We start from the raw sequence: 144179 nt of genomic DNA, 5'->3' as shown, positions 1-144179 counted from the left end.
TCAGCCAGGCAGCAGTCACCGAATAGTTGTCATTGCTGGAACGTGTGTGTACATGGTCATTGATGTTCAAGCTGCCTCACTTCAGTTGTGCTGTAAATGCTATTGGTACCCTACATGTGGAGTTTAACTGCTGTTTATAATGTACTCCTAAGATTACCCTATGATTCAACATTGAAACAAGAACTTCATGGGCACACAGAAAGTCATGGAAACAGAGCTCAGGTAAGATGTTGAGATCAGTAAAGCAAGCATTGGTATTTGAGCAATGGCTGCAATTCCGTGTTCGCTTGCAAAACACAGGAGCATGGGTGCTTGGTGACCCAATCAGGAGACCTCCCCCCACCCCCCCATATCAGCCCCAGACTGCTTACCCCTGGGCTTTTTTTATGTGAGAAATCAATCTCCAACGTTTTAAGGCCCTGTAACTGAGTCTGTCCTTTGCCAGCACCAGATGCTCTTGCTGGCTGACAAGCTGCTCAGAAACAGGATGCAAATGGTCTGAGGGTCAGATGCAGCCCAGAACGCTGGAGGTGACCTGGAGTGTTGGCCTGCAGGACAATAAAGATGATGATGATGATGATGGTGGGGATGGTGGTGAAGATGGTGGGGATGGTGGTGAAGATGGTGGGGATGGTGATGATGGTGACAAAGATGGAATTCATTGCCAATATTTGAAAACTAAGAGATTTGAACTAAAAATTTGACTCTCCAGCTTCATTTGAAAAATCAGACATGCCAATACCAGGCCCTCGTTCCTGCAGTCTGAGGGAGTGGAGAAGAGGTGTCCTCCCCAGGCAAGGCAGGTACCCTCCAAGAGGCCACAGCCCACATAAGGCCTCTTACCCCTTTATTCTGCCTGTCTGATGCCTGCAGGTATTTGAGTTTGTCACCCCAGCCCCTAGATAACCTTTGATGTCCCTTCTAACTCCAAAAATCTAGTAAGAAATGTCTAGAAAAGAATTTCAGCAAATTGCTGAAGATAGTTGGATAGAGTGTGTTTCCATTTTAGCACAGTAAGTTGTTTTTACTTGTTTCTTACCTGATGGGTGGCCCCACTAAGACAGCTAATTTTCTATCTTCCCCCTGCAGCAAGCCCTCCAGTCTCAAATCCAAGCTATGCTAAGAAACTCCAGGTTTCAGAATTTCTGACTTCCCTGCATTCGTCCTGGTCCTTCCTGTACCTGTTCCATGTCTGATGGAATAAAGATCATTTATTGGAGCCCATGAGTAGAGATATTCATGTTCATTCACCTTAACCATTTCTAAAACGTGAGATTTTCATTTCCTGTGGCTGCACTAGATTCCCTCCTACCCCCTTCTCCATTCCAACTTCTCAGCTCCATTCCTATACACCCTAAGCCAGGGTTTCTCAGCCTCACCAACAGTGACATTTTGGGCTGGATAATTCATTGCTGGGTAGGGTGGGAGGGCTGTCCTGTACGTTGTAGGATATTTAGCAGTATTCCTTACCTCTATCCTGTAGATGCCGGTAGCACCCGCCTTCCAGTTGTTACAGCCAAAAATGCCTCTGGACATTACCAAATGTCCCCTGGAATCAAAACCAACAGGTTGAGAAGTTCTGCCCTAGACCAACTCCTCTTCTTTTCTTGTGAATGTACTCTCCTAAGAGATAGACAACACTATTTTATGACAAAGTCCTTTTTGATCCTAAGGGAAAAGCCTGGGGAAGAGAGACGTGGTAGACAGAACAGGCCCCAAGATTCCAGCCAACTGGTATGCATACCTTACATGTATAATCCCCTCCTTTTAGGTGGGACTTGTGACTATAATGAGATATCACCCCTATGATTATGGCAGAAGAGATTTTGCAGACATAAAGAAGTGTTCTAGTCAGTGGACTTTGATTTAATCAATAAGGAGATTATTCTAGGTGGTTCTGTTCTAGTTGAGCCCTTCAAAAAGGTCAAAGTGATTCCAGCTAGGAGAGATTCTTAAAGAAACAAACTGCCTCACTGTGGAGAAGGCCACATGGCAGAGGATGGCATGCTACTTCCAGGAGCTCAGAACAGCCCCCGGATCTCAGCCAGGAAGAAAGCAGGAGTCTCAGTCCTACAACCACAAGAAACTAAATTCTGCCAACTACAGTGAGTTTGGAAGAAAATCCTGAGCCTCAGATGGGACCACAGGTCCAGCTGACACCTTGATTTCAGCCTGGCAAGATCCTAAGTAAGAACCCAGCTGCACTGTGTGCAGACTTCTGACCTACAGAAACTGAAATAGGAAATGTGTGTTGTTTTAAGTCACTGAGTTTGTGGTAATTTGTTACACAGCAGTAGGAAACTGATACAGGAGGGAAAGGGCCCAGGGTTTGGAGGGTTCAAGATGGTTTTGTTAGGGGGAAAGGAAAGAAAGAAGGAAGGATGGAAGTGAGAGAGGAAGGGAGAGAGGAAAGAGAAGAACCCACAGATGAGGACGCAGTCCTGTGCTACTTTAGGCCAAGGTTGTTTTGCATGTATGAGTTCTGCTATTTTTAATTGTCTTAAACAATTAAAGCCACACTTACTCCTTGCCAAATTTTTCTAAAGGGGGGAATGTCCCCAGATAATTCAAGAAAGGAAGAGAGAGACTGGTTTATTGATTTACTTTAGGTCTAACTGGTTTATTGTAGATTTTAGAAATGAACTCTTCCATTTTATTGTGTTGTAATCAGAAGTGTCTCATTTCTTTCCTTCCTTTGTCACCTGCCTTTCCCTCACCTCCTACTCTCTGAGTTACCTTGTGATTCCCACTGGGAAAACAATTATTTACAACCTTGAATTTTTTAGTGACTTTGGATATAGTTATGGGTTAGAACATCTATCAGTTATCCCAGCTCTGTTTTTACTTGGCCCCCTAATCACAGAAGAGAGCAAAATTTGTGTGATAAGTAGATTATCAAAGGATGAGGTTCTCCTCTAGTTATTTCTGGTCACAGAGCCATTGTCACTTTTCTCCATCTTCCAGTAATGCCTGACTTTCCAGGGACTCAGTGATCAACCCAAAGAAATTCCAAGCCTCAGTATCAGACAGTGTAGTTAGTGGACAAGCCCCATGCTGCCAGCTTGGGACTTATTTTAATGAGTGCCCTTCTGAAAGAGAAGAGTTAAGAAACAGCAACAACTAGGTTGTTTTCTAGGTTTTAGTTTGATGGAAGAAGGAAAGAAGGAAGCAGGAGGGGAAGAAGGGAGGGGTGAGGAGGGAGGAAGAAAGGAAGGGAGGAAAACACTTTAAAGTGGCAGAACCCAGATAGCTATGCTTCCAGCAGAAGCTGAGTCTGTTGGGCTACATCCGTTGGCTCTTCTGGAGCACCTGGCTCTCCTGCAGTGGAGGTGAGTTTTCAGGGGGCATCTCCATCAGCCGTCCTGGCGAGGAGCAGATCACTAGCTGGTAAGGCCACCTGCTCAGATCCCAGCTCTGGAGTCACTTCTAGGGAGACCTCACCACCTCTTTCCACCAATCTCTTCTGTCCATGAACTCCCCAAAGCTAAGGCTTTAAGACTTACTGGATAACCAAATCAATGTCTATTCTGTTTATGGATTGGATACATTCTTATTGAGCACATGCAGCATGCCAAGCAAAGTACATGTCCTGGATACACACTGGTGAAAATGAGAGACATCAACATCCATGCCTGCCTCATGGGGCTTATGTTCTAACAAGGAAGACATGGAGAAAAACCAACAAAGATGCCTATAAGTGGGGGAGATGGCCAAGATGGCAGAGTGGAAGGACGACTAGCTTACCTTCTCCCATGAATACCTCAAAAACTACACTTACATATGGAACAATTTGGACAGCACACCTACTGAACCTTGGTAGAATATCTCTTACTTTGGAAATACAAGAATCCTCCTCATAAACACGGCTAAACAAAAGTTTCTTCTGTACAGCACAGGGAACTATGCTCAATATCTTGTAGTAACCTATAATGAAAAAGAATATGAAAATGAATATATGTATGTACATATATGACTGAAGCATTGTGCGGTACACCAGAAACTGACACAACATTGTAAACTGACTATACTTCAGTTTAAAACATGAAAAAAAAATGCCTATAAGCATAATACCTGAGAAATGTGTTAGATACCTTGAGAGAGGTAAGCAGGGTGGCTGTGTACAATCAGACTCCCTGCACTTTTCAGGGGCACACCCCATTACTCAACACAAGCCCCCACGACAGACTGGCTGAGGTCTCTCTTCTCACCCACTCCAACCAAGAAGGATTCATTCTAGTGCTCTAGTTCCCAAGTCGTGTCAAGGGGAACATCAAAGGAGGACACACCAGTCTAAGCTGTCTCCAAGTTTAGAGTTATTGGCTTGTATTTCCTTCTCTATTTAAAATCTGTACTCCCAATTTATTCCACACAGGATTGGAGGCAGCATAAGCAAATGCATACAACACAATGACACAGAAAACGATTTTAAATAATGATTAGGGAAGATATAAATAGAATAGGAAGCTAAGGCCAGTGGATAGGTAGAACATCCATGTGTATATTTATAAAAGAAACTCTAGTGATGAAATTTGAGTGGCACCTTCAGCCCTGAGCTTCCAAGCAGCCAAAGAGAAATGAGAAATGGTGAGTTACAAAATTCACATTGTATAAGAGAAAATAAATTCACGTTAAGAGAAACAAATATTTCAATGTTATTTAAATCTAAAATAAATTTCGGACATGGGTTTTCACATAGGGAACACTGAGGAGACATGCGTTTGTCATAGTTTGTCCTCTCAATGTGATAAAATCTTTGAAAATAGGGATCGTGATTTAGGAATAAGAGAAAGAAAAGGAAAACAGCCTTACCTCCTTGCCTCGTCTGAAATTTTGAAGGAGCAGCTCTATCTCATGATCCCTGTGTTCTGACAATGAACACAAGGCGAAGGTCTTTGGTCTTCAGCCCACATTCATCACTCCCTGCCCCATCATGAAACCCTCCACTGTTGTATATATACACTCAAGGACAGAAGTTCTGTGAGGATGAGGATTTTGCCTTGTTTAGTTTACCGCTAATAACCTAGCTCTCAGGAAAATGCTCAACAAATATTTGTTGAATGAGTGAATGGATGCATGAACATGCCTACTGCTTACAGGATTTAAGGAGTGGAACCCCATTGAGAAGGACGGACTACAGCTTGTTTGTTTTTGCACACAGGCCCTTAGTACTTTACACGTAGCAAGTCCTCTTCAAATTTGAGAGCACTTCAATGATGATTCACGGATTCAGCAGTCTAACCAGCCATACTTCTTGTTGGACTTCAACCTGCACTATCTTGTTAGACCTCAGCAATGTTGTTGGAAAGGCTGGACTCTTGTGCACATGATTTGGATAAGTTAATTGAAGGATAGAGATGTTAAATGACTTCCTTAGAGTGACACTCTTAGAAATAAAGCCATGCTTGACATCTAGCCCCTTGATAAGTAGTCCAATGCTTTTCATTTTCTCCAGAACTATGTTCCAATATTTCTTGAACTCCCCCATATCACCTGAAGATATTTAAGCATAGAGTAGGTTCTCAAAAAAAAAAAAAAAACTGCTTGAATTCCTAGTCTCTCTTAATGCCCTATGTATACCACTATGTATGAGTCCTAATTCTTGACCAAGTCAAAATCCTTCTTAAACATGAGAGTCACTTCATTGAAGATGATCAATGTATCAGAGAAGCCTGAACCTTGTGTCTCTCAGCTCTCAATTGTTAGATGACCTTTAGGAAACACAAGAATTATAGGTTCTCCACAACCTCCCTTCCTTTCATCTCTTCCTTTAAAAGAGCCTGTTGAATGAAGTAAGTCTACAAAGAGTCATTCAGAAGGGCTACCATTTGATGACTCAACCCATCTATCATCGGGCCACAGCCTGGTTCTCTGACCCCATGGAGAATGTGAAATCTAGCCATGAAATTGGATAATAACAAGCAATGAGGGATCCTGCAGCATCCAGAAGCCTCCAGAAAGTATACTCTTCCTACAGTCCAATGAAAGTAGAACCAGAAAAGTGACAACGTGGCTACTTATCTATTTGAGGAAGAAATATTAACATCCAAGTGCCACATCATTACAGGCACTTGGACAATTACAATATAATATGGTAAGTACAAGCAGAGACATTAACAGGGCATTATTGGGTAGCTGAGGAAGGCAGCCACCACCAGCTTGAGATGGGAGTGAAGGGACAAAGAAGTCTCCCTGAGGAATTGGTATGTCACATATGCATCCTGTAATTGAAATGCTGTGTCCCAGTCTCTCTCATTACCTCTTTCCTCTCTTCTCCTAATGCTGTGCTCTGCAGCATATTGGTTTTATTTTCAAGCATGGTATAAAAAGACCACCAGTAAACCAGACTTTGAAGGTCCTTAGAAAATAGACTTTCTTCACATATCCAGGTAAATTCCCAAACAGGATCCTGATTCGCTACCTGAGATATTAGGGAAGGTCGTGTAGTAGAAAGCATTCTACCAGGCCAGAGAGGGGACAGCCCCAAAAGGAAAGGAAGGATTCTGTTATGAGACAGACAGGCAAGGGGAGCAGGCTACGTAATTCCCTAGAAGCCCCAGTTCTGGACTCCTTGGGGTCCAGGCTAGAGTTTTGCCTATCTGGCTTGAAAACGAGCATCACACGCTGACCTATGACCCTTCTTCTCTCATCTGAGCCACTGTAGAGTCACTGCCCCATAGCCCCTCATCCACCTGTAGCTGTGGCACTCAGTCACCTGCTCTCAGCCCATGGCTCTCTTCCTCTCCCACCAAGGGCTTTCTCTGGCACCTGGAAGCTTACTTGTCTGACTCAGGCACAACCTTGAAGAGCAAGGGGCTACACTCCACCAAGGACCAAGGATGATGGAACTCAGTGGATGAGTGACCTGCTCCTCCATCTCCCCTGGGTCAATTCCTTCCCCATGATTTTGCAGAGGTTACTTCTTGGACTTGAGTCCCCCACACTCCCACATGTGTCGCTTGATTTTATCCCTTCCTCACTCACTTCTTCCATCCTACTCTATCCCTGGGTCTACTTCGGGGAAATTCCAAACCAAGAAAGCTGGTTAGGCTAAGAGCCTGTACAAATAAGAAAATACAGTAGGAATTTACTGGTCTGGACCAAAGTGATATTGCTCTTCTAAGTGAAAGGGAGAATTTCTTGAGGGATCAATGGTGTATCTCATTTATCTCTGGTTGTCTCTGCTGTCCAGCATTAAAGCAATCAAATTGCCCAATGTATGTGTCCAGGAGGTGTGCCCTCTTGCCTATAGAGACATACCTTAACTGAGAGGGAGGTGTTCCTATTGGCAGGAAAAATATTAGAGTATTTTTAATCAGGGTTGTAAAAATAGAGAGACAATGTTAGGGATGCTTCTCATAGCTAGAAGGAAGATAAAAAGAGAGTTAGTTAATAAGTGATTAGGGAAAAACAGGTGATGGTGTGGTCCCTCCCCACCCACTCCCCTACCACTGCTGCACTAATCAAAGGCACCTTGGCCACCATGGGGAAAGATTCCTGGGTCTGGGAGTCTCAATAATTAAGTGAGCACCAGTTTGTAATTATCAACTTTTGTAACTGACCATTGATCCTGAGACTTATAGCCGTCAAGGGCACCATTTACTTAAGCCAACAATTGTGAGACCATCCCTCCTCTTGCTTGAGACATTATGAAGTTTAAAGAATTATCACCAAAAAAACCCAGTCTTCTAAGACTAAGATATCGTCTTTCAACAGAGGGAAGTGGAACGGTGTTGTCTCTAAAGATTTCTCCATTTCCATCAGGTACAAACTCCAGCGTCCCAGCCAGCAGGATGGGAATGGCTGCTCCCAGTCTTGTCACAGGGCAGATGGATTATCTGAGAGATTGGACTCTTGTGAATTCTGTACCCAGAACATTCATGAATCTTCCCTCCCAGTTGGAGGGGTTGTCTTCTGCCTTGAATTCAGAAGGAGAGAACTCCTGTAAGATAAATAGATGCACTCCTCTGCACAATATTTTATACAGGTACATGATTTGGAAAATTAGGTCAGAGGAGGGAGGGAAAACGGTGATTCATTACTAGGGTTTGAGAGAGGCAGGATTACCTCATCAGAAATTCAAAGGTAATCAGTTTTTCCCAATTGTCATGGTAATGAATCACCATTGTTAATAAATTGGGAAGTCAGTTACACCTTTGAGTAGCTGGATAAACCAGAGTTGCCTGGCATCTGTCTTCATTAGAAAAGAACCAAGGAAATGGTGGATGGGGAGGGAGCGCTGGGTGATCCCCATGCATTTCTCCACCTGAAGGTCAAGAAATTAGGCTTTTTACTTTACATTACCTTCATAGCCAAGTCACTCAAAGCCAAACTAACCCAAATAAGTCTTTAAACCTGAAGTCACCCATCCGAGATCTGTCAAAGACCCTTGATGAAAAATCAAAGACAGCAGCAATTTATTTATTTAATGGACGAACAGCAGCAGGAAATAATTCCTGAACATCAGCCAGCACAGGCAGAGATCTTTATTAGAATAAATTTTTTTCCCATGCAAATGAAAACCAGGAGTGGAAAATAAGCCCATCCCCCTGCCTCCTCCCCTACCTCTGAATCTTGAGGGTTTTGCCTCAGAGCTGGTCACTCCAGAAAATCCAAGCCCAGTGGTTCAGACAGAGTGGTCAGGGTCAGAGCTCACTGCGGCGTTTTATGGCTCAGTGAGGGATCAGGTCTCCAGTTCTAAGAGATAAATCAGCTCAAACTCCATCAGCCTTCAGGACAGACAAATCTTTGGTCATGGAGTCGTCAAACATAACTTGGAATGCGGTTATAGCTCTTTATTGCTTTTAGGCTCACAAAAAAAAAAAAAAAAGCAACAACTGAGACGAATTCTGATCTATGTGATTTGATAATGGCATTTGACAAGTTCCTATTTATTCGAAGGGTGGGGGATAAAAATCGTTTTTGTCTGATCATTGTGTCAAAATCCTGCAAGTCATTTTCATTTCTCTTTCTTGGGCAAGATTAAAAAGCAAACCCCCATGCATTCTGTCATATGATCCTGGTGCTGAGAGTTCGAAACATTTCAACAGTAATTTAATATAGGGGATTTGAGGAGACTGAGGAGGGTGGGACAGAGAGAGACAGAGAGAGACAGAGAGAGCATGGGCAATCCCTGGGAGGATAGGAAGGGTTACCTGATAGGAGAAAAGATGAACATCAAATTTGTTATTGTGTCTCATTTCCCCACTCGGGAGGGGAGCTGCGTTTGACATCTTCCATAGCCTCACAAAGAAGCCCTGCAGAAAAAGGAAGAGGAGGAGGAGGCGGGTTGGACTGCCAGACCCAAAAAGTAGGGCCCCCGTACTCCTCCCTTCCCCAGCTGTTTCTACCATAGCCACGCTGTCCTGGTTGGTCCTGATGATGCTCCTCAGCTGTGAGAGACTCAAGGCAAATGCATCATTCATTTAAGCACCAGCCCCCAGTTTACAATCAGGTTGGGGGATGAGCAACTTCAGGTCTCCATGGCAACTTGAATTCCATTCCTCTCCCCTAACCATTCCCCTCCTCACACACAGGCAGACACCTGCACACACAAGTAAGCACGCACACACACGAGACTCAGCCACCTTTTCTTGTTTCTCATAAATCTCCATAGCTAAAAAACCATTCCTCTTGTCTACCTTTGCCAAACATTATTCATTCACCTACATTGTCTTGTGAGAAAACCATGACTGTGCGTTATGCAAAAATATTTTACATAATTGGTGACTATTGCTGGGCTGTGGAATCTTAACGGAAGAAATATTGCTCTCCACCCCCAGAAATGGGAACTCGGGACATACTGGGACCACTCTGCCCTCCTGAGCCACTAGAATAAATGGCCGGCTTCCTTGCAAAGACCTCCCTCTACATAAAAATGGTCACCTTATCCTCCCTTGGTTTTCTCTTCTTCAGGAGTTTCTCAGAGACACCCAACTATCCAACTCAAATATATATTTACTACTTTAGGGCACTGTTTTTTGCTTGGCAGCACCCAGGCTTCCCCCCACATACTTCTTGGGATTTCTCAATTTTTCTCATGGAATCACCCTCCCCAGCCCAGCAGTTTGGGGCAGGTTGGCAAACCCCAGTTTCCAGAAAGGAAGATGGGGCTGGACCTGGCCAATCAGCGTATCCCACTCCCTGGTGTGGGTGAAGGATTCAGTTAAAGGGCTAGTGGGAAGGCTGGGAGAGAGGCAGGTGCCCTCCTGCTGGGCTTGAAGCAAGAAGATGTCAGGTCAGGTCTGCAGCACCTGCAATCACCTCTGAGGCTGAGGGAGAGCCTAGCCCTGGTGGATATGGAGCCAACACAGATGAGAGAGGAACTAAGAGACGAGGGTAAGAACACCAGATCCTGGGACGTGGGCTCCTCTGGTAGCAACTATGAGTTCTCTGCTGTTCCTTTCTGGCTTATACCACTCTGTCCCTGACAACCCACGCACAGCACATAGGTACGAAGGAGTCAACAACACACAATGGACAGCACCCCTGCAGAACCCCAGCATCCTCCCGATGTTCCCACACATTCCAGTATCTTCCTACAAATCCCCAGAGAAAATCGCCAATGTCCTTGCGTTCCTACTTTCCTGCAGTGCACTGTCTGAAACTCCAGCACCAACCCCTCCAAGATACCTGCTTCACCTCTTCCCTGGGCCCAGTGCCCAGCTTAGGCTCCCTGCTCATGTGGACTCCTGGACTCACTTCTATCTTGCAGGTGGAGAAATACCTCTTTGTCTCCTCGTTCCACTTTTCTGGAGTGGTCCCTCAACAGAGTGGACTCGGCGCTGGTGCACATCACCCATCCCTTCCTCCTCCAGCTCAGCACACACACCCCAGAGGTTAGATCAAGCTGAAATTGTGCGTTCAGGTCCAAGCCGCCCCTTAGCCCTGCAGCGCCACCCAAATGTGGGAAGATAGTGGGGTCCCTGGGGGTCGTGGGGTTCTTGGCAGGATTTTATGAAATATCAGCAGATTAACTGAAGATAACTAAGGATAACTTTGTATTAACCTAGCAATCATTTTGGGGTGAGAGTACCATATACCCCAAGTGGTTGCAGAACCAATGTGTTAATTAAAAGTCAAGGCAGTACATCAAAATGGTGAAAATTAAACTTACTCATTTAATTTTCCACAAACTGAATCAAAAATGATTATTCCTGGGTTTTGGCTGTTCCACACCTTGGTTCAACTTGGGGAAATGCAGTGTTCTACAGAAGCGTGATTGGGAACTTCTGGCCCAGAATAAACTGAGGGAACTGAGGTCCACCAAAATATCAACCACACACAAGGAAAATTAAGTGAAAGAGGCAAGTTGCAGAGTGATACAGAGTATAATCCCAGATTTTTAGAAAAATAAATCTTACTGGCATGGACACACACACAGAGAAAAATTGGAAAAGGGGGCAACAAGCAGTGGCATCAATCGCTTGAAGGTGGTCAGATTTTATTATTTTTTATTAACTAGTTTTAAAAATTGACTCAACTTTATTTTGTGTGACTTTATTCCAAAACAATCTACTAATTTGTAAATGTATTAGAGGACAATTAAATTAAAAAGTATCAAAACAAAAGTCCAGACCAAGAGGGTTAAAACAGCCCATCAAGTTTGTGAAACAAGCAAATTTTTGCAGCAAAAGGGAGTAGGGGTAAGAGGCGGGGAGGAGGACTCCAGGGTACCAGGGAGGCCACCTGCCCACTGGGAGGGCAGAGGAGGCAACTGCTGGTCACCAGCAGCCACAAGAGGACTGCCTGGGGCTGCAGAAGGGAGATGCCTTCCAGAGACAGGGATCTATGAAGAACAAGGCAACTGCCAGCTTATAGCAGCTTGACCCGGATCTGGGGTGGTGACCCAGGGCAGGAGCAGAAAGAAGAAGAAGAAATCACTTCCAGGAAAGGGACTGCCACCAAGCCTCCCAGCAGTGCCCTGGCCATCTCAGGACTGAGGGAGGAGAGGCACCCAGGGCAGCAAGCCCAGAACGGCGCCAGCCAAGCCACTCTGTGGGAAGAATTAGAGAAGGAATTTGAGTTTGCTGAAGTCAATCATTTCGTGCTGCTGTGATTTCTTTGTTTCCTTTTTGTTTTGCATCTTAGTAAGGCTCCTTTTGGACAATTCCAGCCTTCCTCAGAGCTGAGCTGAGAAGCAATGGGTTTCTATACACACTGAGCAAGGTGGTACGGTGTAAGATTTGGGGTCAAGTAGCCAGAGATAGAAAAACGTCTCTCACTTGAGGCAGCCAGGTTTGGAAAGTTCTGAGGTGAAAAAGAGCAAAGTATCCACAATCAAGCCAGGCCAAGCAAGTTCAGTGTTCAAGGTCAGAGGCCCAGGGACAAGGCACAGTTGGCATCAAACAGAAGAAGACCCATCACTGTGGAAGAGATGGGGCAGAGAAGCGTCTGCATTTGCCTCTTATTGGCCAGCAGACATGTGATGTGTCAGGGATAGTATAGGGGGAGCAGCAGTGAGGAAAATGCCAGGGAGTGAGAAAGTGCGTTTCCCTTCGAGTCTGGTCCAGGCATCCTCAAACACAGTGAGTCTAGGTCTCCCCTGGCCCCGCCCTCCTGCTCCTAACCCCCTCGGATGGTGATAGCGTGTAGGATGTCTGTTCCTGGGACAGGATGTATTTTCTGAGGCAGTGTCTTCAAACTGAGTGGCTGAGCTCTAGATGCTCCAAGAGCCCCTCCAGGCCTTGCTGTTTTGGAGAGCAGAGAGCAGGAAAGAGGGGTGAAGCCCAATCCCACGTCCTCAGCCCATGCCCATCATTTTTACCCCTTTTACATCCTGGGCTTCCATGGCAGCTTGCATTTGGACAAGTGGCTCTGCAGATAAAATACATTTGAAAAGCTCTGCTCTGCCATGATGGTCCCTACTGACCAGCAAGACAGCCCAGCCCTCAGGGACTTAGCTGAGAAAGGACAGTGGCTCTGGGCTGTTGCTCAGGGCTTTACCCTAGCGTGACAGTGGGGGTGAGGAAGTGTTCCACCAGCAGAGGGAAAGCATGTTTAACCGAGATGTCGGGAAGTCGTGTCAAGCTCAGAGCAGGAGGCTTGGGTTAGGAGAGGAAGCAGAAACCCCCACAAGTTCCGAGGTGCTCAGAAGGGAGTGAGTGGAGACCAATTTGAGTTGCTAGTGGGTTGAAGGTCACACCACCAGTAACCAAGCTCTTACTGCTTCTTTTTCACAAGCCTCCGTGCATGTGGTTGAGTCTGGGACACACTCTCAGTGAGACAGGGCAGGTGTCAGGGGACGTGGGTTCAAATCCTGGTCCCTGCCTTCTGCTGGCTGTGCTACTTTAGGCAAATCGCCATCTCTCTGAGCCTCCTTAACATCTGTGAAAATGGCCCTAGTATGAGCAACCAGGCAGAACTGGCAAAACTAAGCACCATTACAAGGAACTGCAGCAGAGTGCTTGGTCAGAGGACATTCATTTCCCTTGTCTTCCTTGCCATTATCATGATATAAACAAGAAACTAGTCTGCCTGGGTCATCATCTGTCTTCAGCAGATCATCAGATTCTTCTCCCAATCAGAATCTCATTTTGAAAACCCAGAAACAGAGCATCTTGCCATTATATCAGATTTTATCAGAACAGATCCCAGAGACAGGATGGTGGATCAGAACATAGGTGCACCAGGCAACAGAAACGGGGGAGCAGGCTACAGAAGACCACCCTGACCCCTGTCTCTTGATTGAGCCTGCCCGGGCCAGTCAGGAGAATAGGACTGAATCCAGGCAGAAGGCCCTTGTGGTCAGCACCAGTGGCCCAGCCTCTCCAGCAGCTGCTTCAGAGATACCATCCCCGAGAGAGCAGAGAATCCAGAGCTGGAATTTGGATGCAGCCCACACACTCCAGGGACACCCACACACAACCAGTCACTTCCGCCCCATCTGAAATCGGCTGCCCCATCAATGCCGTGTTCACCATGCCTCATCACAAGAGGCTCCAAACAGCCTCCCATGGCTGGGCCAAACTAGGCCAGGTGTTCAATGGACATCTAACAAAATCAACTCTCTTTCCATGATAACAAATGGGATTGCCATGTTGGAGGCTCCATTCATGATCTTCTCTTGATCTTGAGATTATAGCTGAACTTTTGTTTTCTTTAGATTTGTCTATACTTTTCAAGTTTGTTTGATTTTTTTTTTAATGAGAATATGCTTTTTTCTTTCTTTCTTTCTTTCTTTTATATTGGTGAGAGTGAGTTTAAAAAAAAATGGGAACTAACTTTGACAGCCTCTGGAGTAGAAGTCCCCATTTTCTGGTTCCCTTCTCTTCACTTGACTATTTCTCCAGACTCTAAGTTTCTGAGGGCAGGGATTGTGCCTTTTCATTCAACAAAGATTTATGGAGTATCAGTCATGTGCCAGGAATTCTGAGTTCAGCTCAAAATGTGCAGTAGCACCAGGCATCTAAATATAGCCCATCATGGCTCCCCCTAGTCAAGCCCTGTGAGCTTCTGGAGGGCAGGGCCCAAGTCTAACCCTTGATGCCAAGCATGGTGCCTGGTTCACACTTAACCATCCATCAACCTTGCTGAATGAATAGGTGAGAGAGTGGATAAAAGAATAAATTACAAATGCACTGGAATCCACCCAAATTTTGAGGGGATGGGGGAAAAATCAAAGCAAGAATTTAAATGTTTATAGGAGAAGAAGCTTTTTGGGGGGCAGTGTCTGGAAGTGTTTTGCACCTCAAGCCTCTCCTTTCTCAGCCTAGTCATTCACTTTCTCCCTGGTAAAACCAAATGACAGTAGGCCTTGTTCCAACCACAGATATCCCTGATTCTGAAAACACCCTGGAATTCCAGGGCAGCAGATGGGGTGAGTATCCTCAGGGCACAAGGACTGACACGCTCTGATAACATTGATTTTCTTTATGTGGGATGGATCCACACTGACCCCCTGCAGGCACTAGGGAAACTGGTGTTTTGTTTATTTTGACTAGTACGTGAGGCCCTGAAGATTTTGCTTGTAGTATCTTTGCAAGGAAATAGTCATTTTAACCTGTTTAACTGTTTATTTCCATTTTCTAACCTCTCTAATCCAGAGGTTAAAAAAATCATAGCTTGATTACTGAGATAGTGACAGAAGTTATTTTCATCTCCTGTTGGGTTGTGGAAAAGGTCAGTGGAAAAAGGGAAAGTGTCAATAATCAGAAATGGGTTTTTTTTTCTCTTTTTCTTCAGAAACCATAGGGAGAATGATGTTATCATTTGACACAATACAAGAACTGAACACCCAGTTGACGAGGCACCACTATACCTAACCTCCTGATAAGCCTTCTAGGAAAATGCAGCGTCCAGGAGCATGGTAGAGAGAGCCCAGCTCCCCAGCGGTCTATGGTATCAGGTAAGGGGATTGCAATTTGGAAAGTGACAATCTAGGACACAATAAGAGAAAAAAAAAAGCCCATGTGTCTTAGGAATCAAGCCATCTGGATTTGGGTCTTGGCCCTGACACAAAATGCAGGGTCTTAGGAAATCGTGAAATCTCTCAAAGCCTCCGTGTTATCATCTATCAAATACAGATGAAGTGGTCCACTCTTCCTGTTTCTCTTCCCAATCTTTTCTCTCCCCTTCGCTTCTTGAATACTTCACTCCCAAAATCATTAAGTGGGACTGAATAAGGCTAGTAGTAGTCTGAACAATATCCAAATACGTTACATCCTAATCCCCAGAACCCATGAGTATGTTACCTTCCTACATGGGCAAAGGGGACTTCACAAGTGTGATCAAGTTAAGGATCATGAAATGGGGAGGTTATATTGAATTATCAGATGACCCTAGTGTAATCTCAAGGGCCCTTATAAGAGGGAGACAAAATAGCCAGGTATGGAGGGAGAGGATGTGAAGACAGAAACAGAGATCAGAGAGGAGACAAAATGCTACACCACTACCTTCAACCATGGGACCACGAGCCCAGAGCTGTGTGTAGCCTCTGAAGCTAGAAAAAGCAAGGAAATAGATTCTCCCCTAGAATCTCCAGAAGGAATGTAATCTCATGAATCCACTTTAGATTTCTGATCTTCAGAACTGTAAGATAATAAGTGTGTGGTTTCAAGTCACTAAGTGTGTGGTAATTTGTTACAATAGCAAAACAAAAGTAGTATAATGTGCATGAGGGAGGGACCTGAGCAGTATGAAGAGGACATTCTCTTGGAAGGAAGGCCCCCACATGTAGTGCTGGAGTCTGGGCAGCTGAGGTTGGCATTCCTGTCGGGGGCTGCACAGTGCAAGTGACAGAGCCCAAGTGAGGAGATTATCCCACCAGGGAACAGGAACAGCAGTGACAAGAGGGTGGTTACATACAGAGGGATTTATCAAATAAGTAAATATTATGAGGATAATGGGGAAAAGATTTCTCACTGTCAGAGAAAGTCCTAGATTGAAATCAGAGATTAACTCAGAGAAATATACATCTATTCTCTAGTTCTGTCACTGAGACCAGGAAAATAGCAACAACCCAAGAACAATGAGCACTCTCAGAGACCCAATCTTGGCTTCTAAATACCATTCTCTACTAAGAAGAAGCCAGGCTTCTTAGAGAAATGGCTGATTTCAGGACTGGGGCAAGGAAGAGCAAAGTATTTTTGTATGTGCCAGAAAGTAAAGAATTGCTCAAAGATCGATGAAGTCATATCTAAAGGACATGGAAAGCTGATTGAAGGTGTTCCATACGGCCAAATTTAGGATAATCTGAGCATCAACATAAATATATAGATTAATGGATTAGCTAGGTAGATGGATAGAAACCTAGTATATATGTTATATATTTTATATATATATAGCAGTAACCTAGTCAATAAAATAGGAATATGTGAATTCATACTCTACAAGTAAATGAATACATACACCAAAACTTTGACGAGAACTAGAATATTTATATACATTCCAAGTACCTCTCCACAAAACACTTATTAACCACAAAGAGGAAAAAGATGTAAAGTAGAGATATCTGGCAGGCACTATCTGGATCAAGTAATTAAAGTTAACATCATCAGTGACAGGAAAATTTTAAATTGTGCACTCTCTGAGAGGATGTAATGAAAATTATATAGCATCACTTCTGTGATATTCCTGCTAAAGTTGTAAAACTGAAGACACCTCCACCAAACCCAAATTATAGGTCATTCTATAAAATAAATGGACTGTACTCTTCAAAAGTATCAAGACCATGAAAGTCAAGGGAAGACTGATGGAGACTTTCTCAAACTGAAGAAAACTGAAAAGACACAGCAACTAAATGCACCTATGGTTTGGGGCTGAGTCTTTCTGCCATAAAGGACATTATTGGGGCAATTGGCAAACTTGGATAGGTCTTAGGATTAAATAGCAACAATAAAATGATGTGAATTTCCTCGTTTAGATGGTTGTCTGGAATGGAGCTGTCTTAGGAGCAGCATCGTTCATGGTCATTGGCTGGAAGCAGCATGGTCTCTACACAAATGTGATGGAAGATTTCTAAGGGCACCATTTAGGGCCTCTCATCAATTATGCTTCTTAGCAGCAGGAAATCCTGCACATTTTCATAGCCTTCACACAACACTAAGAAAGAACTCTTCTCCCCCACAAAATGACTGGAAGTTTAAATGTTTATTTTAACAGTCATGTTAAATTACTGAAGTTTTTTTTTTTTTAATCCCAAGTCAAAAACTACTTTTCAATAATGAAATATCTATACCACATACAAAAGTCCTACAGATGCCATCCCAATTGGCACAGTAATTGATAAAGCAAACATTTCGCCCAGAATTTGGAGCCATGAATAAACCCAAGCATATTAACATTCATTGAGAAAAATAGGACCCACTCAAGTCTTAAATTAACTTTATCCTCTCTTCATCTCCTTTGCCTTCTCCTCCTGCCTGTTTGGCTCATGTCTCCAACTCTTACTGGTCCAACCGGTTACTTCAGACGTCCTTCTAGACTTGTTCTCAGGACCAAGTTCTCCACCTGAAAGGGATCAGCTCTGCAATGAAGACCATGTCCATTACTCCTACTTCTTTCCAGGGAAGCTTCTGGACTTGCTGAGGTCTCCACTGTCTCTCTTTTCAACTGTTACATCAACCTTCTAACCAGTCTCCTAAACTCCAGTCTTTCCTTCCAATCTGTTCTCCATTTTACAGGCAGAATGTCGCTCTGAAATGCAAGTTTAATCATGTCAGCTTAAACATTTGTCAGCAATTCTCTATTGCCTAAGCAAAAAAGAAGGGGTTCTTAGCCTGGGTTTCAGAAGAAAGGTGAATTGTGCCAGATGGCAGTCACAGTTTCATATACATAAGGATGCAAGCAGTTTGCTTAGAAGTCCCATAGGTTTGATCAGATTTCCAAAGGGAACAATGAGAAAAGGTTGAGAATCCCCAGATGCAGGATGAAGTCCAAGCTCCTCAGCCTGGCAGACAAGAACCATCCGGGCTGCTGCCCACCCACCACTTTTTCTCTTTGTACATTTTGCTTTAATAATTCCAAACTACTCAGAATTCCGCACTTCTGCCATGTTGTTTCTGCACCCCCGCACCTTCACTCTTGCTGCTTTTCCATCTAGAATGCCCTCCCTCCTGCTTCCCCTGGCTTCCCCTTGCTTGTTCCTAATGGCTCAGTACAGTTAGGTACGCCCCTCTCAGAGAGTCTTCTAGAATCCCAGGCCAGGCTGAGCATGTCTCCTGTGTCCTCTAGAATGTCCTCTGCCCACCTTAGTGACAATGCCGACCACAATCTGTTCTAGCTACTGATTTGTGCACCTGTCTCCCCACTGGGCTGCGGGTGCCTTGGGGGCAGAGACCATGTGCTATTCATATCTGCATCTCCCAGACCTCGCACAAGGCCATGCACAGGCGGACTGCTCAAGATACATTTATGGGACCCAGTGGAACACCACGCAGATCACTGGAGCAATTGTTGTTTCCTTCCCTAGCATTTTATTGGCCTGGGCTGGACATTCAGGGAGGCTCTTTCCTCCACCTGGCACAGATGAAGGACTGGGTATGGTTTCCCTGGGTTCAGAGGAAGACAGCCTGGCTCCACTGGTGACCTTGGGCGAATTACCTCATCTCTCCATGACCCTCACTTTCTCCTGTGTAAAATGAAGCCGATAGTCCCCACCTGCCCTGCCCCACCCTGACAGTGCAGACGGAGGAGAAAATGGGTCTGATGAACTTCAGGGAAGAGGGCCGATGCACTTGCAGAATGTGCTCCCTGTTCCACACCTGCAGGGAGAGGTTGGAGTGTGTCTGACTCCAAGGCTAGGGGGTTGCGAGGACGAAGTCTCTTGGTTCTGGAGTTCACAGGGAACAAAGAAAGTCAGATAAAATATGAAGCCAAAGATTCAGCCCATTGGACCCCGCTCTAACTTTGCCCAGTTCTTTGACCAAAGGCAGTGGGGGAATGCCTGCACCTTCATTTTGTCTTCTTGATCTGGCTGGGGGCAAAGAGGGCTGAGAAAGGCGGGGCGGAGGATGGGGGAGCTCGAGAGCTGACAATCCACCACTGAGTAACTGAGAGTGAGGCTGCATGGGAATTTGACTTTCCACTGGCAGATTTCAATAATACCATCCTTTGGAATGTCCTTGGAGCCTCCAATTGCTGTCTTTTGGTTTCGATTAAACCTTGAGACAGCTTGCCAAGTTTGAAACCCACCCGACCCTCACTCAGTATTTGTTTTGAGCTCAACTTGAACTTTATGAGGTGCAAGTTAATTTGCATTTGGCAAAATGCAATTTCCTGTTTCTAAGAAAAGGGGACTTTAAAAATTTATTTAAGAGACACAAATGGCTTCCTGGACATCAAATAGATCTTACAAAGCAATATTTTAATAAGTTAAGTGTAAATGAATTGAAAACACATGAATCTGATTTCCCTTGAACTACAGATGCGTTTAACAAATAGAGGGGGAAATGGCTTGGCACGGGGACTTGGGGGTTTTCTCCATCCAAAAAGTTTAGGAAAGTAGATCAAGATGTTAGACAAACCCCTCCACACACCAGGGTTCCCGAGCTCAGATTGTGTATCTCTAGGACTCTCACTCCATAAACAAAGGGAGGATTCCAAATCAATTCCACTGGGCAAATCCCACTTACCCACTCCGCTTTCTACCTCTGCTTTGCCAAGTCTTCTTCCCTCTGCCTCTTCTCCTCCCTCACTCAGAAGTGCTGAGGCTATGGTTTCCTCCCACCCTTCCCAAAGCTTTCCTGCCTGTGTTCCGTGACAATACAGGCATTGGCGCTCAGGTGGGGGTCCCCCGCAGTGCTTAGCCCTTCTGTCCAGCCTCAGCTGCTTGTGCCTGGAGAACTCATTCCAATCTAGGGAGCCATGGAAATGTCCCCAGGCCTGTGCCCCAAGCATCACCAGACCTCCCTCCTCTAATTTCATCACTCTGTGAGATGGATTGAAGCTAATTAGAAGGATGCCACCCCTCCCTTTCTACCAGATGAGTGTACTTACTCTGGAATTGATGCTTTGTATGGGGATATGGTTATACTATGCAGCCTGGAAAGGCAGCTGCACAGCAGTGTATGGAAGATGGAAACTACCCTGCCAGAGGGCCAGGAAGGCATTCCTGGGGTCACAGGAAAAGGCAATGGTCCTCAGACAGAAAACCAGGTGATAGCAAATGGCCCTAAGCCAGCAGGACACAGGACTTAGGAGTCAGCCTCTCTTTCTGGCCTGGATCTCAAGGCACCACAGGGCCTTGTGGGTGCTCCTGGATGGTGGGCAAAAATCGCTAGAGTTGATTATAATTTGCATTAACTCGGAGCAGAACTACCAAAGAAAGAGCAAGCCAGTCTCACCCTTAACATCCCCCAGCCTAGATGAGACAAGTTGGAAGGCCCAAAGCAGTCAGATGGGGATGGCAAGGGGGAAATAATCACACATGGAGCACCAATGCTCCCTGAGGCCTTCAAGATCCCCAAACAAAGGTGGAGCTTTGGTAAGAGTTAAAGTGGCCACATGAAGGTGATGAGGTTTGTTTTTATTAAGGAAGGTGATACTTTTTCATGGGAGGTGGGGATATTTCTTAAGGACTCTAGAAGAGGTCATTGCCCCATTTTCTTCTTCAACAGAATTTCCCTAGCTACCAGTCACTGTAGGATCATGCTAGGCCCTGCTGGTAAGTTGCTGAGATGCTATGGATTCAAAAACAGAATAAGACTCAGCCCCTGCCCTGGAAGGACTTACAGCCTGCTCAGGCGTGTGTGGGAACAGGGCACTTGCAGAGCAATGGAACAACCTCTCCAGCCAACTGGGTGGGACCAACAGCAAAGGGAAAAACAGGGATGTCAGAGGGGCTGGTGCCCCTCAAAGGAGGTGGACCATAACTTGGGCCTTGAAACAAGCTAGTACTTAGACTCCTCATTTTCCCCTCCTTTTCTAATTTGCAGCCTCATTGGATATATAAATCCATTACCCAAATTATTCAGCAGTGAAGTTATCCAAAACTGCTGACAGCTGTGTAGTCCAGAAAGAGGAGGGTGTTGGCATACTCAGGTCTGGGCTCCAATACCATCTCTGACACTCACTAGCTGGGTTACCATGGCAAAGTCAGTTAACCTCTCTGAGCCTCAGTTTCCTCCTGTGTAAAATGGACCTAACCACATACCTAACAGAAGTATTAAACAAGAAACTATATGTAAAGTGTCCCTGTAAAGACCTTGGCAGAGAGATAACTGACCCATAAAATCATAGTAGTTCATGTGAAATCTCAGCTTCAACAAACTAGCCATGCATTCCCCCTACACACACACACACACACACACACACACACACACACACACATCCACTCCCACACAGCTTACAAACACAAATACCTCCTTGCACTAGTTTTCTATGGTTTATAATAAATCATCACAAATTTGATGGCTTAAAATATCACCCATTAATTAGCTGACAGTTCCGTGGGTCAGAAGTCTGGCACAGCATGGCTGGGCCCTCTGCTGGGGCTATCACAAGGCTGAAACCCAAGGTGTCAGTGGACTGCATTCCCATCTGAGGCTCTAGAGAAATTTCTGAGCTCATTCTGGTCATTGGCAGAGTTCAGTTCACTGCAGTTGTTGAGTCTGCAGTCCTTGGTGGCTGTCAGCTGGGGGTAGCTCTAAGCTCCAGAAGCCATCCCCTACCCTCCACCCAGCCCCTACATTCTCTGCCACATGTCCCCTCTGTCTTCAAACCAGCAATGGAGTACTTCACCTGAGTCAAACCCTTGCTCTGAATCTCTGACTCCCCTGTCTCCAACATCTAGACCCAGATTGAAAGGTCATGTGATTAGGCCAGGCCAACCCAAATATTCTCCCTCTTTTAAGGTCAACTGATTTGGGGTCTTAATTATATTTTCAAAATCTCTTCACAGCAGGATCTAGATTTGTGTTTGGTTAAATAACTGGGAGACCTTGTGTGTATGTCAGGGGTTAGGAATGTTGGGGCCCATTTAGAATTCTGCCTGCCACAATCCACCCCCCAAAAAATAGAAAAAATGGAAGAACAGGCAAAGGAAGGAAAGGAGGGATGAACAAAGAAATAGGTATACCTTACTAATTTGATTTAAGAACTTTAAAAACATTCACACTGTCTGACTTGTTTAGGAAGCCAAACTGAGGAACCAATCTGAAATGCAGGGGGAAAAGTTTCATACGTGAAGATGTTCATTATAGAATTATTTATAATAGTGAAAAAATAGAAACACAAATGTCAACCAATAGATTATATGTGAAAACTTTTCTAGTAGTCATGTAATGGAATGGAATGGAATGATTTGAAATAAGTTTTTTTTAGATTTTTTTTTTAAATGGAGGTACTGGGGATTGAACCCAGGACCTTATGCTTGCTAAGCATGTGCTCTACCACTGAGCTTTTACTCTCCCCACTTAAATGACTTATAAAAATAATTTTTTATTGACTCGTAAACGGTTAATGTGATCATGTTTTTAAAATATATAAAATCATATATTTAGTATGAGTTTGACTATGTAATATTAAATATATATATACACAACTATCTGTATAAATAGCTAGCTGGATATGCATACAGAGAGACACAGCTAGGATGAGAAGGGAATATATGACAATGTTCACAGAGATTATCTCTGAATAGTAAAAAGACTATTACCATTATTATTAATATTGATTTTTTAAACTGTGGTAAAACATACAAAACATAAAATTTAGCATTTTAATTATTTTTTTATTTTAATTATTTTTAAGTGTTCATTGATATTAAGTACAATTCACATTGTGGTGCATTGTCACCACCATCTATCTCCAGAAATGTTTTATCTTCCCAAACTGAAACCAGCTCTGTACTGAATAAATAATAACTCCTCATTCCTCCTCCCCTCAGCCCCTGGCAACCACAACTGCACTTTCTGTCTCTATGAATATGACTATTCTAGGTACCTCAGATAAGTGGGCTCATACAATATTTGGGGATTTGGGGCTCTGGCTTATTTCACTCTTTCACTCACTTTGTCTTCAAGGTTCTTCTGAGCCTTCTTCTTGACTAGAACTTTTATCTTGGTCCCCATCCTTGTTGGACCTGCATTGTCCATTTTTTTTGGCAGAATCCTGCTGAGTCAGTTTAGCAAGAATCCCCCATCCTTAATATCTGATCACTCAACCTCTTCTTAGCAAGAATCCTGTTAAGTTAGTTTAGCAAGAAGCCCTCTACCCTTGACATCTCCTCAGTAATTTTCCATCCACTGACCACCACACCCCCTCACTTGGTGGTTGTAAATCTCCAGCTGACTTTGTCATATTTGGAATTGAGCCCACTCTCTCTCCCCCACTGCAATAGTCTTGACACCAATTGCAATATTCCTTAAAAAGTAACTTTTTTACCATTTTAACAAGTGTAAGAATAAGTTTTCCTTTAGCAGTCAAAATTCCAGTCCTTCTTAAGGCTCGGTAATATTCCATTGCATGTATTGTTAAATTAAGTAAACGAGGGAGCCATTAGACTGAGGTGGTCCTAAAGTCATGGTAGTCTACATAAGCAAAATAAGTTCTGAGCCTGTACATGCCTCAGGATCTGAAAATAAAAATCTAAGGACAGCCAATCACAAACAGCCATCTAGGCTTTAAGCAATAGCCAAACAAATAATTTTCTTATTTTGCTTCCACCTTTTCTCTATAAAAGTCTTCCCCCTAACTACTGTTGGTAGAGCACTCCTAACAACTTCAAGTTTGATGCTGCCCAATTTGAATTCATTTTTGCTCAAAGAAACTCTTAAAAATTTTAATATGCCTTAGTGTCTAGCTTTTAACAATTCATATCATATTTTGTTTATCCATTCATCTCTTGATGGATATTTGCATCATTTCCACCTTTTGGCTCTTATAAATCATGTTGCTATGAACATGCATGTACCAAATATCTATTGAAGCCTCTGCTTTCAGTTCTTTCGGGTACAGTCCCAGAAGTGGAATTGCCCTATCATGTGGTAATTCTATGTTTAATTTTTTTGAGAAACCATCATTCTGTTTCTCAGAGCAAATGCACTATTTTATATTCCCACTAGCAATGCCTAAGGGTTCCAATTTCTTGACATCCTCTCCAACGCTTGTTATTTTCTCCTTTTTTGAAAATCCTAATGGCTGTGGAGTAGTATCTCATTGTAGTTTCAATTTTCATTTCCCTAATGATTAGTGGTGTTGAGCATCTTTTCATGTAATCACTGGCCATTCATATATCTTCTTTGAAGAAATGCCTATTTAGATCCTTTGCCAATTTTTAACTGTTTTTTTTTTTTAATTGTTGTTGAATCACAGGAGTTCTTTAACATATTCTGGATATCAATCTCTTATCAGATAATTGACTCACAAATACTTTCTCACATTCTGTTGGTGGCCTTTTCACTCTGTTGATAAGGTCCTTGGCATGCAAAATAATTTTTTGGTGTGTATTCCAAAGTTTCCACAATAACCATGCAATATTTTCAAAATAGAGGGAAAAACTTTAAAAACTCTATATGAAGCATATAAAGAGTATTTAATAAAATGAATAAATATATGTAATATAGTGTTGCTAATTAACAGAAGAAATTCAGTTAGAAATATTATCATATATACCCAGTACAAAAAAATCAGGGAAAACACCCCACAATTTTGTTGTTTTCTCCCAATAGTGAGATTATGGGTGAGATTTGTACTCTTTCTACTTTTCAGTGTTTTCTAACTTCCTATAAAAAAATACAATATCACTTTTAAACATGGAGGAAGAAAAAAATGACATTTAAGAGGAGAAAAAAATATCTGGGCTCTCAAGTGTCAAATAAAACCTTTCAAAAGCACAAAGAAAAGCAAAAAGGGTTTTGGGCCCCTTCCCTTTTTCCTTAGGGTCTGGGACCTTCTTTTTGGAAGTAGCAGGTGAGTTCCCTGATCCAGGCACTGGGAGTGGGGGAGGGAAGTGCATCTAACCGCTTGTCTCCCTCAGAAGCCAGGTCTTCAACACACATTTCCATCTTGTGCTAGCAAGGCAGAAGAAGGATCAAATTCTTGCAAGACATGAAAGTTTTCAGTTCTATTTCTGAAGGTAATTGTGACTGAAAACTGCTACTGCCTTTATATAATAGAGAACTTGCAGACAACAAACGTTTTCTTTTACTGAGTTTTGAGTTAGCTCACCTCAAGGTATGAAACTCAGCAAACACTTTCATATGCTAATCTACAGCATGAAAAAGCAGAAATAAACAACTCATCTTAGGGGAAGCCCTATAAGTGAATAGGGTCTTAATTCATGATTTCACTACCTTCCCTGCTCCTGCTCTGGGCAGCAGCCAGAGTGTGTATCACTTATCTCAGATGTATATACTTATGTATTTTGCTGTAGAATCCATCACATGCTCTTTATTGAGTAATTAGAAGACTCTAGGCTGTATTTGATACTGGACTGTGGGCTTCCTCAAAGGCAGGGGCAGTACTTTTAAAACTGGGTGGTAAAGGTTACACTCTTGAGGCCAGAGCAGTGCCCCCAGCCCAGCAACCATCTGGTTATGTGATCCTGGGAAAGTCACTTCCTTTTTCTGTGTTCAGTTTCCAGAGAGGAGTCCAGAACCATCATTCCTCTCAACACAAGTGTCCAGCTGATTCTCTCACTCTGTTCAAGTCTCTGTGCTCAAAGCCACCTCCTCTCTGTCAACACTTCAATCTCAATCGTCCCCAACTTGGCTTTGTTCTTCCTGGCACCATCATTTCCTGACATTACACTCTGTGTGTATTTGCTTGATTACTTATATTCTGTCTCTCCTGCAGAGTGCAAGTCCAATGTTGACAGTCTTTGTTGTGTTTATTATCCACGCCCCAGCACCCAGCACAGTACCAGGCTCATGGTAGGTGCTCAGTAAGTATTCATTGCATGATTTAATGAGTCAATCAGTCAACATGTCAATCATTAAAATAAGTTAGCTTCAACCTCCTTCCTGTTCTGAAGATTATAATCTGTGATTATTTTGGTGAACTTTAAGATTCTACATCCTTTTCAAATATTCTCCATCTTTGTATGCCCCCAGTGTCTAATGCAATACTTTGCATATAGTTGGTGATTACTAAATCTGGCAAATGGATAAATAATATAATATATAATATACCTACAATCAGTCAACTTTCAATCATATGCATTAATAAAGGGGAAGTGGGTGATGGATGATCTGAAACAGAAGCTAATCTGAAGGTGAGTTCTGCTGGCTGGTATGTGCGCCATATTATTCATAGCTTGGCCTCCCAGTAGTCACCATCAGTCTATGAGCCGAGGACTGCTCCAAGCTCAGAGCACCTGATGACTCACTCTCCAGACATTTCAAGTCCCATTTGCCATGTGTTCCAACAAATGTATTCATTTCCTGCTGCCTTTTGAATCCTGGCCTGGCCTGAGTTTCTCCATCTCATCCCTTCAGCTCTGATTTACAGGCCTATTCTCAAAGCCAGAGGCATCCACAGGCGGCCAGAACTGGGGCAGGCCCTGAGCAAAGGCTGCAGCAGCACATGGGGGAGACCGGGTGGATGATTCCAGCACAGTATGTTCCCTTCAGCAAGACTGTGGCTTTTCCCCAGGACCTCAAAGGTCTCCTGCAGAGCAGCAAATTTCCTGGAACCCTTTGCTTTCTTCTTCTCTGACTTTACTACAAGTGCAGCCAACAGCTAGCATGTATTTCTTGAGCCTGCTTTTGCTCTGTTCATGAATTATCTCATTTAAAGCTCAGAGCAACCCTCAGGGATCAGTAGAGATAATCCTTCTCCTCTGACAGATGAGGAAGAGAGGTTCAAAGAGGTGAGATTCTCACAGGGAGTCATACAGCTGGACAGAGACCCGGGATTGGCCGTTTTGTCACTCCTGCCCCTCAATTATCATCTTAATAATCAGACATTACCTTTCAATGGGTGTTTCCCCCAAATGCGCTGGATTCTCGAAGGAGGTTTTATTACCACTTAGGAGCACATTTCCAACGTAGTAGTGAAGACCAATGAGAAAATGGGTTCGGGACATCAAAATTTGGTAGGAAGTTACACACAGACTCACCGCTTTGATTATGCTTTGCTTAGGCCAGTACTAATGCTAGTTTGTACTTCCAATCAATCAGTATTTATTGAGTGCCTGGCACTGTTTTAGGCACTTGGGGATACAGCAGTGAACAAAACCAATAAATGTCCGCCTACACAGATCTTACATTCTAGTTGAGGGACACAGAGAACAGAGGTAATAGATAAGGAAAATCCAGAGTAAGTTAACTAACAATACAAAGAAGTGTAGTAAGGAAGGGGGATGGTGAGCAGGTTGGTGGGGGATGTTCCAACAAGGACTCATGAGAAGGTAGTGTTTGAGGAAAAAATCTGTAAGAAGCAAGGGAGTGAGCCATAAAGATACTGGCAAGAAGAGCAGTCCAGGTAGAGACAACAGCAGGCTCCAAGGTCCTGGGGCAGAAATTTGCCTGGTGTGTTGGAGAAACAGCAACAAGGCCAATGGGGCTAGAGAAGAGGGAGAGAGGGGTGGGTAGGTGAGGGATGAGGTATGAGAGGTTAAGAGTGGAGGGTTAGATCACATCAGGCAGGGTGCATAGAAAGCGTGTGTCTGTGAACTCAGCTGGAAAAGCACCACAGCTGCATTGTCACGTCCAACAGGACGCACGTGTTGCCTTGCCAGACCACCCATGGTTGAACGTTCTTATTCATCTGAGGCCACTACAACCTCCACCTAACATGTCTTTCAAAAATTAACTCTGTGATATTTTTAAAGTATTTATATGGAAAACAAACTATGGTTACCAAATGTGAAAGGGTGGGGAGGGATAAATTAGGGGTTGGGGATTAACAGATACATGTTACTATATATAAAATACATAAACAACAGGAACTTATTGTATAGCATAGAGATCCATATTAAATTTCTTGTAATAACATAATGGAAAAGAATTTGAAAAGAAAAAAAAATATATATATAACTGAATCACTTTGTTGTACACCTGAAAATAACATTGTAAATCAACTACACATCAATAAAAACATTTTTAAGTATTTTACTATATACTGTATTAATAAAGCATGCATATATCACTATGTCCTAATTTTGTTGTGTAATAGCTTGATAACTATGTTCCACTATAATTGGTGTTATGAACTGAAGGTTATGTGATCCTAAAATTTCTATGTTAAAGCCCTAATCCCCCAATGTGACAGTATTTGGAAATAGGGCCCTTGGGAGCTAACTGGGTCATGAGGATGGGTCCCTAAGGGTGCAATTAGTGCCTATAGAAGAAGAGAAAGAGAGGGATTTGCAAGGAAAGGCCCTGTGAGGACACAGAGAGACGGCAATCTGAAACCCAGAAAGACAGCCGTCACTAGAACCTGACTATGTGGCACGCTGATCTCGGACTTCCAACCTCCAGAACTGTAAGAAATAAATTTCTGTTGGTTAAGCCACCAGCCTATGGTTGTTACAGCAGCCCAAGCAGACTGAGACAGTTGGTTTCCTTTGAAATCCTGTTAATTTTATTTTATGCATTTTAAAACATGCTGAGAAGGAATCTGAAGCTTCAATGTGTTTCCAGAGGAATCCAGGGCACAACAAAGTTTAAGAATCCCGCCCCTGGGGTGTTTTGAGTCATTACAAGAATATGGACTTTTATGCCAGCTGGGAGAGGTGGTCGTTGGTGGGGTGAATGGAGGTGTTATTGAGCTGACACATGTCCAAGGATCAGTGCCTTCTGAGTTGAGAGTATATGGGGGGCAAAAGCAAGGAGACCAGTTAGCAAGCTACTGCAGTAATCCAAGCAAGAGATGACAATGTCTTAGACTTGGGTGGTTATTTTTATTTTTTCTCAGATCAAATGGTAATTATTGAATGAGAGACAGACAAGGCCAGGAGTGAGAAATCACCAAGGGATTAAAGCCTCCAGAGATCACTGAGAGCTGACGGCAGAGTGTAGCCAGGAAGGAGACAGCAATTATACCCCGGTAGCTAGGTACTTATTTCTATAAACAGCAATCCTTTCATCATTAAAACATTATAAAAAGCCATTTATGGGGCAGCCTAACACAGACAAATGAGACAGTAGAATTGGCAGTAATTAATCCCAATTAAATCCAGTCTGAGTTCCTGGACACACTCCTCTCCCAGCTCCCCACCCTCTCCTCTTCCTCCTTAAACTCCGCCCATCACATGAGGTCAGCCCTTCCGGATAAGACTGGGCTCTTAGAAAATCCATTCGACAGGCACATAACAGGCACACTCAGCTGGTGAACCAAAGAGGTACGTTCTGCTCCAAAAGGACCAGGCTCCAGATGGGAAGAGAGGCAAAAATTCACCACCAGCTACAAAGCTTAAGCGAGAGCCTACTGTGGGAGCAGACAGGAAGTGTTCCAAGGTTCGGGGGAGGGAGAAAACACTACTGGGCAGGGGGACCTCGGATGCTTCACTGTCATGAGGGGCTTTGCCTGACCCTGGAGGGAGGAACCATTTGGGAGCTTCCTTGAAGCCAGGAACGTGTCTTCATCATCCTCATAACTCCCATGTCCGGCTTGCACGAGCTGCCCAGTGGATGGAGGGCATGGAAGAGAGTGGACACTCTAGGTGGGAGTCACACCATGAGCAGAGACAGTGATGAAGAGACCCAGGGGCATTCAGATGACCAGGCCACTCTGTGGTATATGTCAGGGTCTGCCAACTGCCGCCTGTGGACTAGGTCCAATCTGCTGCCTATTGTCCCGCCTGCAAGCTGAGAATGAGCTTTGCATTTCTCAAGAGTTGAAAAAAAATCAAAAGAGGAGTCATCTTAATTATTTTAATTTTAATCCAAAATTCAATTCAGTGTCCATAAAGTTTTGTTGGAATATAGCCACGCTTACTCATTCATATATTGTCTGCAGTTGCTTTGGTGTGACAATAGCAGAATTAAGTCATTGTGACAGAGACCATCTGGCCCAGAAAGGCTAAAATACTTACAATTTGACCCTTGACAGAAAGTTTGCCAAACCCTGGTGTGCATGAATGGCTCGCCCTGGAATTGTGCAGTGCACAACCTGTATCACAGAACATACAGCCCTGGCCCCAGGTCTTAGTTCTGGCTCCTGGGTGGTTTCCACATTGTGCACCTTTTACCTAGGCCAACACTTTGCCACCCTGCTCCAGGCATATGCCTTCTTGCTCATCAGGGATTTTGCACACATTGCTCAGACTTCCAGGAACTCTCCTACCAGGTCATCACACACCAAGACCTCATCTTATCATTCAGAACTCAGTTCAGGTGCCCTCTCCTCAAAGAAGTTTTCCCTCACCATTCACTTAGGGCCCTGACTTATCTTCTTCCCACCATTCCTTGTCATCCGAGATGGCCTGTGTGCGTGCATTTGTAAATTTCCTTAGGTCTGTCTTCCCCACCAGAATATAATAAGCACCAACAGAGAAAGCCCTGAGTCTTGTCACTGCTGTACCTCCAGCACTTGGAACAGTGTCTGTCACAAAGCAAGAGCCCAATGAATATCTCTCAAATGAATTTAAAGATTTTCCATGTTAATAAAAATCTTTAGAATACCCATAGACACAGGAGTTTACGATATTCTATTTTTAAGTGTCCTGAGCAAGAATCCAGAATGGAGAGGCTCAGCATCCAATTATATTTTCTTTGTAAAATGACAGCTACTGAGGAAATTACCCTTTTCACCATTTGTATCCATTCCAGAAAATGTTGTGTGAGAAAGACCTCACACAATTTAATGCCAAGAAAATTAAAAATGTTCTTACCAACACCTATTCTTCCCGACTATAAGCCTAAGAAATCCATCACATTTCCATTTTTGACTGGGCTTCCAGGAAACCAAGATGTTATTCTATTTTTATATATGCTTGAAATTTTTCTTAAGGAAAAGCAAAAACAAACAAACAAAAAATTTCTGCACACAGCCAACCTACCGTTCAGGTGTAAAAGCAAAAACAAAATGTTTCAAACAAAGAGCAAACAAGAGCCATGAGGAGATACCAGGGTAAATTCTAAGACTTGTGCCTTCCCTGCTCCCCTGTGTCTTCTGTCAAAACTGGGGGCTGGGTGTAAGAAATGAAGACCATCTCACAGAAAAACAGCATGAAAAGCAGGACTCTTTCCACTGCAAGTGTCGAAATCTAAATTCAGACTGGCTTAAGAAAAATAAAACAAAATGTATGGCTAACAAAGCTGAAAAGTCTAAGGGGCACACTCTCTGCAGGTGCAGTGGGATTTGGGGACTGAATTGCCTTCCCTGGCCCCCAGCCTCCCTCAGACTGGCCTTGCTTCACTCTCAGAAAGCAGTCTGTGTGGCTGCAGGATTTCATGGTCATAAAGGGAAGGGCCACATCATTCATTTCTGCTAAGACTGTCAGGAAGCCCCAGTGACTCTGACTGGCCCAACTTGGGTCACATGTCTGTCTGGAACTAATCAGTGAAGCTAAGAAAGCAGAGTCCTCTGGCCAGCCGGGGCCCCTAGGGCAGAGTGGAAGCTAGGATCTCCTCCATCCAAACCCATCAACTGAGCAGGAATACAGTGGAACAGTTGAAGGAGGGTTCCCCCAAAGAAAGGGATGTTTGGCTACACACAGAAAACATGCAAGGGGGCTTGGTGCTAGGACCTGGCTTCTACGCTAGACCATAGAGGGACAGAAGTCAGGAAACTGGCTCTGGGTGTAGAACCAGGCAAAGATTATGGAGCTCCAGAGCTGTCCTTTCTGTCAATCCTGGATGTTACTAGGTGACTGAGGGTAAGAAACAAGGCCACTGACTGCACCACTCAGAGCCAAGACAAAAATTCAGTCCTGGGGATGAAGCCAGTGTCAGGGTTACTTCGGGGGAGGCAAGAGTTTTGACTCAGGGTCAGCCCCAAATTCCAGGGATGGCTTCCTGTGTCTCCAGATTCAGGACTGTGTCTACCCTGAAGGAAGCAAAAGATGGAGTGGCCAACATGGGCATCCTCTCACCTGCATGGGCACAGGACCTGGAAGTCAGCCACCCTGCAGCCTCAGGGCACTGCACCATGACCCTAGGGACAACAGAGCTAGCAGAAGCTTCAGCAGATATGCACGGTCAGAAAGGATGTGGCTGGGCGCCTTCAAACATGGAAGAGAAAGAGAGAGAAATGGTAAAAAGAAAAGAAACTGGGGCTCAAAATTACCCCCGGTCCTGCCTCCTCTCTCATGGTTAGCTTTCCCCTCTTCCATCCAATGAGCCCACAGTTTTCTCAACTGCAGAAAGCGGGAAGGAAGAGCATGTGCTTCCTGGGAGCAGTTGAATGGAGCAACAGAGACAGTTTATGCAGTGCAGTGAGCACTGTGCCTGCACAGAGGAGGCAATCAATCAGTGTTTGTTTTTCAGTTTTTATAGTAGCAGTGATGCTAAATGTGTCCTGGGAGTGAACGAATGAAGGAGTGGATGAATTCATTCACAGGTAGCAATGTGGCTCCTCTCAAAATGGCATATACCCTTGACTTACGCAAGGATGAGTTCCTCTTATTATTTTTCTAGCTAACTGAAAAAAATCCAATTTGAGCAAATTCTCCATCAGCCTCTTGTTGCATCCTGTGCAAACGGCTTCTTTAATTAAAAGATCTTAATCATAGCACAGCTTTTCCCACAGAGCTTTCCAAGAGGAGGCAGGATCTGCCACAGTGTGTCCTGTGAAACAGTGGAGGAAGCGAGTCACCCACCTCTGCAGGCGCCTTGGGAAACCCACAGCGTGAGGCGCCCCCTCTCCCCGTCTCAATCCCCACTGCCTCTTAGCATCACCCCTCTCCTCTCTCCTTCTAACAATCTTTGGTCTCTTTGAGGCTCACGCTGTCTTCTTCACTGCCCTTCCGTCTTGGTCACTAGTCACCCTGACCTCTGTGGTCCCTTGCTCTCTCCCTCTTCCAGTAGGTTCTCCATATTGAGGCTGGTGGCAGGTGCTGCTTCCCCAGCCTGCAGACTTGGTAACTGTGGACACTCCTTGACAAACCAAGATGGTGCTCCGTTGATGATGCCTCCTTGGATAACTTCCACTTGGGGGCCTTTCCTCCAGTCCCTCTTCACAACTTGCTCAGACCCAAGCCTTTTCTGTTGCCTCCTTCAAGCTGACATTCAGCCGCAAACTGCCCTCCTCCAAGACACTTTGATCATGGTGATGATGATGATGATGATGATGGTTGCTAAGACCCCCCACCTTGTACAGAACTCCCTCCAATCCCCAGTTTCTGAGGACCTCTTTGGTGTAGTACCTTGAGCCCTAGCTGGCCCATGACTGTGCAGCCCCCACCACAATGAATCTGTCCATATCTGCCCTTATCTGCCCCTCCCTGGGAGCAGTCAGGTAACCACTGACCAAAATGAGGTTGGCTTTCCACAGGGCCATCTTTGAACAGAATCTATTACAGCTTCATTTGACATACTTATGCCAACAGTGTGGCCTGACCATAGTTTATAAAAAGACATGATTTAGTCCAAATGTCCAAGAGAACTTAGATTCTGCGGAGTCTGAGGCCATAGTGAAAGCTAAAGTCAGGGAACGGGTTGTTGAGCTCCAGGCACTAAGCAGGTGAGGAGGACCCCCAGCCATTTCCAGAAAGGCCAGCAGGACCTGCAGATCCTCTTCTGGACTGATATGAATGGTGAATGAGCCACCAGGGAGTGTGAGTCAAGAGGGGTGGGGAAGAGGAGGACGGTATTTTCACCTCAAAAAGGACCATAGAGATCTCCTGTTCCAGGATTTTTCACATAGTTTTTGAGCCTCAGAAATTTCTTCAAACGAAATATTTTGCAAAAGCTCCAAACAGATGTTCTCTGACTTGCTTCACTATCTAGTTCAGAGACGCCTTGCCTAGCTCATAGAAATCATCGTTTTGTAGGTCAGCTTCGTGTGGTTCAACCTAACAGAAATGTTTCGGGATAAATTTCTGTCGATTTTTACCAGCACTGGCAGCCTCACCACTCACTGTCACTTTAAATCTAAGGAACCACCAAGTTTGCACTGGATTCACTGTCCTTTTCCTTCTGTGAAGGTCAGACTTGCAGCTTTGGTTTGGATGGTGGTTTGCTAGTTATCACCAGAACATGCTAGAAGGATCAAACACAGGGCCGCACTATGGAACACGAGCAGGTGCGCTGAGAATCCGGTGTTCCAGAGACAAACGGGGAGGATGTGTGTGTTCGTGCTGCTGTTAGTTATTTTCCACATGGAACTACTTTCACACAGTGAAATTCCTGCAGGTGAATGTTTCATAACCCAAGGAGTGCTCTCTCCATGGTGACGCGGACAGAGTGACGATACTTTATGTTTCTTTATTACTAACATATTACAAATGTTAAAAAAAATCCATCACGTAATGCAATATAGAAAATACAGATTTAAAAAAAGATAAAGATGAGATGTGTTTTAATCACCAACAATCCTACCTCTTAAAGAGAGCTGTTCTTAACGATTTGTACATTTCCTTCCCGTCTTTTCAATGGTGATCTTCTGTTCCTATTGGCCTTACTGCACCTCAAATTTTCTATTAATACACTGTATTCTAAAACACATGGTAACCATAAGTTTGTTCTGAAGGGGGTGGGAAGGGATAAACTGGGAATTCGAAATTTGCACCTGCTGGGAAGTGATGGAAATGTTAGCTATTTTGATTGTGTTGGTGGTTTCATTGATGTGTCCATCTATCAAAATTCATCAAACTTTATATGTGAAATATGTGGTTTACTGCACAGGAATCATACCACAATGAAGCTGTTAAAATACATAGATATTGATTACAGTGTTGCTCATTATAATAAAAATTTGAAAAATTAAAAATTAAAATAAAAAAAACACATGGGCAGGGGCCGGGGGAGGGGCAAAGGCTGGTCTACCTCTATTTCTTTTGCAACCCGGGCAAAGTCGACAGACAGAGAGCCCTTTGGCGTGGCATGCTCCGTGTTTCAGGGCGAATTTTCTGTGGTAACAGGAGGAGGGCTTGGGCCCAGAACTGACCACCAACAGAACAGGCTCATCAACAGCCCCCCGCCCACCACCTTCTCCTGCTGCATCTCCATCCGCCGCTCCCTCAAAGGGAAGTTGGGTGACAGCCTGTCCCGCCACATCTGGCCAGCTGGCCTCCCATAAACAGGTATGAAATGCAGGTGAGCAGGCTTCTTGAACCTGTGCCTTGATGCAGTTTCAAATGCATGGCTTAGATGTGTGGGCATGCACATAAGTCAGAATGGAACAGGAGCTGAAAGAACGCAGTAGACCAAACAAGTTGATACTATGGTAAGCAGCACAGAAAAAAATTTAAATCCCGGGTGTTAGAGCTAGGCAACCTGGATTTCAGTCCAGTCCTGTTATTTGTTTGTTTTGTGAGCTCTGGAAAATTTCTTAGACTCAATGAATGTCAATTCCCTCATCTCTAAAATGGAAAAAAAAAGTTCTATCTTATAAGGCTGTTATTAGAATTAAATGAAATCATGCAGATAAAGCACTCTATTAGTTAGAATTCTTTCAGTTGCAAATGACAGAAATTAAGTCCCTCCCCAAAAAAGTATTAGGTCACATAACCTGGAAGTTCCAGAGTGGTTAGTTTCAGGCAGCGCTGGATCCAAGGGCTCTAAGGACATGACGGTGCCTCAGCCTTTCTCTCCACCACTCAGCTCTGCTGCCAGGGGTCTGCAGTCCTTGGCAGAGAGGCTTTCTGCATGGAGTGCCTAACTGGCCCCTGGAGACCCCAAGCCTACATCATCCCCGTGGCTTGTCATCCCTGTAGCGCGAGGGTGATCGATCAAGCAGGGTTCCAGTAGGAATCCTGAGAAAGTCTCCAATTGGTCCAGCTTGGCTCATGTGTCAGCCCTCAACCAATCACCTCTGTGGTCAAGACCAGCCGCATGCCCACCCCGGGTGGGAATCGGGGGAGTAACACCAAGGGTGGTCACTTAAAAGAAAGGGAGCTGGGGTCAACACCCTTTGTCCACTGCAAGTTTCGGCCGAAACTGGAACTGAGTTTACAAGCTGAGACCCTTTGGGGAAACTCTGGCCTGAGACACGTTCCCTGTGGCTCACACAGTGTGGTCAGCACTGGACATTAATCGGCCACATTAAATGTTGCTGTGTATCACAACTCTCATGAAGGGCAATGTAGCAATAATTACCTAAATTTAAAATGTACATGATTTTGACCCAGCAATTCCACTTTTAGGAATTTATCCTACAATATCTTCACATATATGTAGTTCTGGAAGATGACTACATAGAAGGTTATGAGTACAGTTTATAAGAGCAAAAGACTGGAAACCACCTAAATGCCCATCAACAGAGGACGAGCTGGAGAAAGCATGATACACTGATTCAAAGGAATTTCAGCCACAATAAGAAAAAACAAAAATAAATTCTCTTGTGGACTGATACCGACCAATACACAAAATATTTCACTGATTGAAAAATTTAAGTGCATCAGAGGACATAGAGCATGGCCCATTTGTTTAATAACTGAGGGACTCATGTGTGTATGTGTGTGTGTGTGTGTGTGCATATGTGTGTGTTTGCTTTCATGTGCCAAGAAGGAATCACAAAGAACTGACAACACTGGTTATCTGTGGGGGAGAGAAATGGAGTGATAAGTCTAGAGGATAAGGGGGAAGGTCAACTTGTATTTAATTAGCTTATAGGTACATTATATTTTTGAACCAGTGAATATATTACCTAGTTTAAAATAAAATAACATTGTTATCCAAACAATATGATGTTAACTGCTTAGTAGGGCTGAGGTTTATATTTGGACTTCATATACAGCCTGGAATCTCAAAGGAAAAATACACATTTCTTTGGCTCGTCCTTCATGTTGCTAATCACCTAGGTGTTTAACACATAAGTTTTCCTTTGCTGTGCAAAAACTTTTAAGTTTAATTAGGTCCCATTTATTTATTTTTGCTTTTATTCCCTTTGCTTTAGGAGATGGATTCAAAAAAATATTGCTGTGGTTTATGTCAAAGAGTGTTCTGCCTATGTTTTCCTCTAGGAGTTTTATAGTATCTGGTCTTACATTTAGGTCTTTAATCCATCTTGAGTTTATTTTTGTATACAGTGTTAGAGAATGTTCTAATTTCATTCTTTTACATGTAGCTGTCCATGAAAAAACAACCTACTAAATGGGAGAAAATATTTCCAAATGACATAACTGATAAGGAGTTAATATCCAACATATATAAACAACTCATACAATTCAAATCAAAAAAACAAACAACCTGATTCAAAAAAACAAACAACCTGATTCAAAAAAACAAACAACCTGATTCAAAAATGGGCAGAAGAACTGAATAGACATCTTTCCAAAGAGAAAATTCAGATAGCCAACAGGTACATGAAAAGATGCTCAACGTTGCTAATTATCAGGGAAATGCAAATCAAAACCACAAAGAGATATCACCTCACACTTGCCAAATGGCTATCATCAAAAAGAACACAAATAGCAAATGTTGGCGAAGACGTGGAGAAAAGGGAACACTTGTACACTGTTGGTGGGAATGTAAATTGGTGCAGCCACTGTAGAAAACAGTACAGAGCTTTCTCAAAAAGCTAAAAATAAAACTACCATATGACTGAGCAATTCCACAACTAGGTATATATCTGAAAAAAAAAAAAAGAACACTAATTTGAAAAGATACATGAACCCCAGTGTTCATATCAGCATTATTTACAATGGCCAAGATATAGAATCAATCTAAGTGTCCATTAACAGATGAATGGATTAAGATGTAGTTAGATATGCAATGGAATACTATTCAGTCATAAAAAAGAATGAAAATTTTCCATTTGCAGCAATATAGGTGGACTTAGAGATTATCATACTAAGTGAAGTAAGTCAGACAGAGAAAGACAAATACTGTATGATATCACTTATATGTGGAATCAGAAAAATGCAACCAACTAGCGAATATAACAAAAAAGAAACAGACTCCCAGATATAAAGAACAAACTAGTGGTTACTACTGTGGGGGAAGGAGGGGGCACAACTGGGGTAGGGAAGTAAGAGGTACAAACTATTAGGTATAAAATAAGCTACAAGGATATTTGTACAACACAGGGAATATATCCAATATTTTATAATAACTCTAAATGGAACATAACCTTTAAACATTGTGAATTACTACATTGTACATCTGTAACATATAATATTGTAAAATAACTGTACTGCAAAAAAATTAAAATTAAAAAATTAAATTAAATTAAAAATATAGAAACACATAGGGACAACTTCCGTGGGATGAAGTGAATCAGGAAGGCTTCCTGATAGAAAATTCCAGCTGGCTCTTGAAAGGTGAATAAGAGCACAGTGGACACAGAAGGAGAAGGGGTTTCCAGGCAAAGGGAACTGCACGTGACTAAAGCCTCAGCATTTGCAGAAAATATTGTGAGAGGACCAGGCTGAATCTCCAGAAGCTGGAGGAGCATGTGTGCTCTGAGCAGGCAAGATGAGGGAGGTGGGCTGGGGTCAGGTCACCACAAAGCCCTCAGGGCTCTACCCCATGGGTGATGAGAAGCAGGGCAGTGTCCCGTGCCGGGCCCAGCAGGGATGAAGGCATGCAGGCCGGCCCAAACCACAGCCCAGGGGGCTAATGAAAAGGCCCGACACCCGGGGACCAGAAACGCCCTCTCGCTGGTGGCTTCATCTTTACAAGCCGTGTTTGCAGCCTTCCCGTTATAGCATCTGCCTTAAAAAGGAAAAAGGCAATTACCCCTGTTCCTGGGAGCCAGCTGTATTTATCCCTCTTCCTTCCAAGCCCCTGTCTGTCCACAGTGGGTGGTGGCTGCTCTCCCAGGGTAGAGCAGCCCCAGCCCGCCCCTTCCTGTTTGCGACCCACAGCATCTTCTGTTTCTGGAAGGCACCAAACTGTGTGGCGAAGCTGGAGAGAAGCCAGCTGTCCCGGATCCTCACCCTCAGGCCCCGAGGCTCTCCTTGCCCTCCTTCACCTCCTCCCAGACCTCCCTCCTCAGTTTCTGTCCATTTTTCCCATCATATCTCGTCGCAGACAGGAATTACCCCTGACCACAAGGTCACTTGGACGGCAAAATGACCTGTCTGCCCTGCTGTCCCACCAGGGGGCTGGGGACTGAAAACACCAGTGACAGGTGCTCAGTCCCAGGGAAGTGTGACGGGGCAGCAAGAGGAGGGAGCCGGGATTCAGACAGGGTCTCAGGACCCCTGAACTGCCCCCCTCCCACGCCGGCTCCCGCTCAGCCCAGAGCAAGCCCAGCCTGCACTGGGGAGTTTGCTGTTCTCCAGTTTCAATTTGAAAGAAAGATTTGACAAAATATCATTGTCTTACTTTCAAAAAATTACATATGTAATCCATCTTGATTATTTTTTAAAAACCGGAATCTAGAAAAAGAGAGAACGGGAATACAAACTATCCTAAAATACTGATGTTTATTACTTTGATATAAATCCCTAAGTTGTTTTTTTTTTTCCAAAAATAGAATCATGTGGTGTGTTTTGCTTTCTAAGCCGATGTGCCACTTACCGAATCACAGCCATCTTTCTACAACATCGGACGGTCTCCTACACCGTCGTCCTGAATCGGCTGCACGGGACTCTGTGGTTTAGGTGTACGACAGGGTCTATAACCAGCAGCCTTTCCCATTATTACTTTCTTCCAGTTTTTTGCTCTTGAAAACAATGCTTCAGTGAGACTTGTCTGCATGTACCTTCTATGCTTCTTCATTAGTTCCATTATGATAAATTTCTAGAAAGAAAACTTCTAGTGGAATGGCATGTTCTCGTTTAGGTATCTGAGTTACTCTGCCGAATGATGGAAAATAAAGTTTCTCCACAGAATTAAATCCCATCTCAGCAGCTTAGGTTGACCACGCCTACCCTGGGGATGGGAGGTGACCATGACCAGCAGAGCAGCCTCAAAGAGGGGGACATGAATTCATGAGAGCACATGAATCAGACCACGTAAGGAACCCAGTCCATCAGGTCAAGAACTTCATCCATCATGGTGATGCCTATCTGCTAAAACACTGCCTCAATCCTCACAATAATTCTCCCAGGACGTAGGATCCCTGCTTCCAGCTGAGGAAATGATGCTCAGAGGGGTTAAATGTGTGCTCAGTGCCATGTAGCTGGTAAGAGCAGTGCCGGACCCAAAGGAAACCATCTGGGCTCTGAGGAATGGGGCTTTGCCACATCCTGCAAAGAGGAGGGCACTGACCAGAGGGCAACTGGGACAACCCTCTCCTGTTCCCTACCCACCGCTCCCCAGATCACTGGCATAAACACCAGCCACTCAGAGCGAAGGGCAAGTTCCTTACAGCATCTCTCCGGAAGTGGCTGGCTTGAAGGACTGGAATTCAAGTTCAAACCATTTTCATGTGCAGTTGGTGGTGGGAGGCAGTGTTGACACTTGGTCATTTAACTCACAGATCCCTGTTGGGCGCCCAGAATGTGCCTAGACCGCCCCCTACTCAAGACAAAGGCAGATGTAGAAGAGTTTAACACTCAGGCTTCCAACAGAGGCTGGAAGAGGTGACTGAAGACCATGGGCTATGGGCTGTTCCCTCTTGGACAAGAATCAGTGTTGGGTTTGAGATTATGATTGGGATCAATGAAATAAACAGCAGTGTCCCCAAAGCCAATGTCAACTTTTGCCCCACTCTTCTCACCTTAAGAATCTGACCCCTGTGTGGAAACATAGCTTCTACTGCTGGGTGGTTGTTCCACCTGAGATGTAGCTCCCTGGTACAAGCCAGCTCAGGCAGAAATCCATGGGCAGTCTGCCTCAGAGAAATATTCTTGTCACATAAGAATCCCCCTATTAATCAAAAATCACATTATGGCTCCTAGAATGAAGTTTCCTTTACTACTCTTTAATAATGAGCCCGAGATAAGATAAAATTGGTAATTGCACGTTCTCTTCTGATGGGAGATAATACAAAGAAGGTATAGAAATTTGACTTAAAAGAGTATATTCACTTGGCTAATAGGCTTCCATTATGCAGGCTTTACTTACTCATTCATTACAATTTTTGCCACATATGGAGAACTTTAATTGGAAGTTACTTACGACATTGTTCCTGAGTGTTAGCAGTGGAGGAAAGTTTTTGATAATCAAAGAAGGATGAATGCAACAGAAGCCCGGATTTTCTAGACAGTGAATCCTGTGGAAGTTTACCACCTACACCAACCATCAGAGAGGGCTTTCTCTTCAACAGATGACCTTCAGATTAGAGATCAAGGACAAATTTCATACTGACAGAGCTCAAGTTTTTCCAGTGGATGAAAAGTGCAATAAATGGATTCTAGGTAATATATTAAGAGGTGCATTTTATTTTATTTACAACCCATATTGTAGAGAGCAGCTGATCCTCAGCTACGGTCCACAGGCAAGGGAGGACAGTCAGACGCAAGGAAATTATTCCATTTCTAGGTTTGTTTGTGAGATTTTTTTCCAGCATCCAGGTTAGGCCTTAATTATCAGTCATTAATGCCTATTGATTAATTAAATCATATGTACATTGCTGGCATCAGCAAGCCCAGTTCGAGCAGCACTTCCACAAGGGAATAGTCCTGATCGAGATGGAAAGCCCAACAAACTGACATAACTCATATCACTGATGGAGGAACTGCAGCCCCCCCGTCACTGACGGGTTCACATCAGTGCTGGCTACCCCAGGTGGTCCAGCCCTGTGGCACACCTCGTAGGTATGAACTCAGCATCAGGGGCTGTCTGTGATCCAGAGAGCTGTGTGAGCTTTGTGAGCAGAAGTGTTTGAAGCAGACTTGTGGTTCTTCAGCTTTGATTTTAACCATAAAATGAGGATGTGTTCATTTGCATTTGAAAGTATGTGCAAGCCACACTCAGTCCATATCTACAGGGAAGGCTGGCAGAGGTTCACCAGCAGCCTCATGATCACCACTGCCATCTTAGAGATGCCAAAGCCAGAAGGATTACGCTCTCACCCGGTGCCACCCAGTAGCGCGCAGTGGGGAAGTGGTAGACGTGTCAGAAGCTCAGCCTTCTGACCACCTCTCCCCGAACCCAGCCCCACAGGTGTCAACTGCTTCAGAGGGACCCAGGCAGAAAGTCCTCTCTAAACAGGCAATGACCCACTGTGGGCTGAACAGAAATTGGTGAATCAGTCTCTCCCTTCAGTTTTAACCCATCACATATTTATAGAGCTTGGATCCTTCTTCAGAGAAGAATCTCATGAAAAATACCTCTTCTAGCTCAGCTCGCATCTAAGCTCTCCCTGCCCTTTGAGGTCTCTTTCATGAAACCTCAGGAGAGTGATACAATGAGATGACAGCCATTCCTGGGTACATTTTTTTCTCCCTTCCAAAATCACCACCATTAATTAAGAGCACGCCAAAGACGGCACCTAGTTGTGGCACTGGCTGGTGAATAACTGCACCAAAATAGCTAAAGCCTCTCACTAAGGGTCATAAGGCACATGTGGGGAAATCTAGCATAAAGCAACTTTAAGATGCTGCAGAGGGCCTTCCAGGTGCTACCAGCAGTGATGGAAATCAACATGCCCCAGCCAGAGCTCCTGGGACATTCTGATCTTTGTCATTTATTCACTCCACAAACAGCGCTGAGCATTGAAGAAAACACTGCCACACCTCTAAAGGAGCTCACAGTCTAGGGTTGGTGGGGGGTGGCAGAAAAGTCACCAGAAGATTATAAAACAATCAATGTTGGGGTAACAGTCCAAATGGGATAGGAAGAGATCCCAGAACGGCAGACCTCATCCAGACTGGGGGGGTAGGAAAGCTTTATCCATGGAGGTGGTGCTTGAGCTGAGTCTTGAATGATGAGAAGAGGCTGCCCAGATGGTCAAAGGAAGGAAGGCCATCTGAACAGGGTACTGTGGGTACAAATGCAAGTAGTCAGAGGAACATGACGTGGGAGGAGTAGTTATCATGGGAGTGGTGAGGAACATAAAACGTCCGCCCAAGTTCTTCAGCAACTCCAGAAGCCCACCCTCCCACTGGTGGAATACAGGACCTCATAATGTTACTGACACGGCCATCCATCACCCCTGGGCACTCAGGTGCGGTGCACCTGTAGCCTGGTTCAGGATTTGATCACAGTGGAGCCCAGACCTGCCAGTGTCACACTCGAGGTCCCTGGAGAACTTCCTTAATTTCTCTCTTCCTCAGTTTCCTCATCTTGAAAATTGGATTAATAACACCTGCTCTAAATGGTTTTCCAGAGCATTTAAAAGAATGCCTATAACACAGCTGGAGCAAAGGTAACAGGAGCCCCACACGTGGCAGTTTCCCTGCTGTTATGAGGATAGGGCATCTTGGCTGGACCTGGGGTGATCCCGGAGCCGCAAAGGCAACACCACACATCCCAAACTTACCTGCTGATTTTGAGTTAATGGCAGATCTAAGGGGTGGCAATGTTTGTAATTCCAGAGTCCCCAGAGGCCACATTCTGCCTTGTCATGAGGCTTACCTCTCCTTCGAAGCTCACAGAATACAGATACCACAATTTTTCTCCCCTAGGACCCATACCCATGGTCCTCTGTGCTTGAAGAATTCACCCTCCATTTATTATTAGTTGGAGCCAAAAAAGAATCATGAAGGTAAGTCTGTTGGAGGGAAGGACGATGTCGCATTCCCAAGACAAAAGAGAAACGTTGTTGGAGCAGCTGCTGTTTGGATTGACCGCACCCCCTCCCTGCTGCCCCAAGACAATTGGAATCGAATCGGTAGTTTTTCTTCTCCATCTTTCTTTCTCACTCATGTGCTTCCACTCTTACCAATCAGTTTTAGTGGGTCTTTTGTGGTAAGAAAATTAACTTTATTTATTACAGGGATGACTCTTCATGCCCAGTTTCACTAACTCTCCACCGCTACCCAACAGATCATACCATTAACTCAGCAAGGAGGGCCCCCCATGCCAGGAAAGCCTTCAGCCCTGGGCAGCCTGGGACCGTTGGGCAGCCTTCCTGGGTACCAAGCAGACCTTATGAATCCCAACTCCACTGTGTGATGTGACCTCGAGCAAGGTGCTTACCTTCTCTCAGCCTCCATATCGCACCTGTAAAATAGTGATAATTTACTCATCACACTCTTGTGAATGCTTGTTATGCAGCAGACAATAAATCAATGACAGCGGTTTTATATGTTAGTATCATTATTCTCTCCCTTCCTGACTCTGCAGGGATGTCCTGTTGATGAGGACCTCACCATCCCCATGAAGAGCCCACATGGATTCTAACTCCTAAGCTTTCACTGACTGCAATCTCCCTTACAGGGACAGCAGCCTTCTACTCTCTGTCTCTACCAAACCACTGCACTTCTCCTCCAAAAATGTGAAGAAGAGACATCCTCCTTCAGGGAGTCTTCCTAGATTGATTCTATCTGTGTCCAGTCTCTTTCTTTTCCAGTCTTCCAGCAGGAAAGAGAAAGCACTGTCAGATGAGATTCCAGGGTTAATTTAATAGAGGGGCCATGGACAGAAATATGAACAGGGTTTAAAGAACTGCTGGGGAAATCAAAGTCCCAGAGATCAGCAACAGCAGGAAGCTGCATCCGCCCCTTGGCATGAAGGAAATGGTGTTTTCGGAGCCCCATGAGAGCTGGAGCCAGTCTGCAATTGGCCAAACCCAAAAGCCAGAGGGCAGGGACCCCGGGAGATTCAGTGCATGCAGATCAGTGATGGCCCCAGAGTGCAGGACTGGGAAGGGAAGGGGATGGACCGGGGATGCGGGCGTGAATGCTCCAGCTCCTCCGTTAGACTCTGCAAACAGGATAACTGGGGAGGAATCTGCTATTTGAGAGACAGACATTTTCCATTTGCAGATCACCCCACTCTGTTCCCCACAAAACTCAATCCATGTCTTTTTCTCCCTCTGGCTGGTGGAGCTCTCACCACTTACTGAGCACCTCCTATATGCCCAGCACTGAGGCTCATCTGATCTGCACTGCAATCCTGTAAGGGCTCATGGTCTAAAGATGAGGAGAGGCTGAGCCTTGCCCAAGATCACTCAGATAGATGTGAGCCCAGCTCAGTCTGTGAAGCCATCAATCTGTGTCCCACGACTCCATGATTTTCATGAAAGAGTGCTGGCCCTGCCTCCCCCGACCCTGGCCAGCTGCCCGCAGGCCTTTATTATTCATCTGCACAGGGCTGGTTAAATGGGATCCACTCAGCCTTCAAACGTGAGCCCAGTTAGGTGCACCCAAACAGAGGGGCGCCCCATGTGGTTGTCTGTCCCATCTAACATCACCTCCCCAACAGCATTATACAGACAAGCTGCACAACACGCATCCTTCCCCTGGAACTGACCTTCCAGGGGCGCGACCCCAGAATGAAGCCGAGACAAGCTCCGTCTACAGCACCAGGGCCCGATGGTCCAGCCGCAGAGGGACATGACTCCTCAGCCTCGGAAATGGGAGGAGGCGTTGGCCCCGACTCATTCACAGCACGAGAGGCTCCTATGCAAGGAAAGGAAAGGGATTGAGAGGTAGGGTGGTGGAAACAGAATGAAACAAAATGACACATGTCCACTACTGGATAATTTGAAGTCTTTTGACAAGATTCTCATGGCCTTGGAGGCTTTGGGACATGGTTCTGCCTGAACCGGGGAGGGACGAGGAGCTGGGCCAGGAGTCCCCTTCCAGCTTTCAACCTGAGCTCCACATTGAGCAAACCCAGTGTCAGGGTGAAGAGGCAACAGCTTGCTATTTTCACCAGGAACACAGAACAGATCTTGAAAAGCTGTATCATCCATCTTCCCGCCTCTGAACGCAGCCACATGGGCTTTGAAAACCACCAGTGTCTCCCTGGTTCCCAAGCCATGGTCCCCGCCCATCTGGCGGTGCTAGCTTCCATCTAGCCTCCACCTCTCCTGTCGTACAGGCAGTCCGCTTCCTCTCTCCCCAGCCTTGTGGAGATGGGGAACAGCTGGGCCTTGATCCTCTGGAGAATAACTTTCCAGAGGTTTGTTTTAGTGAAAACACCAGGGTCCCGAGGAATTTTCCCCTTTGTTTGAAAACGAATGACTTCCTCCCAGGGCCGCTGTGAGGGGTTTCCACCTGAGTTGTGGTAACTTCAAAGGCTCCCCACATTTCTGCTGCAGAGGCCAGAGGCCTGCTGGGGCCTTCTCCTGCTGTTTCTGCCTGAGGCTTGGCGGCCTCTGCCTCAAAGCCACCCCTTCGTAGCCTGGGGCAGAGCCCCGTGCACACGTGCTATGGGCGAGGTGTCTGCGTTTGCACAGATGCGTACAACAGCGTGTGCTCAGGAGAGCATGTGTGTATCCCCAGTGCACTACTCTCTTTGCATTGTAAAGAATCCACCTTGGAAAGCAAAGGGACAGGAGAGGAGACAGCATTCAGTGGAGTTTCCCGAGTTTCAGTTTGTAATAAGTATTTATGACCAAGTTACAACAAGTCTTGAAAAAGAAGCTTTTAAAGGAAATGCAGATACTACAGTTGTGTTAATTACAGGCTTCTGCTGGCCCTTCCAATACATGCTTGATGTTCATTATTTAACGCTTTGTAGTGATTCTTTTCTTCCTATTTTTAAAAACCATGCCCAGCAAGCAGCTGTTTTCTATATGCAGCTGGGTCTTGCAACAGACAACTGTTTCTCTTTTAGCAACGTTGTCAAGCTTATTGTGAGATTAATCTGACTGCAGGTGTCAGGTAAGAACAGAACTCTGTTCTCCAAGACCAAGGACCCTGCGGAGGATGGGAAGGGAGGCTCAGGAGCCAGAGGGTACACCGATCAGCATGCAGGAAGCTCAGGGACCTGCAGGCTGAACCCAGGACGGCTGCATCCATCTTGCCTGGCTGCAGGCGGTACCACATTTCCATCAGGGATTCCATGCCTGGGTCCCAGAGAAAGATGCTTTGCAGGCAGAACGGCAGAGCCTCTCCATTGCCAAGTCCCCAGTGACATAAAATCTCACAAACAGCTTCCATAAATCACGCCCTGACAGCTACCAGGCTTGTCCAACGCTAAACACAAGTGGACGCTCCTTTTAAGTCGAGCCTTAAGTTGTAGGCAGCACCATCACCCTTCAGCAAACATCTGCAGTTCATCTTATCGTTTGAAGAAATATATGAGTTTCACTGTCTTTTTTTTTTTTTTCTGTAAGCCTTTTGCAGCTTCTGCTCCTTGATTTCTTTGAAGACCATCTGCTCCATATAAAATTGGGGGTGGGGGGCATGCTGTGCAAAAAGGAACGTTTGGGAGATGTACAGGCTGGGAGAAAATGCAAACGCTGAGAATGCTTTGTCCGCGTCGGTGGACAGCCACTCTCCTTCCCGACCCTCCGCCTGTCGATGAGTGTTGGACTTGGGACGTCACCGTTGGCCCTGGCTGCTGTGTGTTCTGGTTCAGCCGCATGGCCATGACTCTACTGCTCAGAATGAGAGTCCCGGTGTCGGTGGTTCTGAGAAAACTCGAACTTTGAAAACACATGCTAGGGTGATGGCCCACACTCCCCTAAAGGTATCCCGTGGGCTGTGGCATGACAAGGGGGACCCAGGGGCCTTGGGAGATGTCTCTCACAAGCATGGAGACTAAGGTCCCCAGCATGGGAATATCTGTCATGGCGTGAAACTACCACAGGGCGGTACAAGTTGTGGGGTTGCCTGTTCTCACTCGGGCCGTTCCTCTCCGAGAAACAGAGGGGGAAGAAACTGAGCTCTTGGAAGCACAGAACAGCAGCCCAGGGCTTCCTGCCCCTCCGGCCCTAACAGAGGTGTCAGAGCCGAAGCTGGCTTCATGGAGGCAGCTGATGCTTAAATATTTGACCCCTGAAATCATCGCCACCCCTAGCCATGCCCGACTGGGTTTCCTCAACCCTAACACGGCCCAGGCAGCCCACCTTACTCAAGGTCCAGGAGAACCGCTCCCCTTGCCATTTAAAGAATGCATTTGACAAGCAGGACGGTGGCTGGTTTGCCCTGGAAGCAGAGCTCAAACGGCGATGATGAAGGAGACTTCAATGTAACACCAGCTTTTTCCTTACCCTGGAAGTTTCCATCCTTCTTGTGTTGACCAAAGAGACTCTTATAATTCCCAAAGCTTTCAACAGCCTATTTTGCTTTTCCCTCTGTCCCACAAGCTGCAAAATGCTTTAGCAAAACTGATTAAAGCATTTATGGTTATCATCCTTATGATCAGCAGTTCTTTTTATCACTAGAATTTATAGAAAAGTGGTGTGAAGTTCTCATCCAGCTCCTTGCGGGGTCCTCTCGCTTTTATTTCTGCAGTGGTCTGGCATGCGGTTACACACACACAAAAAATTTAAACAATGCACTGAGCCACAGGTTTTTAAGGCTCCTTTGAGCCTTTGCCCTTGAAAAGATCAATTCAACCATTGTGGGTAGCATCATAGTTTATACGGGAAGGCCCTTCTCTGGCTGAGTGCTCAGCGTCCAGCTGGGTACCCCAACCAGATCTGACTTTGGCCACACTTAGAAGGCAGTGTGGGGCTGCAGAGGCCACCTTCACGTATCAAGGGGCTGTCACTGTCCCCACCCCTCCTTCCAACAAGACCGGTAGAAAACCCAAAGCAAGGAAGTGTGGAGATTCCTTTGAGCAACAGCACAGATTAACCCAACTCTGTCAAGCCTGCAGATTTATGGGACAGAGGAAATTTTACCCGAAGGAAAAGAAAAAAAAAAAACTGTCACGTCAATCACCTCCTACAAGCCGAGAAAATAAACTTGCTTGCGGTTGTTAGCTGCTTGGTGGAGAGCAGCGGAGAAGTTGCTTTCAAGAGTTGATTCAGCAGTAAAAGTGGAGGAGGATAAGGAGGTGACAGTAAGTTTTCCTCCCTGCCAGAGCTGCCTCCTCTCTGTTGCTGTGTGTGAAACACTCGCGTTGTTCTGCGATTATGGTCATGATTTGTTGGAGAACTTTCATGCAGAAGCGCCTGCATCTGCTGAGATCGGCCGCGCTCCCTCTTGACAGTTCCAGATGTTGTGAAGATAAAGTACCTCCTGCTTGAGGAACTGCGCCACTCGGAGCCCCCAGAGGTGTTCTGGATGCAGTTTAAAAAGGCATCTGTCTTAAAATAATTTCAACATCTCACTCGTCTGTTTAGAAGCCCTGTCAGATGGTATTTCGGGGGCCCTCTCAGACTCTTTTAAGAAACTCACTTTTACATCAAGCTATTTTAACCAACGAACTTTCGAACCTTTGTCCTGTTTCTTTCTCCGCCTGGGCCCACCTGTTCAACCTGCCTTCCGACGCTCTGGGTATCTTTGCACGTCAAGCTGGAGGCAGAAGGTCCTTACATCTCTCCACTGGGCCCATCACACCCAAGGCTGGGCGTTGGGAGGAAGGTGGAACAGTCCTGGCTTTGATTGACTCAAGATTCATTGGTGAGGTGGGAACAAAAAGGCGAAGCCCCGCTTCTCCCTCAGATGTCATAACTCACCACACTGTCAACCACTGCAAACAGGAACGAGGCCCGACCTTTACCAGGACTTGGGAGTGGTATCTGAGCTTGCGTTTCCCTGGGTGACAGCCTACCCCCGAGACCACCCTTTAGAAGACCCGCCTTGCTCGTTCTGGTGCAGAGTGATGTTTTTCTTGGGTCATTTAACCTCACTCTCAGGAAGAGTCCAGAACGGTGCTAAGTTGTAAATTACTGCCCTCTGGAATGGATTTGTGCCAGAACCCACCGATCTGAGCATTCCTGCCTGGCTGGATCCTGGTAAAGAGATTATGGTACGTAAAATTCAGCTAAACATAGCTTGTTTCGATTTCCTACTTTCCTGGTTGTCTGTCTCGCAGTGAAAGTTTAAGACCTAGGAGGGGAACAGCGTCCGTGCTGCGGAATCGCTCTCACTCCAGGGCAGCGCTGCCTACTCAGATGAGCCATCGCTGGTGATCCTGCAAGGCTCACGCCAAGGGAATTCGTTCCCATCAAATAGATAATCCGTAAACTTGGCCTTGGGGTGGTTTTAACTGGTCCTTCTCACAAAGCTACTAAAACAGAGGGCAGCAAAGCCCGAAGCCAGCTTGCAGTAGTCTGCGCTTGTAAATCACTGTTCACATTTGCCATTTCATGCAGCTGAAATCAGCTTTCCCTTTTCCCTGATGTCATAGGCTGAGTCCCCAAACTGCAGTGACATCACCTTAGCTGATCTGCTTGCCCTACTGGGGAGTCTCTCTGAAATCCTTCAACCCACGTGGATAATGGTTTCTCAAGCTGCAGTCTCTTGAGATTTCATCTTGTGGTCCAAATATCCAGTTTAAAAAAAAAACAAAAACAAAAACATTTTCTCTTCTCTCCCTGCTGATTGGATCACCTACGTCCACCAGCCTGCTGGAAGAGGGGGACCCTCGAGATGAGAATGGTTATGCCCACCATCAGCATCACTGTCTTCAGATCACTGGGAGCCCTTTTGCTTTCTGGGGTGTAAATGTCCAGAGACGCTTCTCTGAAAGAACATGGCGGGTGGTACCTGGGTGGCAGAAACAGGTCAGCAGGTGAGGAGGCCAGGATGCCGTGACAGAGGGGCCTACACCCCACTCCTGTGTGCACAGAGAGGAGGGGGGCTGCAACATGGTCAGACAACCATGAGCAAAGACATCTGCAAATTAAATCCCAGCCTCTGGGGCCGTGTCATGCATTCGTCTTGCTGAATAAGATAGAACCAGAAAGTAATTTTGATTAGCATTCGTCCAAGCTATCTATCATAGGAAATCACACAACTGCACCGGAGGCTGGGGTTCTTCCCCAGCTATTCCTGGCTGCACTGTTGTGATTTCACAGTAGGAGGCAGACGTGTCAGGTGTCAAAGGCCCCTGTGCTTGACTTCTGTGCCGTGAGAGTCAATATATAAGGTATCCTGAAAGAAGATATTTTAAAATTACAAGCTCAAGAAAACAAACCAGAGGGAAGAGGATCCCTCTTTCATTCTCCCCTCCCCCACATTAAAGGAACAGCAGTAAATGTGTTCTCTCTCGAGGGGAACAAATCCACCAGCAGTCCTGAGAGAGAAATTTCCCCTCGTATAAGACATGAAAGAAATCCTTGAATCGAAAGGTTGACTAAGGGTGATGGAATCTTTATTAAGAACTATTTTCCATAAAAGGAAATAGGTCTGGATTAACAGGATCATTCTAAAAGTAGCCTTTATAAGAATTTTTAAGTCTGAGCCTAAATATCTTCACACATGTCCATGCATTTTTGGCAAACAATGCATTTACTTTCTCTATCCGTGCTGCCACCAATACAGCACTTCCCTAGTTTTCTAAGGCAATAATATTTGCAGCCTGGTGGATTTGGGGGGACCCGTAGAGAGGATAGGAAATGCCAAGAGTGCCATTTAAAGCATGGAATGCACTTTTCAAATCGGTAAAGTCAGACCAACAAATCTCCGGCAGCTTCGCTTCTTATCTGCCAGCCTTTGTTGGAAAAAGAGCACCCACGGGGTCCAGCCCCGGAAACACTGGGAGAGCTGTACTTTTTCCCCCTCCCGAGCCCTCTCGTCACCTCCTTGCCTCCATCCACTGGGTGGGTCTGCAGTACAAGCGAGATCGTTCGGCAGGGCTCAGCCCAGGAGTGGAGGAAGCACCCCGTTCCCTCATCCCCCAAAGAGCTGGGACCCCAGGACCTGGCGAGGGCAGACCTCGTGATCCTGCTAACGAAGGCCAGGATACCTGCAGCTAGGCAAGGGGAGAAACTCATTCCTTATCATTTCAGCAGTCTCCGTGGGCTTCCAGAAGAGAAGCTGTCATTCCGGGTTTGCAGAATGGCTGCGCAGACAGGGCTAAATCAGCACTCTCCAAGCCCTGCCATCTGGCTAAAACCTGAAAAATTCAGTCTGCAAGCTGTGTGATTTCCCAACACTTCCAAGGCATTCTTATTCTATGGGAAAATATCTGAATTTCTGGCCACTTGCACATAGACGTTTGAAGTCATTCAGAGGAAATCCTAGTTCTTCTGCTCGTGGATATTGATGGGACATGTGACAAACTTCTGCAGGACAAAGGAGCCTCCTTTAACCACAAGAAACATGAATATCTTTTTGGCTGCAGCAACTTGGGGGTCCTTGGAAGCATCTGGAAGCATGCAGTCCGCGCTGCCTCTCCTGCAGATGTCTGGCATTGTGGATGCCGGGTCCAGCTATTCTTGCAGCCTTAGCACTCATCTTGTGTCCCCATCAGCATGAGGAGGACAGAGGGTCCGTGGTGCCCCGCCCAGCGCTGGCCCACAGCACGCACTAAATAAATCCTCTGTGATGCGATGTTGGTGGAAAATCGGTGTTTACACACAGACAGCAGCTTCCCAGGGACCGTGCTTGGGGCTTGATGTGCCCTGTTTGGTGGGAGCGGAGCAGCTGCCTCCCTGAGCCTGGGGATTTCTCACTTGGTGGAGGAAATCCTTTAAGTATTTACAACCATTTAACAACTGCCTATATCCTGACAGTTTTACCTCCCAAATTTCTTGTGATGCATGTCTCTCAGCCTCCACACTACCCGCATCTCTGCCCCCTGCCTGCCCTGATCTCCCCGCTTCCGCCCCGGCCCCAGGGAGGTCCCTTCTCCAAGCAGCAGCCAGCCAATCTCTTTACAATGCAGATCTGCTCCCCCACCCCCAAAAAAACCCCAAAAAACAAAAAACTTGCAGTGGCTTCCCAGTGCATTCAGCATCAAGATGAAAAACCTTACTAAACTTCTAGATCCTGTATAACAGAGCCTGTGTCTCACCCCAGTCACCGTCTCTGGGCCCCACCTGTACAAGTTTTCCTGCATTTGCTCAGGGCCTTTGCACATCCTGTTTCCTCTTCTTGTGGGGGTGCCCCTGTCCCAGCCCAGCCTCCACCCCAAGAGCTCCTGCTGGCCCTTCAGCAATCAGCTCCAATGCCATGTCTGTGGGGAGGCCTATTTGACAGCCCCTGACTTGGTCAGATCTCTACACACACACATACACATGCACACACACATCCTTGTAGCAGCCCCTATGGTGCCCTTCAAAGCATTGCAGCTTTTCTGAGGTCGTTCAATTATCAGTTTTCATTCTAGACTGTAAGCCCTGTGCAAGAGGGACAATGACAGTTTTGCTCAATCTTGTATCCCCAGGGTCTAAGACAGTGCCTGAAGAACCTGGCAGACAGTAGGTGCTCAATAAAAAAGAGCTGAATGAAAGAAAAAACTGGCAGAGATACAGAAGGAAAGAGGGAAGAATGGGAAGATGGGGGTGGGTAAAAACAATAACAACCAACTTACCGTTTTCTAAATCCCCAAATCCTTGAATCCCATACATATCACTTCTCTTTTCTCCACACACTTTTAAGAGCATCAAGAATGCAGTGTTCTATCTAATTCAGAAGGACACATGCACCCCAATGTTCACAGCAGCACTATTTACAGTAGCCAAGACAGGGAAGCAGCCTAAATGTCCATCGACAGAAGACTGGATAAAGATGTGGTATATTTACACAATGGAATACTGCTCAGCCATAAAAAAAGAATAAAATGATGCCATTTGCAGCAACATGGATGGACCTGGAGATGGTCATTCTAAGTGAAGTGAGAAAGAAAAATACCATATGATATCACTCATATGTGGAATAAAAAAAGAAAGAAAGAGAGAAAGAGAGAAAGAGAGAAAGAGAGAAAGAGAGAAAGAGAGAAAGAAAGAAAGAAAGAAAGAAAGAAAGAAAGAAAGAAAGAAAGAAAGAAAGAAAGAAAGAAAAAGAAAGAAAGGAAAGAGAGAAAAAGAAAGGGCATTAACTGATTTACAAAACAGAAACAGACTCACAGACCTAGAAAACAAACTATGGTTACCAGGGAAGAATGGGGTGAGAAGGGATAAATTGGGAGTTCAGGATTTGCAGATACTAACTACTATATACAAAATAGATAAACAGCAAGTTTATACTGTAGAGCACAGGGAACTATATTCAATATCTTCTTGTAACCTATAATAAGAAGATGAAAAAGAATATGAAAACAAATATATGTATGTATATGTATGACTGAAACATTATGCTGTATGCCAGAAACTCACACGACATTGTAAACTGACTACACTTCAAATTTTAAGAAAAGAAAAAAATAATAATTTGCAAACTTAAAAAACAAAAACCAGAATGCAATGTTCCAAAGAGGAAAAGGAAATGAGAGGGATGGCTGGTTCTCCCATAATGACTGGTCCATCTACTCCTTCCACAACCCACCATGCATCGGGCCAGGTGCTCACTGCTGGGAGAAACACGTGGCACAGGAGGTTAGAGCAGGGGATCTCAGCAGACTCCCCCTCACCTGGGACCTTGGCCAAGTCACCCACCAGCTTTGAGTTTCAGTTTCCCCCTTTGTAAACTGAGGAGGTCGGGTGTTTCCTAATGACCCTCCCAAAGCTAATATTCTATTGCCCCAAACTGGATGATAATGACAGTAATAACAATCAGCATTATTAGTTGAGCATTTTGTGCACGATGCTGGTGTTTCCCTATATTACCTTATTTAATTCCCAAATACCCTGTGAGAGAAGTCCAATTATCCATGACTATTTTAGAAACAAAGGAAACTGAGGCAAAAGAGGCTGGCTGACTTGCCAGCGGACAATAACTAGGAAGTGACAAGGCTGACATGTAAACCAGAATCCCTGACTCTACTTTGCTCCTGGACCGCAAACTGCACGACGCCCTCCAACAAGACTGGAGGTGGCCAGTCCTGGGGGCCTGATGCAAGACAAGGAGGCAACACTGAGTTCTGTGTTTAAAGCAGGCGATCATCACCACTCAGGGTGAACACCTTCCCCTGGTGCTGGGGAGACCTCTTACCCAGACGTGTGCCTGCTCAAGTAGACTTGGAGCTCACAGGTGGAAAGAGACAGCGTCAGCCATCATGCTCTCTATCCCCTCAATGCTCTCAGCTGCTGTGGATGTTGTCCGGAAGCTAGTTCCCCCGACTAGACAACTTCCTGACCCAAACCTCCCCTGATTATCATCTGCCTCCACCTGAGGTCATGAACTGGGGGCTCTCAAGCCAGATATGATTGCAAATAAATTTTCTTTGGCCTCAAAACATCTGAAAATTTGCTGATTTTACATAAAATTCCAAATATGACTTCACATGGAAAATCAAAAGATCTGGCTACAATCCCACCTGGCAACAATTGGCAGGAACTGAGTAGGAACTGCCCCTTTGGATAGACAGGCTCTCTCTGGCTGACCACAGACCCCACCACTCCTTATTGCCTCATAAGGATCCTTTCAAGCATTTGAATTTGGCAACCTCAGACCCCAGAAACAAATCCAAAGACTTTAGCCTGGTATTCAAAGCCCTTTGTTACCTGGACCCTGACTTCCCTTTCCAGCCAACCTAAAGCCCCTCCTCTACATCCTTTCTCACACTTCACCCAGTGAGTCTTCCTACACTCCCACCCCCAGTTACATTTGCTTCTGTATCACGGTTTTCTTTTCATTGCATGTGGCCTAACTGCTCAGCTGGACAGAGCACAGAAGGGGTGGAAACCCTGGCTTGTTCTGGTCTACACAGAAGAGCTACTGAAGGAGGGCCTATTGCCTGATTCCTTCCTGCCAATCAAAGTGTGGTCCATGGCCTGGGAGCTTTGGCATTGGCTGGGAGCTCAGTAGAAAGGCAGAATCTCATAGGAAGGCTATGGCAGTAGTTACAACATTTCCACATCAAGATGATGGCCATACTGCCCTCTGACTCGAAACAAGAAGCTGTTGGAAGGCGGTTGGGAAGGGACAGACTGGGAGTTCGAGATTTGTAGATACTGATAGGTATATATAAAATAGATAAACAAGTTTATACTGTACAGCCCAGGGAAATATATATGAGATCTTGTAGTAACTCATGGTGAAAAAGAATATGAAAATGAATATATATACATTCATGTATGAATGAAAAATTGTGCTGTACACCAGAAATTGACACAACATTGTAAATTGATTATAACTCAATAAAAAAAACGAAGAAAAAAATAATAAAAGAACTGAAAAAAAAAAAAAAAAAAGAAGCTGTCTTGACCCTGGGACCCCTAGATGAGGCATCCAGAGATTTTTACTCCCTGACAGGCAAAGTCATTGCCCCTACAAAGCCCTGAAGCAGCTACAGAAGACAGATCATTGCCCCTTTGCTCCCCACAAGATTACAGGAGTAAAATATCTGAAACAGATGGGAAGGGGGCAGAACACAATCATTAAAAGAATGACACAGCAACTAGGCTGAATTTGGCAGAAGATCTGCCTTCCAGCAGACCATGAGCCTCATGGTACTCCCACAGGCGCCATGACAGCTCCCTGGCTGACAGTAAAAGGCCAAAAGGTGGGTGGAGCCTAATTCCTAGAAATCCTTGCCCCTTTCCCCAACATAGTTGGAATAATCCTCCCACTCGTTAGCATATGAAATTACCAAGCCCATAGAAACTAACCACTGCCCCACCTCATGGCCATTCTCCCTTCTGAGTAAGATGACTGCACTCTGTTTATGGAGCATGTGTCTCTCTAGATAAACTTGCTTTCCTCTAAAAAAAAAAAAAAAAAAAAAAGACAGAAAGAAAGGCAGAATCTCAAGCCCCACACATACACTACTAAATCCAAATTTGCATCTTAACAAGATCTCCCAGGTAGACAGTATCACTTTAAAGTTTGAAGGGCCACGGCCAAGTTGAGGAATTGGAAGTCAAAGCCAGGCTCAGCTGCAGGTCCTGTCCTCACCCTTGAACGCACCCCAACTCCTCTCCAGGCTGCTCCGTTTCTCCCATTTCTCCCGTGGTACAACAGCAGGCCCGTCAGGTGGCCACTCTCTGAAAAGGTCAGAAAGAAGGGGCTCAGGGTCCCGAGAGCAAAGGCACAACTCCCCTCACATGGTGAGTGCTGCCCGCTTTGTGCCATGTCAGGTCAGCCTTCTGACCTTCACGAAATGTCCAAATGTCCAAATATCCCTGCTCTGCAGTGATGAGAGGGAGTGGAATTAGACATGGCAGGAAGTGTCCTGACACCAGACTGTGGTCATGAGCCCTGAGAGTCATCGGGGATCCACAGGGATGCTGGAGAGGGTCTGACACCAAGAACAGTGTATACTGCAGAGAAGGAGGAAGCTCAATACGAACACAGGACCATTGGTGCAACCGTGAGATTTTTAGCTGCAACGCTGCTTCCCCCGATAGAAATCCAGTTCAATTCTGCCCACCAATCCACATAACTCCTGATTGGATACAAAGGCCTGCTGGGTGAGAAAGCACTGCTGTCGGGCACTGCTTCTAGGTGTGAGACCACAGACAAAAATCCATGCCTCCATGAGACTCATAAACAAGTGCAGGGCGACAAACAGGAAAACAAGAAACTAGAGTTTAGGAAGATAGGAGGTGCCGGTGTGCCCACACGCGCCTGTGTGCTCTGAGGTGGGGGGAGAGCTCTGCTGGCCTGAGCAGCTTCAACCTGACATCAGTGGCAGAACCCAGCTCTGTGCTAAGCACGTTTTAACTCTCCCAACCCTCACAGATCTGTGAGGTAGGGTGGGACTCCTGGAGGCCTAGATGGTGGCCCCTAGTATCCCCCCATCACTGGTGTTCCTGCCCCTGTGTAACCCCCTCCCCTTCAGTGTGCGCCACACCCAGCGACTGGCTGCTGACAAACAGAAGATGGCGAAAGGTACTGGGAGGTCACATCTGAAATTAGGTTACAGAACGCTGACTTCCGACTCCCTCCCTCCCTCTCTCCCAGCCTCTCTGGTCTCACTGTGGGAGAAGCAAGCTGGCAGGGGTGAGAAGCCCTAGAGGCCCATGTGGCAAAGACCTGATGTCTCTGGCCAACAGCCAGCGAGGACCTGAGGCCACCTACAGCCTTGTGAGTGAACTTGGAGGTGAACCTTCCCCAGTGGAGCCCTGAGATGCCTGCAGCCGCAGCCCACACCTCGATTCTATTCTTGTGAGAGATCTGGAGAAGAGGCACCCCAAAGCAATGCCTATCTTTCTGACCCCCAGAAACTGTGACATTAGAAGTGTTTGTTGGTTGGGGGGAAGGTCTAGCTCAGTGGTAGAGCGCATGCTTAGCATGCATGAGGTCCTGGGTTCCATTCCCAGTACCTCCATTAAAAAAATAAATAAATAAACCTAATAACACTCCCTCCAAAAAAAAAGTTTTTTTAAAAAAGCATTTGTTATTTTAAGCCACTATGTTTGGGGTAAGTTTTTACACAAAAGGCAATACACTTTATAGGCAGGTACTATCAGTGCCTCCATTTTACAGACGATAAGACTGAGGGCAGAGAGAGGTAAGTTAACTTGCCCCAGGATACACAGCCAGTAAGTGTCAGGGCCAGGATGTGAGCCCCAGCAGTGTGGCTCCCTGAGCCCACTGAGCATCACACATTGTGTCTGTAAATGATCGCATTTGACTCACGTATCTGTTTGTACATCTGCTTCTCTCGTCAGACTGTGCTTTCCATTTCAGGTCTGTGTGCCCAGCTCCTGGTCAGCACCCAGCACACAGGATGTGCTCGGTTGCAGTTGACCAAGTGCAGCCAGGAGGGTGGCCGTGAGCAGCACAGGCTGCCCCCGTGCCTGTGGCCTTGCACCAGAGAAGGGGAACCCAATGGGGTGGAGAGGAATGTCCCCCAAGACCGTATCAGCCCTAAGCTCCCTGAGCAGAGATGGAACCTTTTTATTTTTTTTTTATTTTTTTTGCTGAGACATACAACTCCAAGCAAAGCATGTTACATTTGGCCCAAGTATAATGTTCTTGATATGATCTCCTAATCTTTTTCAGGTGCATCTCACATTCAGTAATCTTTATTTGGCTTCCAAACAGCAAGTTGTCTCTTGTACCAAAAAATATGTGACTTGTATCTGTTTATCTTAAGTAACCACTGAAAGACATGTTTATAACTTTATGGGGAGGTCCTACAAGCCTGTTAAACAACATCTGTTATTGTTGTGTGTACATTTTCAGTTCTTTGGGATCATATGTATATATATATGGGATTTTATATATGTGTGTGTGTGTGTGTGTGTGTGTGTGTGTGTGTGTGTGTGTGTTTGTGTGTGTGTGTGTGTGTGTGTATATATAAAGACAAATGGCTAGGGAGAAATTGGTGGGTTTTTTTTTTCCACTTTTCTGGTGGTAAGTAAATGTGAACTCACATCCCCCAAGCATGTGGCTTTGTGCAGGAGGGTGGGAAAGTCCAGGCTGCAGACACTGGGCAGGGGCGGGGCCAGGTGAAGGCAGGGCTAACTGCAGGGCAGGACTCCTGGGCCAGGAAGCAGGAGTTGCATGAAGAGGATGCATGAGGTGGGAGGGACCCCGGTGAAGGTGGGATGGGGAGGGGCGTTGCCTCTCCACCCAGCTGAGGAGATTAGTGTGATAATGAGAACGGGTCATAAGCACCTCTGCTGTGGACTTGATCTCTGAGCCTCAGTTGACTGATCTACAAAATAGAAGTCGTAATAAACCCTTAGACAACACAAGAGGTTTGCCTTGAATACATTCTCTGAAAGCAACACCTTTTGGGGGGGATGGTCTAGCTCAGTGGTAGAGCACATGTTTAGCATGCATGAGGTCCTGGGTTCAATCCTCAGTACCTCCTCTAAACATAAATAAATCTAATTACCTCCCCTCCAAATAAAAGAATTAAATAATATAATAAAAAATAAGTAAAATATTTTAAAAGAAACAACTCTTTAAAAAATAAAAATTAAAAAAATAAAAATGACACATTTTCAACACTTTTTAGGTAACAGATGAAAGCTATTAAAAAGACCTGCCTGAGAGCAAAATGTGTAGCACTGAGAAGGGGGTTAAAGGGGTGCCTTTCTTCTGTGCTAGTCCCCCCACCCCCTGGCTCGCCCTCCTTGGGTGGAACCTGGCTCCCTCACTGGAGGTAAGTCAGGAAGGCTCTTCTGGAAGCCTGCAGGGTCCTCAGCTCTACAAAATGGGTGCAAGAAAGAGAAGACTTTGGCACTGCCTGGGGGTGCCAATGTCTTGCAATTTCAGGACTTCCTACACAGGCACATTATTTTTTATTAATTAACTTTTTTTTTTTTTTAGCAGTTTTAGATTTACAGAAAAAGTTGAGTGAAAAGTACAAGTTCCCATATACTCCTTCACACACCCCAATTTCCCCTATTTTTAACATTTTGCACTAGGGCGGTACATTTGTTACAACTGATGAGCAGCTAGTGATGTATTGTTATTAACTAAAATCCACCATTTACATTGGGGTCCATGCTTTGTATTGGACATTCTGTAGGTCTTGATAAATGTTATAGTACTGTACAGAAAAATAGCTTCACTGCCTTAAAAATCCCCTGTGCTCCACCTATTAATCCCTTCCTTCCTCCTCAGCCCCCAGCCCCTGACAGCCATTGATCTTTCTCTATCGCCATAATTTTGCCTTTTTCTGAATGTTCTGTAGTAGGAATCACACAGTACGTAGCCTTTCCAGGTTGGTTTTTCTCACTTACCTATGTTCATTCAAGGTTCCTCCCTGTCTTTTTGTAGCTTTAAAGCTCATTTCTTTTCATCACTGATTAATATTCCTTTGTATGGATATACTGAAGTTAGCTTATCCATTCATCTACTGAAGGACATCTTGGCTGCTTCCAAGTTTTGGTAATTATTAATAAAGCCATTATAAACATTTGTACAGGGAGGGTTTTATAGATGTAAATTTTCAACTCATTTGTTTAAATACCAACAAATACAATTGCTGCATGAAATGGTAAGAGTGTGTTTAGTTTTGTAAGAAACTGCCAGACTGTCTCCCAAAGTAGCTTTACCATTTGTTAATTCCCCCAGCAATGAATAAGAATTTCTGTTGTTTCACATCTTCATCAGCATTTGGCATTATCAGTGTTTTGGATTTTGGTTGCTTCAATAGGTACATAGTGATATCTCACTGTTGTTTTAATTTGCAATTTCTTGATGATGTAGGATAAAAACATCACACCCATCATTTTAAATAATGAAATAAATTAAATAAATAAAAATGTAATTGGCCTGCTCTAAAAGGTATGCTCTGCAATCATTGTGTATTTAGTGTACAAATCTCACTGAGGATCACAGGAGATACATGATTCAGACTTTCTTGCCAAGAAAGTTGGACTTCTTTTAAAGATCAACCTGCTCATTTTCATAATCAATCAATTTCTTTTGTTACTTTTTGCTTTGGCTACCAGGAAGCTCAAGATGATCTCTAAAAATGATATCAGATTTATGGGAGGTATTTCTATACACAAAGTTTACACCTTATTTTATCTTACTGTCTGATCTCTATCTTCCCTTCATTCTAAAATGTCCTCATTTATTGGGAGCTGAGGAATGGAGGAGAAACTAAAGTAATAAATCTGGTTACACAGGCTTCTATCATGCTGGACCACAGATTGAATTGGCTTGAGCTGCCAGCTGCCTCCCTGAACCCAACCCAGAAGAAAGGAGGAGGCTAACAATGCCAGCATCCATCACAGAAACTGCGGGAACTCCTTGGGGAGACAGAAAGTGGTTGGGTTCCATTCCAAAGAAATAATGCACCTCTGAGGCAGTGGCCCTGAGGTGGCCTCTGATGAGTGATGGAAAATGAGAACTAATCATTAAGAATAGATGAAATAAATAAGATAAAATGAGAGGAAATTTGCTTGAAGAAATTATGTTTGCCATGACACGCCATGGGTTGCTCAACCCAATTTTGTACACCTGAGTGCCAAATAACAAAATAATGGAAAGACCTACCAAAAAAAAGGTGCAATCATGCTAAACTATAAAGCACATTATGAGCATTGGTTGTTACTATTATGTACTGCTTTGATTCTTATTTGAAGCCTTGTAAAATAAGCAGGACATGCATTATATTCCCATTTTACTGACAAGAACATTGAGACCCAGGACATTTAAATTAAAGAGGCCATTTAAATCTACCTGAGGATTCAGGTCCAACTGACCTAGGATCCATGAGGCAAAGGCTGGATGGGCCTGTTTCCCAAGAAAGGACAAGAGGAAATTTTCTGAGAGTCAGCCCTGAGGACCAAAGGTGAGTTGTTGGAAGAATCTGCAATACTTATGATGTGACTTTAGAACTTTCTCTGCATTTTTTGTATTGCTTGTATTAATCAGTGCAATGGGTTGAATTGTTTTACCTCAAAAAAGACACATTGAAATCCTAAACCCCAGTACCTCGACATGTAAACTTATTTGGAGATAGGATGGTTACAGATGTAATTAGTTAAATTAAGATGAGGTCATACTGGAGTCGGATGAGCACTTAATCCGAGATGACTGGTGTCCTTGTAAAGGAGGAGAGAGACAAAGAGCAAAGATGGCCACATGAAGATGCAGAGACACAGGGAGACACCATATGAAGACAGAGGCAGAGATTGGAATCTGCATTTGCAAACCAAGGAATGGCAAACTGCCGGCCATCAGCAAAAGCCAGCAGCAAATCGTGGACCAGATTCTCCCTCGCAAGCCTCAGAAGGAACCAGCACTGTCAACCTCTTGAATTCAGATTTCTAGCCTCCAGAACTGTAAGAGAACAAATTTCTGTTGTTTTAACACACCAATTTGTAGAATTCGGTCATGGCAGCCCTCAGAAATGAACAAGTCAGAGTAGGCTAAACAGCTGTAACCAACACACCCAAGATGAATAATGGCACAAACCCAACAGAAGTTTACAGTGACAGTCCAGAGCCGAGTTCCATATAGGTGGGCAGCTCTACTGAACACAGTCATTCAACGATCCAGGCTGACGAGTGGTTTCCAAGGCTGCCCTGGCCCTCACCACTCCAGCCTGGGGAAACAGAAAAAGAGCATGAGAGTTTTGATGGGTCAGACAGAAATGGCTCCATCACTTCTGCTCACATTCCACAGGAGAGAACGTAGTCATATGGCTCCTCCTCTGCGAAAGACGGGTGGCAATAACCAGTTTGCAGGGCCACTGTGCAGAGTGAATAAAACCAGTCTGGCCTGATAAAGAGTTATCTTCCTTTTCCACCTCCCTCTCAGTTATGGAATCAGTGTGATGGACCCTGTGATGTCTTCTTGTAGCAAAGTGTACTCAGGAGACAGGAAGAGTCTGCAGTGAGATCAGGTCTGCCACCGCATTTCACACATCCATGAGATGGAAATGTACACAGTTTACTTCAGGATTTGCTCACACCTGCACCTCTAGTGACCTCCCCACTCTTTTCCACCCACCAGAATTCCTTCCATAACTCCAAGGCCAAGATCACAGCCGGCTCTACGGTGAAGCCTGCTCAGGTCTTACAAGTGGGATTTGACGTTCCCAACCTAAATGTAAATACCCTGAGGGCAGAGTTTCAATCTGTCTTGTTCACTGCTATATCCCCAACACTTGGGAGAGTGCCTGGCATACAGTAGTTGCTCAATTAATATCAGTTAAGTGAGTCAGTTAATTAATTAAAGGTTCCCCTCTGACACTTACTGCCTTACTCACCACCATTCATCCATTCTCGCAGACGCCAACAAGCACGATAAGCCTATTGTGCAAGACATCATGGAAAATGCCAAAATGGCCCGGGAGACAGACTGGCCCTGGCAGACAGGCCTGCCCTCTAGGAGTGCATGCCAAAGAGGGGACATCAGACATGTACCATATACATACATATGGTAAGAATAATGCCAGGGAGGGGTAATATGATTTCACAGGGGTTGTTCAGAGGACAGGAAACCTGCCTTCTGCTGGAGCCATGGGATGGAGAGACTAGTATCAGATGGAGAGTTCTGGTTTTAACATACCTCCCACTGTACATCTTGTCACTTATTTTCATTCCTGACTCCTTCAACAGCCCACAACTCTCTGGAGGCTCAGTCACCCCCTCATCCTTGGGGACCCTCAGCCCACCTTGAAGTGTCACCCTAGTGACCCTCTCCTAGTACAGGCAGGTGACATGCTGTTTTAGAATGCAGTTATCACCAGGCAGCAGTTGCTCCCGCAGAGCCTGCCTGAGTCACAGGAGGAAATGTGTCTGCACGTCTCTCCCTTTTAGAAGGTGAGTAAGTGAAGGAACAGTGCCAGCTCAACACAGGTCCTCAATTTCCCGCTGAGCTGGTTTGAGGGATTTTGCTCCAATGCTGCTCCCAGAGCCCAGAGGCTGAATTTCACAAGGACTGATATTTCAATCCTTCAAGTATCATTTTCTTTTTTTCAATTGTGCATATATATATATATATATATATTTTTTTTTTTTTTTTACTGAAGTATAGTCAGTATACAATGTTGTGTCCATTTCTGGTGTACAGCACAGTGCTTCAGTCATACATGAACATACATATATTCATTTAAATATTCTCTTTTTACCATAAGTTACTACAAGATATTGAGTACAGTTCCCTGTGCTCTACAGTACGAACTTGTTTATCTATTTTATATATTAGTTTGCAATGAAAATACATTCTCACTCTTCACTTTGCTGGGAGTGCATTCACAGAGGGGTAGGGACCTAGGGATGTGGAGTCTTAAGAGAACAGAAGTTTATCTACAACCACTTGCCCGTTACCTTCTGGACAATGGCAAATCATTTTGCAAAATCTAGCCCACATCCTGTTAAACCACCTCTTGCCCCAAATTCACCTGAGCTAATGGCCTCTTATGAAGGCAGGGACCATATACCAGTACAGCACAAACAAGACAATTTTCTTGTCTCTAAAAATGTTAGCCTTCACAAACCCAGCAAGTACCATATATAGAAAAGGCAATGAACTTGGATCAAGGACATCTGGTCCAGGTATAGGACTAGCTGAAGTCCTACCTCTTCCAGAACACTGTTCTGACTTCTCTATCCCTCACCAGTCTATCCTTTCTTGGAGTTTTTATTTCATTAATGACGTGTTTCAAATGATTTATTTACAGAATATGCTTAGCACACACTTGATATCTAGTTGGCCCAGCAAACGTTCATTCATCATCACTGTTACCACATAATCTACCCCTGAATATATATATTCTACCTTAAATTATGCTCTCAAAATGTCCTATGTAAATATCCCATGTAATCAGAAAATCTTAACCTTTAAGAATGAGAACTGAGATCTATGGGTCCCCTGGGTGTACACCAAATGCTTAATATTATGATATTTTATTTTCCTTTTTCAATTTTGAAACCATAAGAGTATATGCACACACACCCCAATGTTCATAGCAGCACTATTTACAGTAGTCAAGACAGAGAAACAACCTAAATGTCCATGGACAGATGACTGGATAAAGAAGATGTGGTATATTTATACAATGGAATACTACTGTGCCACAAAAAAGAATAAAATAATGCCATCTACAGCAACATGGATAGACCTGGAGATTATCATGCTAAGTGAAGTAAGTCAGAGAAAGACAAATATCATATGATATCACCTATATGTGGGATCTAAAAAAATTGATACAAATTCTATTTACAGACTCACGGACATAGAAAACAAACTATGGTTACCAAAGGGGAAACAGCAGAGGAGGGATAAATTAAGAGTTTGGGATTAACACATACTCATCACTATGCACAAAATAAACAACAAGGACTTACTGTATAGCCCAGGGAACTCTGTTCAATTTCTTGTAATAAAATATAATGGAAAAGAATATGAAAAGAAAAAATATGTATGTATGTATATGTGTGACTGAATTGCTTTGCTGTATACCTGAAACTAGCTTTGTAAATCAATAACAATTCAATAAAAAAAAAAAAGTTTTAAGAGTACATGCATGCCAATACTCTATAAGTAGAGGAAGAAAATATGGGAGAAACCTCTGTCGATTTTAGCCCATCTCAGTGGGCCATATTGCAGGCATGGCTGTAATCTCCAACATTCAATTCAACAAAGAAATGTGTTAAGCAGGATTCTTTAAAAAAAAAAAAAAAAAAAAAAAAGAGCAAAAAACCAATCCAGACTCAGCATAAAGGAATAATAGGTAGAGAAACTACACACCAAGGGCACATAAACAAAAAGCAGAAAACCATAGTGGACCACAACCACACACAAGCAGAATGCAAGTCATTTAGAGAAGGCTGTTTTTAATGGAGGGCATTGCCTGGGAGTGGAGAGAAAGGAGCACAGGGCATGGTCTGGGATACAACAGAACCACTTAATCAAGATTGCTTTGAACTATCACAACTCAAGAATGATGTGGGAAATATGGAAAAGATTTAGAACAAGTTTGCAAACAGGTCATAGGAAGACAGGGAAAACCCTCAAGTGAACTGTTACTCCCGAGCCTGAAGAAAAAGATAAAGAGTGAGGCTGTGGCAATTTTCCTTTGTGAGCAAGCAGGGCAGAGGAAGAGTGGTGAGCAGCTGTTCCTCACTCCACTGAGTCCCAGACCAGAGGAAATAGTCAACAAGAAGAATTTAGGTTAAATGTCAGGATTAATTTCCTGACTGTGAGGCTTGTTAAATGCTAAAGCAGTTGACCCACAGATGTTAAGGACTCCCTTTCGATGATACTCTTTAAAAGGGAAAGTGAATGAAAAAGACAATTCTGTCTTAAACAACTTAGGTGAAGACTGCCTCCAAACAGAGGGATACAGCAGACGGCCTTTGAAACCGTATGTCCACCTATATAGGTATTATTTTACAAATATCGGTGAGGTGGGGACGGTTTAAGAAATAACTACTACACACTTAGAAAATTACACTGTGCCCCAGTGTACACTTCCCCCTGCGATGATGCTTGAGGATGCAAAGGGGTCTTGCATCACCGATCACCACCATTACCAAAACAAGCATCTTCAGCGATGCACTCCAGATTAGCCAAGCTCAACATACCTAGCAATGATGTTCTATAGCCAGCCCCAAAGACAGTCCTCTTCTGTTAAATTTCGCAGGTAAATTGAGCAGGAACAGCTGAAGCTGTCCGACCTGGGCTGAGTCTGCCTATGTTTGGTGACACGGACAGTCTTGGATGGCGGGGGTGTGCTGTGCTCACAGACAGGGGCCTCAGTCCTGGTCTTGTGTCTGACCCCAATCTGCTGTGTGGCACCAGGCAGATCTCATTGCTTCCCTGATACAGTCAGTGTTCCCGTTTGTGCAATGGGCTTGCCAACAGGAACTGTGTTAAGTTAGGATCAGATAAAACTACAGAAAATAACAGAGCTCTAAGGCATTGTGTGGAGTCCCTATTGCCAAAGTGAGTTTCTGCTAAGGAGCCCTCTGCTAGGGAAGGGGCTGAGCTGGACCGAGCTGGTGGTTCCTGAAAGCAGTGTTTGGAGCAAGCCGAAGGAAAGGCCAAGGTGAGGCCTTGGTTTTCCAAATGCAGTTAGCTCCCTGAGGATCAGCAGACGGCAGGGGAACTGGGAGTCACAGCGCCCTCTTGCAGCTTCACATGCACACATGTCTCAGGCAAAAGGTCCATTTAAAGATCCTGCCCTGTTTAGCAATCGGCTGATCGCTCTTCAAAGAAAATGATTTCTGGCTGGAACCTGGACAGAGATAACATGAGGAGAAGCATTAATGACCCGACTTTCCAATAAGTCAAAAAAAAAAAAAAATCACTTCCTCATGAGGATACGCAGCAGCGTTGGAGATGGCGTGATTCTTGTTTTATGATGATGATGAATGTTTATGAAAATACCCCCTCAGGGCCATCTCCAGTTTCAGATCTGTGGCAGTGGTACTAGAAAGTGCCCTTCCCTTCCTCCCGTCACCTTCCTTAAGAACCCTCTTCAGCCTGCTTGGTTCCCCAGACGTAGGGGACAAGAAAATCACAAGGGTGAGAGTGAATTCACCCAAGTTGGACTTAAAGAAGGCTGGGAGGCCATCAGTGAAACCATTTGCCCATCAAGGCAGAGCAAGAACCGTCGACATGGGGGGAGGAAGACAAGCTGTGCTCGCTGGCAGGTGATGATCAGTTACTGCATCTTTTTACACATCTCTTTCCAGAGTGATGTCAAAAAAGGAGAGTTGTTTCATACAAAAACCAAAGGATTCAGAGAAAGGAGAACAGAGTTCTAATCCTGGGACTGCCATGGCAAGACTTCTCTGGCCTTCAGTTTCTCCAACTACATGTAAAAGAAATTGGACTAGAGCAGCGAAGGGCAGGCAGAGTTTCCCTTGCATGTTCCTTCCAGCTGGCTGACTGTGACTGCATTGAAACAGAGTCTAGGGCTGCATCCTGGCTTACTAGGAAAGAGTGCTGTGATTGATTAATGATGCCTGCCACAGATGCAAACAGCAGGTAGGGAACATTCACCATGGATTTGCCATCCTTGAGGTGAATGAGTTCAGGGCCTCCAGGGTTGCATTCCACAGGGGTCGGGATTCTGTGAAGCCTTTACAGAGTTCATCAGAGCCCAGAGAGAAATCATCCTTCCCTTTACAGACCAAATCCAAGGCTCTTCAGGCTTTAACTGCCCACCCCCATCTCCAAATTGCTGGCTCTGAAGTGCCTTCCCCAGTCCCACATTGTCCCACATGTCCCAGCACATACCTCACTCTCCCTGTCCCCTGTCACAGTGGAAGATGACACCTGGCAAAGAGGTGAATAGGAGCAGAACTATTTTTTCATAAAATCCTGAGTGACAACGCCATATCACATGACTAACTCTAACTAATGCGACATAAAGAGAAATGGGCCATTGAATCAGGAGCCCTGGATTGTAGCCCCAAACTTGCCATCAGCCTGAAAGCTCACATGTACCCCACTCTTCTGAAGGACCCCAAGACCTCCCTTTTCCACCTCTGGTGGGTGATGTCCTCGCTGCCCCCTCTTCACTTGTTACTGCTCTCAACTTTTTTATGGGAATTAATTACCCTTTGAACCTACAACTTCAGTGCTGGACTGGAGCTCAACTTCTTCCCTTGGATGAGAAAACCAAGGCTTCAAGCAAAATGAGGCTTCTCCTAGAGACCTGAAACTGGGACCAGATCACCAGACACCCAGGTGAGGCCAGAGATACTGTCCGTCTAAGACACCCAGCCAGTTGGGTAAGGGTTTCTCTTCCCACATGAGCTGGAGGCTCCCACGGTCAGGCAGCAGTGCACAGACAGCAGCAAGATGCCATGGAAAGTGGTTCCCTGCCAGCCCTGCCACCCCCAACTGGGCACAACACCACCCCCTTTGTCGAGTCATCACCAAACCTTCGTCCACAAGAGAACCCCACACAGTCCCCTCCTGCGCCTTCTCCATGCTTCCTTCCAAATCACCCTACGTATGTTAATGTATGACCTGTCTGTCTCCCTACTCGCCTGCATCTCCTGGAAAGTTTCTTATTCATGTTTACTATTCCCTGGTCCCCAGAGCCAACTAGAGCAAGGTCATTCAAACCTCAGTTTCCTCCTCCTGGCTAAAACTAAACACTAAAACTGCACTCAACTAAAACAAGAACGGCGACACTTTTTATTGGGAGCTGGGCACTCTTTCTCATTTGACGGCTCCATCGCTCTTCCCATTTTACCAGTGAGGCTTAGATTTAACAACTCGCCTACAGTCTCTCAACAAGTAAGAGCTGGAGCTGGAAGGTGACCCCTGGCAGGCGGAGGCCAGAGCCCCCTCTTCACCGCGTTGCCAGCCACCCCTACTGGAATCCCTGATGACTGTGGGGACATATGTGACCCCCTTCCTTCCTTTCCCGCTCCAGGCCAGACCCCCTCCCTGCCCAGCATGCCCCAGTGGGATTGTTCTGGGCCTTTCTCCACCCTATCTTTGCCCATCACAGCCCAAAGTCAAAGGCTCCAGAGAGACACGGGAGTTTTTAGGGCTGGAACCTTCTGGCACTCAGGCCCCTTTTCCACACTGCCATCTCTCCACGAAGGAGGGATATCAGAAAGGGCATGAGCAGGCATGGTTCAAAGCAGCAGGGACCCCAGGATCCCACAGACAAGTATAGGCTGGAACTTAAAGATGCTTTGTAAAGGGTTTGGAGAAACTCAGCCCTCTCGGCTGTAGTGAGAGGCCACAGCTGGCAGCGCCCCGTCCAGCCCACAGCTACCCATGCACTAAGTCCCCCTGCCCAGAGCAGCTTTCAAAGAGCACTGCTGCCATCCTGATGGGAGGGGAAGGGGCAAGGAAGGGTGACAGCCAGGTGCCTGCTACATGCCAGGTGCTGGGCTGGAGTTCATGTACATTGTCAAAGTTAGGACCACATGCAAGGTGGATGCCATAAGTCCCATTTCACAGATGAGCACAGCGGGGCTCAAAGGTGAAGTAACTTCCCCAAGGACTCCCCCAGAGGACAAAGGCGCCCTAGGGTAATACTCCCCGTTTACCTCTTTCTAAGGATGGGGACAGTTTGGAGTGGGGGTGGGGTGATGGTCAAGCAGGGTGGTGTGACAGAAATATGCCCTTCTTAACGGGGCAAAAAGCAATCCATCCCTGTGGCTTCTCTGCCTCTGTAACCCCCTCTCCTCCTCCATACAGCCTTGGCTATAGATGCACAGGCCAGTGAGAAGCATGTCTAAGCAAAGGTTGACCCCGAACAGACCCTCTGATCTGGGGGTCTGACAGCAAGGAGAACCAGTGGGTGATCACGTTCAAGGAGGGGCAGCCAATGGCTGACCAGGACCAAGTCGGAAGGGAGCTTGGAGGCTGCGCTCCGGCCAGGAGCTTCTGGAGCCGCCCCAGGCTAACTGCCACGTGCAGTTAGTTAATAAAGTTGCATCCTAATAGCCTCTGAGGTCTCCCAGGCTGAGGTCCCAGAGGGGCCCAGGCATCAGGAGGTGTTTCGTTCATTTATTTTGGCAAGTTTAGCTCTGTGTGCCTCTCTCCGCACTTCCCTGTCTGTTTTGCAAGCTTAATAAAGACTTTGTAATGAGGCTCCCCTTCAGTGAGGCTGTGCAGAAGCTACTGAGAAATGGGGGCAAAAGTGACAGGTTTTTTCTTTTTTTTTAAGAATTATTGTATTTGCAAGAGAAAGAAGTAAGAACTAATAAGCTCCTACTCAGCTTAGAGGCTACAGTCCCCATTTTGATGAGGCATCTCTCTCTGGGGCGCCCTGTCTCTACCTGATTAGTTCCAGGTTGAGTTTTTGCAGGTCGCTCTTAGGAAATGGACACTACAGTCCCGATGTCTGGGCAGAGGCTGTGAGATCCGCTCAGGGGTAACACCTCCTCGTGGCTCCTTCGTGGGGCTAGCCCCGTGCTGGATGCTGACGGAAGCCACAAAAGAAAGAGTCAGAGGAGGCGGAGGTCATGGCCGCAGCATGGCTCTCCCAGGACGGGAGGTAAGGTCTGTGCTCCTTAGGGAACAGCATGCGCAGCGTATGCTCAAGGCTGGCTTGACGGCGCAGTCGGTAAGGGCAGCTGCAACTCATTGCAGGGAAAGGAATTTGGGACTAAGGAATGTTCCTTAGACAGAGCTTCCTGGAAGAGGGTCTTGCCCCTGGTTTTGAAGGAAAGGGGGAAAGAATGGATTTACTATTTGTTGAACATCATGTTAGCCATATTACCTTATCCACCCACCCTACGAGGGGAGGATTGAGATTAGCCCTATTTTTACAGACGAGGAAACTAAAGCCCAGAGAGGTTAAGCAACTGGCCCAAGGTCCCACAGTAAAGTCAGAACTTAAGCCTACAGCTGTCTGACTCCAAAGCCCACACCTTTCCTCTCATCCTCCTGGTTCCTGAAAAATATAGGACTTGGATTAGCAAGAAAGATTTAAGAAGTTCACAGACAGAAAAAGATTTTTTAAATAAACATGAAAAAAAAGATGAATGCTCAGTCTCTAAAGGTGAAGGTCTGGGTGCCTGCAAACCAGCTGTAAATTCTAGAAAGAGAACCCAGCTGAAGCTCAAAGGAGATGTCTTCCATCAAGGAGAGCTCACTTTTATCTGTTGCATTAATTTCCTCAGGCTGCCATAACAAACTACCACAAATGGATGGTTAAAACCACAGATACTTATTTTCTCATGGGGCCAGAGGCCAGAGTTTGAAGTCAAGGTATTGGCGGGGCCACGGTGCCTCCGAAGGCTGTGGGGGAGAATCCTTCCTCACCTCTTCCAGCTTCCTGTGGCCCCCAGCACTCCCTGGCCTGTGGCAGCATCATTCCAACCGCTGTTTCCCTCCTCATGTGTCTTCTTCCTGTATCTCTCTGGCTCTCCTCATTTGCTGTCTCTTATAAGGACAGTGGTCATTGGATTCAGGGCCCACTCCAATATGGGGTGGTCTCATCTCAAGATTGTATCTTGATTACAACTTCAAAGAACATATCTCCAATATGGTCACATTCACGAACATTCTGGAGTTAGGTCACAAGTCACAGTCACATTCAGGAGTTAGGACTTGGGCGTATCTTTTGGGGAACGCAGTTCAACCCACTACACTTGCCATGCTGAAAATTTAACTGACTCCATTTCACCCAGTGAACCCGACTAGAAAGCAGTTTAAGACGGGATTGGTGACTTCCCAGTGGAGGGCAGGGGACACCTCCTCCCCAGTGGAGAACAGAACACATGGCACAACTCCCACGGCCTCCCCCCTCCATCCTTTGGAACCTCAGCCAAGGGTGTTATGACAGGTCTCGTGAGTGCTGGGCACACTTTTCCTTCCACGTTCTGTAATGCCTTTCAGATGCGTGTGTTCCAGGCAGCGTGGTAGAACAGAAAAGGACGAGCGTCAGAGTCAGATGAGCCAAGTTCAAATCCCAAGTCTGCCACTTACCAGCTCTGTGACCTTGAGCAAGTCATCTGCCTCTTCTAGCCCCAGGTTCTCCATCTATAATGTGGAGAAGTAATAGTACCTTTCTTATCCGGATGTCATATGGATTGACACGGTAACCTATGCAAACTTTCTGGGCGGTTCCTGGTACCTTTTGGCTAATATAACTTTGGGACTTTTATCTTAGACATCCCTGCAGCTCCAGCACCTAGGACTGAGCTCGGTAAGTCACGAGCAACAGCAGGTGATTGCTGAAGGATGTCCACGAAAACTGACTCAGCCGGAGCTCTGGAGTTGTGAAAGGTGGTGGACGCTGTGGGCTGGATTCTCAGCCTCTTTTGCTCCCTACTTCATAACTTCCCATACAGCAGAGGATGAAAGCTAAGAGATGTGCTTCCCGGAGTGCTTTACCGCTGATGTACTGGATGGATGCATTTTGGGTTCTGTCCAGGTTTGGAAGTCTCCTTTGGCAGGTTTTTTTTTCCCCTCCCCTCTCCAGTTTTCCCCAGCTGACAAGGAAAATCACAGAGAATGAGGAATTTCTACAGCAAGGTCCCAGAGTTCCTTCTTCAGCTCCCTGGGTATCCAGAGATACATGAGGTGGTAGAGGCAGCTTCCTGATTCCAGCTTTCTGATGCAGGGATCACGGGGACTCCACAGTGGTCGAGACAGTCGCTCTCCTGGGGGACCAGTTTGCAGTGTTCCAGGACTCATTCCTGGATGTCCAGGCTAGACCCCACTCCTCCTGCCCTTCTGATGCATTTGTAAGCATCTAATCCCCTCTATGAGATTTCTTCCTGCTCAAAACTTTGATCTGTTTATCCTTTCACAAATACCATGCTGTCTCGATTACTGTAGCTTTATGGGAAATCTTGAAATCGAGTTCTGTGAGTCCTCTAACTTCATTCTTCATTTCAAGCATTGTTTGGAGAGTGTACATGCCTTACTATTCCAAACATAAATTTTAGAATCAGCTAGTCAATTTCTGCACACACACACACATACACACCCAAAAACTGGCTGCCATTGTGAATGGGATTTTGTTGATGCTTGCTTGAAATATCCAGAGTTGATTTTATGTCCAGCTTTCTATCCAGGCTGACAAAGGCTCTTCCCTGGCCCTTACTTCTGGGTTTCCCTTTCCATTCAGTTCACCTGTGGGTCCCTTAGTCAAACTAATGGCAAAGACAAGAACTCTTTTAGCTTCTTCCCAAGTCCTGAGCCATTGGCTCCAAGAGGCAGCTGCTGAAAAACACTTCTCCATTTATTCTGGGTGACGCATACTTCATTCCCCGCTCCCCTCTCCCAGGGCCTGGCACTCCATTTTTCTCCCCTCACTTGGCATCCCCCCTCCCCTGAGCCCCTTCTGCCACCTGTCACCTCAGCTTAAAGTGAAAAGACCTTGAAATCTACATGCAGATTTATTTTTGCACAAGGAAGGACAGCTCTCTCCATTGCCCTCATTTCCCTCCCCCTCCACCCCACCTCGCACCCTGCCAGACCAGCTCCCTGCTCTGATACAGCAAGCCACAAACGCCCTCCCCAAGTCCTAGAGAAAGAGATGGCCAAATCCTTCCGCTTCTAGCCTCCAAACTGCAGGGTCCTGCAGATGGGGAAATATAAGGTGTGAGGCCCCAGAAAGTTCATAAACTTTTATGCAGATTGGTTTTAGTCTGGTTTAAATTAGGCGACGAAAAAGAATTTCCAGATGTTCTATTTGGAATTAACTTGGCTACAGAGAAAGGGCTACTAGGAGGAGGAGTTGGTAATAGGGTTATTTTTACATTCCAGAAAGGGAGTCACAAAAAGCATGTGGACTTGATTAGAAGAGAAGAACCTGCTGGTTGGCACATTAAGAAAACTGTTCCCATTTATTCTGGTTGAGGACACGCAAAGGTGCGATGAAAAATTCTCAAGCCACTGGGAAGATAAAGGGCCAGGGCAATGGTGTTTTGTCCCAGCAGTCAGCTAAAAGCTGCAAAGATTTTGGGCAGACATAAGGAATTCTTGGAATATAAGTCCAGTGCGTCTCAAACTTTAACGTCGCTCTAATGAATCCCGAGGATCCTATTAAATACAGACTCTGAGCAGTAGATGATGCCAAGGCTTCTGGTCTGCAGGGCACATCTCCTGGAGCAAGGCATTAGGGTGCTAAAATGGAGCTAGGAGAAGAGATCCTCTTAAACCAGTTTCCTAAGGACCTTCCATGGATCACACACATGTCCATGAGCCGGAGGGTGGGGAGGCCAAGAGGGAACTTGCGAAAGACAAGCATCATCATGTTCTCCAGTGAAAGTGAAGTACAGATAAATGACTAAAGCAAAATTCAGTACCTGGGTTCATAAATATATGACTCAAAGTGCTACAGGGACCCTGAGGAGGGAGTGACTAATTCCATGGGAGCTAAAAGAGGTTCAAACAAGGCAGGTCTTGGGGACAATGTTGTGTCATGGAGGAGAGAGAAGGGCATTCCCTCTGTGAAAGTCCCAGGAGGCATGAGAAAGCCACGATGTGTTTAGGAAACAGTGAACGGGGTGGGGAGCACATGGTGGGTGAGAGAAGGGCTAGAGGGGTGTATGGACACCAGATAGGAGGGTCCTGACAGTCTTGCTAAGGAATTGGGAGTTAGAGCAAAAAAAGTCACTGGGCATGTTGAGCAGGAACAAGAGTGGCTCGGGCTTATGTCAAGGGTGGTAATTGCAGAGGAGGGGATGACACGCCTTCATCCTTGTTGAAGATGAGCTTAGAGGACCACAAGCCTGGGTGGCTTGGACGATAGGCAACATGGAGGCAGGAAGTTAGACTTGATGTACTGACTCTGCCTCCACCTGCCCTGCTGAGTTCGAGGCCAATCAGCCTGACGGTTTCATGGGTGGACTCAAGGCTCCACAAACCCAAGAGAGAGGCAGGTGTCTGGGACTCAGAAAAACGAGCAGAGAAGGAAGAAAAGGCATCTCAGGGTCAGGATGAAAAGGTTGGGCATTGTCATTCATTCAACAAACCCATGCTCTGTACCCGGGCAGGGATCTCCATGTCCTCTGGGAAATAGTTTGCATAAAGGTGAGTACAGGTGTAGCAGAACTCATCCCTCAGGAGAGGTAATCCAGGTACTGGGAAGGTTCGAGGGCGTGCCAGCCTGGGTGGCAGGAAGAGGATGGAGTCAGGGGAAAGGCCTCACAGGTGACCCCTTGGTTGAAGGTTGAAGGTTGAAGGTTGAAGGGCAGGAATGATTTAGCCAAAGAGGAGGAGCAATTCAGGCAAGAGGAACAGATAAAAGGATGGAGCACAGGGTCCTGGGGTGCCATTCAGCACGGCAGGGGCAGGGCGGCCGGGAACAGCTTGGGGTCTGGCAAGAGATGAGACTTGGGCAGAGGCTAGATCTTCCAGGGCTTCTGGGGTCAGGGTGTTAACACTGGAGCAGACTAGCCCAGCAGGGCTCCATGCAGCAGGAACTGGGCATGACAACGGTGGCTCCAACAAAAAGGCCTAGAAGCTGCCTGGGCCAGGGCCATCTGCTCGGCCTAGGCCAGGCTACGTTGCCCTCACATGGCTGGGCCAGGATCCCGCCAAGCACCCTTCAGTGTACGCTTGGGGCAGACACGTGGGGTCAGGGCCTGATCGCGGGGCCGTGACGTCGTGCTTCCCTTCAAGGTCACCTCAAGAAGAACTCTCAGCCCTGCTGGCATTCCCAGCCCAGCCCAGGAACGTGAGCAGAGGTGGTGGACTCCGATGGAATCCTCAGGTCTACGCCCCTTCCCAACAGACAGGCATCCCACTGTCATCAGCTGATGCCGAAGTTTAAGATTTCTGGAATCTCAGTGTGGCTGGTGCCACCAAAGCTGGATGAATCACTGCCATCCGTTACCAGTCTGGACGCACCAGGAAGGGAGAATCACTGGGAACAACCACAGCAAAATGGAGATGAGGGACCCGACATTAGGGCCGATGAGGAACAGGAGCAACACGCAGGAAGGCATCCGGGCTGGGCAGAATCTGGGCACTTCCCTTGGGGGGGCAGAGGCCCAGAAAAGCCTCCCCCAGATGGAACAGTGAGGCCAGGAGGAACAAAGGGAGGAGGGCACAGAGCGGTGCAGGCAAAGAGCGGCTGACACTCAGAATCCCAGCTGTTCTGAAAGGAAACCCTGGTGGGGCGCTGGAGGGGAGAGCCTGAGATCTGCGCCCTCTGCCTCCCCAAGGGTGGGAAAGCTCTTCGAGGTACAGAGACGCCTCACCCCTGCTGTTGTTAAAGGGAAAGTTACTCTGAAACTTTTTAAATGCTAAAGAAGGCTTTACTCTGAACTATTGCAAATCAGTGTCAAGATGATCACAACAGGGGAGAGACAGATGGGCTCAGCTCCAAGGACAACCAATCGGCTGGGGAGTTACAGCCAAGTGAGGGCGTTGAGGGGAAGGGAGGCTTCTAAGAGGACACACCAAGGGTGGGGGGCTTCTGCTAAACCAACCTAGCAGGATTCTTGCTCAAGGGAAGCCAGGGTGCTCATGCACCAAGGGTGGGGGATGAGAGGTTTGACCGGATATCAAGGGTGGAGGATTCTCTGTTTAACAGATTTAAAAGGACCCTTGTTACAACTGGGCTTAGCAAGCGGAAGATAGCGCCTAATCAAAAAGAAGGCCCAGAGAAGCCTGATGAAGGTCTGGTCAAGGAGAGAGTCTTTGTTGCTGTATGTGAAGGAGGACCTACCCAACAGGACCCAGAGGTCCCTGGGGCAGGAGTCCTTTGGAGGAAGGCGTGAGCTGCCTGGGACACAAGGCTTCCTCACTCAAGGAGGGAACGTGACAAGTGGGGCCAATATGTCAAGGGTACTCTGTGTCTGTCATTCATTGTTTGACGTGCTGAGCATCCTTCTCCCTGCCCAGCACCGTGCTCCATTCTGCATGGGGTACCAATGGCCCCAGCAGTCCCCGTCAGCCTCAGAAGACCCAGCCCAGCCATCGCATCTTCTTCTCAAACTTCCTAGAGACCTCAGAGCTCTAGGGTCCGGAGGGAAGCAGCACCAGCAACCCAGCCTCTCCCTTTGGACTACTGCCACATGTCCCATCAGCAGGCAGGGGTCAGGCCCAGCCAAGGAAAGGACGTGGAAACACGTCAGAACAGTCTTGGAAATCAGGTGATCTGATCCCTTAATTTTAAGATGAGATGCTTGAGGCCGAGGGCAGAGCAGAAGCGTGTCCAGCCAGACAGAGACAGACTGGCCAGATTAGGACGTGCTGATGACCCCAGGTTTGTTGAAAACTGCCCCTTACTGAGTACAGACTCCATGACGGGCCCCTCCACTAGGCACTTTAACACAAATCACACAGCGGTAACAGCCACCCTTGGCTGACCACCAACTCTGGGCCCGGCACCGGACAAATGTAATCATGTTGGACCTTTTGAATCCCATCATAAGGAAGTGATTGCTACCACTGTTTGTGGAAACTGGGGTTCAAGGATGCAAAGCCATGTGGCCAAGTCACACAGCTGTGGTCTCCCCCACCGCCAGGCCAGTCCAACTCTAAACTCTCAGCCTCACAGGAACTCTACAAGTTGGTAATATTCTCTCCTTTTTTCTGGATGACAACACTGAGGCTCACAGAGGTGAAACGACCAACCCAAGTTCACAGAGCTCACCCGTGAAGGAGCTCTGTGAAGGAGACCAGCCTTTTCTTCCTGAACCAGGGAGCCCTGAGCCCTGAGCCCTCTGCCTCCCTGGGATCAGGGAGCAGGGGACGTTGGGAATGCCTGCCTGGGCACTACATCGCACCGCACAATCTTGGTGGTCCAAGGCACCAGCGGGCCGGCATGGCGCCATCTCCTGGAGGCCCAAAGCTATGACCCGGAAAGCTCCTCACAGAAGGCCAGATGATCTGAGTGTGCTGTTGACCGAGGCCAAGGTGTGCCTGAGCGTGGTGTGCGTGTCGAGGCCACAGAAGGAGACCAGAGTGGCGTTGAGACTGCCAACTGCCAGAACAGAAAGTCCCCTAGCACACTGTTGGTGGAATACTGGAGCACGGAGCGGGAAGCAGAAACCAAGTGGCATCACTGAACCATCTCCCTGACTGAAGTCCATCCCACAGCCATACTTCTGCCCCCCTGAGTCACTGCCCAGAACCTTCTCTGCTGCCGCACTGCCTGCAAACAGCATCAACATGCTTCACCATGGCATTCAAGACTTCCTCCCAGCAACACACACACACACACACACACACACACACACACACACACACAGAGGCATGCACACAGTTAGTGCTCCCGTGTCTGCTTGGTTGTTAGTCCCTAAATACACCTCAAGCTTTCCTGCTTCTGGGCCTTCGCTGGGGCTGCTTCCCTGGCAGGGATTCCCCTCCCTCCTCCTCTTCTTGCTAAAAACCAACTCCATTCTTCAAGGCCCAGCCTGAGTACCCCCACGTGGGGAACATTCTGTGTCCCCTCATTTGGAACGACTGTTCTCCTCTCAGACCTTTCAGAGGACACTACTCACACTTCCCTACTAAGTTTTCCATGGGGGCCTGGCCCTCTATTCCCTGTGGACAGGTTCACCTCTCCCAACTGAGGGAGAAAAGATGGGCCAAAGTCTACCTCTGTGGTCTCCTATGCCAAGAACTGTCCCTCACAGACAGTGGGAGCTTATTAATGTTTATTGAAGTTGAACCAGTGTGTTCAAAATGTGTACTCACTGCCTGGCCGGATGGATCCCAGGCTGATGGCGGCCCAAGGACTGACTCGTTGCCAGTGGAGGCTGGGAGGCTTTCTGGCCAGCAGATTCCAGCCACAACATGACGTGCCCTCAGAGTGAGTTCTCAGCCACTTGCTAGTGAAACAAGGGTTATTTGTAAGCAGTGGTGCTGGCAAGTGTTTAACAACTGGTTCTCCAGGGGGAAAAAAAAAAGCCCTGAGTTGGAGCATTTGCTAATTTCTCTGTTGTAAATATGTCACCTTAGCTGATTTCAAGATACCAAATGACATCATTGAACTGAGTTGGGAAGAAACACTAACAATAGGCTCTTGTGAGCAGGTGAGAGCCAGTTCCGTCACACTGCTACGTGGAAGGCATCCAGGCCTCACTGTCTGTGCATGAGCATTTCTGAGAATGACATTGGGTTCCTGGGTTGTATAGTCCAACTGGTTCCGTTCTCCCATCTGATTCTAAGATCATCCACTACTTCATTCTAAGCCCTCATTATCACGGATGTAAAATCTTTCAGTAGCTTCCTGTCTACTCTGACACTTTCTTCTTTTGTTCCTACCCACCCTTCTTAACACACAATCTGATCATGTCACTCCCTGGGTCAAAAACATTCAGTGGCTTTCCGTTTCTATTAGAATAAAGTCCAAACTCATCACCACTGCCCACAAAAACAGCTCTGATTTGGCCCCTGTCCACCGCTCCAGCTCCATCAGGACCTCTCCTGGCTCAGCCACTTTGGCATTTTTGACTGAGCCAACCTTGTCTTCAACTCCAGGGCATGCAATGTTCTTCCTCCTCCCTTGTCTCCTTAGGTAACTCCTACTCCTAAATCCTGCAGGCTTCACTCAAAGGTTTCTTCCTCAGAGATACATTGTCCACCCCATCACCATTCTTGCTGTAACCACAGAACCCAGATTTTTAATTTGCAGCACTGATCTTATCTGCAATCATGCATTTATTTGTTTGGTCACTGTTTAACAGCAGCATCCCCCACTGGACTGTAAGCTGATGGAGAACAGAAACCATGCCGGTCTCATGAACCATTGGATATTCAGCCTTGAGCACAGAGCAAGGCACATGGTAGGAAATAAATGTGTTTTTTTAATTGAATTAATAGATTCATGGTCAACAAGCCCAAAGAGATAAGCGAGGTCTTCATGGATGACCATTCCCAGCACTGATCTTTCAGGAAAGAGGAGGAACCCCAGAGAGAAAACCAGAACAAGAGAGCAGGCATGAGGCCCACAAGGGAGGCCATGTGTCTTTACCTGTATCTAGGCTTCCTTGTCTTGAACTTGGACTTTGAGGAATGAAGGAATCTAGACACATGTCCCGAGTGCGGGTGCTAAGGAGGTAGGCATGTGTGAAGATGGTTATACCTATAATCCAGGGCCCCTAAAGGCCTTGGTTTATTCCCCAGACTTGGAAAGAGTGGATGGACTTAAGTTGGTTAAGTGGAAATTAGAGGGCCCTGAAACTCGAACCTTCTACTTTTGTGATGGAATCGGGAAAGGAATGTATTTTCTAAGTTTGGGCCAAAGAGTGAAAAACAAAGCATCAATCCTTCCTAAGGTGCTTCTCAGTGGTGGTGGTGGAAATTAGGAGGAGAACTCAAGAGGATGCTAAAATCTCAGGACCTGGGATGAGATGAAGAACTCTTGGTCCCACTACAGCCACTCACGTGTAGAGACTCCCTCCACAGCTTGGAGGATTGGGCCTTGGTTGTTATGAGGCACAGAAGAAAATGTCTTTATGGCCTGTGGTCTGCAGTCTCTGGTCCTTCACTCTGAAGGCTGTAGATCCATGAGATTCAAGGTTGGCCAACAGTAAGGGGCCAACCGTGGGCCCAACACAAGTGCCTCAGGGCAATGACCTCTGAAGGAAAAATGCACTGGTCAGGTGGCTGGATTATTCCTGGGAAACTGGGCCACTAGGACATGACAAAAGGATCTTGGATGCAGTGATGGCAAATCAAAGATGAAGACAGACATGGATAGGCAGGGGGAGTGGCAGGCAGATAGGCCAGACCCTGTGGCTCTGCCAGGAATCAGAGGAGCATCAGTCACAGTCCCCGCTCCCATCACTCTGCTCTGGCTCATCTTCGGTCGGAAGTGGTGGGTTTGTCAGTCTCTGCTGGGAGGAGAGGCCAAAAGGGAGCCCACACCTCCCAGAGGCTGCCCGAGGGTCCTGACATATGGACCCATATCAGCTCCTCTCTTACTTCCAGAGCACTTCACTCACCCAAAGCCCAGCCCATGTCCACTGTTTGACATTCCAGCCCACTCTCCTTGGAGTCTACACCACATAATTCCACAAGGCATAGCATCCTGAATTGGGCTCCAGTTCAATCATCTCCACAGTAGGATGCATGAAGAAAGAATAAGAAATTCTACTTGTGTTTATTGTCTGTCTAAAGAGTAGCACAAACCTGACAAATACCTAAGTCAGGATTTAGCATCGCTGCTTTCACTGGGTCATTAAGTCTGATGCTCATGTGTCAAGTGATATGTGTGGAATTCAGAGGAGCCCATCACCGGTCTGCAATATGGTGAGAATGTTGGTGGCTCCCTCACTCCTCTGATTGTTTCAGCTTCTTGTGACATATTCAGCCTATGTGGGAGTTATGGATGACAACATCTTAAGCAGTAGAATGTTTGCACTTTGTAATGAGGTGTGGAGTGATTATGAAAATCTTCTGTACTTAAAAGGACTGTAGGTTATCTTGCTGCAAAGTATTTTTCAAAAGTGATTTTATATGATATCACTTATACCTGGAATTTTTTTTTTTAAAAAGGACACAAATGAACTGATTTACAAAACAGAAACAGACTCACAGACTTAGAAAACAAATTTATGGTCACCAAGGTGGGGAAAGGGGTGAGAAGTGATAAATTGGGAATTTGAAATTTGCAGATACTAACTACTATGTATAAAATAGATAAACAATAAAGAACTATAATCAATATCTTACAGTAACCTATAATGAAAAAGAATATGAAAACAAATACATGTGTATGTATGACTGAAAAATTATGCTGTACACAGAAATTGACACAACATTGTAAACTGACTGTACTTCAGTTTAAAAAAAAAAAGAAAAAGTAATCAATTTTAAGGTGAGTTATATGTTTTTCTTTTGCAAAAACATTTGTTCTAAATTTGCTGGACTTTTCTGTGATGAAACTGGCTATCATAATATAATAGATGGAATGTTCTTAATTTTTTTCAAATCTATCCTTTCCAGGTAAAAGTAATATTTTAACAAGGAGTGATAAATAACTGTTTTGCCAAAGTAATGTATGCTATAGTAAAAGTACTTTGAGTGCAGATGTTTGGAAATGTTTCCATCACTGTGTGATTTTGTTCTCCAGGATAATATATGTAATACTTTTTCTTTAAAAAGCTCTGTATATTTGCACACTTTAAAAAAAAAAACAAAAAACTTGGAAACAATTTCTAACCTATTTAAAAATTTTCCAAAAGAAGAGCTTCAGTGAATCTTGAACCCATTTGTTAAAAATATAACTTTTGATTAGTTTACAAGAATTGACATTAAAGAAGATGGAAACTGACTAGCTGACTAGATGAATTTCAATAAAAACCATTGCATGATTGCTGGATGGGATTTTTTTTTTTTTAATGAGCATCTTGATTTAGTAAGCACAGCCAACATTGCATTTCTTCAATTTGGATCTCTATGTCTTTGTAAAGATTCTCTTTTCAGCTCTGACAACCACTAAAACTAAGTATTAAAAAAAAAAAAAAACTAAACTTAGAACCAAACTGAATCCTATAGTCTATTATAAAAGGTTAAACCAATACCAAAATACATTCGAATACATTTCTCTGAAACTAATAATATTGAATGAGAACAAAATGTTTTTTTTTTTCCATTAACAAATAAACATAACTTTTTAAACATTAAAAAGTACAAAAGTACGATTGGGTGCACCTTTATCACATCCATTCTTGTTTCTATAGTTTAGTTTCCTTTGTATCTCATTTCTTTTTATACTTAGTTTCTTTTGTCCTATTGATACATTCTTTTAAACTGTTAAAATACTGCTTAACTTTGTTTTCCCCTCTCACTCTCATTCGTCTCTTAACTCTGTGTATGTTTTATCCTGAATGCAACACTAGTGCAGATGGCTTGTAAGTAAGTAATCACAATGGGAGACTGACGGGGCTCCATCATGGAAAGTGTGGGGATCACTTCTGAACCACGTGACTGCCTGTCTTCACGAGTAGACTCCCTGGCGACCAGGAGAGTGATGTAATTCTCTCTCCCACCCGACACCTGGCCATTGCTGCCCGGGCAACATTTGTTGAACGGAGGGATGACAGAGCAGTGGCTGATGGGAAAGGATGAATACAGTTGCCGGGGAAACTGGGAAGATGCCATTCCCTCCTTGGAATCCCACTGGCCTGGGAGTCAGAAGACCTGCGCTCAAGCCATCACTTTGCCACCAACTGGTTTAGTGACCTTAGTAAGGGTATGACTGATTTTTTTTTCCCTTGGCTACAAAATAAAGCTTCCCAAATTTCAGGGATTTACATGCCAACAGGATTTTTGCCATTTTCCGATAATCCCTGTCTTCTAATTAACCGAATACATCTCTTTCAAAGAGCTCACTTTTTTTTTTTTTTTTACAAGCCTTATCCTAAATAACAATAGCCTGAAATCATGGAATTGATGAAAGAGTTACCTTTGTCTACTACACATTAAAATAAATAACTAGCTATTAAAATATAAAAGGCTCATATTTTTATTACCCAGAGTGTGTGCACCATTCTTTGGAAAACATGGAGCCAGATGGTTCTTCTAAGGTCCATTGAGCTCTGAGCCCTGTGAGTCTGTAATCCTATGAATGGGGTGATCCCCTGACTTCCTCCAGACTCCCCAAGTCTGCACACCAGGTTGGGACTGGGGCTCCCACCTTATTTCCTAAGCTGGGGAAGCATTTTCTGCTTTCCATCTGGATCGTGACCTCAGACTGAGTGCTGGGGATGAAGGTGGAATCATTCTGATTTCAATATGACAAGCTCTGTTGTGGTGTCAGCCACTCCAGACCAGAGCTACATGATACTCCGTCCATGAATGTCTGGCGATTTCTTCTTAAATTGTCAGCTTTTAACTCAAAGCTTCCTTTCCACCCACAAGCACCAAAGCAACGGTCAGAGTTGTTTGGCCAGGACTGTGGACTTTATACACAAAGTGAGAGGGGCCTGAGCCCCATGCTTAGAATCAGGAGACTCAACTGGGTCCAGCCCACATGTAACTTGTCAGCACTGTCCCTGGGGAGCAAGTCACCTAAAGCACCTAGGGCATCAATGGAGCTGTGACTGGTCCCATCCTATGTATGAAGGATGGAGACACATATGACGGTGCCAGCATGTACACACAGGGCCAGTCCGATTCACACAACAAACACAGCTCTGATCCAGCCTGTGCTGAGCACGGGGGATACAGTAACAGCCAAAACAAAGAGCTCTGCCCCCATGGAACTTACACCCCACTAGAGGAGCCAAACAATGAGGAGGCTACATCCCACAGTGGGGGATTTTAGGAGGTGGAGGAAAGTAAAGCCCAGTCAGGAAGACACAGATTTGGCAAAAGTCAGAGATTCATTTTTCCTCAGACTGCTAGTCCCCTCCACACCCTTTCTATCAGCTCCTCTCCCTTCTCCCTCCACACTCGCCCCCAATTTCTAACGCCCCTCACGTGTCAGGCCCCATTACTCAGGTCACAACTAATAGCATGAACCCTCCACCAGTCCTCAGACCCAGATCTTGTGATGTTTCCCATCTGGTCCTTGTCAGACAAGCTATTAGGCTGGCCCTGAACTAAACTGAGACAGAACTGGGACCTCAAATCCACCCTCAGTTGAAGCAGACGTCCAGGCAGGACCTGGGTCAGTCACCCTGCTTCTCTGGAACATCAGGTCTCCTTTTCTAGGAAATCTGGAGGTGGGACTAGGTTATTTCCAGCACTAAAACTCCTCAAGTGTGAATTATCAACAACAAATAATAATGCCAAAAAAAAAAATTACTGAGAGAAGTGGATTATACCCAAAACAATAATGTTGCTCCTAAGACCCTATAAATGACAATAACCTGGAAATTGGAACAGAAAATGGAACTGACGTAGCCCCCAACGCCATTACTGACCTAAGTAATCTTGGGAAAATACTCACTATAGGACATAAAACACTACAAGGTTGAATTCCTGTTATCTGCCCGGCACTTGCTAGACACTCATTGAATGGTCCCCACAGTCCCAGGAGAGCTGGCTTAGACCTCCATAGCAATTTCTACAAGATGAAGCACCTAGTAGCTTCTGCTGGCTCCTGCCTTCCCCAGCTCCACCCAGCATCATGCCTGCACAGAAGAGGGCAGGTTTGTGGGGCCAGGGGTCACACACTGAAGGCCCGTGTCTGGCTCACAGCCATGTTTGATTTGGCCCACATGTGCAGTTGGCCTGTACCATTTTTCAAAAGATATTAAACAGTTACCAACTAATTTCACACTAAAACAAAACAAAAGTGATTTCTTTTGAAAAATCTGAGACTTTAGCCCACATTGATGCCAGGCATTGGCTGGAGCTGGGCCACAGTCGCCCCATGGGACAAGGCGTGGTCACACCAGTTTGCCACAGACCCCACCATTCTCTATTGCCTCTGGCCACTTCACTCACTGAAAAGTCTTACATGGCCTAGTTCCAGGCTCCTGACCTCTGTTGTAGACCGTTGTCCCAGTACTAGAGGATGTCAGGTTCCAATGAGTAATGGGACACTGAAATGTTCTCAGCCAAGTGAGCTGCAGTGAATGCACATTACATTTATGTAGGAGCCAGAAATGGCAATAAGTAATAGCTACCCTCCATGGTGGGCCTACACTTCTCACAGGTCATTTCCTTTGGTCCTCATGGCAACCATTAGTAACCTTCATTTCCAAAAAAGGGCCGAGGAATTTAAGAGAGTTTCAATGACTTGTCCAAGGTCACACTGTTGGTATTTCCAGTCCAGACCAGCCCTACTCTTCCTTAAGCCAGGCTTCCCCTCACCTCCCACCTTGCCTTTGTCTGGTCTTTCTGACTCTTCCAAGGTGAGCTCTCACTCCATGATTAAAATCAGGATTTTGCTCTAAATTAAATGATGTTTAAAGGGGCCAACCAGATATATGAACTCTCCCGTGTTGGTGGCGAGAGTGCCAGGGGCCCAGGCAAGGGGTAAGAGGCAGGACCAGAGGCAGACGGAGATAACCTCACAACTGTTGAGCCGTGTCAAATCTGGAAGTGTAGGCGAGACCCATCAACAGGCGCGACTGTGTCTTGAGCAAGACTTCAGACATTCCAGGCCACCAGGCTGATCAAACCAATTTAACGGGGCTAGGGGTGAGGTTGAGCTCAGATTTGCTCAACGTTCGGCTGTGTCTGGGCATGCAAAGTCACGCATTTCTCACTGACTGGCTGATACCACCGCAGCAAGAAGAGCATTAAAGAAAAATGCAAAGTGAAAGCTACACATGTTGCTGGTGTTAGATTATCCTGTGACTTGCTGGTTGGTTTTTATAATAGATGATCCCCCAGAATCTGCTCTCCCGGCCCCCATCACAACGGAAGAGCCGCTCTTTGACGTAATGCGTCCTCACTGGGGGTCGTTTCATGCCAGGTGTGTGCGGCAGATGACTCAGACGTGATTCTTGCCACAGGAGAGACTCCCAGGCCATCGGGGACAGACAGACATGGAAGCAGAGGGTTCTGGGTCCAGCTCTAAAACTCTGAATGAGGAGTTAGGCCACTCAGCCATGAGCTGTGTGGCTTTGGCAGCAAAAAACCACTCTGGGACTCCCTTTTCCTCTCACCAAAAGGGTGACGATCTACTACCCACCTCACACGATGAGAACGACAGATGCTTCCTTTGTCTTCTCATCTCACCCCAGTGAAGCCTGACCCCTTGGTAGACCCCGCAAGGGCACTCAGAAAATTGTCAGGCATTGAGATCCAGGGAGAGAGGCTGAAACCCAAGATCTGACCGTCCTGAGGGAAAGACTCTAAAGTCTGCAGAACAAAAGAGGAAGGTCCTAAAAATGGCTAAGGAGAACACAACAGGTGAGGAGGTTCCACGGCCTTCTGCAAAGAACATCCACCAGGGCAGAGGTAGATGTCTAATTCACGTCTAGCTTTTGAGTGAGGGCTTCCTCGGCGGTCAGGATGGGAGTCAGGAGGATGAACCATACCCTGCCCCCTCTCTGAGCGCTTACACTCTACATTGGTGAGATCTTTGGGGACTAGCTTCTTGTCAGTCAATCTTATTCTTTGCTTACCATGCAGGTGCCTAGTAAGGATTTGCTAAAGGTGTGACTAGACCCCTGGTGCCCTAACATAGAGCATTCTCTGTGTTCTTCAGAGCCTACATGCCATTCCATCCCTGCTCCATTATCACACAGCTCCCTGAAGCCACTTCTGGCTCCTTCAGCGCAGAACCCTGGGCTGTGACTCTCAGCCACCACTCTACCCAATGAGTGCAGAGCAAATGTTCTCTTGCTGGACGACGCTGAAACCTGAACCCACTATGTGTGAAAAGCCCCAAAGAGGGAACATGGGTGTTCGCCAAGTGATGCTTTTCAAACCATGCTTTGAAAAAGTTTGGAAGAGATGGGCGGCAACCCATAGCCTGTCTGTCCCCTCTTTGGATCGGGGCCGATAGTGATTGAAGGATAGCATTGTACTTTTCCCAAATTAAGTGGCATTAACCTGTTTAATTCATTAGGCAGATTAAATCGACATCTTCCTGGTTTGTATATTTAAAGAAATTTTCTGGAGCTTTGTTGACACTCATCATTTTTCAGTGAAATGATAAGATCTGTAGCTCCCAAACCAAATTCAAGCCATTCACGAAATTTCATGTTAAGCACCCCCCAGGGCTGGGTTTGGTCTCAGATGATTTTCCTGCTCAAGCTCAAGTCTAAGCAGGGAAATGTCACACGGAAAAACAAGAGATCACGGGCTTGGTAAGGCTGGACGTTCCTCCCACCCGGAAATTCTCTTCCGAACTGTAAGTAGCCAAAAACCAACCTACATTCTTAAATTCCAGTGAAAAATATCTCAGCCTGGTTGCGATGAATTTGATACTTCGATGCTCCGTGCAATATGTGTATATAATCCAAATCAGGGTTTCTAATCCCAAATGTAATACGCATCCTGGAAAGAGAGTAATTCTTCGCTAATCTTTTTGAGTTTATTGCATTTGCTGTCTGGGAGGACTCAATTCTAACAAATCCACTTCTGGCCTTAAAAAAGTCCCTCCCACACACTGTCTGTCTATCTCATAATGTTATCAATGGAGCCCAGTTATTTATCTGATGACGCCTCTGAGACCTCTTTCCGTGATTCTTTAACAATTACAATAACTGAATCATTGTGCAGGAAACGAAACTCCCATTCAAACTGAAGTTTAGATTCTGTTCCTATGCTTTCTGCACATTGAATTGAAAGTTCATGAGTTTTATGACCAGACTGCGAGGGTGCCGATGAGGGCTGGGGAGCAGAGGAGGAGGGCTGAGATCTACTGGACTGTCATACAAAGAAATAACTGTATAAAATTTTAATTATCTATCTTGAAGTAATAATAAATGTTTGATGAGATAATAATGAGACATGCAGGGAAATGTTAATGAATGTGTGGAACATAAAGCGTTTAAATAAAGGAAGAAGCGGGATTGCTCCAGTAATTGGCTGTTACTATTCATATATTTGCGACAGCGTCTTGGAAGGATGCCTCATGGTCATCCAGTAGTCAGGATAATATTGTGTTTGTTTATGGTGGGAACAAAGATCTTTGCATATTTTTCCCCTGGCAAAATTGTTACCAAAATAACTCCTAGACTTCCCTGGGATCTGGAGCCCTGTCCTGAAGTTCCATTTTATGTTTTTCTCCCCGTCTCTCTGAGCTGGTTCCCACTTCTGAATTGCTGCGGTCCAGAGAGGACCTTCACCAGAGCGAGGACAAGATCAGAGGCCTCAGGTCACTGAGGTCGTCAGCCATCATGGTGCTAGGATAGTTCCCAACTGAATTCCCCATAAATTCGAAATCATTTTCTCTTTCGGTGGGGTTGTTTACTTGGAAAACCACCAGCTAATTAAAACCATTTTATGAGTTGTCGCAAGAAGAGAAATGATGACACAGGACTCAAGGTTTGTCGTTGCAGGCGGGTAGGGGTGGAGTTTGGCTCAAGCAAGAAATAGAAAGTATTGGCCAGATGGCACATTTGCAAATAGTTTTTATTTTTCCTTTATGCTTATTGGGGACTTACCCCAGGACACCCAGAAGATATCGGAGAGGAGAGGCAGAACTAGAAGTGAGCAGAGTGTGCCACAGCCTTTTTCTGCCTCGGGCAATGCCAATGCCCTGGAATTGGGTGGGAAAAGGATGGGGGTGGTGGTGATCACTCAGAACAGGCTCCAGGCAGATTTTAGATTCAACTCTTGCTGAAGCATTTAAAGACAAAAAGGACCTTTTCCTCTGAGTACCTAGAAGTCCCAACACTCTGTCTGAGTAAGTCTGGCAGCTGTAAGAGATGACTTTCAGGAGATACTTACCGTGTTCTAAGCTCTGTGTTAACCAGATTGCAGCTCATCTGATTCTCAAAACCCCAAGACATAGGTACTCCTACCCCCATTTTGGAGATTAAATAACTCAAGTGTGGAGAAGTTAAGAATTTTCCTCAAATCACCGTGCCAGTAAGTGGAAGATTCAGGATCAAATTCTAGTCTCTCTTAAGTTGAGGCCTGTGTGATCTCTTTGCATGAGGTGGCACCACCGCTCTAAGCTGTCCTCCCACACTACTGAGGTGACATAGTCCACACTTTAACATCAGGCACACATCCAGCACCTCCTGCGTCACCAGCCCTTCCAGAGCCCTATGCCCTCGCTGCAGAGGTTGGGGGTAGATGGGCAGACGGTGGGCTGGGCTGTCAGAGGCCTCAGAGGGAACCACCTTGGACAACCCCCTCATTTCACAGGCCAGGAAACAGGGAAGCTAGGTGGCTGTAGGGAGGGGCTAGGAGGGTGGAGATAGAAAAGATCTCTTTGCTCAAGACTCCCTTTTCAGGGCCTAACTGTTCATACACTTTCTGGCCAACTTCATAAAACCACCACCTTCGAAACACAAGGTGTCCGAAGGGCTCTGCCTTGAAGAGCATCCACGTAGGGGCCTGATGGGAAGCAGGGAGGAAGCAAGAGGGTAAGAGGAACCCAGAGTGAAAAAGAGAAGGAAAAAAGAGAAAGAAAGAAAGCAGTGTCTGAATTCAAACTAAAACATATTCTGTCGGGATGGAATTCCTTTTTGTTTTCGCGTGTATCACTGACTCAGCATTTCAGAAGACGCCCCGACGTTCTCACGAAACCAAGTCAGACTCAAAATACACCATTACGACTTAATATATCCAGTATGTAATTTGTACTTAACGGAGAGAGATTTGGGACCATGTGCCTTCTCTCCGCCCCACCCTTCAGACTCCCAGCCGCGTGGTGGGAGGTGGGCCTCAATGCAACCTTTGTTTTGAGTCTTCTGATACCAGTGGCAGTTGGCTGGCTATAAAATGACATCAATCTCCTCCGAGGTCCTGGGGGCCTGGGCACCAGTTCTCCAGCAGGAGAACTGACCTTCCTGGATCCCTGACATTCCAGAAAGAGCCTCCAAGGCCCAGAGCCCAGAGAGAGATGGACAGCAGTGGACCCCAGGCAGACCTTCCTTCCCTCGGTGAGAGTTACCTAGTCAGCGCGGGCTCCCTCCCTTCTCTCTAAAGGTAGAGAGGCTGGCCTGGTGGAAGCCAGCAATGAAAGTGGTCACAGAGGCTGGTTTATCTGGCTGAGGGCTGCTCCGTCCTGCCCATGATATGTGTGTCGGTCCACATCGCTCCTCACCAGGCCAGGCGAGACGGGCTTTGCACAGCCCCCCCACCCCAACCCCCACCCAGGATCTGCAGAGCAAGCTGGGTGGTGATGAGGACATCACTGAAAACTGTTGCCTAGTGTTCTCCTAAGCCATGGCCTACTTTGTTAAAAAAAAAAAAAAAAGGCAACAACAACAACAAAAAAAACCTTCATCCTTCAGGCAACAGCTGGAAGGCTTGGCTGAATGGCCTGGTTCTATGTGGAGGGTCACAGGGTACTGATCTAAGGGCTGTGAAGCCTTGCTCACCCAACTGTTGACGCTCGGTAAACGGGGCAGGCGGGGCCGGTGTGGCATCTGAGGAAGCAGGCCCCCACCCCACCCCTAGCCAGAGAAAGAATGGGAAGACTTCTATTCAGGGTTCACAGGGGTCCCTAGCCGTCCTCCGCCCCCTGCCAAAGCCACCAGGCCCTTTCCCTGCCTCCCAGTTACCTTGTATTATAACAGGATTAAAGTATATTTAGCTCCTCGATTAGCATACTTGAGCCCCATTTTGGCCTACTTAAGGGCTTCCGGCTGGCTTTGATCAGTTTTGCGTTCTACTGGCCAACAGGAGGGCCCGGCAAGCCAAAAAAAAAAAAAAAAAAAAAAGTGGGGGGAGGGGGTGTCAGACTGTGAAATTATCTTGATGTTCCTTCTCGAGCTCCCAATATTCCGTTGGCTTTCTTAAATGGCCCAGGTTACACCCAGAATGGGCAGGAGTGGGGTGGGTAGCAGGAACCAATAATAATTAGGCCTTAGTTGGAAAAGGAGAGAAAGGATTTGAGCATCTCCTAAGAAAGGAGGTGGGGGGGGAGGAATCCCTATAATTTCTACAGTGTCTGCCTTTTTATTGCTTGCATTTGCATATAAATTAAATCCATATTGTAGCTTTAAGGCAAGCCCGGGCTTAGAATTCCACACAGCTCGGGGTCCCATTGTCTTACATCCAGTTCTAGGCGGTGGCGAAATGAAAAGGGAGGGGAGAGCAGAGGAAGGAGAAAGTCAGCTTTGTAGCGTTTTTAATTGCCTGTTTGTTTTCTTCGCCAATTACAGGCAAATTAATATTTAAACCTGGGGAGGCTATGAGGAAGTGCTTACAAAATAGGTTTTGGCATCCGCGGCGCGCAGCCTCTCCGCTTTCCTCCATCCCACGGTGGAAATTTCTTAGATATGAAATAAAAAATAATCATCGGAGAAGGAACGGTGTGGACCCAGAGCCTGTTTCGATTTCTTCTCTTGCGGTGCCCAGGGCGCTTTCTGGAAGGATCCGGGGTCGCCAGGAAGCGCGGCGGCTGGGTGTCCCCGGCTCCCTCAGTGCTCCTGTCGACCCGAGGTCTGGCCCAGAGATGCTCTGCTCTGTGGCAAGTGGCCTTCGGTTAATTTGGCTTCAGTGGCGTGTAGACAGGGAGCCTTCAGATGCTGGGTGAAGCCAGTTTCAGAAACCCTCATGCTCTCCTAGCACGCACTCAGGATGGACGTGATCACACAGGTCTGCAAGGAACACGGTGGGAAAAGAGGTTCCCCTGCTCTTTCTGAAAACTGCCCAGAAGTAGCAGGGAGGAGCGGGCCTCTCCCCGGGGTTCAGCCTGGCCCAGCAGTGGAAACACATTTTAGGGAACCCCAGAATCAAAAAGTGATCAATTACAAGAGGTGCTAATAGAACGCCAAGGAGACAGGAAGTCCTGGCTGGGCCCCTGTATCCTTTTTGTGGGATGTGTTGTTTGGGTTTACTTCTTTCATTAATATAGGTACCCATTCCCCTCATCTCCCAAAACATCTCTTCTCCTCCTTATTGGTGCCACAGAGGTGTGTCATCTAATTTGGGAGGAGGGGCCAAGCGAGTTATTATTGTTATTAAATTCCTCCAATAAATCTCCACTCTGACATCACTTCCATAATTGGTTCCACGGTGTCCTTGGCACCTCTCTGGAATTATTTGCCTTTGCTAAGCCCCCTCAAAGGCAGCTTCTCTAAGCTCCGTAATCCTCTATACTCTTGGAGTTGCTTCTGTCTAGAGGTTTTCTGCCCCCGCCCTTTTTTGTTTTTAATTTCCATCATGTTTCTTTCCTGGAAAGAGAGTCAAAAATGCTGCAGCTTCCCAAACACAGCCTCCCTTTCCTTTGTACTCAGAATCTCAGAAAAAATCCATAGTTTCCCCCCATGATACAGACCCTGCTTCTCTGCTGCACTGAAGTCTTCTGAATTTCATTTTCATTCTCTTCAAAGACCACTCCAAATGCTCCGTGTTCCTCACTGAACTGCACCGGATTTTTTCTTTTTCTTCAAAACAAGCCCTTCATGGACTCCTCCCTGACCTGGTCCCACGTGGTTGCCACACGATGGGATGCAGTTTCCTGGGAAACAATGATGAATCGCATTGGGCGCATTTTTGCCCATTTGCCTGATCCGTATCTCTGGGAAATGGTTAGCTGACCACACTGGAGATGCCAATGTCTGCACCTCCCACTGTGTGTCCAAAAGAAGAAAAGTTCAACCTGGTAACCAAATTTTTTTTTTTTTAAGATCAGTCATTGACTGACTAGATGTTATCAAGTTGTTTCAAAAATAGTAAGAATGATAAGAATACAAGCAAATATTCTTTATTGTTTACTCTGAGTCAGGCTCGATGCTGAGTGCTTTACAGCAGATGTATTTTGTTTCCAACCCTGCAACAATCCCCGCCCCAGATGAGCTCAGTACTATTATCATCCCCATTTTACAGCTTATATAACACAGAGAGGTCAAGTAACTTTCCCTAAGTCCCACAGCCTATCATTTGCACAGCCAGGATTTAAACCGAGGCTGCCTGCCTAGCCCATTAATTAACATACCCATCTGCCATAGTCCAACCATGTCACCTCAGTGACACCAGGCTGCATGGGCATCTGGGAGGGGCTGAGAGTCTGCACACAGCATTCCTGGGCACAATCAGGCTGGGGTGGACCCCATTTCACTGACTGGAAGCTGAGGCTCAGGAAGGTCAAGGATCTGGCTCCTAATTATTGTTAAAATGTAAACTGAGGCATATTAAAATGTTTAAGAGTTTATTGGAGCAAAAATGGATTGGAATGAGGAAGCGCCAAGCCAGAAGTAATTATGAGCCCTCCGCCACAGGAGCTGAGAAAGATTTATACAGAGAAAGTGCAGAGGCAAAGAAAGGAAATTACGTGATTGTTCAAAGCTTGACGCCTAGGTGGCTGTTAAGATGGGGCATCCTTGGCATTTTGATTTGGTAACTTTGAGGCATTTATGAGCTTAGATTTTGGGCTGCTTCCTTAGGCCACCACCAAAGCCCATCAGTCTAACAGCTTCCTTGTCTACTTAACATCATACTCCTCCTATGTGTACGGCCACCCTCAAACCCAGGTCAGCGTGACTCCAAATGCCACCTTCTTCCCGCTGTACCACCTGCTCGCAGTGTAGACGACCCCTGGGTGTCAGCAGCCATGCTGGCAATACCCCGAACCCAACAGCCAGCCGACTCCATCGGCATCCCTGTAAGTACTTGCAGGTGTGTGTGCAGCGCTGCGTGGGCAGGTCACCTCAGGCCACCACAGACTCTGCAATAGGCTACGTGACCATCCCTGTCCTCACAGACCTCACCCTCTGGGAGTGGGGTGGGGAGGTGGGGAGAGAAGGAGAAGAAATCAGACAGACAGACACTTGGAATGGGGCTGTGATTTGGCCCAGCCAGCCATATGGTTTCAAGATCACCGGCGATTCAAATGCTCTGTTTTGATTCCAGCGGCTTTGGGGTTTCCCAGACCTTCTGAGCCAGCCCGGCTCCTCCCCATCCCTCGGCCTTCTCTGGCCCACAGCTGAGCCTCTTCCAGACACAACCTCCTTCCCAGGCCTGTGCTCATCAGTGCCCCTGTCAAACAGAGTGACACTGTCACTAGGGGGTGAGACTGGCCCAGAGACATGCCTCTCTGGATCTCAGATAGCTGAATTAAAGGCTTCTCATTTTTAGAACCCAGGAATATAGGCACACAATACAAAATCCAAAAGGGACAAAGGAGCAGTGAAAAGGGTCCCTCCACCCTCATCTCTCAGCTCTGCAGTTACCCAGCTCTCACTCCCAGAGGCAACCACTTGTACTATTTTTGTGAGTATGTCCTTCCAAAGATAATCTGTGCTCATATAAGCAACTTCCTATATACATGTGCCCGTATAGGTACACACACACATATATGTGTTATGTTTACTGCTGTTTCTAGAAATGGTAGCATTCATTGTACAATTACTCTTTTCACTGAATATACATGAGGAATTTTCCATAGCCATACATAGGCCTGTCTCATTCTTTTTCATGGCTATATAATATTTTATTCTATGGATATACCACAATTTATCTAACAAGTCCTGTACTTAAGTAGTTTATTACTTGACTCAGTAACTCTTTTGTTGTTCCCAAAGATTTGGTGAAAATCTCTGTACATGGTCACCTTGCAAGTGTGCTCAAGTATCTATAGGAAAAATTCCTGGCTATAAAAGGGATACAAGTGTGCATTTTTTCATTTTGATTGTTGTTACCAGATTATTCTCCATTGCAATTTGATCAATTTATACTTCCACTGCCATGGGATAACAGTGCCTGTTTCCCCACTGCCTGGGGAGCCCTAGGTGATGTGGAACTTTCAGACCTTTGCCAGTCAAGGGGAAAGCATTATCTCACATTTTAAATTTGTATCTCTGCTATTATAAGTGAAATTGTGCAGCTCTTCAAAGGCCTAGGAGCATCATCTGTTCTGTGACTGATGCACATTCTATTGGGTTGGTGGCTCTTTCCTTATTCATTTATGATGGCTCTTTATATATTAAAGAAATGCATTCTTTCCTGGTGTGGTGAGTGAAAAACATTTTCCCTGGTTTTTCATTTCATTTTGTTGATGGTTTTAGGGTTTTGTTTTGTTTTGTTTTGTTTTGTTTTTGTCTGTTTGTCTGTTTCAGCTAAGTGGCCTGGATTCGAGTTTCACATTCCCGCACTGTGAGTTACTTGATAAACACGGTGCTGTTTAAGGATGCAGATACTATTTTAAGGAATCAGAAATGTTCAATAGCACTGCTGAAATTCAAACTGCCAGAAGTTCAGCAGCTCCAGATCTCAGAATCCTGGCCTGTGGAATGAGGGGGTGAGACTAGACGTTCTATAATGTCTGATCCTCTTCTCCCCTGAAATATTCCTGCAGCAACTGCTGGAGGCAGGGGTGAGAGGCTTTTTTGGCACAAGGGCCTTGTCTTCCCTGAACCACAGACTCTTGTTCCCCACCTTTAGGGCAAGCCTCTGCCACCACCTCCACCGGGCAAGTATACTGAATTCACACCCAACCCTCTCTGGCCTGCAGGGCATGAAGTAGACAGGAATCTGGGTCACCAAATATAGCCTTGAACTTCAGCCTTCCCTGCCAAAACCTCCCAAACATCTCCTAACACGTGGATGGTCACTGAAGCCCCCTGGCTCTGCCTTTGCAGTCGTCTTTTCAGATTTACTCCTAGCACCTGCAATCACATAGGGAGATAGCCACATTTGTTTTCAACTACCTGGATAATATAAGCAATATAGACTTGGGGCGTGGGGTCAGGTAGTCATCTCCAAAGGACCTGGATGGTGACAGTTGTGCTGGCTTTTGGTACTGCCATCATGCTTTTCTGGACAAATGCTGATTTCCTTCAACTGATCTGTGTCCTCCCCTGGGAAATTGATATTTCTTCCTGGCATCCGCCCTACATCTCTGGCTACCACGGAGACAAAGAGAGCCTTCCCTGGCTTTGAGAATGGCTTGTTTTAGAATTCCTCACCAGCCTCTCAAAGAAAGGTCTTGGTCTAGGTATGAGTCCTTTTTCCCTCCTGCCCTAACTCACAGCCTCAAATGACATTTTCTGAGATCAGAAACTCCTCTTTGAAACAAAACCATGAAAACCCTTCCTTTGGCCCAGTGGCAAAGGCCTGTCACTTCAGCATGTAATTTAAAAGGTGTTGGAGGTCTTTGCAAAAAGGCATATTCTCTCCACCCCCTTGAGCTGGCCAGATATTTTTTGACATTTCAGAATCACTCCTTTGAATTAAAATAAGTAAGACTATGATATCCAAATGCTCCACAAAGACTGGCTATTTTAAATGCCCTGGGCCCAGGACTGGGTGCTGGAGATGGAGAGGTGAGGGGGTCAGGTGCCGCCAGCAAAGTTCTAGTGGGCCGGGCTCACCAGCGTGCCCGGGAGAAGAGCTTGGGGTAGCAGACTTGCTGATGTGCACCTTGGGAGGCCCAAAGCCCATCTGACCTTGAGAAGATGAGCTGTGGGGCAGGGGGATTTCATGCTGTAACAGCTCTGTTTGTGCATCAAAGAGAAGCAGAGAGAGACAGCTGAAAGGAAGGAGGTGCCTGGAACACCTTGACTTACCTCCCAATTTTGCCAGAAGTGGAGCCTGGGGCCAGGCCTGATGCAGATCCCTGCCGGAGCCGGCCCCACGCACTCCTCGCCGGGCTGCACTGTAACTGGGCGCAGTGATGCGTGTGTGCAGGGTGCCAGAAACGGGGCTAAGGGCTTTGCATACATTCTGCAGGTACTGTTTGACTTAAACCAGCATCCCTAAGAGGGAGGGGAAACAGGCTTGAATGAGTGGAATGATTTATCCAAGGTCACAGCGGGAAACTGGAAGAGGTGAGATTAAAATGCAGGTCTGGAGGTGGGGTGGGAGGGGAGGGTATAACTCAGCCGTAGGGTGCATGCCTAGCATGCACAAGGTCCTGGGTTCAATCCCCAGCACCTCTATTAAATAAACAAACAAACAAACAAACCTAATTACCTCCCCCCTGAAAAAAAATCTTTTTAAATAAAAAAAATAAAACTCAGGTCCGTTCACCCAAAATGGACATGTTTAACCAATTGCACTTACTCTGTGGGATGAAGGCCAGAGGAAAGCAGAAATTTTTGTCCTTTCACTGGTACCCAAAACAGACCGGAAGCCACTGTGGGCCTGGACTCCAAAGAGACGGCCCTGATATGTGTTCAAGCATCTCTACAGAGCAAGGACCCATCTGATGGGCACCAGATTACATGGTGTTGGACTAGACAGGGCCTCAAAAAGCATCTTATTTTGCAGGGGTTCAAATGTGCTCCACAGAAACCAAGGGGCCCTGAGGTGTGGCCAGCACAGTGTCCAGATGAGGCCAGCCACCAGGCTGCCCAGGACTCTGTCCTCAGCCTGGTCAGTATCCCTGTGGTCTTAGTAAGCTTGCAAATAAGATACCATTTCAACAAAGGCATCCTTGGCCCTAAGTGTTTACAAACCACTGATGAAGTCTGAGCCCCTCAAGGTGCCCAGCAAGAGGATGTCAGAGGGTGGAATTGTGTCAGGGGCCAACAACTGTGCTGGGCTCAGCACAGACCCCTCTTCTCCCCAAGGAAGCCCTGAAATCCAGCTCCTCCTTGGCCTCGGAGCATGTGTAAGAAAGCAGAATCTCCAGGGTAACCTGCATCTGGCAGACAGTGCATGCTCAGGAGGCTGGGGGGTGGGGCAGGGGTAGGGCAGGGGGCCAGGGGCTTTGAGGGCCCCCAGACACAAAAGAAAGAAACACCTGTGCTTCAGGTCAAAAAGCCTGGGTTGGGGCAACAGCCCACACACATGACTGCAGTCAAGGGTCTACCCATTACACACGGAGCCGGTTCATAACCCACGCTCTGGTCAACAAAGCTTGGATTTCTGCGTATGTCCGAGGGAGCCCAATCACCTAGCCCTTTCTGAGCTTCATTTCTTTCAGCTACAACATGGGACTTATCAGACCTCCCCCGCCGGCTGTGCACTCACTTTGGGACTGAATGCCCATTATTTGATTTTCTTGTGCCTCTGATTCCTTGTCAGCAAAAGGAGGTTATAACCCCACCTACCTCGTATTCTCCCAGGAGACCACGCATGTAAAGCCCCTAGAATGGTGTCGTGCACACACTGAGTATTACACATGTTGTACACACACATGCAAATACTAGCCCTTGTTCTTGGTGTCACCGATCATGTTAAGTCGCCGTGGCTGCGTGTGTGTGTTTGGGTGGCTCCTGTTCCCTGGCGGGCGAGGCTCTCATCTTGTGTGTTGCTTGGTGTCCCCATGGCACCTGAAACACTCTTCAGCCCATAGTGGATGCTCTGTGACTTCAACTCCTCTTTCATTTCTTCAGTCTTCCTTCTCTGAGCACTTCCTGTGTATCTCCAGGACTCAGGTCCCCGAGGGGCTGGTAGAAAATGTTATTATTTTGAATTGGCTGAGTGAAAATAATCATTGGGGCCACACAGCCGGGATGACGTGGGCCAAATTTAGAAGCCCTTTGATGTTCACGCTGGCGTAAAATGACGTTGTCTGGATTACAACCCTGACTCTCCACCTGTGTTGACCGACAAGAGAGACGCAGGGAGCTGTCTTCTCTGGCCTCCCCACTGGCATTAGAGGCGGTTTGGTTGGGAGACTCCCAACCCAGTCAGTCCTGCAGGGCTGCCTCAGGCTCACCGCGACCCCACCTCCGGGCGGCCCAGGGGTGCAGGGTCTCCTGGGCTGTGGAATCCTGCCTGTCTGTGATGACATTGTTCCTTCCAGCCTTTGTCTCCTGCCTTTCATCCTCCCAGAGCATCACACGGCTTCCAGGATGGGCCCTTCCAAGAATGCACTGCCATCATATTGTGCGTGCATGCGCGCGCACACACACACACACACACACACACACACACACACACCCCGCACCTGCCTCTGTCAGGCTCATTTTCACAGAAACCGCCCCTTGCCTGGGCTGCAGTCCCCCCTGGCAGGCCTCTGCTCCCACCCCCAGCCCTGCCCTGGCAGCATCCACCGGCCCCTGCGCCCTGCCATGGTGCCTGCCCTTGCACACAGGCCCTTTAGAAATCCCTTCAAAGGGGCTTTACAGCTGAGTACTTGCGGAAAATTTGCCACTTCCGGAGGTTTCTCTCTCTCTCCTGTCTGCTGCTGGCGCAGGTAGGCCAGCGCCCTCTTCCCAGCAGCCCGGTTTGCTTTTCCATCTAGAATTTCCCCAGAGCCCTCCGAGGCAGCCTGTCCGTCCTCCTGCTATTTCTGCATCTGCCTCAGCCAAGCTGAGAAAACTGGGTATTCAGGAAGGGCAAAGGGGCAATCCCTTGTCTCCAGGCAAGTCAGCCCAGGATGTTAGAATCTGAGACCCAAAATCCATTCCAGAATTTCAGAGTTGGGAGGTCAGCCTGGGTCCAGTCCAACCTGAGTCCCTCTTACCTATCACCTGTGTGAGACGGTGCGGGGAGCCTGGGCTTGGGGGTGGGCAAGACCACCACCAGAGTTCCCCCCCAACACACTCACTGGGCGCCCACAACGTGCAGACACTGCTCGTTCAGTACTCACAGTAGCCCTACCAGCAAGGCTCTGTAAACCTTGCCTCTTTAAATAGGAGGAAACTGAGGCACAGAGAGCCTGAGGAGCTTGCCCAAGTCCCTCAGAAATATGGGACCAGAGATTCAAGCCCAGGCCGCCTCCACCATCGCACTATGTGCCTGGGGAGGCTTAGGCGCAAGTCCTAGCTCTGCCGCTCATTTGCTGTGTGACCTTGGGCAAATCACTGCAACTCTCTGAGTTGCCAACTAAGATGGAGGAAGTAATAGCTTCTTTTGGATAGCTAGCAACAATGCAGACCCAAGCCTGCCCATAATGAGGGCTTGAAAATTCAACCCATTCATTCCTGCCTGGTCCTTGTAAAATCAGAGAAAAGCCCACTCTCACCCTGACATGGTTTATCGTGGTTGCCTCCCTTGTTTGCATTCATCTGTTATTAACTGGAACTGGTTTCCCAGCTAGCACATCCCACTGCATGATGGAAGCTGGTCCGAGTTCTTATGAAAAGAGAGGGCTCTGCAGTGGGAATTCCTCAGGGTCACCGGTGGATCTGTCTATGAGGTACACCTCCCCCCTGAACTGTGCACTTGATGTGTAGACACCTTTAAGGCAACACATGACCATTCATGGAAAGCCTCTGTGTGCCTTTGTACACGTTGAACCTTTTTCTGCATCCTTCAAAACTCAGTGTGGGCCGTGTCTCCTCCAGGAAGTCTTCTCTGATTGCATCCACTCCCACTCACTCCCGATGCCTCAGGTGTCCCGCTCTGAGTTTCCTTAGCACTCTGTCCCAGCACTTACCACTCCATCTCAGAGGGCTGCTTCTCGTCTTCCCACTCAGTGGTCCTCACCCTTCCAAAAGCAACAAAACCCCCTATGAAGTTTTTAAACAGACAGCCACTGGGTCTGCCCGCTTGGAGCTTTGAGTCTAACATGGGACCCATGGATCTGGATTTGAAAAGCTGCAGGGCTGGTTCTGCTGTGCAGCAGGGGAGCCCTCAGGGCCAGTCCTGCATCCTAGTCTCCATAGTAACCCCAGCATCCAACAGAGACCTGCACCCAGTTGGTGCCCAACAATTATTCATTGGATTAATGAGTTTTTCCTCTCTTTTCCTCCTGTCCCCCAATTTTCACCAACCCTTACACACAATTTTGAGAATACAGTGCGGAACGTGCCAGGAGGCAGAGGGGAAGGAGAAGGCAATTTCAGAAAGGAAACGGGGGATTCGGCGACTCCTTGGCTAGCTTAGGCCCCTTTGAATCTAACTGTTAAGGACTATACTCTTCATACCATTGCTTTGGTGTTTCCTGATGGTTCTCAACAGGGCTCCTCCTGTGAATGAAGCAGGGCAATCATTTCACAGATGGCCTCAGAGATTTTAAAGAAGGCAGAGGTCCAAGAGATTATTCTAGCGATAGAAATCCTGTTCATTTTTAGACCAGGAATGAGGCCCATGGAGAGTGAGGAGCTCCTGGTGGCCGAAGGAGAACTCAGGTCTCCGGATGTCCATGGTCTCTCAGGTGCCTTAGAGGACTGACCCTGTGTAGCCAGGAGGAGACGGAGGTCAGGGATGCGATCAGGGAGGGGGCTTGGCTAACAGCTTGACCCCCTGTCTCGCCCTTCTCTGGCTTCACTTTTTCTTTCTAGCTCTTGATGTTTTCAGAGACGATTTGGGGAAAGTTCTTGAAGGCCTCTGAGCCTCATGTGCCCACTGAGTCAGTAACCTGAAGTTCGGCCCCCATGGCTGTCTAGTCGCTCTGGTCCCAGTTAGGGCCTCAGCGCAGTACTGCACGTAACACAGCAGGCGCACCTCTTCCCTGGAGCCTGTCCCAGGCTTCCAGGATGTCCTCTCCTCCTGAGGCTGGACACTCTGCCCACACGATCCATCACAGCTGCCTCTGGCCCTTCCTTGCATGTCAGTGATTCTTGGGGCTCCATCCTGGGCCCTCTTCTCCTTTGTTCCCACACCCCCTGAGCCCCAATCTGCATCCTAGTCTCCATAGTAACCCCAGCATCCAGCAGAGGTTGGGCCAACTCTCCCTTGGATTCCATGGACCATCATGGTCATGTCCAGCTGCAAGTCTCACCCCTCGCTCAAACTCAGTGTATTTGTGATGAATGTCACCATCAACTCTCACAAAAGACAAGCCTGCCCTCCATCCTGTGTTCCCAGGCTCAGTCAGCCAAACCCCAAACCCAGAAGGAGCCTCAGCTTCCGCCACCACCATCCCATCCTCCAGTCTCATCGCTTCTGGTTTATAAGCATCTCTTGACTTCTTTCAGCCAACCCTGTTTCCCACAACCCACCCATCAGATGACGCCTCCACTGCCAGCTTCACCCATCCCCACACTGTGCCGAAACTCAGGCTCCCTACCTGCTCAGAATAAGGTTTTGTGGTGCTTTTCAAACTTTTTTTTTTTTTTTGGCCACAAGTCATAGTTAAAAATCAAATTACACACGCCCCTATAAATTTTTAAAAGTTCACAAAATTATACCACCCTTACTATCCAAGACAGACAGACACGTATTTCCTATCTTATTCTATTTAACTGTTGCACTTTTTTTGGAAAGTTGGTTGCAACCAAGAGAATCGATTTTGCAACCCTCTAATGGGTCAAAATCAGTGGTCTAATGGAGTGGAATTGAATTACAGAATTTATATTTTGAGCCTGGTGGATCACACATTGTATACAGACCTGGTCCTCAGAAGGAGGGTCCAGGGGACAGAGGCTCTTCTGCTTGTGTGGCCCTTTGTGTCTGGAGTTTGGAGGAGAAGCCCACAGATGAGGCGAGTTGGCAGTCAACAAACGTGTGTGAACATCTGTGATTGCCGGCGTCTGGTGGCTCAGGCCCTTAAGTGTGTCAATACACACATAAGAGGGTCTGTATGGTGGGGCAAGAGGCAGCTCAAGTTGGCGTGACCACAAATGCCTGAGTGTGAGTGCGCGTGTGAGTCCGTGCGCGTGCACTGGGAGAATCACGATGGAGTCTCAGGCTGCACTTCTCAGTGTCCCTGTGGACTTGACCCCACTGACCCCACCCTTTCTCGGCAGCCCCTTCCAGCAGCAGAGAAGGGGAGGACACTTGAGAGAAGTCCCAGGAACCCAACCAAGTTCATGAAAGCTTCTGGAGAAGGGTGCCACCCTGAGGCCTGGTTGATCCACAGACACGTGGCTCACCGACTGGGGAGCCACTCAAGGGAGAAAAGAGAGAGGCCTTCAGCCTGTCTGGGGTCCAACAGACCCCAGCCCACGGCCCCAGGATTCCTCCTTCCCACACCTCAGATGCCATCATCTACCTCGGCTTCTCCCAGAAGCCTCCCCACATCTCCCTTTCCCCTATGATAAAAAAAGTCACAGCTGTGACGTCTCTTTGTCTTAATCATGTCCCCAACTCTCTCGCTGGCCATGACACGGTGGCCAACTTCTGTCCGCTCAGTACCTCCTAGTTGTCCCAGTAAGACACGTAACATTCCCAGAGCCACCGGACCACAACGAGGTCTGCTGCTACGGTATTTACCACTTCATCTAAAATATTTTAAAATGTTTAGATGTTCAAACCATTAATCAGAGAAGGGCACCCCAGCTCTGCTCAAAGCTCTCTGGCCTCTCCTGGCACCAGGAACCAAACCGTAACAAGCTCCCCAAATCGTGCCCTGCCACCCCTCGGGGGTCCAACGTCTGGCCCTTGGTTCCTAACCTCCTCCCCCAGAATTTCACATGCCTGACTGTTTCATCTTGCAGAACTTGGCTCAAACATTAATTATCCCTTCAACAGAGTTGGGGCCAGAGGATGAGCTTTGGGGGACGTTAGTTTCTTCCCAACATAAAATCCTAAATAGGTCACTCCCAAAGTCACCTCCAAATAAACTGATACCTTAAGAAAAAATCATTTTGAAACAAACACCCTGGCCCCGCTCTCAAACCAAATGCCTCCCCAGACCTCTCCAAATAAAATTCAGCTGCAACCGCTGACCTTGCAATTTAATTCTCTGTCACCGCTTTATAGCATTTGTCATTATGGGAAATTCTTGTGTTTCTGTTTACCTGTTTATTGGTTGTCTCCCAGGCTAGACTGCAAGCTCCAGGAGGGCAGGGGTCTCCCCTGTCCCCTTCAGGCCAGGATTCTGGAATGCAGTGGGTGTTGCACAGATATCTGTTGAATGAATGGGCTGACCATCGTTTATGCGGCCCATGGCCAAGGCCTGCTTGTATAGAGATGGCTGTGCTCACCATCAGCCTCTCCCAGTTGCTCGAGACCATCTGAAAGGAAAAGTATGGACACCATCGTAAGGGACTCATGTTTACTGAATGCCAGTCACTTTGCAAACATAACCTCGTTTAATCCTCAAAATAGTTTCAACAAATAAATATCAACAGTTCTAGCAGCACCACCCCACCCTCATGGTCTCTGCTGGCGCCCACCAGCACATATACCCCAGAGGCACAAAGTCAGGTGTCTTATCACCTGTCCTGGCCCCCTTCCCCAGGCAGCCCAAACCCTTCTGCATTCTGCTCCCACAGCCCCTGGGCCCTGCCCACCTCATCAATCCCTCAGTGACAGCATCAGCTCTAATGGAGCCCCCCCCCCAAAAAAAAAAACCAGCAACTAGAAATGTTGCCATGGTGAGAGGCTTCTGTCCATCATGGCACCCCCGGCCCACGGGGATGCAGGCAACCGTTATTTACGATTTTGTGATCACAAAGGCAAGATAGAAAAAAAAATTCTGATGTCAAAGTCTAAAGAAAGAAAAGACCTCAGGTTGTATCTACCCGATGTTTACATCTGTGTCAGCAGGATGTGAACAAACAAATGGACAGGAGCTGGAAGGGGTTGTAGAAAGTGAAAAATGATGGTTCAAGGGGAGAATGGTAGGACTACATGATGAGTGATTCTTTCAATTAAATTGTATTATTGCTTCCATGCTAGTTTTAAAAAGCAAAAAGTAGGAAGAAAAGAGAAAGAGAAAGAGGGAATGAGGGAGGGAGGGGGGAGGAAGAAGGGAGAGAGAGAGAGGGAGGAAGCAAGAAAAGCAAATCTTTTGCCGTTTTTTTCTGGAATCTGTTATGGAGCAGGGAGCCAGAGCCGCCCCTGCCACCAGTGTGCAGAGAGATGTCTCTGGTAGCCAAAGAGAGAGGTGGAGCGAAAGGCATGGGAAAGAGACAGGTGTCCCACACCTGTCATCTGTCCCCAAGCAGCAACCATGGTGGCAAGGTCCCTCCCCAGGGACTCAGGCTTCCTCTGTCCCAGCACTTCCCTCTCTCCACACACATCACCTCCAGCTCAGTCTATCCCTCCACCCCTTGAACCCCGTCCCCTTTCTTTTCCAAGAGCCAACTCAAAACTCTTCTTGCAGGAAGCATTTCTGGACTACCTGTCACTCTAGGAATCTTCAGCTTGCTAATGTCTGCCTTCTTCTTAATGTAAGGTTTTTCATCATATAGAAGCGAATCTTTAATATTGAGAAAGACCATGGCCTTTAGTTCCAGCTCTGCCACTCTCCAGCTGTGTAATCTTGGGCAAGTTACATAACCACTCTGAGCATATGAAACTATAAAATGGAAATACTGATACATCCCAAAGGGCTGTGATAAGGAGTCAATGAGATAACATATATGTAAATATCCCTGGAAAGTATTGGGCAAAGAAGAAGCAGTCCATAAATGGGAGTTCTTCTTATGACATGTGGCATGAAATTCTAAGAAAGCCGTCATGCCGTTAGTTGTATTCTGAATTGCACTACCTCTACGTGAACTAGATGTGACACTCCCTGAGGAAGCATACTGTTCCTCCTAAATCCTACATCTCTCTCTAACCCCATCCTTGCTCCCATCAGAGCATGTGACCCACAGCCAGGGGACAGGCAAGTTGCTGGACCCCCAGCCTTTTCACGCAGAGACCCAGGACTCTGCTCACCAGGGCAGTGTGGCCGGACCCATTTGGCTGCTAGAACCAGCGAACCAGCCAGGAGCCAGGAGAGAGGTGGGCTCAAGGTGGGGTGGGAGCTGGAGATTCCCTTCCCCAAGGTTCAAAGCCTAGAATTCGCCAGGAATCACCACACCCACTTTGCCCTCCTGCTCTAGAAGCCTGTGCTGGTGGAACTTAAGACCGAATTATTTCCTGAAAGGGCTTGGAAACCAGCCCCACAGGGGCTCCCAACCATGTCTTCGTGAAGGATGGAATGTTCCTGCTAGGCTCACACTTTGAAAGCTTTTGCCAACCAGGTAAGCTACCATAATATTAATAATAATAATAACCACCATTTCCTAAGGGACAACAACATGCCAGGTATCTTATAAATGTTATTAATTTTTAAATATTTGCTAAATAATAAATTTATTTTCCCATTTTTATTCATCAAAGACACATGTAACTGCCAATCAGAGCTTCTGGTCAGCACGAAACCACATCTGCGAGCACAATGAGCTGTGAGACCTGGAGCCCCAAGCGAGGAAGTGTCAGGTCTGGCTGGCCAGTCAGCCTCAGCAAGGGGACTGCAGATGTCTTTCCAGTGATCGCCTAAAACATGAGACTTGCTATCGGTCCCTCCTCCCCTGATACGCCTGTCAAGGACCTCAAGTAAGGAACAGGGAATGCCGGCTGAGCTAATCCAATCGCCTCATCTTGCAAACACCCGGAGATAACAAGAGTGTTACCCCCAGGTCACACACCTGGTGGCAGGAGCAGGGCTCCTGATCCCAGTGCAATGCGCCGTGCTGGGAAAAGCAGCCTGGACCCCCAGGGCCAGTGGTCAGGGCTGCCAGAGGAGCTTCCCCCGTGCACTCTGCACGCCCCCCGTCTCCCCTCCCCCGTTCCCTTTGAGTCCGGGCTCTGAGCATGAAGGGAACTCTCCTTCCATGGAGAAAACCCACCTCCAGCAGGGCCGAATCAAGCAGCGGCTGGGTTAGAGTGCCCACCGACGTAATTCAAACTCAAACAGTGCTAACCAGAAATCTATGTAGCGGGGGTTCTAGAGAGCTTTGAGTTTTCCCCTGGTGACCATGTCAGTGCTAACATTTGAATATCAGGTATCAAGTTCTCTTCCCCTCAAACTGGTTTGGGAGCCCTGCTTTACCAAAGCCACATGCTCAGGACCCTCGGGATATATCCTACTCTCCCTCCAAATCTGCCCTCTTCCCATGTTCTTGTTTGTAGAGGAAAGCGTTCAGCATCCTAGGGCTCTTTAAAATACATACATATAATATAAATATTATGTAGACAATGGTATATAATAAATGAATGGAAAAGGGAACATGCTTGCTACAGATTAGGTCTTCCATCACCAGAAATATATTCTCAGAACATGCCTCATAGCCAATGAATTTTTATACATCGCTGTTGTCGACAGATCTATATTACGGAAGGAAAGGCTTAAAGATGCAAGTAGAAAGAGTTCGGTCAAAGGCATCCCATTGCTAGGTCCTCTCACTCCAGATATGTTATCCTGCCTTTAAAACCGGGGCATTTGATTGGCATCTGAGGGGCCCACCCTACCATGTTTGAAGTTCAAACAAATATTCACTTGAAATATTCACTAGTTCTCCCACTGAAGCAAAGTTCAGGCTGGCTTGGTGGGATGGGATGGGGTGGGGTGGGGTGGGGTATGACAGGGCTGCTGGCCGTGTTTCAAGGTCAGAATTTTCACCAAGCCAGAACTTTCATATTCAAATGTATCTCGTTCCCTTCCAAAGAGACATTTTGGGAACACCTATTTTATTCCAATGACACTGCCATGCTTAAAAGCCCCAAGAACACTTCTTCTAGGAGTACACCAGATCCTGCGGCACACTGTTTTGAAAATCCTCAGTGGTGGAGAAGTTTCCTCCTTCAGGGAGGATCTGACTTTGAGTAAGATTTGAAAGTCCTTCTGAGCCAAGTCTGGTCAATAAGGTAAGTGATCAGACCAGGAGGTGCTCTTTTGAGCAGAAATGAGACTGGGATAGACACCAGCAAGACTCCTTTCAATCTGTCTGTGATGGGTATGTGCGTGTGTGTGTGTGTGTGTGTGTGTGTGTGCGCGCGTCCACGTGCGTGTGTGTGTGTGTGTGTGAGTATGAATATGTGATTTGGAAACTAACTTCTGAAAGAGAAGCCCTTAAAAGATTGGGAGTGCTTGCAGTGTTGCTGGAAGGACAGCATATCTTTTCAAAGTCACGGCTCCAAAGAGGTCAGCTGTTACTGGGAAATAGAAACGGGAGCGTACGAACCCAGGCTGGCGATCTCAGTACTTTGGAGCCCGACTTGGGGGAAGAAAGCAGTGAGGCTCCAGTGCAGGCTGGAGTGGAAGCCACTCGGTGGTCAGGCCCTGGGCTGCACCGTGTTAAAGGAGTCCCCTGGGCGGGGAGGCTGGGAGGCGGCTGCGGGGCCCCTCCTCCCGGGCCTGCTGGCTGGCCGGCTCTGTTCTGAATGACACAGCTAATTAAGGTAAGTACTATTGCAGCTCTGGGCTGGAGCTGCCGAAACGGGGCTCCCCTTCCTCTTGGCTCAGCTTCCAGATGAATCCATATTTCAGGGGTTAACAGCTCATCTGTAAATAAAATAAAATGTCCTCTGGGCTGCAGCCAGGTAGCCCATTCCTGCCTTTGGCCTGAATGTGATTAGCACATAGGAGCCCGAGCGAAGGCAGAGAGGTGGGGGGGAGGGAGCAGCGGAAGGAAGGAGTCAGTTGGAGATGTTTAAGACCTCTGAGAAGCGATTTTGGTGACTGATTGCCAAGAGGGGTTCCCCCCTGGACGCTACCTCCCTGGCCTCCAACTTCTGAAATGAAGACCACTCGGAGACAAAAACCTAACATGGTAAATTAGCTACTTACTGCTCAAGGCCTCCAAAGAGAATGACTAAGGCAGGGGCACCGGACATAGGCCTAGGAGGAGCCCAGCTGTCCCTTGGACTTGGAGGAGAAGGGAGTGGTGGGAAGGAGGCTGGCTTTGCTTTAGGCTTTGCCCCTGTTTTTGTCAGAATCTCAAAGGTTAACCAAGAAAGACATAGCAAGACAACACGGGCTGTGTCGGTAGCAGCAAACAGGCTAGGAGGATTACAACGGGGTAAAACCACAAGGCACCTTCATGGAACCATCCATGTGAAGCTGGTCTTCTGACTAAACCTAGCTTGGGGAAAGAAAAAAAAAAAAAAAAACCTGCTATTTGAATACATTTAATTGTTGTTTTATTTTTTAAATTGATTTTGTATGTGAAGCCCCTGCCTCTTCTTCAAGGGAGACAGGGGCCCTGATAAAGCTACACAAACAACATTGTATCTAACTTCAGAAGGAGCCTTCTGCCTCTTGAGAATGTGTTAAGAAGGAGGGAAATCTCTATGCCACCCCGGCAACTGCAGTAATTAAAATAAAGCAACAGTCTTCACAACCGTTCTGTAAATCGAAAACTCTGCAAAGGTTAAAAAGTTGATTAAAAAACAGCAAGGCGACATCGTTTAGGGATAAAACACACACTTACGTAGCCGAGAGCCACCCGTCATACTGGGTTAGGTTTTGCTTAATTTTCCAAAATCCCCTAAGTGGGTGTCCAGGTGATACTTTTTATGCCTTTTTATGTGTCTAGCTACTTAGTCTCTTTAATAAGCTCGGAATGACGATACACATGGGTTACATTAAGGGCTTGAAAAGTTTTCTCACATCCAGCGACGCAAGAAATTCCTCCCAGTATATCTCTCTTGTCCGCGTGTCTGCTCTCTCGTTAACGTTCCAGCAACCCTTCCTTTCTTCACCCCAATTTCAGCATGTGGTGAAGGCATTAGCGGGGGTCGCAACACATTATTTCCCGGTTCCAGTGAGGTGAGGAGGAAAAGTTGACTGTACTTCTAAAAGCGCAGTCAGCTTTGGAAAGCATGGTCTTTTTTTTTTTTTTTTTTCTTTTACAAACAGCCCAACTGTAAGCAGCCTGTCATTTCTCAGCCTGTTGTTGCATTCCTAAAAAACAAACTGTAGCTGTTATCTTCCCACATTAAACACACACACACACACACACACATACACGCAACTCAGCTTTGATATTTCTAATACCATCTTTTGGCATACTTTCCATGAATTATTCCGACATTGAACGTTCCACAGGATAAGTTACATAAGGGTTTTTTTTCTAAAATCCAAATCTGCACCGGAGTTTTCTGTTTCCATGAAAAGCTTTCTAACATGTGCCCAGAAAATGAACTTCTAGTAATTGTCACCACCGTATTAATGCGTATCTTCTGTTGGAAGAAAATCTGTAACCTCATCAAGGAATAGAATTCAGATAAATTTTCATTGTCCCACTGCACAAAGCTAAGCTTAGGCGAATCCTAATTTGTAATTCATTCTTCTTGTTTAATTCATAATTTGATGCTAAACGTGATGACACAGTGGTGCCCCTACAAATTCGACTGCTTCTGTCCTCAGATCCATTTCTTGTATCTACACGGGCTTATGTTGTATGCTAAAACTGGTTTTAAGCTTTACAGAAGTGCAACATAATTGGAAGGGAAGGAAGTTATTTTTTCTAAGCATAGCCAGCCATCCTTAATCTCTCTCCAAATTCTGGGTCCCATTTTTATTGTTTTTACTCTTTTCCACTCTTTCCCACCCCCCCCACCCCCATTCTGGCTAACTGTGCTTCTCCGTATTTCCCGAACCCCTTATTTGAAGCAAAAATTCCTCCTTGACAAATGCTTTTGGTTTAAAACTAATGTTTGCCCCAACTGGGTAAATGCCACAGAAGTAACAAGGCTTTCACAAAATATTCCACAAACTGATTTTTAATTTGCTGCATCATCAGCTACTTTTATGATAATATTTAATCTACTGAAACAAAACCAGCCTTGGTGGGGGGGAAGAAAACAAACAGCCACAACAAAGAGAAAGCGAGTTTATTTTTAGCAGCTCCATTCCCATGGAAGGAGGCTGCTGACACCAACAGCCTCACCTAAGAACACTAGTGTTTCTCTTTTTTTCTTTCTCTCTTTCTTCCTTCTTTCTGTTAATTATTTTCTCTCTTTTTTTTTTTTCCCTCAGTTGCTGAGCTAAACAGATGAAAGGTTATATATTTCACTATGTACAGCTAACAAGTCTCCATAAGCAGAAGGCTCTCAGAGAGTAACTCTCTGACCACAAAAAATGTACAGACTGATGATGAGCGTAAACAGTCACCCGTGGTCCAGATGTGCAAAACCCCGAAATGAAAAGAAGTTTCGTGACGGCACCACCTTGTGAGGTCAAGTTTAGAAAATCTGGCTCAGACGCCCCCAGTGCCAGGCCATGATGGAGATCACGTCATTATTTATAAGTCAGGGAAAGTAGGGAAAGGGGACAGTAAAATGTCTCAAAATTCATCGGGTTCCTTCAACTCAGGCACTTCGAACTTTTTACTCCAGAGGTCATTGTTTGAGAGGCAAGTCAGATGGGAGAGATGGCAAAGCAAACTCAACGTTCTGGGGGCTTTTACTAGTCTCTTTTGCCTATGTCTGTTAAGACAGATTTCTCAACAGCGAAGTATTCTATTGAGAGACAGTTCCGCCCAGTACTGTGCGGATAAAAACACACCTGAGAAACCATGCCCCGAAGATGCAAACTGTAATGGAAACTGAGCCAGGCCAATGGATGCCTCCCCGCCCCCTGCCCCTTGAGGAACTGCTTCCCAGCCAAAGGTGAGCCCCTCCACACGCCTCCGCATTTTTAAGCACTGGTCTAGATTAGGCAGCTCAAAACCATTAGAATGGGCCTTTCCTGAGTGGGAAAGACATTACTGAAGTTTTGCCTGTGTCTTTGGTCAAAAACGGTCCTTCCCCAGGAGCGCTGGGCTCGTGGCTCCTTGCTCAGCAAGGTAGAAATTGTCAGTTGCGTGTGAGCCGTGACCACAGCATGTACATCCCGTACACACCCCTTCCTCTGCTGAGCAGCTGCTGCGGCTGCAAACAGAGCAAGATCAAGGGGACCAAAGAGGCCAGCAACCCCGAAGCCACAGCGGCTCCGGCCACGGAATGCTGTGAGAGAAACTTCCAGTTATGTCAGGATATATGTTTCCCCTGGAAACGACTGAGGAAATTTCCTTTCAGCTCTGTAATTAGCTTGTTGGAAAGCTCTCTGATACACCTCCACACCCGAATTCTTACTATCATGAATTTTGCATTATTCTATGCACAATAATGCACATAAAATTAAATAAACAATTTAATTAATTTAATTAAAATTAAATATTAAACATATCATGGGTAAGAAACCTGCGCCTTTGATTTAATTGGGCGGGAGGACCCAAAGCAGTTTGGGTAACAGCAAAAAATAATTAAAAACAACAAGTACGTTAGCCTCTGGGTACATGAAATGTTGGGAGCCTCCTCTTGAGAAAAGTTTATTTAATTAAAGTTAAACTAATCTTTGGAAAACATTTGATAAGCATTTCACAATACAAATCATAATCCAAAACAATGAGGCTGAGCCTGCCTCTTCACAATACAAGAAAATCATGTTAAATAATTTATCTCTGGTGGTAGCTACTTTCTCCTTACACACGCACACACACACATACACACGCAGTAATCCAACAGACAGCGTGTTTACTAGGTTTGAATTCTAGGCAATATTTGATTCATCTACATCTAGATAAACATTAGCAAAGTGCATTAAGCATAATATGTCCACAGTGAGAATTCAGGAGACTTCGTGCCTGATTTTGAACTGGGTGTGGATTTTCAGAGCCAACAAACCCCCAGCGAAAAACATCCTCATGAATTTGTTTAAAAAGAAAATGCAAGTATTTTGGAAGGTCAGTATCTTGGTCGGCACTAATATAGCCCCCGATTACAGAAAGAGCTGCGTCCATAGTCATCCTCAGATACATTTAATTCGCAAGGCATCACTGTTAGTGCTTCATACCAGGAGAGAAAACTGTTTATATTCCCACTGTTTCCCCCCGGTTGGTGTGGCTGGATCTGTTATTCAGTTGTACACAGTTAGACAAGATTACTGCCAAAGAAAGACAGCAACCAGGCCCATGCACACACTACCCTGGTGACTATTTCCAGGCCCTGAACTGCCAGCACCCCCCAGGGGTCCATAGTCTTTACCAAATTAGGGCCCGGTTTGACACCTACAACCTAAGCAGGAATATCACCAAAATCAGCTTATGGTCCAATTCCAAAGTTACTGGATGCACACAGACTTCTCGGCTGACAAGTGCCTATAGGCATAACCCTGAGCCTAAATTGTGTAAATTCCAATTGTCCACCACTCAAACATCCCACATCCCTGAAGGAAGATCAAAGGTAGACCATCCACTGGCTTGAATAATTCTCTTCACTTCTATTTCATCATATAGAATAACGAAGTCTGCCAGAGGAGTTACAATATTTTCTTAGGCTCTGAAGATTCATAATTGATAAATGCAACCACATTCACCTCGGAGATCTGCTGGGAGCGTCTGATAATCTTTATAGCAAAAGATTTTCGCTATGTCTCTTGACACCAAGTCACATTCTCCAGCAGTCACACATATCCTGAAATTCACTGTGTGGGCCATGCATACCCACAGGTGCCACGCACATAGCAAAACACAAATCAAAGCGTAGTCCTGCCTATACCGAGGTTATTTTACAGTGGTTTTGCTCTGTAAAGAAAGCCGTAATGGTAGACAACATGCTACTTTATAAGCAGTAATTCATAATGGCAACTAATAATTACTCCTGCAGCATCAAGCATTCCTCAAAATATTCGGCTAAGCTTTTAACCACTTTCTCTGTTAAGTTCAACTTTTCTTTGATCAGAAGAACAAAGTACCTTTGGAGACTTCCAGTTGGGCCAAGAGACACGGCGATCCAAAGGGTGGCCTGCCTATATTTTTACCAGACTGATATTTAAAAAGAAAAAAAAAAATTCTGGAGAGCAGGCAGAGCTAAGAAGGATGCAAGCAAAAGATCCCAAAGCCACCTCCAGCTCAATTAAGTCTTTAACCTAATTATTGGAAGAGGATGCTTCACCTTCTAGAAAAACACCCAGCGAAGAGCCTGGTGCAGCCCTGGTTTCCTCCAGCCAGGACCACAGCTGCAGAGGGTTTCTCCTCTGCCATCCAGGCCTTGTCAATGGTGCCCTTCATTTGCATGTCAATCCTTTTACATGATTAATATGTATTTATTGACCAGGAGGCTTTCCCAACCTAGGACAAAGGGAGACAGGCAGTCAGTCCCCTTTTAGAGGGCAGCCATAACTTTCCTGGCAGGGCTGACAATTGTGCACAGAAATAATTCTCTTCCAGAGAGAAAGTTCCCACCATTCAGACACACGGAGTGATGGAAAGAAAACAGTCTCAACTGCGCACCGCAAGCTTCTGGTCACCCTTCACTCCTTTTCCCCCCCAAGAGTCATCCATCTCCATCTCCTGCCACCTCAACTAGGGAGCACAGACAGGCACTTTGGAGACTGGGCAAAAATGACCCAGAGCCCGGAGTTTGCAGGTCTCATTGAGCCTGTGAAGGCCTCTGATGCCGAAGCCTGCCCACAGGAGAGGACTGACCAGCACACTGAGTCACTTGAGGGGAGAGACCCGCTTTCTTCCAAATGAACCTGACTCCAGAAACAGAACAAGGCTGCACCCCACACCGCCCACAGTTCAACTCTTCATGAATCTTTCATCCACTCAAATAAACGTCACCTTTCCCAGATCGACATGTGGAGTTTTGTTTATTAAACAGCAAACTCCGTTTTTAGAAAAAGATCAGCCTTATAGCTACCATGAAAGACTTCCAGAAATTCTCTCCTCTTACAGCCCTCCACTCCCCCCACAGGAGAAAATAAATACACAACAGCCTGGACGGTCCAACAGTGGCATAAACTTCCATTTTCACTCTGGCATCCGCCTCTCGGAATGTCGGAGATGAGACTCCAGATAAGTTTAGAAAAACTGTGCGAGGGATTATGATGACTTGTTTGTCCTGACGCCAAGGATATTGAGTCAGATTATCCAAGAGGGTTTGTTGTGTGTGTGTGTGTGTGTGTGTGTTTTGTCTTTATTCTGGGTGGTTCTGGGACTTAGTCTGATTGCTGGCTTCTCACCTCTGTGTGTATTAAGTTCTCGGCCGCACTGAGAGGCTGACAGTTCACTGTCTAGGGTTTCCAAGGTTGAGTACACGGAGCCGTCTCTTTTATAAAGTTCTTAAATGTAGAAATTAACAAGAAAAAAAGGGAATTTCCCTCAGGTTGAAGCAGTTCAAGGGCAGCCTCTAGGTAAGTCCTCTTGAAGGAAACACACACCCACGCATCAAGGGCCTAGAGTTGGAGTTTCTTAACAGAACCCCAAGAAGAAGTGGGTCATCTTTCAGCTCAAAGACTGGCTCCGAATTCCTCCCCCAGGATTCAACATCCTGGGAATTGATGAAAGGTATTCATTAGAGGTAAACTCACTTGATATTAAAAGGGAAGTCTCAGGTATCGGTCCCCCCAGATCCATCCCTGACCTACACCCTCCCGAACTCTAAGAAGTCAGGGACACGTGGTACCCTTTGTAGGAGGACCGGCCACAGGCTTGCTTTCTACCCACAGCCTGATCTGGGCAAGGTGAGGGGAGAGGCTTAAACAGCAACTGCTGTTTGTTTGACTTCAACCAACTCCTATTTCATTCACTGTGTCATTTTTACTTAAACTGGTTTACATGTAGAGGCTGTGCCTAAAAGACTCCCAGAAAGAGTCCTAGAATTCCAAGAATGTAAACTTCAAGGGCTAGGCCTGCAATGGCGAACTTACCGCAAGCAATTTAACATAAAATGGCCCCAGTAGGATGTTTCAAATTTCTGCCCAAGTTTTGCCCATACAGAAATGTGATGCTTCTGTCGAAGAAGGTATTTTCCTTAATAATAACTCCGAAGAACATTACCCCAAAACAGACGTGGTGTCATTTCAGCCACGCCTCTCTACCTTCATACATCTCCTATGACTCCCAGAATGCCAGGAGTCACCCTGGGTCCCAGCTCTAAATGCCCTGTTCCAAATCCAAGGCTATGCTTCTGAAAGCTCCATATAAGCACATTTCCCAGAAAAAAAAAAAATCCATCAAAAATGCAGGCACATATGTCGATAGCCCCTGAGAACAAACATAAGAATGAGGAGGGAAAGTATCAAGGAAAATCAAACATCATCTCTAAATTCTATAAATCTGCGGTTTACTCTACTAACCTGAACAGATCTATGTGGTGGAAATAGGGAAGGACTTTTTTTTTTTTTTTCTGAAGCTATCGACATACTAAACTAAGGTAGGTACACCTAAAACTGCCCGTGTTTTCTATTTCACAGGTCCTAAGTTCAGCTAAGTTAACCAACTCAAAACGGTCCCACAGGTAATGCTACTGACATTACCGAACTTAAGAGATGGGCTCCGATTGTGTTTACAATTCCCAAACATCCAGGCATAGCCTTCAGGAATTCATTTGGCTAATCTGGAAATCTGAGCTGTACCTCACCAACACGAATACCTGAAACACCAGGAAACCACCCCACTGGTACCCAATTCCGAGTAACACAGGCACGTAACTTAGGCCAGGTGGTGTGACTGAATAATTGATCAGGACACAACAGAAGGTTTATCCTCTGATGTTTGTCATCATTAGTATCCAACCTCGGTTCACTCAGGACGACCTTTTGTTTTAATTTTTCAAACCACTGACCACTACTTCTGGCATCTGGCTGGGGGAGCGGGTGGAAACAACCACAAAAAACAAAAACAAAAACAAACCCTCTAGTTTTGAAAGAAAGGTTGAAGACTCCTGAACACCTCTCCTCTCTCTTTGGCTCCTTCCTCATCTAATTTTGCAGGCCATTAAACCAGAATGGGCGCTGGAGCATTTTAATATTTGCTTTCACATTAAAATGACCGAGTCATTAATGAAAGCTGGCAGTTGTTCATGCAAGCAGCAAGCCCTCTTTCCTCCTTCCCGGACTTAAGTGTTGTGTTATCACATCTACTTCCTGTCGCACCCCCCGACTCCGCCCCACCCAGCTAGCCCTGCCTTCACTTACTGCATCAGTGGAAACTTGCAAGGCTCTGTGGGGTGACCTCGCTCTCAAAAAACCATTCAGACTGCCCCTCTTGGCCACTGAGGACTTTGTGGTGAAACAGTCATCATCTATTAAGGGCAGAGAAGGCAACTACACGGGCTAGACTCCCTTGCAAGCTATAGACGAGTGACCAGCTATCTAATAAGGGAAACCGCATCATTTCCAGGCTAGTCTATGTTGACACCCCAGGGCAACTCCCACACGCACACACACTTCCATAAGACAGCTTCTTAAGAAAAACAAGCCCCTAGAAAACAAAAGCACAACTGACCACTTTCCCCGCAATCTCTGAGCTGGGTAAGGTGAGAGGAAGAGGGGCTGAGAGTCCCTCCTGGTGATCCCCCACCTTGCAAACAATAGCCTTTGTGTTGGAGGGGCCCCCAGTGTGGGATAGCTGGAATGTGGGGACGCCACTGTGTTGGAGTTAATAACACTGTGTCACAAAGGAATTTAAGCCTGAACTCGAGACATTCTCCTTCTCGGGGCTTATACTTTCCCATCTTCAAACTTCTCCCCTCTGTCTCAAAAGAATAAGAACCCTCTGTAATTTCCCCCACCCACCCACCCCAAGGTCACTACTCTTCCTTCCAACTGCCCCTCGTGAAATGACTAAAGAACCCCTGATTGTGGAGAAGGCAACGACCAGGTCACGAGGTGAGTGTTGTACACCAAAGGTGAAAAGGCTCTGGATCCACTTCCAAAATGACCCACCCTTTCCAGAGGGGATTGCCTGCCCTGGGAGCTGTGTTTATGAGCCAAAATAAAACCGTGGACACAGAGCTGTCACTGTGGACACAGGCTCTTGGCCAAGCATGGAGGAGGTCAGGGAGGGCTAGTGTAGGGTTGGAATAGGAACTGGATGAGGTCAGGAGTGGGTACCCGGGTCTCCTGGCTCTCTCCTGCAATGTACCCCAAATTTCAAGGAACTCCACCTTAAATAGGAAAGGGAGGTGGTGTGGCAGTGAGGACAACCAGTGTCTCCCACACACATAAACTGAACACTACAGGGATCGTTGACAGTTAACGCTGTGGACACCCCCACCCCTTCCCCTGGTCTCAAATCCCTCAACTCTCAAGTCAGGGGTCAGTGGATGGGTGTCTATTTCATCCAGCGGGAAGTTGCAGTCTGTAGCCCCAGAGAACAGCTCTTCCCTTCCCCAGGTAAGCCCACTGCAGGGGCTTTCCCCGACCAACGATGCCATCTCACAGCCAAGTGAGCCTGTGAACACTGAGACAGCTAAGACGAGACAAGGAGCTTGCTCGCTCGGTTTTTCCCGGCCGTGTTTGCCATTTGCGGGAATAAATGAAGCATCGGTAATCTCCATAAAAGAGCTTTCACGCTTCATTCTCTGAAACTAAATTGGGGCTTATATGGAAAGGAAAAAAGGGACTTTTAATTTAAAGTAATGATCATCAACACTCTGGCTTTAGAGGGCCTCTAGGAGAGAAGGGGTCCCCACCCTACCCCGGGAAGCTGGAAGGAGGGCCACTGAGCCTGTGCCTCGCCAGGTAGGTCTTGAAATGCTTGGACTGAGTCAAATCCAAAGGCGGACAGCTCTCTTGGGGTAACTGAGGGGATAGAGGAGCCTCGATAGCAAGAGATCGGAGACTGATTGTCCCGGAGAAAGGAAAGTGACAATCCTCATGGAGGCCCTGGCCCTGACTGGGGACAGAGGCGTCTTCTTCCAGCGCAGGAGTCTGAATTCCGGAACGTCAGTGGCAGTGGTGCCTCCCCAGAATCCCTCCCACCTCTCTGGTTATTTTCACCTGGTGGGTCGTTTGCGGCCAAAGTTTGCACGTGGGTTGTACAGAACACTCAGAGCCGCCCCAACCTCGAATCCCCTGGTCCTGCCCTGTCCGAGGCCCCAACGGTTCTAACCCCGAAAGGGAACTTGGTTCACTTAGTTGAATGCAGGTGGTGTGGGGGAGGCTCTATCCGTCAAATCCCCCCTCCCCCAAGCACTGACACAACACCCAGGCCCCCTCACTCCCGTTCTAGTTCCCAAGATTTTTCCTTAGGCACCTCCAATGAGGTAGACCTTGTGAGGGCATTTTAGAGAACAGATAAGAAACTCCAGGCCGGATGAGCGTGGATCTGGGTTTGGCAGTCCTCCCCGGGGTATCTACGTCCCGAGTCCCGACGGAGCTCTTGGTTCCCGCCTGCTGAGGACAGCGCACTTGGACTGGCCCTGATGTCGGAAGGCCGGCGGTGAAGGCCAGACCTCAGCCTGCAGGGGGAGGAGGCGGGGAACACCGAGCAAAGGATCGAAGGACGCGTCCCAGACGGGCCTCGGTCTCTAGCAGCCCTCCGTGCCGGGCCGAGCCCTTCTGAAAGCTCCGCAGGGCCTGGGCGGGCGCCGCCGAGAGAAGATGCAGATCAATGGCAAGTTGGCTGCTCTAGTTTTAAAGAAATTCCAAATAAACAGTGAACCCGAGCGGGGAACCACAGCTGTGCCTAGGAAAGCGAACTGGCCAATAGCCCCCAAAAAAGAATGAAAGAGGAGGTGGGCCTATGCCTGCGCCCTGAAGGTGGGCGCTTTATTAGGGGAAAAAGCGGGGGTGGGGGGCAGGGCTACTGCTACAACTTCTTCTACCGCCCCGCAAAAGGAGCCCGCACCGGGGATTTCGGAAGGCGCTCACCTAGTCCGGGAAAATGCAGGTGGCGGCCCTTTGCGGGCCAGGTCCGCCCCAGCCACGCACCGAGGAGGCTGGCGCCCGAGCGCTCTGACGCCAGGGCCTCGGGGCCAGCCAGGGCCATGCAGGGCGCCGAGCCGGCGGGCCGAGTCGGGCCGCCGAGCCAGCGAGGGTCTGGGCTCCCTGCGGCGGGTGTACGCGAACACGCGCCTTGTCTGAACGTTCAGGACAAGTTGTAACAACACAAATAAAGTCGGGTCTCCGCAGCCTTGAGGTTCACCCCCTCCTCCTCCCTGGTTTGACCCCAGGCCCGGCCGCTGCGAACCACGGTTTGTGCAGCCCGGATTGCAAGCCGCCGCGCGTTATCGTCAGGGGAAGGGCGCTCCCCCAGTGGCCACGAATTGGGAGCCCCCGAGTCAAGGGGGGCTGAGGGTGGCAGGGGAACGTGGGGGGTTAGGGGGAGCGTGGCCACCTCCAAGGTCAGCCCTGGTCCTCAGCAGCCGGCCCGGGGAGAGGAGCGGACGGTCAGCACGCCCCAGCCTCCCTCGGAGCAGCAGAGCGAAGCAATCAGGGGAGCAAACTTGGAAACTGGGGCGGCGAAGGGAGGAGACGGAGGGCAGGGAGCGGAGGGACGCCTCGGAGCAGAGGCCGAGTCCGAGCGGCCGGAGAGGTTGGCCGCAGGAGGGCAGCCTCCGGAGCGAAAACGGAAACCTCGGAGCAGAGGACTTGAAGGAACCCAGAGGCTGGGGAGCCCTCAGAAAATGATCAGAAGGAAAGCGAACCCGGCCTAGACACAAACCGAAACTGTACAAAGACAGTAGCTTGGGAGGACCCGGGTGGGAGGTGAGGGAGTGTCAGAGCCTGCGGCCCGAGCGCGCGGGTCCCTGTCTCTTGCGCGGAGCCCGGCGCGAGTAAGTTGCCAGGGCCGCCTTCCCCTTCGTCCCCAACGAGCGGGTGGGTAGGATCCGCGCCCCACGCTGGGCCAGCAGAATTGGGGTGTCGCGGCTCCTGGAGAGAGGGCGAGCCCCAGATGTGCTCGGATCTCCAGCCCGTGACTCGACTGGCCAGCGCGGTCCAGGCCTACGACCCCCGCTGCGCTGACCGGAAGTGCATCTGCGAAGCGCCCTCCGCGGAGCCGGCTGGGCGAAGGCAGCTCTGGCCAGGCTGGCGCCAGGCCAACGTACAGGATGCCCGATAGGGCAGCCTGTGTCAGCGGAACCAGCCTGGGCTCAGGTATGAGAGGTCAGGAGGGTAGACACTGCTGATTGTGGGGGGAGGGGGGTATCTTAACTGGGGGGAAAGATCAGAATCTCTTGGGAACCTAATCTGAGACCTACCTGGGTGGAGTGGGGTTTGAGAGCAGGAACTGAGACATGAGTTACTAGCCTAAGCCAGGAGTTGAGGTTGGGGGACGGTGGCCGTGGGGGGGGGGCTGAGGACTACTCCTGCTTAACATTCCAGAAGAAAGAATAGCCCTTAACCCAAGTCAGCACCTCTTCCTACCTTGTGCTGAAGACTCCTTGCTGTGGAAACTTCATACTGCCCCGTGCCAATCATCCTGGTTTTTATGGCATATAACTATAGTATAAGCTTTCATGTGGTTTGCTGTGACCTTGGCAAGAATGACCCTGGGCTTCAATTTTCTTATCTGTAAAATGGGGATGCTAATATCTGCCTCAAAGAACCATGTGAAGTTGAATAAAGTAAATTGTGTCAAATGGCCAGCAATATGCAATGTCGGCCCTCAGTAAACAGCAATTGTGTTATTATCATTTTTAAATGTCTGAAAATGTCATCTTCTGAATTGCTTCTACTCTGCCAAATGGATCAGTCCTGCACGTGGAAGTGGGGGGTGGTGTGGGCATGGAGGGACATGCTGAGGTGGCTGTCACGGGGACTTGCTTTTGTTTTCTTCGGGCATCTCCATTACATTCCAACTGGATGAAGTTGAGACTCTTAACGCTGCTTCTCTGCGGCCCAGTGAGGCCTCCAAGCAGCAGCAGAGCTTTATCAGTCAAGCTTCCAGCAGGGTTCGCTTTATCAGAGGCACAACTGTGGGCCCTTCTGCCAGAATCGGTTGGCCTCGGTCAAGGCCCTAGGCCTCTAGCCGTGGTGGGTCGGTCTGTCGTGGCTGAATTTTAAATACTAGTGGGTCCCCCTCTTCCTTGGATTTCTTCCATCTTGCCCACAGGGGGCTCCCTCCCCTCTGCACTGTAATTGCTGTTCCTGGGGTGCCAGCTGTCCAGGTCTTCAGGCCACTGGGAGGCTGATCATGGCCAGGACCATGCTTCCCAACACCCGACTCATGCACTTGTGCAGTGGCCCGGGTCAGGGAGGAAACTTCTAGTGGCTTCGCTTTATACCCCATCCTCTAGCATAGCTGAGGAGGGGAGAAGTTTGTGTTCACTGCTTCCCCTGCACAACACTTCTACCCCAACCTCCTAACCCCAACCTTCACCCCAGTACTGAAGCCAAAAGCTGAGCCTGGAACCATGGATCCGAATCCTCTCTTCGGGATAAGATGGGTGTGTCTGAGCACCCACAGTGAATCTCTGCTTTTCTACAGACTTTTCTGCTTTTCTGCAGACCCAGAGTCTCCCATTACTGCAACCTGAAATCTTCCCAAATATTCTCATCACCACCCAACCCCGTATCTCTGGGGAAAATTCCAGAATGGAGGGGCTGGCTCTACCCCCTAGAGAGGCACCTCTGGGAAAGGCTGCATTCAGAAGCAAACTCAAGCAGCGAGTTGAAATGGCCCAGGACTTGCCTAGCTCTCTGAGAAATTACTTCAGGAAGTTTTGCCCCCTTCTTCTCTTGGCCTGCTCCTCCCCCAGGAGGAGCACCTGGGAAGGTGGGGAAGGTGCAGGGTGCACAGGAGGGATGGAGGCAGGTGTAAAGGGGCATTTGTGTCCCAGCCCGGAGTCGCCCAGCCCCAGCTCTCTCTGGGGAGACAGAAGGGGCTGCCTTGATTCCAGTCTTTCTATCCCCACAATCAGCCCACCCACCTCAGCCCCAATTCTCCCTGGTGACCTCCGTGGGAAGGAGGGAGCAGGCAGGTATGTCCTTGGCCCTGGAAACGACAGCCTGCCCCTACACAGGCTAGGAGCGAAGCCCACCAGCTAGGGCATGCAGCTGTGTATTGGACACCAGCAGGTGTATTCCTGGACCATGAAGGAATGTGTGCCAGAAACTCCCATATGGGCAATGGCCATGTGCTTGCTTGGAACACACCTCTGTACTTCAGTTTAAGACATCAGCCGACTGACGCTTGTATATTGTGCATGTATTTTACCTATATATATGTGTCTACACACAAGTGAGGGCATTTTGTGCACTTGGATGTGCAGAAGTGTGCTATGTGGCTGCGTGTGCATTGGTACTACCCATTCAGTGGCACCCGGAGGCTCTTACTGGACTCAGATGAAGTCTGAGGATTCTGCCTCTCACTTCTGGTGTGCCCTCACTTGCTGAGAGGCACTTTTCCTCCCAGATCCGAACCCCCACTCCCCCCACCCTACCATCCTCACCCCCAGTAAAATGACCTTTCATTCAAGAATCCCTGAGGACCCCATCCAAAAATGGGACTGTATTAAATGAATGGCCCAAAGCATTTGGGGAGGAGTTGGGGCTGACAGAGTCTCCAGCCCTGTCCCTTTCCACCAGTTGCCACAGAAGAGTAACTCTCACCTGGGTTCAAAGGGCCGAGAGGAGAGGGGAGGTCTCCGGTGAGGGTGGTGAGGGATGGAGCAGTACTTTGCCACCTTCCCTCCCCTAGATGGAGTGAACATGATTTCCAATTTGAACCCATGGTGACATCCAGATTAAATGGGCCCCAGGCTGGGAGGCAAAGCCAGGATGGCCTCGGGCCCCTCCCCACCCACTTGCTTCCCACGTCTGGGCCTGGTGGAAGGAGGAGTAGCGGTTGCCTGCATTGTCAGAGGAATGGCTTTCCTGCATTACAGAGAGGAATAGCAAGGCTGACCTGGAAGAACTGATGGCCACCCCCAGAGAAGCCAGAGCAGACACCTTCACAGGGCAGAGTCTGGGGAGGGCCTCCTTGACCCTGGCCTTGGCTCTGGTCTCTAGGAGTCAGCCAAAGTTCACCCTTACCCCTACTGTTAGGCCTTTTACACTGAGGGCATTGGGGCACAGTGGCCTCCCTGGTGATACCATCTGTGGAAGACAGGGCCATGGGGCCAGGTAGTGGCAGCCTAGCAGGCAACTCTTTCTCTGCACCCTCAGCAGCCTGGCCTAGGGGGCCTGAGAACTGAGCATGCGTACACACACACACACACCAATCACCACTGGCAACCATATACCCCAAACACACACTTTCCAACCTACATGAATATATTCAATACCACTGAGATACAGATGCCCAGACACAATACAACCCACAACATACAAGCTCACACAGACCTACAACACAGCCCCACCCACCCAAATACCCCTTCCTTAGTCTACCCCCACCCACAGCCTCCTCCTCCAGGCCCTACTGAAGGAAAGGGAGTTTCCGGCAAGACAACAGAGACCTTTGCCCTCAGAAAGAGCCAGGGATCAATACTGTTTAGACTTGGCTAGCGTGTATTTCCTCCTGGGCTGAGGAAGATTTAAGTTTATGGTTCAATCCAATCTTTAAAGAAAAAAAAAAAGGTAGAAAATAAGGAAGTTGGGATGGTGCACTGCAGTATTTATTTCGATGCAGCTCCAGACTTTAATACACAGGCGGCTCACTAAGCCAGCCCCATAAATCAGAGAAATCAATGCCTGTTTATGATTATTATTACTTTCTTTTTTCAGAGGGGGTGCATGAAAGAGGTCTGACCAGAGTCCTTCTCCTCTTTTCTCTGCCCCAATCAGGAGGAAGGAGAATGGCGATGAAGAGGAGGGAGAGAAAATAGGAAATTCATTCTGGAGGATGACTTCAGGGCCTTGGCCAGATTCCTGAGGTAAAGGCAGCTGTGACGAGGAGATGTGACAAAGAGAAAGACACACGGGCACAGAGGAGGCATGGACCAAATGTGTGAGTTCTCAGAGCTCCAGTTTCGTCTCTGGAACAATGAAGAAAATTCTATTTATCCAGAGTGATTGGAAGATAAAGTGAGATAATAAATAAGAAATCAAATTACACAATAAGGACACATCTATGCACTTTACTAATACCATTGTGGCGAGAAGTAACCACCTCCTTCCTGTGCCCCAGGATGAAGGCTCTTGGAAGAGATGAAGAGGGAGCCTTAAGGAACAGGATGCTTCCTGGAGCTGCTGCTTAAGTTGGCTCCTGCCCCAGCCTCTGGATCTGGTGGTGTTGAAGGGCTTAGGTACCCTAAGGGGCCACACCGGGGAAGGCATAAGGAAGGGTAGCCCAGTTTCCAGGCATTCAAAATAGTAAAGTTCCCTGTAGAACTGGGCACCCCCGACACCATATCTGGATATGGCAAAGAAATGTCTTGATATTCTGAGCTGTCTGGATTCAGGAAGGAACACCCCAGACCCTCAAGTCTCTGACCCCCTAACCTGAAGGCCTGGAGGAAATGAAGTTTCCAAGGTCCTCACCCACCCTTCAAGAGAAGCAAAAGCTATATTTCCAGCCACCAGGAAACAACTCACCTGGACCATCCCCAGGGAAGGGCCCACCTCACTGCTTCCAACTCTTCACCCAGGGATTGGGTGAACACCTATTATGTGCAGAGTTTACTCCACACACCCCGAAAAGGTGTGAAAGGAATGAAGGAAGAGATATAGTGCAATAAATTTGGGAACCTATGGCAATGTCGAATGCACCTTTCAACTCCAGGCCCCTGAATCCCAGGCTCCTAAAGCTTTGATCAGGGATTTGAAGGGCCCCTTGGCTATCTGGACTTGGCGCCTAGCCCTGTGACTTCCCCAGACACAGGCCCAAAGCCGGGGGAATTTTGCAAGAAAGAAGGCAGACATACTGGTCATTCCCACTTCCCACAAAATTGATCCTACAAAAACAGCAGGAAGGAAACCCAAGGGGAGAGCACAGAAACAGAGTTCCCACGCGTGCACAAGCACACCTGCAATCATTCCGGCATGCAAACACAAGTGAGTGCATGCGCACACACTGTGAGCTCACAAACGTCCAAGGGTGCATCTAATTACAGAGAAATGAACACGCAATGGCATAGTACTCACACATGCAAGGATACAGAGAACTCGGTGAGTACTCAGCCACACCGGCATCTACACATGATCACATGTGCAGTTTCCCAGGACATCTACATATCTGGCCACACGCGTATAGGCACACAGATACAGACTACAGAAGAGCGGAAAAGCAGAGAGACCAGAATTTACCATTAAAAAAAAAAAAAAAACCCCTCCTGAGAAGAGACCTTCCCGTGTCCTCCTCCTGGTCCCTGGATGGCTGGGGCCCAGTGTCTCTGCCCAGGAGGGTAGGCCCCAGGGGCAGGGGTGAGAGTCCAGACACTTCCCTCTAGGAAATCCGGGTGTCCTGAGGGTCCAGGGGGCTTGTGTCTGCGCCCTCTTTGGTCAGGAAGCAAGCCAGGCTTTGCTGGAATTCTGAAAGGGGCTCCTCTTGGGCTTTGCACTGGGGCGAGGCAGGCCTGTGCCCATTTCGGAGGTCGCGGCCCAGCGCGATCCCGACTGCAGACCGAGCAGCTGCCGCTATGCATAGCTTCCCAGCATCGGGACCTCCTCTCCCGGCTTTGCGGGACCAGGAGCTCCGTGCCCCTGGATGCTCCGTGCACTGCCCTCGACCAGCCGTTTCTCCAACGAAATCACTTCTCCAAAGGATGGGAGGTTAAGTCCAGGGAGGCCGAGGCGCCCCTAGTTCAGGATGGGAGGCAGGCCCTCACCTCTGCTTTGCCCTCGCCTCCTGCTTCTAGAGGAGAAAACCTCCAGCAAAACTCGCACCAGAAAAAAAAGAAAGAAAAAGAAGAGATGTTGGCTGGAGCGAGGAGCAGGTTGAAACAGAGGAGGATGCAGCCGGGCTGGGCCTGGCCTGGCGCAGGGCAAACCCGGACAGCCCCGCAGTGTTTCCGAAGTCAGGATGGGGGTTTCCGGCCTTTGGGCTCCTTTGAACGCAATTGGAGACCAGGCGTGTCCCACCAGACCCTCCAAGCGCGGGGGTCCGGGCCGCCCCTACCACCGCGCCCCCCTGGTCCCCCGCATTCGTTGTGCGGTGATCGACCTTAACGGCACAGTGTGTGTGCGATGCTTGCTGGGGGCCACCGTATGCCTGCGCCCTCGCCCTTCCCCAGCCCGCAAAGAGGACGGCTTCCAGCCGCTCGTGAGCACAGTGTACACTTTATTTCAGACTACAGGTTTCTGAACATAATAAAATCTTTGGCTTGTAGCGGCGGTTCAGTCTCGCAGTCTGTGGGGTCGTATTTCTCAACAAGTCTCCGGAAAACGAAAGGGGAGGGGAAAGGACAGACAGACTGACGGAAGGGGCTGGGGACGTAGGGGAGAGGCGAAGGGCAGACACAGGAGGAAACGCACTCTCACGCACACAAAGAAAAGTCCCAGAGAAACGAGGGCCAGTGATGCGGGGCGGGAGGCACCGGAGAAGCAATAACATTCAAAAGAAAACGAAACTGGGCCGGGGGCAGCGAGGCGGAGGCGGGGGATAAAATAATTATAATAATTATAATAATTATAACAATAATAATAAAGGAGATTAATAAAAAGTCCAGCAAATAGAGATCGCTACACATATTTCTTTTCCTTACCTGAAATTAAATATATACAAGGTCGTAAGCGGTTTGGCTAGATAGAGCTTTAAGGAGTTCGCAGTTTCGTCCCTTAATAACTGTGAACAGAGAACTGATCTTATTTTTCGATAGCACCTGTCCGAGTCTTTCTCCCTTTTGAAAGATGTCTCGTTCCAACGTGACTTTCCATTCTGGGGACCTCCTTCTCTCTTTTCCCGGCAGCTCCCTTCCTCCTTGGCGCTGATTATCTCTCCCCAAGCGTGGGGCCGGCGAAGCGGCGGTGGCGGTGCCAGGAGGGGGCGCGGGCGCGGCGGCCGGACCGCGCGGCCCCTGCCGGCGGCGGCTACTCGCTCTCGTCTTTGTCCTGAACGGTGGTGGTAGAGTGGTTGTACAGTCCCTGCGCCATGAGGTGCAGTGCCAGGCCGTTCTTGATGCCCGTGGCTTTCTTGATCTTGGCGCGCTTGTTCTGGAACCAGATCTTGATCTGAGACTCGTTGAGGCTGAGCTCCTGGGCCAGGGTCTGCCGCCGCTGCTCGGTGATGTAGCGGTTCGCCTGGAACTCCGCCTTGAGTCTCTGCAGCTGCTCGGCCGTGAACGCCGTCCGCGGCCGCTTGTCCTCCTTCTCGTTCTTCTTCTTCTTCAGCTTCCTGGTGCGCGGACCTGCAGCGGCGGAGAGGGCCGGGGTGGGGTGGGGACGGAGGGCAGAGGGGAGGGGGGAGAGGGCAGAGGAAGCCGTGAGAATTGCAGAGCTGAGCAGGGACTGCGCCCCGAGCTTCGGGGCGATAGTGGAGGCCCCGCTGCGCCCCCGGCTCCCTCCCGACTGCTGGCCTCTGGATTGATCGCCTGGCTGCTGGGGTCGCGGCGTTCCCCTCTGGGATGTCAGAAGGGCCACGGAGGAAAACCGGCCCCGGTTGTTTGTGCCCCCTACACCCCAATTCAGAACAGGAAAGCCGTGTGACAGGCTTAAATCACAGAGTCCAAGATGGAGAGATATCTGGAGCCCCATCGGCCCAGCTCAGAGTTGGCGGTCAGGGGCCTGCTGCCTTCGCAGCCCTGGAATAAAAAAGAGGCTCAAGATTGGGGCAGGCGCGTCCTGGGAGAATCACCAGTCAGCAAACGAATCCTCCCTTCTTCCTCAAAAATCGCACCTACACCCAGACACCTACAATAAGACTCCATCTGCTTATAGCTACTGACCCCAGAAAACAAGGGCCAAGGAGGTGCTGTGAGATGCTTGCCTGGCTCCAGCATATTCAGTATCTACCTGTTCTTTCCCTTTGACCTAAATGAAACTCTTTATAGGATACCAGGAAGACACTGACCACAGCTTCCCTGAAAGGGAAGAAAGGGCCATCATTCAGTTGTATGCCTTACCCACATGTCCTGGCCTCTGTGTTCTCTGCTTTGCCCCTTGGATGGTGCCCATAAGAGAGAGGGCCCTCCTTATTCCTCAGGCCAGTGGCACAGACAAGTCTTCCTTATCTTTCTTTAGGACACAGAAGTTGCAATTTCAGGATTGAAAACTAATAACAAAAGCAAGCCAGACCACCTATGGCATTCACTGCCCATCTATGACATTTGCAAGGAGACTGCATCTCTTCTCCCCACAATCTGTGAGCAAACTAGGGGCAGAGGGTCAGGGAGAATCAGACAACCCCGACAAAAATCGGTGCTTTGCCCCTAAGATGGGTATAGAAGAGGCCAGAGGAAACCTTCCCAGGAAGGTGAAGTCTCCCACAGATCCTAGTCTGGGAAGAGGGCTGCTATGGGGCCCAGCCCTGAAGAGAGGGGAGAGAAAGGAGGCAGCCTGAAAGGCCTGTACCTCTGCCCATCAGCCTCCACACCCAAGTCTCGTGGCATTTAATTGCTGGGCCTCGTCATGGTTGTGGGAGCTTCCTGAGCCAAGGGAAGCTCGTGGCTTCATCTCTACCACTGTCTGGAAAGAAGGGTCTTCACCAGCATCTCCAAAGCTAGCAACAGAGGGGCAAGCTGGGCAGTTGGCTCCTGGGGCAGGCCAGCGCCTGGGGTCACCAGCTGTCCTATGACAAAAGAGTCCAGGCCTGGCTGACTCAGGTCTCAGTGGAGGTTCATCTCCCTGAACTGCCCATGCAGGAGAATGAGCCGGCACCCTGCCTCCCAGGCCCCTAAGCAGGAAAGCAGCCAAGAACAAAGACAAGGCCCACTCCTGAGCACGGTGCAGAAAGCACTGGGAGGCGGGGTGGGGCGGGAGGAAGGCCTTGGTTTGGATTAGTAATTAGCTGAGCGAGCAGAGATGGCCCAGGAAATGTGCACATCCTCAGAAAGGCCCCGCTGCGCGTTGTGCGTCCGGGACGTTGTTAGAGTGTTGTTGCTGTTGTGTGTGTGCGTGCGCGAGCGCAGAGGCACGAACACTTGTAATAAAATCTCAGCCTCCCGGCCAGCTCGAGCCACACGGCCTGACAGCTCAATCACTCTATCCATCAGGCGAGTCAATCAAAGCAGCTTTTCGGAGGTTCAGGGAGCCCGACGTGTCAATAACGGGGCTCGAGATGGCGGGGGCTGATAGTGCGCATCGATCCGCGCCCGGCCGGCAGCGGTGGGGAGGCTGAAGATCAGCCGGAGCAGAGCCGCGCACCGCCACGCTGTGCCCGGCCTCCTGCCGGACCCGGGCGCCCGGAACCCCAATCGTAGGCCAGAACCCCTGTCGCCCTCCTCGGGGCGCCCATCGGCCTCCCAGGAGCTGCCGTCTGGGGAGGGAGGCAGGCCATAGCCTCCTCTCCCGGGGCCTAGAGGCTCTTCCAGAGCAGATCTCGGCCTTGGGTTGTCCAAGCGCAAGAGACATGTAGGGAAAGGGCAAAAGGAAAATCGGAGAAAAACGGGCCCACGGCTGGCAGAAATCTGCTAACTAGCAGATGTGAGAAAGGAAAGAGTGAAAGAAGGAAGGGTAGGGCCGGGAAGATGTGCGAGCCTTGCCGCCGAGCCGTGGAGGGGGCTGGCTCTGATGCTCTCGGCCCAGCTTTCTGGCCGGAGCCTGTCTGACCTGTCTTCTTTCCTACTGTTTGTCAGCTCCAGAGAACCATGAGCCAGGGGCTCTCGTCATCCACCGTTTCCGAAACCGCCTTGCCCTGGATTCTACCCTCCCGGGTCAGACTCTCTTGGCTACCCGGCCTGGGGAAGAGGGACAGCGATCCTCCGCGTTTCTCTCTCTTCCTGTCGTTCCCTTAAATTTATCTCTATACAAATGAGCTCTCTAAGGAAAATACTAAGATGGTGTTTCTGTCTGTAAGAACACAAAGTGAAGATTATTTCCCTAATCAACGCCTCGCTCGATTTCGGCCTCTGCAGGACCAGGCTGGCGGGATTTCACATCCAGATCACTAGGCCCACCTTCCTGCAGGTTCTAAACACCCCTTTCCCTGGAAGAAAAATCAGTGACTGATTGTCTTTCCTGATAATAATAAAGATAAAACACAAAGGCCAGAAGGGCTCGGAGTTCAAAACCGAAGGATCGAGAGAGCTTCCCTTGCCATGAGCTGTAGCCTCCAGGGTGGTGGCCGCAGAATCCAGGAGCGCAGAACTGTGGGCAACACTCAGTTGTGACTGTGACCGGAGATAAGGAGGAGGAGGCAGGCGTGAGAGATGAGAGCGCCCGAGACCCAGCACGCTCTCCCCAGCACGGTAGCTGAGAGTTCAGGGGGCGTCCGCGGGCCGAAAGGCAAGGCGCAGCCTGGGGCTGGGTACTCACCGGAGGACGGACGATCCGAGTAGCGCGTGCAGTAGACCCAGGCGGGCCAAACGAGGGGCTGCTGCGAGTCAGTTTTGACCACGGGCCCGCCGTTGGCTGAGCCCATTAGCAGGATGGCGGGGTTGCTGTGCTCCGGGTACTTAGCACCCTGTGCACCTGGGCTCCCCACGCCGCCTCCGCTGCCGCCGCCGCTGTCCGAAGGCTTGGCTGCCGCTGCTGCCGCCGCCACGGCCGCTGCAGCTGCCGCCGCCGCCGCCGCCGCCGCCGGGTTCCCAGCTTTGGACGCGCCCGCGCCCCCGGCAGCGGCTGGCGGGGAGCCGTCGGGTGGGCCACAGTTCGCGTCCGGGGAGCACAGAAGCGAGGCGGCGCCTGGCGCCCTCGTGCCCAGCGGGTGGACAGGGTCTCTACCTGAGCCGGTCTGGCCTCTATCACGGTCGACTCGGCCTCCTCCTGCGCCTCCTCCGGCCGCAGCTGCCACCAGGAGCTGTGGCGGTGGCTGCTCCTTTTTGCAGCCGAAGTCCGGCCTCAGGATGTTGTCGATGAAAAAGTTGGTGGTGCGGTGCAGCTGGGCCGCGGGCTGCGGCTGGTGAGCAGGCGCCGCGAGATGCTGAGGCGGCGGCGGCGGCGGCGGCGGCGGCGGGGGCGGGGGGGGGCGGGGGGAGGTGCGGGTGGTGGGCCAGGGGTGGCAGGCAGGGCGCCGCCGGCGGCGAGGGGGGCGCGGGCTGCGGGGACACGGGCACGCTGTCTCCATCGCTGCCGCTGCTGCCGCTGGCGCCGGGACTGAGGCTCAGGCTGAGGCTGCCCGGGGCCGCCGCCACCGCCGCGGCGCCGAGGCCCGAGTCGCGCTGACTTTTAGGTTCCGGCTGCTGTTCTTCCATGCTCGGCCGCCCCGCCGCCTCGGCCGCCGCGCCGGCCCCCGCCCCCCCCGCCTCGCTCCCCACCCCACTTTGCCAGCGGCCCGTGGGGGTGCGCGGAGGAAGGAGGCCGGCGAAGCCCCAGCGAAGGCACGGGGCGGGTGCAGGAAAAAAAGCCCAGGCGCCTGGCCTGGATCGCTCGCTCTTATTGAGCAGATAGATCTCGCTGTCTCTCCCTCTGTCTAATTTGTAGACATCCAGATATGGAGATACTTGACTATTTCTTTTTTCCTTCTGCAACAAGATTCAATGATTTGTTTTAAATGGGAAGTAAGCCACGGCCAAAAAGAAAGGAAAAAAATGGGAAAAAAAAGAAAGCAAGAAAAAAGAAAAAATCTCCAAGAATTTTTTTTTCCAAGGATAAAAAATAGTCTTTAAAGTCTAGCCATCTTCCTAGGCAGTAGTGAGGGGTTTGACTTCCCCGAGTGTCACGCTCAGCTGTGCCCAGAGCGCGAGGCTGGCAGCGCCTTTAATCGCCTTTGCTTTTTTTGCAGGGAGAGCGCGTCTCCGCCAGCGCCGGGGCTGCCTTTTTTTTTTTTTTTTTTTTTTCAAATCTCTGACAGCTCGGATCTTTGCACAAACTCTCGCTTAAAAAAAAATCACCCAGGCACACTTTTTGCCTTCAAACCGGAAGCACGTGAGTCAGGGCCGCACGTGTGCGGGGCCAATGGCGAGCCAGGACTCGCGCTGACACCCGGGCCTCGGCCCAATGGGAGCGCGCGGGACTTTGCGGATAAATAATCCGGGGGCGGCGGCTGCGGGCGGAGAGGGGGCGCCGCGACGCGGGCCCGGCGCGTCCGGCCCGCCCTCCCCCGCCCGTACCCGAGCCCCTCCCCCTCTTTCAGGCCAGGACGGAGGAAGGGGCAAAGTAGACCGAGGAGGGGTGGATTTCGGGGTGTAAGCAAATAGAGAAGCAACTCCGTAAACAACTTGTTGGAGAAATTCAGGCTTATGGGTGCGTGCGCGCAGGGCGCAGGGTCAGGAGGCAGGGGCCTCGGCTCTCTTGGCACTCCTATGCCTAAGAAACTAAGCCTTTTATTTTCTCTCGCGCGCTGTTTCTTGCTGTTATAAATGGTGAAAGGTTGCTGTCACTGTAAGAGTGTGTGTACCGTGTATGTTTGTGTATGTGTAGTGGAGGGGGAGGGGTGAGACGAGAAGGGTCGGAGATGTGAAACAGACCTAGAGTTGGTGACTTTCAGAGGAGCAGTTTATTTTTTACAAATAGCAAACTCCGGAGACCAGCCGCGCCTCGCTCTCACCGTCTGTTTATAGGTTTGCAGTGCATGCTGGCCGGCTGCAGTACGTGTCCTTCCCAGGGTATCCATGCCCATGCCCTTCCCTGTCTGGACCTTCAATAACCCCCGGGAACTGTCCTGCCGCCATTAAGCCAGGTCCAGAGGGCGCGAGAGAGCCCGAGGGCCAGTCGCACAGGTTGCCTGTTTCTTCCCTGGCCGCCGGAGTGAAAGCCGTCCCAGCATCTTAGAGAGGTCCTGGGCGGGCCCCTGAGACAGGGAAGTCCGGATACAGATACGTGCGAGGCCCCGACTTTGGACTCAGGGCAGCCTCCGCGTTAGATTTCCCTGCAAAGTGAAATCAAATCAAAGTACTGTACCCCAGGTGTTTGCCCCAGCCAGCTGACAATGTGGACAGCGAGTTTCCCTCGGTTGCCCAGATTTTCCTGGGTTTGATCTCGACTCCTTGGAGGCCTCTATCTCTAACCCTGTGTATTCTTCCCAAGCTCTGGGGAAACTGCAGGACTCCCGCCGCGCCCACGCTCACGGAGGTCCGTCTCCAGTCGCTGGGTTCTTTTTCTCTGTTTCCTCATCGAGGCACCCCCAAAGTTTTTCCATTATCAGGGACGAGGTGGAGGAAGATGAGGCACTGGACACGGGCGAGGTTTGTCTGCCGAACATTTTTGGAAGGTCCTCTGTGTGCTGAAGCCTGCAGTACGAGTAGCTAGAAAAGCTCCGGTAACTGAGGCCTTGGCAGGATTGTTATTTTGGAGCTCCAGCGAGCCTTCTCGCCCTGGCTGCCATCCTTAACTGGTACGGTGGAGAAAGGATCTCTTTGGGGATACTGTCTAATGGAAACATGCAAAATAATCTCCCTGTGCCCAGAAAAGTCACGGAGGTTTAGGAAGAAAATAAAACGAAAACCGCAAGCTGGACCGCCGCACTAGCCGAAGTTCTTCAGAAGGGCTGGTGGAGAGCCAGAGTTTGTATTTATAGTTACATCTTCGGGTCAGCCAGGGTCTTCCGATTCCTGGGGCTCTTGGAGTTCCTGCTTAGACCTGCCTGGCAGGCCGGGCCGCGAGAACCACTTTCCGAAGCGCTGCGCTAAAGCAGGCCCGACGTGATCTCCTCAAATCTCCCAAGCCGGCCCCCAACCCCACCTTGGAGTCTTCCGGGTTCTCCTCGGTTCCACACCTAAGGGCTCCCCAAAATTTCCCGGTGCCCCCACCCTTTCTCCCCGAAATGGGGGGGTGGGATTTTATTTATATTTAAGTTCGCAAAATTGAAATCTTTATCCTGCAAGCGAGCGTGGGTACTTAATTAAATTCTAATTAGGACACTATCAATATCCTATTTAGCCGCGTAGCTTTTGTGCGCCGCGGTCCCTTTCAGCGCCGTAAATAGGGTCTCGACGCCTTATCTCGCCTGCAGGAGACGCCTCGAGAAGGGCTGCGGAAGATAATTTATAGGTTTTAATTACTCTTCATTCCGCCTGATCAGCTTGGCGTTCATCACAGGCCTGTGAATAAAACCCTGGTCAAAAGCTCTGTCACATCGCGCTGGCAAGACGCTTAATCAAAGTGAGCGGCCCCGCGCGCCGCGCGGCCCGGCTCCTCCACGTAATTTCCAGCCAGCTGATAAAGCCAGCTGAATAATGCGGCGGCCCTTTGGAGACACCATTTACAGAAATGACTTTATTGACGGCTTAACGTCGGTAATTCATTTTACCTTTCATGTAGTGGAGCCCGGATTTGTTACAGTAATGGGATGATAAATGCACCCGCGGCCCACGAGTTCTGGCTGGATTAGGCGGCGCTCGCTGGCTCGTCACCCCACTTCCCATCCTTCCCCAGGCCAGGCCTGTGCCCGATGCTCCGCACCCAGAGCCGCCTCCTCTCGGGGACCCCCCACCCGGTCCACGCGCCCCTCTCCTTCCTGAAAATGAACATATTATTGGGAACTATGTGTTAGCGGCTTGGTGTCCTGGCAAGCCTGGGAGTGAGGTGTGTGAGTGCTGAGAGTGAGCTAATGTTGACCCAGGTGGGTGGGTGAGGGTCCAGAGGACTCGGAGTGAGCCCAAGACTGGGCGTGTGGGTGAGGGAGTACCAGCAGGGTAACGTGTGTGTAGCAGTGTGTTGGTGAAGTGTGGTGTGTTTGGAGCTATGTGTGCACACAAGTGAGTACACTTTTGTGGCAGTCCTTTTTGGGATACTCGTTTCTGCCTTTAGGAATTAAGGAATTTCTTGCAACTTGATAGATGTCCAGGTAGGGAGGTGGGCTGGCAGGAAGCGGGTTGGAGAGTCTACAGGAATGGAAAGCAGCCCCTTTCTCCAAACACTCTCTGCTCCTGGGCCAAAGGTATGGAAGTTTGGAAACACCCAGTGCCCATTTCACTGTCTTGAAGTTCTACACTGTGCCGCTCCCCTGGGGCAAGAGGGCCCACAGAAAGTCACTGACCTAGCTCTATCTCTGCAATACATTAATTGTCCCCAAGTTCTGCTTCCATACCCAGCCCACATAAAAGTGGAGAATGATGAGAAGGAAAAGGACTTTGTTTTATTTTAAATGCGAGGGGGGCATTTCCTTCCCCACTTCCTTTAAGGAAGAAGGGGACCTAGAGACGCTTTCAATGGTGGAGGGTGAGGTAAGCAAAACAGGGGGACCCCCGACCCTCCTGTCTCTCTCCCTCCCAGGCTTCCTCCATTGCACCTAACCGGGGGCTTCCACTGAGCACAAGGCAGCTGGCCAGACAGATGGGAGAGTGTGCTTGTTTGTTTGGGTGATGCTAGAGAAGTTTGGGGGTCATATATAGGAAGACCTGTGAGTGCTTCTCACAGTCAAGGCCGAGATATTGTACCTTTGTTTTTCTTGTTTCCCAGTCTTGCAAAAATCACTTATGGCTTTGGAGAGTGGCCGGTGGCTGTTGAAGCAAAAGCCTGTATTTGTGTCTATTTGCTTTTGTATGTGAGAACCACAGAGAGAGAAATGAGCCTGTAAAAGCACTGTTTTTGCATCTGTCTACTTGTGAACGTGGCGGAAGACTGGTGTTTGTACACATGAATCTGGCCCACAAGTTGAGCACGGAAAAATGTGTTTGCTGAGGGTTTTGGTGTATGCTGTTCCAAAAAGAGGAATCTCCTGCCAGCCTGCATTTCCACAGAACTTTGGATTTCATTTAGGCAGAGACAAATGTCATGATCCTGCCTGCTTCCACCTCTCTTTTGAGGATAGGTAGAAGGAGAATTGTGAGAGAAGACCTTGCAGCCTGGCCAGGCGTGCGTGCGTTGGGCCGAGAGCACGAGCGTGTTGCAGGCACACGGTGGTAATCGCATTTCGAGTGTAGATCAGATGGCGGTGGGGCCTCGTGGCGCGGGACATGAATGAGTTGTCGCAACACAATAGCGCGCAGCCTTCCTACGGGGACTGGGTGACCAGCGGTTTTGTTGGGACTGAATGCGAGGAGATTTCTGCTACAAGTGCGGCGGTATTATTATGAGCCGGAAGGTCAGACTATACATCGCAGGTCCCCAAAGCCTATAGACCTTGGGAAATGTGGGGCCTCGAGCCACGTCATTGTACCTGACAGTCCTTTCAATAGACTAATTCAATTAGCGCTTGGGGTTTTGGTCTTCATTTGGAGGCGATAATAATGTGGGGGGTGGGTGGGTGTAGGGGGATTCGTTGGGTATTGGTTAGGGATCCGAAGCAATTCTACCCGAAGCTTGGAGTGGGACTGGAGGAGGCGGGGGAAGGGGAAAAGCTGAGGTGGGTGGGGGGTGCGTGGGAGGCAAACCATGGAAAATAAAATGCTCTGTTGACTCTAGAAATTGGGGCGGCTGCTTTGTTTGTAGATAGCCCAGAAGACTGGAGGGAAGAGGCAGGGAGAATTTCTTTTCTTTTCTTTTCTTTTTTGTTCTGTATGCAAGAAGTACACCCATGAATGTCCAGGTTCCTAGAGACCCCCTCCCCCGAAAAAAAAAGCCTGCTGCTGGAAGTTGTCACCTTTAGGAATTTCAGTATTTGGATTTATGCCCCCAGCATCTGCCTTCCCTCAGGGTTTTCTCCCTTTTATCCGAGGGAGCTGCCGTTCACAGGACGGACTTTTTTGTTACAGAAACAGTTTTTTGTTTGTTTGTTTGGGGGCTTTTTTTTTTCTCTCTTTCTAAAGCCTGGACAAGCAGAGAAAATTAAGCCCTGTCTCCGCTTGACTATGGGAAATTGGGAAACAGTTCAGTGATTTTCGAAAATTGCTCCTGAGGGTCAGGATTCGGAAAGGGCTCCCTGGGCCCTGGTTCCCTGTGAGCTGGCTGCGCCGGCTGCGGGCTGAGCGCCGGGCATCCCAGACACCAGGGCGCAGATACCCGACCCATCGCTGCGGAAGGGTTGACCAGCCGGCTTAGGACCGTACAGGGATGGTGGGGAGCGAGACGCAGGGCCCCTTGGCTCACGTTACGGGAAGAAAGACTTTCACCTTCTCGGCATTCCCGAACCGCTCCGGAGCTGTACCGCACGGTCGGCCAGGTCCCTGGGGCCGGGGATTTTAGAGCTCAAGGCTCCTGAAAGCAAGGCGGTTACACAGACTTCTCTATTTTTCTTCTCTTTAATCAGACATCCTGCTTTTCTCTTTACATTGAATTCCACCCAGACCCCAGAACTGAAACCCTAATGTTCATCCCTTGCTCCCCAAACCCCGCAGTAAATTCAGCGGCTACGCTTGAATTTTCTTCTTTTATTTTGCTTTTCGCCCTCATTCACCCCCCTCCTCCTCCCCAGAAGGTTCCCAGAGCCTGGCGACCCCAGGCCGAGGGGGTCCCTTGCCCACCCAGGTCCCCACCTGTCCGAGTGGCAGCTCCCGCCTCGATCCGGCTGGGCGCGGGTCGGGATCCACACCGACTGGCCTGGAGCGTGTGCACGCCGGTGGGCGCGAGTGTGAGAGCCAGTGAGGAGGGGCCAGCGCGGCTTCCGGCTTCTGCTGCCCCTCCCCACCTCGGCGCAGTCCGTGCTCCCTGGGAGGTCCGGACCCAACTCCAAAGTTGGGGACAAACAAAAAAGTCGAGAAGAGAGGGGGGAAGAAAGCCCCACAACATCCAAGTCCTTTCCGTTGAAGTGCTCTAAAACTGTGGTCTCTTGGCTCGCCCCCGACATAGCTGCCCTCCTTCTTCCCTGGACTCCTGTAGGGCTCCGAGCGCTGGTCCCGGGGCTCTTCTCCCACTGACCTGGGAAAAGGAAGCAGAAGTCCGAGCACCGGGCTCTAGGCGCTGTGGCTCCGGCCGGGCGCCCTCCCTCCTCTCTCCCTCCCTAAGGGCGCCGGCGCGCGAGCCAGGCCGCGCCCCGCTCTGGTCCTCGGGGGTGCAGCCTCCCGACCCCCTTCCCGGGGAGGCTGTGGGGAAAGCACCGGGTTCCGACAGAGGTGGCGCTGAGGGGGGCTGGCAGGGAGGTGAGGGAGGGAAAAGTTTAGTCCGGAAGGGGTGGGGGAGGCGGATGGGGAGGAGAAGGCTAGGAGAGGAGAAGGGGAGAGGGGTGAGATCTTGCGTGCTTCCCCCAACCCCCAGTCCGCCCCATCTCTTTTCTCAGACTGGATCGCGTGAGGGTGAGGTTGGGGTGGGGCTGGGAAGGGTCACCGCAGTTTGGAGGCCTTCCTGGGCCGCCTTCCCTGTCCCCCTGCTCCTGCAGAAAAGAGGTTGGGGGACGTGTGTGGCCGCGTGTGAGCGCGTTTGTAGGTGACTTTGTGTGTGAGAGGCTCCAGGTGAGTGCGTGGGTATGTGTGTGCCAGTGTGCACGGAAGGACTGTGTGCATTTTTTTTTCTGTTCCTCTAACCCTTGCGTGGTTGCACTCTGTTCGTGTGTGCAAGTGTGTGTGCATGGGCCCTGTGCCAGTGTCCATGTGTACAGTCTCCGTGTGTATGTTTGTGCAGGAGCTGGGAAACTGAGAGCAACTGCCTCCCACTGAGGCTTTGGAAGTGAGGTATATGAAGTAACTAGCATCACAAAGCTCTGACCCTAAACCCAGCTCACCAGGTGGGGGGTGAACTACGTAAAGGCAGGGGAAGCAGTTGTTTAAATGCTGATGAAAATAGCCACGACTTTTCTGTTCCCCACCAAAACACACCTATGCAGTCCTGAAACCCTAAGCCCTGATCTGTGGGAGAGTGGGCAACATGTGGCAAGGGCAAGATCAAAAGGACCTCAGGGAGCAAACAGACCAAAAGTCCGCTCCACACATGAGGCAACTGAGACCCAGAGAGCCGAGGGACTAGGTCAGGGTCCCACAGAGGCGGTCACTGGTCTCGGGGCTCAAAACTCTTGAGCATCTGAGTTTTGTCCCATGGCCAAAGTACCAGACAAGAGCTTAGGGAACATGGTCTCCTTCCCCCATCTGCCAACCTCATATCATTCACCTCCAAGTAAGGTTCAATCTCTCCCCAATGTGTGTATTGGGGGGGTGGGGGGGCAGCGAGGCAGCATCTCTTGGTGTTGGAAATGCAGTGGGAGGCGAGGGGGACACACAGTCCCTCCCACTGCATCGGGTCCCACTGGAGGGTCTCACGGTTCCTGCCCCTATGTGGGGAGGGGGTTTGCCGCTTCTTCTCCGTCCCTACTCGCCTTCAGAACTTTCCAGGCGTGAATGGTGCAGTTAGGGATGGGAGGTCAGTGAGGGGAAGGCCTCACTTCCTGTGTGTGGGAGGGTGGAATACCGACCCTAAAGTCATTCCAGGCACGTCCCTCCCCTCCCGCGCCAAGGACGCCCGCCCCAAAATTGTTATGCAAAGGAGTCAAGTATGTGATCTTCTGGCGATCAAAGCGGCAAAGCCAAATATTAGAAGAGAAGTCAATAATGGATGAGCAGATTAAGAAACCCATCTCGAGGACAATTATCGTCGCAATTGAAAAAAGCGCCTTCTTTCCCTAACTCCCCCCTTATCCAATGTTTAAAAAAAAAAAAAGTAGGCGGAGGAAGAAGGATGGGGCTTGGGGATCACGGCAGAAGAAGGCAGCAGCCGAGGGTGCGTGAATGAGCCGATGCGTGGAGGTACTTGTTGAGGGGAGATAACGCCCCCTAGAGGTGACCCCAGTGGGTCCTGGTGTTTTCTCTGGCCAAGTGCACAGAGCCTTGCCTTCTGCACCAATGCTCAATGGCCTCTTAAAGGAGCGTGAGGACGCTCCCCTGAAAGGCTAAAATTAGTGTTTCTTTCTTTTCAAACCCTCTGGCATCCAGCCCGAGTCCCCAGCTCACGTACCCCTTCCTCTCGCTTTTCCTTCGGGAGAGGGACCCTAGCCTGGCCGTCAGGAGAGGGAGTAGGGTCTTAGGCGCGTGGGCCTATTCCCGGCCGGTTTTCCTATGAGGAACGCGCCACCTATCGGTGCCGTGTGAGAACTGCACCTGTGTGGTATTCCCAGGTCCGCGAGGCTGTGGGGGAGGGTTGATTTGAACTCCCAAGTCGGGAGATCCAGGCTCTTTCCTGACAATTGAAGCCTGACGGCGAAGAGACAACGGGATTCCGGGAAGGGGATCCTTCTTGGAATCCCATCGCCTCGTGAGAGCTAAAGCTGGAGAGAAAAACCCATGAGGGGCTGTTTGCTCTATGATTCCGAAAGCAGAAAACATCCGAGACACAGTGGGCTGGGCGCTGCGTTGGGAGTCAGGACTGGATTCCTGTGGCTCCTCTGTCTGCTCCGTGCTGTGTGACCTTGGGAGGGCTCCTGGTTTTCTCTGGGCCTATTTTCTTATTCGTAAACTGGGAGAATTGGATTAGATTGAGCTCCTCTCTACCCACCTTGACTCTAACATTGAATCTGAACAGTATACGTAGACACCTGTTTCTTGCCTTTCTAGTTCTAGCTTTTAATAAATCCTAGACCTTTATATGCCATTTATAGCTTAATCCCGTATACATATTTCATGTGTAGCTGCTTCAATTAATATTACTGTTTTCTCAGTTGTCTGAGGATTTCATTTGAATGGGTGGGGTTAGGATGTTTCTTGGCCTGAATTATCCTGATAATGGCCATTTATTTAAACGTTACCCCCCAAAAAATCAGACAAACAAGAAAACTTCATTCACTTTGCAGTGCAGACGCAGCTGGGGAGGACTCGTATCATGGGACCAGTGACAACATAATGGATGCTTGTGTGGGAGGCTTAGGGCAGGAGACCCAGGACCCGGATTACGGTCAGTGCCAGAGAGGACCCAGAAGAAGGGCCGAAGCTAGAGAGAAGGCTGAAGCCACGGACACTGAGATCCCTGGAGTTGGGGGTGGGGTACCCCCTGACCGAGTCTCCTTGATGGATAGTGTCTCAAGAGCAGAAAAAGGCAGGCATTGAGACCAAAGTAGGATAGCTCCAACCTCAAGCCACTTCCCCGTGAACTCTCCAGAAAATTTATAACGGAGGGGAAGATGGGGGAAGGGCAATATGTTGCTCGAGTTACCTCGCTCATAACTTCTGCTTGGAGTTCCCGTAGCTGGAGGGAAGCGAGGGTTTGGCGCAGTGGGTCCTTTTCGCAAGGCCGGCCGCTCAAGCTTGAGGCAGCATGCGCCCAAGTTAGACGTGAGGACTGGGGAGCTCCCGAAAGGTCCGCGCCTGACGGAACAGCAGGCAGGGCCTGCTGGCCTGTCTTCAGCTCCGGAGTGGCCAGGGCCGGGTGGGCTTCCTCCTACGACAGCGGGGCGGAGGCTGCAAATCCCCTCCCCTGGGAATGGAAATTCCTCTTGGGACACTTAGAAGGGCTGCCACTTTGAACCTGGGACCCTTTGCTTTCGAAATCGAGGGGACGTTTCTGGACTTTCCACCTGCGAGTCCAGGAATCGTTCTGGGCCACGGGCTCCTCGAAAGTTGAGAATTTCAGCGCTTTGACAACCATCATACATTGGAATTCAGGGCCAGGGGTTAGTGTTCTCATTTAGAGATGAGGAAATCAAGGGTCTGGTCACTTGTTCTCGTGAGTGGCAGTGTGAATGCGAACCCAGGTCTGAGGGGTCAGTTGGTGGCCTAGCCCTGACGTTCTCGCAGTCTGTGTAGCTCGGAATTTCTCTTCCGCTCCCTTGAGATCAAGTCCCAGTCGTTGCCCGCGGGGGTTTGGTGGTCCTGGCTCTCCGCGGCAGGGAACTCACACTGCTTGTGACATGGGCGTTTTCCCAGACCCTCAGACCTAATGCGTGAAATTCTGGCTTTGCGCCCTCTGGCCTTGATATCACCGCCCTGGAGTTGGCTGCCACCCTGCTAAGCCAAGTCGGCCTGGGAAATGGAAGCTCCGGGCCTGGGCCTAGCATGGCCTCGAGCATTGGGGTGGGCGGTGAGCCCGGGGCTGCAGCTGCGGGCCGAGCGCAGTGGCCGCGTGGACACTGTCGCCTGGCCGGACAGAGGAACGGCAGGGATTCTCTGTCCAACCCGCCAAAGCCTGGACTCTCTTAGGAGGAAGAGATTTCAGGAATCGAGATCCAGACGCCAGAGGCAGAGTGCGCTGCAGAGAGCTGACCCAGACGCGGGAACCTCGTCCGCGCTGGGGCGGAAAACATCGGCTCCAACGGGCAGAGCGCAGATCAGCCTTCGCGGTGGGATCCACATAGGAAAGGGAACGCATCTGTTTTGCACATTTCTCACATTTCACTCAGTTGTTGCGGGTGTACGGAGGGGATAGCAATAGGGAAATAGGAATAGAGACAGGATAAGGGAGGGAAGATGCGTAGAGGATAGAGATGGAGGGAGGGAAGGAGGGAGGCAGGCCGAAAGAGAGAGAGACTGATTGAAGGTTCCCTTCCCCACAAAGAAGAGGTAAGGATGCTGAGGATACAGCATGCGTCAGGTGTGCTTTGGGGACCACTCTAAGCTCCTCATCTAGGTTAGCCCATTTAATCTTTACGGTAACCTGTTAAGGTAGGTAATGTCTCCTTTCCAGCTTACAGAGGCAGACACTGAGGCACCGAGAGTGGTAAAGTAGCCCAAGAGCATGCCTCTCGCAAGTGGAAAA

The 144179-nt window shown here is 47.9% G+C and overlaps 1 protein-coding gene and 2 long non-coding RNA genes across 4 annotated transcripts; 1 reads left to right on the top strand and 2 right to left on the bottom strand.

The window, feature by feature from the left end:
• Positions 1 to 41819: 41819 nt before the first annotated feature.
• Positions 41820 to 105236, bottom strand: LOC116663572. Of its 2 annotated transcripts, none has more exons than XR_004319762.1 (4): positions 105022 to 105236; positions 45735 to 45883; positions 44460 to 44483; positions 41820 to 43299 (listed from the first exon to the last, which is right to left on the bottom strand). It is a non-coding gene; the product is annotated as an uncharacterized LOC116663572 (long non-coding RNA). The 2 variants fall into 2 exon arrangements; XR_004319763.1 differs by lacking the exon at positions 105022 to 105236 and adding an exon at positions 52077 to 52119.
• A 15900-nt stretch (positions 105237 to 121136) lies between these two features.
• On the top strand, positions 121137 to 127983 carry LOC116663571. Its single transcript, XR_004319761.1, has 2 exons — positions 121137 to 121871; positions 125502 to 127983. It is a non-coding gene; the product is annotated as an uncharacterized LOC116663571 (long non-coding RNA).
• EN1 (engrailed homeobox 1) lies at positions 127919 to 133507 on the bottom strand. Its single transcript, XM_032479312.1, is given in 3 exon segments — positions 127919 to 129001; positions 132066 to 132723; positions 132725 to 133507. Coding segments are annotated over 3 exon segments (1194 nt in total). The 5' UTR covers positions 132944 to 133507; the 3' UTR covers positions 127919 to 128684.
• Positions 133508 to 144179: the final 10672 nt, after the last annotated feature.

Source organism: Camelus ferus, chromosome 5 (assembly GCF_009834535.1).
Source record: "Camelus ferus isolate YT-003-E chromosome 5, BCGSAC_Cfer_1.0, whole genome shotgun sequence".
NCBI lineage: Eukaryota > Metazoa > Chordata > Mammalia > Artiodactyla > Camelidae > Camelus > Camelus ferus.
This window is presented reverse-complemented; position numbering and strand designations above follow the sequence as displayed.